Below are 121,896 nucleotides of genomic sequence, written 5' to 3' on the forward strand. Positions count from 1 at the left end.
GCCCCCCCACCCACGCGTGGGGGCGGGGCCTCGGGTCAGTGGGCTTCCTCCTGATGCTTCAGAAATTGGTGGTGGAGGGGGCGCCCCCAGCCCCCTACCCGACTGGTGGCCACTCTACCCCTCCCACTCGCCACCTCCCCAGGCCACACTCGGGGGTAGATCTGCCTTCAGCTTTGCCCACCCCAAGGTGAAGCACCTCCCAGAGGCCTTTGCGGGTGCAGAAAGGGGTAGGGTTGGTGGAAGGGCCTGTCGCCCTGAAACCAGGCCCTTCCCTTCCTTCCCCGAGTGACCCCGCCGGGGAGGCTCCCCAGGAATGAGCAGGGCGCCTGCGTGTTCCGGCTCAGCCCCTCTGGCTTGCGCGAGCTCCAGCCTCAGTTTCCCCATCTGTCTAATGGGATCCTAGACCCCCAGGGGCCAGTCATGAGCCACAGTCATTATTTATAATAATAATATTGATATAATCCTTGCTTCTATTTTTCTAGAGAGTGACTACTGGATTCACGCGCCCTGAACACGCCGGCACACAGCAGGCGCTCAATAAATGCGTCTGGCTCAATGAGTCTTCCGGCTATCCCGCCTCGCAGAGAGGCGCCCCCTCTCTGCGCCTCCGTCTCCAAACCCACAAACTGGGGCACCGGTTATCCAGCCCCTCATCCCGGGAGCACCCGGGAGGCCCCCCCAGAAAGGGCACCCCCACCCCGGCCCCGGCCCCAGCGGGAGCCATTTACAAGAAGCTGGCTCCCCCCCGCCCCCCGCCCCGCTGCGCTGGTGGCCGTTCCCGCCGGATAATCTAATCGCGTTTCCAAGGCTGCAATCGATAACCGAGGAGGCGCCTAAACCAGGCTCTTAAAGGGACGGGAGCCCCATAGTCAGGCCGGGACCCTGGCGAAATGCTGGAAAAGACAGGCCCGTTGTGGCCCCCACCCACAGGCTGTGTGGCCCTGGGCCAGCAGCGTGACCTCTCAGAGCTGTGGGTGCCTCGTCTGGAAAATGGGCCCCAGGAGACCCACTGCAAACCCCTGGATATCAGCATCTCTCCCCATTGCCCAGATGGGGAAACTGAGGTTCAGAAAGGGAAGCGAGCAGCCAAAGCTGTCTTCTGTACTCTGCTGCCCCCACCCTCACCCTGGTGTCCCCATGCAGCCCCCCAAGGTCCTCTGGGCCCTGCCTCCCCTCTCTGCGGGCCCAGGCTACCTGTCCTGGGATCTATACAAATACACTTAGCAATCGATGTCCTCACAGGGCCCAGCTCATCGACCCTCGGCCAGGCCCCCACCCAGCCGCACTGGCCCCCCAACCCCTGAGAACAAGGGAGAAACCGCTTCCTCGTGGGGTGCTTGGGGGACCCTGCCCTGCCCCGTGCTAAAAGAGAAAAACTCCAAGGCCCCTGACTGCCTCCTGCCCTTCCCGGGAACTGGAATGGAGAGCTGCTCAGAGCTGGAATGGTAGAATCTTCTAGAAGCGACAATGATGACTGCATAGTAGCAGTAATGGCAGAATCTTCTGGAAGCAGTGACGGCAGCCGGCTCAGGAGCTAGAATGTGGACTTGGTGTCCGGCGTGCTGTGACGCGGCCCTGGTGTCCGGTGCCAGCCCTGACCAGTGCCGGGCCGAGTGGCCTTGTTATCGGCTGTGATGGGGACCAGGATGGAGCCTTCCTCCCAGTTGGCTGGTGGACTGTGCCTCGTACATGCTGAGTGCTCGAAAGAGCTGGCCTGGACGGGACGTGGGGACCGGACGTGCCGTGGGGCAAATTGAGGCCCAGGAGGGTCATATGGTCGGTGTGTGCTCAGGTCTCGCTTGACCTCTGACCCTGCTGGCCCTACCCCCCCGGGACCCGCTTGCCCTCTCTGAGTCTCGCCACCCCGCTCCGGCTGAGGGACCCCTGTCCTAACCCCACAGCGTCCTCCCACCCCGACACCCAGGCCTGACCCTCACTTCCTCGATACCTTCCGGGTCCAGGGTCGGGGCTGCAGGGGTGAGAGATTGATCGAACGGCTGACCCCGTGGTCACCGTTGCCAAGGAGATGGCCCATGGAGGCTGGGGGGTGGCCAGGGCCCGGGGTGGGGAGAGAGGGACAGAGAGAGGGAGGGAGGGACAGAGGGAGCCACAGCAAACGGGTCCTCACAGGAGAGTATCCTGGGAGGCTTGTCAGCTATACTAACAGCCTCCGGAAACCGCCATTCAGTCATCCCTGGAGGGCCACCTGATGTGCCACTGAGAGGCTCCAGACTTGGCCTGGGCAACCTGAGGTCACCCCACAGGGCTGGAAGCAGAGGGAGCTGGCACTCTGCCTGCTCTCCATGGTGGTCTCTCATCCATTCACCAGGAGACCAGGGAAGGCGTCCTAGAAGAGGGGCCAATAGCACAGGGCCCTGCAGGTTGAATAGGAGTTGGAGGAGTGGAGCCAAAACAGTGAGAAGGGAGGCAGCCCCTCACCCGGATGTGTGAGTGGAGGAGGGGTGGGTGGGTGGGGTGTCAGGGAGAGTCCACTTGGCAGGTTTATAATGGAACCTCTGTCCGGGGCTGGATTGTCAGAACGGGCATGGATTCCCATAATCCTGGGGGAGCCGCTGGGCGTGTCCTTTGGCCAGTTGGGTGCGCACAGGGTGCCAGACATCAGGAGTGCCTTCACAGAGCACAGCTCCTCGTGGGGGGACAGGCAGCAGCCGAGACCCAGATCAGGGCAACAAAGGAAAGACTTGGGGTGCTGGGAGGATCAAGTGGGGACTACGCTAACCGGAGGTGGCACAGAGCCGGGGACACGTCGGCAGATTCCTGGGGAGTTCTGGGGCGAAGGGAACAGCCACGGCAAAGGGCCAGAGGTGGGAGTGTTTGTGGCCACTGAGGCCTGACCCGGGGCCCAGAGGTCACCCAGCCAGAGGCTCCTGTTGGGGAGCAGGGAGAGTGTGAAGCAGGGGGACTCAGAGCCTGTGGCCACCGAGGGACCGGAGAGGGAGTGGGGGCCGGAGAGCAGGGAGGGGCAGTGGGGGGGTTGGGCCTCAGGGAGGATGGGTTTCAGGGTGTTCTGGTAGCTGAGTTGGTGGGACATGATCCACAGGGTGTGTCCCGCTGGGACCAGGGTCTCCTTGGGGTGGGGGACCCGAGTGTGGGCACATGCAAATATGCGGGAGCCTGCCTGAGCACAGGCGAGTGTGCCCCATCACAGTGAACGCATCTGAGCACACGTGGGCATGCCGTGGCTCGGGCACATCTGTGAACACGCAACAGACATGCCAGTGTGGACACATGGCATGCAGGACACAACATGTGGACACATGTTTGGCAGGAGGTGCACATGCGCGGATATGCCAGACCGCGCATTGACGTGTGTTTTCTGGCGTGTTTCTGAGGGTGCGCACACGTGCTCAGGCGCAGTGTGCTCAGGCATGTTCGTGCGCGTGTCACTCTGCTGAGGGCAGGTGAGCAGATGGAAGCACAAAGAAGAGAGGGACGCGTGGGCATGCCCGGCGCATGTGCACCTGCGTGAACAAACATGCACCACGCGTGCGAACACACAAGTGTGCGTGCACGTGCATAGCCCCGCCAGGGCACATGGACACGTGTGCACACACTTGAGCACACTGCACCCAACAGGACTGTTGCAGCACGTGTGTGCACCCCGGGGAACATGCCAGAACACACACGTAAGCGTGAGCACGCTCAAGCACACAAACATGCTAGAATACACACGCGCGTAGAGCATGCACGAAAACGCCAGCGTGCAGGTGAGCTCAAGTGTGCGTGCAAGCATGACTGACCGCGTGAGCATGCCCGGGCGCGGGCGAACACAGCTGAGAGCTGTGTCCATACACGAGCACACCGTGGCACGTGTGGACCCGCGCGCGCACACGCCCGAGCAGGCCGGAGCACACGCGCGCGCTCGGGACCCACGGGGAGCTCGGACACGCGCGTGCGCAGATCGCAGCCGCGGAGCAGCGCCCGCGGGTTTCTGAGCGCCGGGCGCCCCCTGGTGGACACCGGCCGCGCCACGGGCCCCGCTGCGCGCTTGTTCCCGGGAGCGCAGGGGAGGGTCCCATTCCGGGCGGTTCCCCTCCACCGGGTCAGGCTAGGGGTCAGTGTTAGGGTGGGAATAGTACGGGAGGGTCCGGAGGAGTCAAAGGCAGGGCGGGAGGGGTCAGGACGGGGTCACGACAGAGCAGCGGGTCCGCCCCCATTTCCTTCCTCACCATTGAAGCCCCTCCATCCCGCCCGTGCCCAGGTCCGGGGGAGTCTGGCCGGCTCGGTATGTCCCCACCCCGGGGCTTCCCAAGGGCCCGCAGCGCGGGGTGGGCTCCGTGGGCGGGGGCTCTCCCCGGGGCGCCACCAGCTGGTGCGCGCCTCGGGCCTGAACCCCACACCCGGAGCCCCCAGGGCCCAGCCAGCCCCCCGCAGCCAGGGGGAGGGGAGGGGTCTGGGAGGACCCTGCGTGCCCCCAGCACCCGGCCTCGCCATCTGTGCCTCAGTTTCCCCAGCCTCGCGATGGGGACATGCGTGGTTCAGAGGGCCATGGAAGGCCTCTGGGGAGAGGTGACCTTGTAGGAAAGGAAGGGCACAGCAGGCGGGGGAACAGCATGTGCAGAGGCCCTGAGGTGGGCGGTTGGAGCAAGAGGGAGCTGAAAGGCATCCCGCACGCAGCCCGGCTGAGCGAGCCCCGGGCCAGATGTGGGGGGCAGTCCACCGCTGGGGCAGCCGAGGGACCCCGGGTTTCTGGCCTGAACCTGGAGGTGGGGAATGAAAGCAGGATTCGGGGTCAATGCCAGAATCCAAAGGTTTGAAGACAGATTCTGAGCCTACATTCTCAACTTTCCCCAATAGGGGCTGCTCAGGGTGGAGACACTTGCAGAAAATTCCGGAATCCCGGTTCCCCGGGCTGATGCCAAGGTGGATGCCCCAATTTCAAGAGGGGAGACACCGGTGCCCCCTGGGGGGTGGGGTCCCTGTGACCCAAGGGGCAGGGGTGACCAGGAGGGGCAGGGATCCCATACCCAGAGGCCCAGCACCCCTAACCCCGTCCTCACCCCCATCAGCTGTTCCAGGGTTTCTGCACCTTTAAAATAGTGCTGCAAAATTAACAGCTCTGCATCATTAATATGCAAAAATGCAAATCAGGGGGTGATTAAGCCGCAGCCCCTGGAGGATATTTCTGCGGTGACAGATTCTCTTGTCAGCAAGGTTTGGTGGGATGGCTGTGCTGGCAGGGCTGGGGGTGCGGGGGTGGGGGTGCCTGGCTCCCTGCCCCCCCAGTGCCCTCCTCGATGCCCCCACAACCCCTGCCGTCCACCTTCCCCAGGGCCTGGCCTACGGGGCCTTAATGGGGGAGCAATAGGCAGGGTCGGATGGGTCAACCTCACTACGTGATCCGGGGCTGAGGACCCAGGAACTTGGCTGAGGGTGGCCCTGGGGCCTCAGGGCCTTTGCACTGGTCATGCCCCAACCAGGATCACTCCTGGCCTCCATGTCTCCCCCTGCCCCCCCCGCCCCACCCCCCACCCCGGACCCTCTCTGGCCGCCCAGCTCTGAGCCCATAACAGCCTCAGATGCCTCCAGTGGCTCCTTCAGGATTTCTTCTTCATGGCTGGCTGTGTGCCCCGAGGGGCAAGGACCTCTAGCCTGTGGTCCCACCAAGTGCCCATGCTCAGCACATCCTGGCCAGACGGGGCGCCCACAGACACCCTGCAGAAGTGAAACGGGCTCCCGAGGCGGTGGGGACTCGCTCGGGTCCCCCAGCCCATGAGAGGTGACCCCCAGTCTCCTCATCCAGGGGAGGATAGAGACCATGATGGGGGTACGGGGGCAGGGACGGTCCCGTCCATTTGCTGGCTCACACGGGCAGGTGGAGGGGAAGGGGGGGCTCTATGGCCACCAGAGTGGGCTCAGCCCCCAGCCCCCAAAGGAGGCAAAGTGCAGGAAAGGAGAGATAGAGGGAGACAGAGACAGAGAGACAGACAGAGACACAGAGACAGAGAGACAGACACAGAGACAGAGATAGAGAGGAAAAAGAGAGACAGGGACAGAGACAGAGAGACACAGACAGACAAAAGAGACAGAGAGACAGACACAGAGACAGAGATAGAGAGGAAAAAGAGAGACAGGGACAGAGACAGAGAGACACAGACAGACAAAAGAGACAGAGAGACAGACACAGAGACAGAGATAGAGAGAGGAAAAAGAGAGACAGAGAGGGACAAAGAGAGAGACAGACAGAGAGAGACAGAAAGAGAGACAGAGACCCCAGCATGGCCCCTCCCAGCAGAGCCTCGGAGCTGGCCCTGGGCCAGCTGCCAGCTGCTCCCCGCCCCTGCCCCCGCCTCCTGCATGCGGGTGGGGGTTGGGCCCTGAGGGAGCTCCAGCTGCCGCTGCCACACACGCAGCCCCACCAGCTGCCCCAGGACCCTGCAGCCCCCAGGCCGGGAGGAAATGCCTTCGCCAGGGCCAGGGCTCCCAGGCTCCGCTAGCCGTGTGACCTCAGGCCTACCCCCCCCGCCTCAGTTTCCCCACCTGTGAAATGGGACACCATCCCCCCCATCTTCTCCCTCCACCTGGGTGCCAGGCCTAGGCCTGGCGCTGGGGACGTGGCGATGGCCAGGCCAGGCCTGGGGGCTGCCCTCGAGGAACTGGGCTGGGGCACTGAACGAGCAGATCAGATAGCTGTGGCTGTGGGGAGGTACAGGGGGAAGTTAACAAACGAGCACAAAGGCTGGAGAGTGAGGGAGAAAGGGTGTTCCTGGCAGAGGGGCCAGCCGTGCAAAGGCCCTGAGGTCAGAATGAGATGTGGCGTCCAAGGAGGAAGCCAGCGGGACTGGAGGGGGTGAGTGAGGGGCTGGAGGGAGGCCAGGCCAGGGAGCACCCTGGTGCTTCATGCTCCCAGTTTCTCCCTCTCTCCAGATTCTTCCCTCTCTCTCTGGGCCTGCCCAGCCTCCAGCTGCGGCTGGGCTCTCTGGGGCCTCCCTGGGCCCCAGCATTGCCCACACAGCCAAGCCACAGGCAGGGAAGGAATTAGGAGCTGGTGGGTGAACTTCTTGCCTTTCTCCGAGCAGACCTTGAATGTGAGGCACAGAGAGGTCACGGGCCAGCCTGGGACCTGGCGTTCTGCCCTGCCCTGGGGCCCGCTGGGGGTGGGAGGAGACTGAGAAGCAGTGAGGGGTGCAGACCCTGCTCCCAGACAGCGGGGTGATGGAGAGAAACCAAGGGCTGAGGGACCTATGGGCGTGGGAGGCAGGGCCTTGAGACGAATGGGGAAACCGAGACCAGCGGCCTTCAGAGGGAAGGCTCCATGACCCCTCGTGACCCAGTTCCTCCTGGGCGATGCTTGGGGCCGTCCCTGCCCTCGGGGAAGGGGCCGCCCCTCCTCCATCTGCCAGCACCTGTCCGGGGAGCAGGAGGCCCAGCCTTGACCTCGGTGGGTGATGTCATTGCTGATCCCTTTAACTGATGAGAACCCTGACTGGGGAAGTGACCACGCTGGACTCTCTGTGCAGTGCTCCTTGTATCTGCTCCCTCTTAGGATGGCCCGGAGGGGTCTCCCTAGGGCACTAGGGGTTCCCCCCACAGGCCCCCAGGGGCAGCTGGAAGCCTGTCCCCTCCAGGAAATGCCCTGTGAGCGATGTCACTGAAGGGGTCGGGGTCCCCCCCACCCCGTGGAAACCCACCCCCCCAGCCCGGGGCCCTGCAGGGTCACACAGCTTCAGCCGTGAGTTGAGAAAATAAACTTTTCATTAAAAAAATACCAAAACACATACAGAAAATAAAGTCCGACTTCTCAGCTAATCCCACCTCTTTAAAAATATAAAGTAAGAACTGAAAGTCCCCCCCCCCACCCCAGAGTAACCGCCGAACCCTTGGGGCGTTTCCTCCTGCACTTTTTCGATTCACGCTTTTTTCCTTTACAAAAACTTTACCCCCCAAATGGTGCCGTGGGTCTGGAACTTGTATTTTATCTGAACAGTCCATCTAGGTCATCTTTTGTGCTCAGAACACACAGAAACCCCATTGGCTGTAAGATGAGGACAGTATTCCTCCTGTAGCCCTGTCAGAATCTTCTTACAAATCCCCTTTGGCTGGACACGGGTTATTTCCAATATTGGCTGCCACAAACCCCGTTCTAATGAACATCCCTGCTTGCGCTATCATTTTTATTAGATTTATTAGTCTTAGGACTAGAATTGGAGGAGGAATTCAGAGGGATGTAAAGTTTCTTCATTGTAATAAGCACCCCCCAGAAGATCCCCCCACCTACCTTCACCATCACAGGATGTGGTCAACTTTTTCCCGTTTTGCCAACTATAAGGACCAAAGGTCCTTTTTTTTTGCATATTTGTCTTCAATTCTTTCGTCATGAGTGAATTCAAGCTTCTCTTTCTCTGTCTCTGCAGTGGCCTTTTGTATTTATTCTTATATGGACTAATTTTTCATTTTTTTGCCTGGTTTCCTGTTGGGTGGTTGTTCTTATTGATTTGTAGGAACTCTTTGTATATGAAGGACACAAATCCTTCTGTTACAATGTTGCAAATATTTTCCCCCTTGGCTGTCTAACCTCATCTGGTGGTCTGTTACAATACAGAAGTGTTTTGTTTCTGTGTAGTCAGATTTGAAGATTTTTCTCCCTTTATAGTTCTGGGCTTGTGCCTTTTTCTACCCCTGAAGAGGGAAGGAGGTGGAGGGGGTGGTGCAGGGCCAGCGTTTGGGAGTCTCCTCCAATCCCAGGAGTACAGGGAGCTCAGCCGAGTCCAGGCACCTCCCACCCACGGATCCTGCCTCACACACACTCCCTGCCCGCCGGCCATATGAAGACTTCCGTCCACACAAGGACAAGTAGGGGCCAGGCTGAGTCCAGCCATCTGGGGACCCAGAGAGGGCTGGCCGTCACCCCCAAGAGGAGGAGGATGGTGTTCTCATCCCGAGTTCTCATCAGTTAAAGAGATCTGCATCCCTCCCCGGGCTGTTTGGACGACCTACTTGTGCAACCTATTTATTTTCTCTGTGAACACCCAGCCGGGCCACGTCAAGCCCCAGCCAGGGGGGAGCACATGCTGTAGATTTAGCCTCTTTGGGTCTCACTTTCCGCCTCTGCAAAATGGGGCCAACCACTGCCCCCACTCGCCGGGCTGGCGGGAAGATCACAGGAGAGGCTGGGCATCAAAACTGGGTCACAGTGCTGGGCACAAAGCCAGCACCCACGTGACCCCCTTGACCTGCCCCTTCTGTAAACACCCACCCAGGGACCCTTCCCTCGGGTGGTCCCAGGCACAGAACCCTGGCTGGGTTCAGCACCCCCAATCATGTGGCTTTGGTCAAGTGGCTACATCCCTCTGTGCCTCAGTTTCCCCATCTGCAAAATGGGTGCCATAACAGTCAGCACCTCACAGGGCCAGGGTGAGGTTCAATGAGCTGATGCACAGAGACAGTGTGACATGAGCAGCTACAGGGCCCAGAAGAAGACATAGCTCAGCTCCTGATTTTCAGAAGGGGAAACCGAGGCCCGAGAGAGGCAGCCCCTGTCCGGGGTCGTACACCCAAGACATGGTGGGGCCAGGATTTGAACCTGGATCTGTAGGTGAGCCAGGCCGAGGGGCTGGGAACAGGACTCCGGTCCGTGTCCTCCCCTGGGCCCTCACTTGTCAGGCCACAAACCTGTCCCTAAGAACCAGGAGCCCGGCGGCACCTACGCTGCCTTCGCCACCCTCCGGGCCTCCGGAGCGCCCTTATGTGCCAGGCCTCGGGGAGCAAGAGGGAGCAAGGAAACCGCGGACCCTGCCCTCGGGGGTCCCTAATCTGGCGCAAGTGTCGGGGTGACCAGAAACAGCGAACAGATGGGTGGTAAGAGGAGCTACAAGACGGGCGGGGGGCCTGGCCTGCTCTGGGGGCTGGGAGGCTGCCTGGAGGCGGCGGCACCCAAGCTGAGTGCCGAAGGGTGAGGAGGGGACAGCCAGGCACAGCAAGAGGAAGGACCCGGGAGGAGGCACAGCCAGGGCAAAGGCTTAGAAACTCACAGGCGTCTGGAGGAACAGCAAGGAGGGAAACACGGAGGGCTGGTGAGGCTGCGAGGGGAGAGTGGGCTGAGGTGGGGCAGGGGAGAGGCCGGTGCGGGGTCCCGGGGTGGCCGGGACTGGAGTCAGCGTCACTAGCCACCCAGGGCTCTCCGTGGCCCTCAGCACACCGGGGAGCTGCTGGCAATCCCTGCGCCTCCTCCCGGCCTTTGCCCGAGCTTGTGCCCGTTTCCTGATGGCCCTCCCCGGCCGGGGACACCCCAGCAGTTCAGACTCGGCTCCGGGCCCACAATCAGACCACGGGGCCCTCCTGGCTTTTCCCCAGCGCCCCTGAGTGGGACCCTCAGTCCTCAGCATGGCAAGGTGCTGGCGGCCCAGATGCCCTTCCTCCATTTCCGGAAGGCACGCAGAAGCAGGTGAAGGAGCTGGGGAGGGCAGGTGAAGCCGGCGGGGGAGCCTGGCCGGCCTCCGGCGGGGGCCTGAGGCTCAGTTTCCCCATCTGAACAGTGGGGTGATTCCTGGGCGAAGCTCAGGGCAGCTGGAGAGCCCTGGGGAGACGGGGGTTGCCCCCAGTGTGCCGGGGTGCACAGGGGTACTCCCCATGCTGCTGTAGGCAGAGGTCAGCGGGCCGCCCTGGGGGTGGGTGCGTGGGCAGTGGGAATCCAGCCAGGCTCCCTGTCCCCTGCCTCTTCCCCGGGAACTGGGCTGGACGATGCCCGTGGGGGCCGCTCGGGAGGCGCCCCGTGTTTGCACAGGCTGCCCCGGAATGTGGTGGGACAGGCCCTGGGGGCCCCTGAGTCAGGAGTTGTGGGCACCAGGCCAGGAGGGGGAAGGGCCGCCCTGGGCAGGTGGCACGGCCTGGGGGTGGATGGGCACAGGGCAGGTGGGGAGGCGGCTTGGGGGGCCCAGGTGGAAAGTGGGCTCCATGTGGTCTGGCTTGGTCCAGGGCTGGGGGCTCAACCTGGGCTCGGGGTTCAGTCCAGGTGAGGGGCTCAGTCTAGAGTTGGGGCCTGGCCTGGGCTCAGTGCTCAGCCTAGGCTGGGGGTTCAGCCCAGATCAGGGGGCTCAGCCTGGGTTCGGGGTTCAGTCCTGGTCAGGGGGCTCAGCCTGGGCTGGGAGTTCAGCATAGATCAGGCGGCTCAGCCTGGGTTCGGGGTTCAGTCCAGGCTCGGGGCTCCAACTAGAACTGGGGCTCAGCTTGGGGTGGGTCTTAGACTGGGACTGGGGCTCAGCCCAGGCTGGAGGCTCATGCATTCATTCACTGACTCTCCACCCCCCACACACAGGCCCTCTGTCCCCTGGGGCCTGGGCACGGCCAGGACATGGTCTTCCCGTGCCCCATTCATTCCTGTCACTGGCCCTAAGACGTGCCTGCTTGGAGAAGGGCACCACTATTGATGCACCAGACCCCCAACTCCACAATGCGTGGCTGTCTCCTCACCCTCATCCCACGGCCGAGCCTTCAGTTATCCCTCAAACCTACCCCCATTCACCTGGCTCATCATTCCCGCGGCCAGCCCTTCTCTGCCCTAATGACCATCCCGTTCCCTCCCCTCTTGAACCCTCCTCCACAGGCAGCCGTAAGGATCTGGTCCCTCTCCTGCTCAGACGCCCACCATGGCTCCCTCGTGCCCTCACCAGTAAGAGCCAACTCCTCCTTGAGGTGTCCTGCCCTCCTTCCGACCTTGGCTGCTCTCCCCTCCATTTCTCTGGGCTCCAGCCTCACTGGCCTTGGGGGTTCCTTAAATACACCCCATGGGGCCCACCTCCTGGCCTTCGCCCCTGTGGTTCCCCTGCCCGCCTAGAATGCTCCCCACTCTTTGCCCATTGACTTCACTCATCCTTCTGGTCACAGTCCAGTGTCGCCGCCCCAGGGGACCCCCACAGTGAGCTCGGGGTCCTGCGGCACATGTTCAGAGTTCCTTCTGGGGATTTATCTGACGCCCCGACAGTGGGAAGCATGAGGGTGGGGCTCCAGTCACGCCCAGAGCCCCCCGCCCAGCTCTCCCGGCCCACCAGCTCCCCAGGATGAGTCTGGGGTGGAGGGCAGGGGTTTTACCTTTTTTGTCCCTCCCTTCCTCATATTCCCACCCCGAGCACCCGAGAAGTCACGCCCAGGAGTGGCTAGCGGTATTGCTTCCTCGTCCATATGACCCCCAACACGGCCAGCACCCTCTCCCTCTTCTGAGGAGGGTTATAAGCCCCCCATCCTGTATCTGGGGAGACCCCTGGCCCCAAGCCCAACCAGCAGGCCCTGCAGAACCTCCCTCCCAGAAGCCAGGGAGAATGAATGGATGGATGAACGAATGAGCCCAGACCCCTCGCTGGGGGTGCACGGTCATGGTGAGCATGGACACGTCAGAGTCAGCCCCCTCCACGGGGTCTGAATGGACCGAGAAGCCCCCAGCTCCAGAGGCGGCCATCCCCCTGCGTGACCTCTTGCTGGGACGATGAAATGGGGTTTGTGCCCGGGGTCTGGCTCGAGTGATAAGCGCTCCTCCCTCCTGTGGGACTTCTGTAAACAGGTGGAGCTCGGTGGGGCGGGAGAGTCGGGGAGGAGCGCCCGTCCACACCCCAGAAGGTACCCACTTTGGAGACGAATGAAAACGGATGGCGGGAGGGTGTCCCCCGAGTCCTAAGTCCAATTACATTCTCTGTGGACAACCTTGACCTGCACACCTATTGTGTCTGTCTTCCGGAAACTTTCAACCCCCGTCCCCAAGTTCTGTCCCCTGCCCCCCAACTCACTGGTGGGAATCTGCCCCTGGCATTTGTTTTTCCAACCAGAAATGGGGTTATCTCCTTCACGGCGGGGTCCCCAGCCTGGGCCACGCACAGTAGGTGTGGCTGGGGTGGGAGGAGGACGTGGCGGGTGGGGGAGGCCAGCCTCCTGGGCACCCAGAGGAGAACAAAGGCCGCAGTCAGGCGGGCTGGGGCGGGCGGGCTGTGGGCCGCCCTTGAGGGGCCCCTGGCACCAGCCGCTGGCTGCCTGTCCCGTGCCAGGGCCCCAGGGCTGGGCAGAGGTGGCGGCCGAGTGGTGCCCCCAAGGGCTGCTCCGCCCCGTGACTCAGCCCCATGCTGGGCCTCCCCAGGGAGGACAATGGTGGCTTGTGGGTGCCGGGAGGGCCTCCTGGCAGGTGTGAGCCCCAGGGTGGACTAGGCCCCAGGGACGAGCTCTGAGCTTCAGTCACCTCATCTGTAGAGTGGGTTTAATCACTCGGGGACGAGGACCTGACAGCCAGACATATGGATGGAAAGAGCCATATTTGGGACTAAAGGGAGGGCCTCTGATGGCCCATCCTGCCTTGGAGGGTAGGGACTGGACAGGTCACAGTCACCACTGTGCCCCAATGCCCAGCACGAAGCCTAGCATACAGTCAGTGCTCGATAATTGCACGGACCATGAATGGATCTCTTCCCCACTTCTGGGGGTGGGTGTGGGTCCCCCTGGAACACTGGCCCCAACTCTGTGGTTTAGATCCTGAGCATTGTCGGGCAGCGGGGGCTGGCCCACCCTGAATGAGACTAGGGACCCTGAGAGGCCTCAGCCCCACCTGGTCCTCGAGAAATCCCTCAGGCTGGACGGAAGCCAGAGCAGGCCACAGACCTGTGGGGTCAGGGATGGGCCACAGGGAAGGGTTGGGGGCCGAGGGGACCTTCACTGCAGAGACCCTGGTCTGTCAGTAGGGAGAGTCCAAGGGGTGCAGGCACAGGCCATGGACGCCTACTCTGTGCCCATCACCGCACCCTCCATTTTCCTGACGGGGAAACAGAGGCCCAGAGCACGGTAAGAGTTTGCCCAAGGCCACAGTGAGGCGGGAAGGATGAGAGATTTGAACCCAGACCCCAAGACGCATACCTCCCTCCCCCGGCCTGTGGCATGTGAGGGGTTCTCTGGGCCAGCAGGGGTCAGGGTGAGGGGCCTGTGGCTTTGTTAGGGGCCCCCTGCCTCTCCTTGGGGTCTTCTCCACTCCCCCCACCCCCCAGGACCCCCACGTTTCTTCCTTTCAGCCCAGCTCCGTGGGCTGGGAGCAGCACTGAGCTGCATGATTCGGGGACTCCAGATGGGGGCGGAAGAGTATTCCAGGCAGAGGGCACAGCAAGGATGAACGCCTGGAGGTGGGAATGAGCCTGGCAGGTTCTGGAGCAGCGAGGAGGCCATTGTGGCCAGAGCCCAGTGGGCCAGGGGATGGTGGCCTCCTCCCACACCTGGAAGGGAGGGTAGGTTCTCTCTGGGGACACAGGGAGCCAGGAAAGCCTGTGTTGTTTTCATCTGTAATATTATTACTCCAATTCTGTAGGGTCTGTGGTCCTCAGAAGCTGATGAGCCCCTGGCTGTGGGGGAACTTTGGAACTAAGTGGACACACAGACCACTGAGAATCAGACGCCCTGGTCCAGCATCAGTCCTGTGCAAACTCAGGTCCAAATTCCATTTTACAGATGAGCAAACTGAGATTCACGCAGACAAAGGCCACCAGCACGTCAGAGGCACAGCGTTGGTCCACTGACCATGAAACAGAGCTGCCCTCGGTCGCCCCGCCCGTGAAATGGGTCTGATTCCTTCCTCAGGGGCTTGGGATGCCCGCTCGCAACACCCAGCCCTGGGAGCCAGCCCTGGGAACTCAGACACGACCCTGCCAGACAGGCTGCGCGGGCGGCCACGCCAACCTGAGAATAAAACTCCAAAACCCACCCCCACCGCTTCTCGCGGCCTCTCGCTCGGAGAGTCCCGCCTCTTTCTTCACTGGGCCGCGCGGAGGAGGGGCGAGGAAGAGGGCGGGGCAAGCCACGAATGGCCGGCGGCACCGCCAATCAGGTTCCCGCGCACTCCCATTGGCCACCTCCGCTCTGCCTTATCTTTCCATGTCACGGTCCTTTCCCTCTTGCGTCACGGGTGCAGCGCCCGCCCGAGTGCGCCTCCGCGCTGGGAGATAGTCCCGGCTGCCTCCCCGCGCCGTGGGCCGGCGGACCCCCCGCGCGCACGCGCTCCCGGGCGCCGGGCGCCGCGGGGCCGCAGCCGAACTCCCGCGGGCGCGCGGGAGGGCGGGCCGCGGGGCGGGCGCGGGCGGCGGCGGAGGGATCCGCGGCGGCGCGGGTGGGGCGGCGCGGGGCGTGGCGTGGGCGTGGCCGGCGTGGGCGTGGCCTGCGCGGGGCGGGGGGCGGAACATGTCTCCCGCCGCAGGAAGATGAGGCAGCGGCGGGGGCCGCGGGCGGAGCGGGCGGACCGAGCCCAGCGTCGCGGGCGGCGGGCCCCGCGGGCTCCGCGCACGCCGCCTCCGCCAGCCCCGGCCGCGCAGGCCCCGCGGGCGGCCACGCGGGAGGGCCGCGCCACGCGCCGCCGCCGCCCACGCGCGACCCTCGGGCCCGCGCGCCGCCCTTTGTCCGGGGCCGTTCATGCCGCCGCCCGCGCGCCGCGGGCCGGGCCGCGCCGAGCAGGTAACGCGCGGGGCCGGGGGGCGCGCGGGCCCGGGCGGGCGGGCGCCGGAGCCGGGCGGGGGCGCGCGGGCGGCCGGAGTCATTGTTCTCCAACTTTGCGCCCGCTGGGGGGCGGCGACGTGGAGGCCCGCGCGCCCCCGCCCCCCGGCCCCCGCCCCCGGCCACTTCGGGAAACTTTGCGGGGGCGCCCGAGGGCCGGCCGGGCGCGCGGGGCCCCGCCGGGCGCGCGTCCCGGGCGCCCCCTCCCCCGAGGCCGGCCGGAGTTTGGAGAGGGGCGCGCGGGGGAGGGAGCGCGCGGGGAGCCCTTTTGTCTGCGGGAAGGGGCCGCGCGCCGCGGCTCGGGTCGGGGCCGGGGGCCGGGGGGGAACATCTGCTCCGCGTTACTGCGGGGAGAGGCGGCCGGGGCGCTGGGGGTCGGGAGCCGAGCTTCAAAGGGCTCCCGGGCCCGCCGCCTGCACCGGCTGCGGGGGGTGGGGCGGGGGATTGGGTTCCGGGGCCTCCGCCCACCCCTCCCCCGGAGGAAGACTCTCCGGGCCCCCCCCCCGTCTCCCACAGTGGGATCCAACACCTTCGGAGTCGCCCAAAGTCCCGAGGACCCCCAGAAGTCTCAGCGCCCCCCTCTAAAAGGCTGTTTCAGCCTCTCTTTCCCCCGAGTCTGCCTTCAAATCGGTTTCAACTCCCCCACAAAAAAAGTGCGGTTTCGTACTCCTCAAAAAGTCAGTTTCACACGCTCTCCAAAAAAGAAAAAAAAACTTAGCGGGGGAGGGGGGTGCACCGGGGCATCCGTTTCACACCCCGTCTCGAGCTGGCCCACAAAGCGGGGAGTTTCTCCGCTTCTGAAGTCGGGTCTCCCTCGACTTCGGAACCCTCTCTCCCCCGCAGCCTCCGGGGTTGCTCCGTGGCCGCCCCCGCCCCGGGCAACCCGGGAGGAGAAGCCAGAGGGGCTTCGCCGTCCGTCTGGAGGACCGACCCCTTGCTCCGCTCCCTCTGCAGGGGGTGGGACGGGGCCTGGCAGGTGGATCCCCCACTCCCGTTCTAGGACGGAGCCCCTGGGACCCTGCGGGGGAAACCCTGGTTTGGCGACCCCCTCCCCCCAGGGGCGGGCGGCAGGGGATGTTTTCAAAGTTGCTTAAAAATAATTCCCGGATACATCGCGACAATAAAACAACCGAGGGTGGTTTTTTTTTTCTTTTCTGAGTTCGGTTGTTTTTTGTGGGGGGAGGAGGAGAGGGTGGAGGGAAGCTTTGTGGGCAGGTCCCTGCGCGGGGCGCCCCCCCATTCGGTCGTGAAGCGGGGAGGGAGCGGCTCGTTCGTACTTGTGGATTTCTTTCGCTGTGAATTTGGGGGTCACCGGCCCTTCAGCGTGCTGTGACAGCTGCTGGGGGGGGTCACCAAATTTTCCTTGGGGCGGGGCCTGCTCGCCCCTCCCCCTTCCCGGGGGCGTGGCCACTGGGGACGTCGGGGGGTGGAAATGGGAGATGTGGCGGGGAGAGGGGCGGGTTCTGGCCGGCGGGGAAGGGGCCACGCCCACCCCGCATCCAGTTGATAATTTGCAATTTGATTCCCTGGTGGTCGCAGAGGGAGTTGAGGGAATCTGTATTCGCGGCTCTCAGCCCCCCCATTGTTCAGACTCCCCGCGGGCTCTGGGGAGGGGTCTCCAGGGGCCCAGACCCCTGTCTCCTGGCTGCCCTGCTCCCACCCCCAGGGTCAGGATCTGGGGAGACCCAGATCCTCAGCATGGTCAGAGGGGCTCCCGCTCCCTGTCTGTCCACCCCCACTGCAGTCGCTCACATCTTCTCTCCTCTCCTTGTTTCTCTGTGTGCATCTGCGCACCTCCCTGTGTCCCTCACCGTGGCCACCACGCAGGGCCGTCTCTAGGCCTGAGGTGCCCACCCTGGCCCCTGCGCCCACCGTTGCCGCCGGAGAATGAACCAGCCGCAGAGGATGGCGCCCGTGGGCACGGACAAGGAGCTGAGTGATCTCCTGGACTTCAGCATGGTGAGCGCGCACCGCAGCCCCCAGGCTCCTCCCCCCACCCCAGCGCAGGCCTCCAGGCGCGTCTCAGACTGCTCCTGTGCCCCGGGATTCCTGGGAAAGGAGTATCTGCCGAAAACACCCCAATAGCGGGGCCTCAAACCTGTTGGGAGGGAAGAGCCCCCAGATGGGGTTGGGGGAATTGGGGTGCACTCTGACAGGCAGGCTGACACCCCCACGGCAGTGAGCAGCATTGGAGGCCTCGCCAGCTTCCAAAGGCACCTGTCACCCCAGGTGATTGTCCAGGCACAGCGTAGGTCCGGTCCACCACTTTACAGATGGGGAAACTGAGGCTCAGAGAGAGGCAGGGGCTGCCCAGAGCCTCCAGCACCTCCATGGGGCGGCTAGGCTGGGAGGCCCCAGCTTGGCTCTGGGCAAGCATGACCTTGGTTTTCTCATCTGTAGAATGGGTGTGATCAGGGTTATACACTCCATGTAGAAGCAAAAAAAAGTGCCCAGCAGCTGGCTGACCTGTGTTGGGTCACTCAGTGAGCGGGCAGGCTTGATTGTTAAGTCACACGGTGGCTAGTGGTGTGTATCCAGGAGCTCGGGGCACCGGTGATGGGAGGGGACTTCGGGAGAGGTGGATAGGCATCTGGGCAGTGCTGGTGTGGAGGAAGCACTGAGCAGACGGTAGCCGCTACTGTTACGGGCCCCCGTTACTGTCAGGGAGAGGCGGCCCCGGGGGAGGGTGGTAGGTGGTTTGTTACATGGTCCAGGCGGTCTGATCTGGCCCAGAACAGCCCATTTCCCAGGCCGGCAGGTGGAGGTTCAGAGAGAGTGCAGGCTTCTGAAGGTCACACAGCTCAGGCCCAGCGAGGCCGGGAACCGGAGCTCGCCTTGTGTGCCGGGAGCTGAGTGAGCACACCCTGAAGGAGCAGGGGCCTCGGTCTGCCTGTCTGTGCAGTGGGCCTCCTGTCACGGCGGCAGGGGGAGGCCAGCGTTTCCTGGCAAACCCGGGAACCCGTGCGTGAACGATTCCCCAAATCCTGCCCCGCCCCTCCCCCAGGAAGCACCATTTGGGTTTGAAACAGGCTGGGGGAGGAAGCTTTCGGTCTGAATTGAACCCTCCACCGGTACGAGGCCCAGGCTGCTGAGGTCTGTCGAAAACAAAAGTCCCCAAACTGAAACGTCAGCCACCCTGCGGAAGAGCACAGCCCACGGGACCGAGGGCCACGGCTCCGGAAGGGCCACGCCGGTATTTTTAAGCCCCATTTTATTTTTGCGTCCCCGGCTGAGTAACCAGGGGTGCAGCTCACTTGTTTTTTTGTTAAACTGACAAGTCGTAGACCACTGGGCTGGAACAGAGTGGCTCAGGGGGGGTGGGCACAGGCTCCAACCTGGCCCCTTCACCAGAGGGTCCGAACATCCCCCCCAGCTCAGAACCAGTGAGCCATTTCACAGATGACGAAACTGAGGCTGAGGAGGCTGAGGTGCCCAGTGTCCCCAGGAGAAGGGCCAGGGTTAGGTTTTTGTTCATCCCCCTCATCATACAAGGAGAGAGCCCGGCTGAGTCACGGGCGCAGAGGCAGTCCCCTGTTGCAGCTCGCATCCCCCTCCCGTCCCTCCATAGCTGCTCCTCCCACCTGCTCTGGAGAAACTGAGTTAATTTGTTTCTTTAAAACAACTTGTTTTTAGACTTAAACCAAATATTTTAAAGGGAAGGGCTTTTGTGAGCCAGGTTCACATCAAAATACAGAGAAAAGACCAAACACTCTGTTAGATCCTCCTCTGCCTCGGCCTGAGCTTCCTACATTAGAGAGGGAGGTGAGAAAGGGGCCAGGGTGGCAGCTCTGAGCCGTGTCCCACCCCACCCCCACCCCCGCACAGGCCTGAGGGGGTCCTGGCCTGAGGCTGGGCTTGGAGGATGAGGTGGGCAGGGAGGAGGGGGTGCTGCAGGCAGGCGCTCGCCCTGTGACTCGGCTGGGTGGCCCCAGCGGGTGATGGCGCCCCTCTGAGCCGTGCGTGTGCACGAGGGTCCTGCGTGCCCAAGACGCCCACGTATGTACGGGTTTCACGACATCCCATGTGGCCTGAGCCCGTTTCACAGAAGAGGAAACCGAGGCTCCGAGGGGTGCGGGGGCCCGTCTGGGCTGATCACGAGGCCTGCGGTGCCCACAGGACACGGCCCAGTGCCCCCTATGGCAAGTGCCACGTCAGCAGAGCTCGTGGCACCCTAAAGGGCAAAACAGAGAGGTGGGGGCGGTGGCTTGGCTGCTGACCCCAGGCCTGGGGTCCCGTTGGTCCTGGTTTTGGTTCTGGGTCTGACCAGGCCCTCCCCCAATGCAGGCCTCGGGTTGCCCAGTGGGAGAGGAGCCCATCCCGGAGAATGGGGCCCTGGGGAGGCTGGACCAGTTGAGTGGGCACAGCCACGCCCCCAAGTTGGGGAGCAGACCTGTGCGAACCCGCCTCCAGCTGGTGCCCCATGCCTCCCATGATTCTCTGCTTTTAGTCCTGTCAGGGCCAGGCGGCATATAGCCTCAGTTTCTCTTTCTATACAGTGGGGTGTGGGGGACGGGGCCCCACTTCCTGGGTCCTGCCCTGGGCTCTTGGTGTCACCCCAAGAGCTTTGCCCACAGACGCTGCACCCCCATCTCCTGACTGGCCGGGGAAGGTGGTGGGGGGCCTTGAGCTTCTCCCCCACATGCCCCAGGCCCTGATTCTGGCCCTCACACGGGATCTGTAAAATGCAGAGCCTCGGGGCAGGGCCGGGCTGTGTTGTGTTTTTTCTGTGTTAGAAAGGTTTGTTGATGTTGGGTTTTCCTGGTTAATGCTGCTAAGCTGGTTAATCTTTAGGGACTTAACACCGTGGGTTTGGGAGAGCCAGGGGGGAGAGAGGGAAAGTGGGGTGTGGCAGGCCCATACGGAGGCCTGGGAGACCCACCTGGTCAACCGTGGGGGGGTGCAACCTTTCTCCAGTCCCTTCAGTGTCCTGTCCCTCTGAGCCTCAGTTTCCCCTTCTGACGGCAGGTGGACACTTACCTTCGTGGGGTGCGGTGGGAGCTGCCCGGGTAGTTGCTGAGCACAGAGCCCGGCGCCTAGGGGACACTCGCCCCGGTCACTCTCCCCATCCCAGCGTTAGGTCCCGGCCATCCCCCCACTTCCCTGCCACTCAAGGTCAGGGGCGCACGCAGGAGGTGATCCGGGCTCGGTGGGAAAGGTCACGGGCGTGACGGCGGGGACTTGAGCGTCTCTGCCATCATTCTTTGTCCACCTGCCAAGCCTCAATGATCTTACTCTCCAAACGTGGAAACTGTGTTTCTTCTAAGAGTGGATACATTGTATTGAGTGCCTAAAAGGTTACTCCACTCTGCCAGAAGTAGACACAGTGTAAACAGCAGGGTTCCCAATTCCCCGGATGCTGGGGGGGCGGGGGGGGGGGGGCGGCTGTGCATTCAGAGGGGCGCTCAGGGCCGCGTCTGAGGGGGAGAGCCTCGCTCTGCACAGGCGCGTGCGGCAGGGGTGTCCCGTGCCTGTTTCCACTGGGCCTGCGGGTGCCTCCCAGCTCAGCCCCGGGGTCTGCCCTAGAACTATGTCCCTGGTCCCCAAACATCCCCAGGCTGTGCCCCCCCTCACCTGTCTCTCTCTCTCCCTGCAGATGTTCCCCCTGCCGGTGGCCAACGGGAAGGGCCGGCCTGCCTCCCTGGCCGGCGCCCAGTTCGGAAGCTCAGGTAGGAGCCGCTGTCTCGGGGCTGCGTGTTGTATGAAGAGATGGGCGTGTGCAGAGGTGGGGCTGGGACACCACAGGCGGGGGTGCGGCTGGAGCCAGGAGCTAAGGCAGGGCCGGGCGGGACACAGGCTCCCAGACAGGGCGCTAAGGGAGGGGGTGTCTCGGGGGTGACGCCCAGGCCTAGCAGGTGGACTGGAGTGGGGGGAGGCTGGGCCCAGGTGTCTGGGGGGTCTATGTCACTTACAAGGGGGCCGTGTGAAGTGGCGACTTGAGCCTCCGAGGTCCCCCTAGCCCCAGCGGGGTCCTGGGTCTCCATTCCATGCCCAAGGGGGAAACTGAGGCCCAGAGGGGCTTGATGTGGAACCCCAGCCCTCACCAAATCCTGCCTAGCTCCCAGTTGTTTTCATCCAAGTATGTATTAGGTGCTTACTGTATACATACCCAGCAGTGGGGTGACCAACCCTCCTGGTTTGCCCAGGACCCAGAGGGGTTCCTGGGACTCTGAGCATTCAAATTAGGAACATTTCAGGCACACCTGGACTCGTTGGTCACCCTACTTGGCACTGAGTACTGGTGACACAGCAGGAGTGGGAACAGCCAGCACGGCCTGAAGCAACATAATGTGGGAGTCAGGCAGCAGAGCGGCAGGGAGGGGGCTGTCACAAAGCCAGGGTCTCAGGGATGGGCTCTGAGGAGGGGACATTGGAGCAGAGGCCTGTTGAGGGTGGTTTCAAGGCAGGGGGCACAGCCCGTGCAAATGCCCTGGGGCAGGACTGGGCCTGGAGTGTGGGAGGAACAGCGAGGAGAAGCCCGTGTGAGTGGAGCAGAGGGAGGAGGGGATGGGGCAGGTTGTGCAGGGCCTGGTGGGCCACGGGGAGGACTTGGGCTTTAACTCCCAGGGAAGTGGGAGCCATTAAGGGCTGTAGGCAGAGAGAGATGCCGTGTGCATGTTGGGGAGTCCACTCTGGCCGTCCGCAGGGTTTGGGGAGCATCTCCTGTCCCTACGCATGGACTTGAGTATTTTTCTGGGGTCTCTGAATTGGAACCGTGTCCTTCCATGTCTCGGATCCGGGACCAAAGGTCTGGTTTGGCATCGTCTCTGAATCCCAGTGGCGTGTCCTGGGGGCTCTAGCTGGAGGGGGAGGGGGTTTCAAGGGATAGTTCGTGCTCACGCCACCTCAAGGGAGGGACATCGTGTTGCCGCCCCCTCTGCCCTGCCTTGGCCTTCCCCTCCGCCTGAGGAAGTGGCTGCAGGACTGGCCGAAGTCCTTCCTGAGCCGTGGAAATCCCCATGGGCCACCCTTTCCCAGCCCCGGAAACTGCCCCCCAGAGCTGGGGTGCTGCCACTTCCCTGCCCAGTGGAGGGAGGGTCAGGCCCCGGGGGCTTCCTGGAGGAGGTGGCACAGGCATGCCCTCATTTCCCCCGCCCCAGTCTCTATCCCGGGCTGTCTTCCCTCGTCACTGTCCACTCACACGGCCAGCAGCCCCGAGGAGCTGAAGTCAGGGGCCTGCCAACCCCTCAGCCCCTGGGGAACGTTCTCCTCTGGGACACCCCACGCCCGGCCAGGCCTAAGCGAGACCCCTGGGAACATTTGCAGGTTGATATTCTGTGGTTTCTGCAGCCCTGGCCCGCTCTCTGGCCCTGCCCTGACCCCTTTGGATAGGGAGGATCCTGCCTTGTTCCCCTGACACATCAGACTGAGTTTTCATATCCTCAAGGGACGCAGCGTGGTTAGGTCAGCCTGGGGACCCCGCCAGTTTGGTTCCAGCAGTTAATGCCAGCCTGGGGCGGGGGCACGGGACTGGGAGACCTGAGACCCGCGCTTAAGGGTCCTCCTCACTGCTCCTCCGGGCACCAGGCAGGCCATGTCACCTGTATCAGGTGGCACCGCTGCTCAGAGCCTCAGTTTGCTCATCCATAAGCCAGGCGTCTGCCCGTTGGCAGAGGGTCAGAGTCCGTGGGTGAGAGAGGGCCCTGTGAACTGCGGGGTGTGGGGCTCATCTCAGCGGGGTCCTCCCGGCCCTGCCCTTAGCTCTCGGTGAAGGGGGTCCCAGGCCCAGACCTGAGAGCCACAGTGACTGGGGGCCCCCTTGGGGGGTCTCCCCACTCTGAGCTCATTCCCTGCCCCCTCCCAGTGGAGCTGCAGCCCCCAGGAAGGGGGGAGTTCAGGGGTCCATCAGCAGGATGGGGCCCGGGGAGTCACCCTCTTTCTGAGCCTCGATTCTTTCCTTGGTAAACAGGTCACCTTCCTTCCAGATGGGCCGTGTCAGCCTAAGGCGGGCACCGCCGTTTGTCAGGAGGTTCCTAACGCTAGTGGGTCCCCGGGCACGGCCTCTCCTCACCCCTCCTCTGTCCTCGCCCAGCGTTTATTTAGTATTTCTTTAAGTCTACTGCTGGTCTTAAATTCATCCCAGAAGGGCACTTTCTTTCAGAAAATCAGCAGCCGGGGCCCACCTGGGCGGTGTCCCTGACGGTAACTGGGGTAGAAGCTGAGCGGTGTTGGGACCGCCTGGCTCTCTCTGTTTTAACAAAAAGTGGTGTCAGAGAGGTGTCGAAGACGAACGAACGGAGGTTTTCTGGTTCTTATCCGGGTGGGAAGCTAAGACAAGAGTCATTTGTCCGCCCCTCCCTTTGGGGAACCCTGCGGCCCGGCGCCCTGATGATAGCACATCTTCTGCCAAAGACCGCGGGTGCCGAGGCCACAGAGGACATCAGGAAACGCTCACTGACGGACCGGAGGAAGCGTCTTTCCTATTTTTAATTCCTTCGCTGCTCTCTGGGTTGGTGTAATTGTAACCATGACACTCGCTCGGAGTAAAGGTCTCACGCTCAGCAGAGGCGGCCTCCGCCTTTCGCCTCCGTGGAGGACCCCAGGGTAGCACAGGCCCGGGCTATCGGGGCCTCCGGGGCGGTTTCTGGATGTAGGCTGGCTGGCCGTGGACGTGAGTTCACAGTGAACATGTCCCTCAGTGTCCCTGCGCCTCAGCAGCAGGTTTCTAAACCTGCTCCCGTTTGATGGGCCTCAAAAAGGAATTCGCCGTTTTGCTGGGCACTTCCGTGACCGATGACGGGCGGTTACCTTTTTCAAAAGCTCATCCGCCACGTGAGTTCTTGTGTGATGAATTTCCCACTACTATCTTGTACCCTTTTTTTTTTTCTTTTTTTGGAGTTGATCAACTTTTTATCTCTAGCTAACTTTTAATTTTGAAAACATTATAGATTCACAGGAAGTTGCAGCCAAGTGTCCAGGGAGGTCTATGCCCCCTCCCTCGGCCTCCCCCTGGGGTGACAGCCCCCGTGTCTGTAGGGTGAGATCAGATCAGGAAGAGTTCACAGAGTGTGCTCAGGTCTCGCCAGTTTACGTGTGCACGTGTGTGTTTCTGTGCTGTTGTATCCCACGTGTGGGGCCATTGAGCCACCGTCACAATCCAGATAAAGAGCTGTTCCATCAGCACACGATCTCCCTCCCTCCTGCTGCCCCTTCATAGTCACTGCCAGCTGCGACCCCTCGTCGCGGGGGACCGCTAATCTGTTCTCCATCCGCACAATTTTATCACGTCAAGAACGTTCTATACGTGGACTGGTACAGTCTGGACCCTTCTGAGATTGGCTCTTTTCACTGAGCATAATTCCCTGGAGATCCGTCTAGGTTGTTGGCTGTATCAATAGTTTATTCTTTTTTCTTGCTGCCTAATGAACTTTTTTTGTGTGTGTGTGAGGAAGATCAGCCCTGTGCTCACATCTGCCAATCCTCCTCTTTTTGCTGAGCAAGACTGGCCCTGAGCTAACATCCGTGCCCATGGTCCTCCACTTTGTGTAGGACGCTGCCACAGCCATGGCCTGACAAGCGGTGCGTCAGTGCGCACCCGGGATCTGAACCCAGGCCGCCAGCAGCGGAGTGCGCGCACTTAACCGCTACGCCACGGGGCTGGCCCCCCAATGAACTTTTTAACAACACCGCTTATCAACCATGACTTATGTCACCATCTCTTGAGCTCTGTGTGCCAGGCACCAAGCTTGGATCATTTATCGTGAGTCCTCAGTCCTCACAGGTCGAGGAAATAGGTGCAGTTATTATCCGTGTTTACTGTTGAAGATGCTGTAACCATCCCAGCTAACCACCCAATGCTGCCTCCCTGTAGTGTCCTGTACCCTATCCTATCCTGCTCTTATTGATTTGCAAAAGCTCTTTGTATAGGAAGGATGTTAGTCTTCTGTCATCTATGTGGTAGTTTTTTAACTTTATAACTGTTGTTACTGATGGAGATTTGTAGTTTGTCTCGGTGGCTTACAGGTACAATTTTTATGTTGTAAGTCTTGTCATTTATGGTGTTCTGGCTTTAGTGCCATTTCTGAAACATTCTTAAGAATTGGATGCCACAGTCCATTCTGCAGTGCAAGTGTGATGGTCGTGAAGGTGCCTGCTCATTACATCGGGTTGAGGAACATATGGGAAAAGATGCTGGAGAGGAGAAAAGCGTGCTCTCACAGTCCTTGGCAGAGCAAAGACAAGAAAAATGAATGGGAAGGAGGGAACCTTAACAGTGAAGTGATCAAGGTTGAGCTAACTTAGTAGTTTCTGGCCATGTGCACCCATGGGGCTGCTCAGAACACACACCCCTGGGCCCTGCACCCAGAGCCACTGATGAAAAGGCTGAGATGGGGCCTGTGAGAGCTTCCAGACAATTCTAAAGGGCACCTCCAGTTAGAAGGTCTTATCTATTCAAAGGTATCCTTTTAAAGGCCAAACCCTGTAAATAGGGATCACACCCCTTTTATAAAAATTGACCACATACTGGGCACAATCAAAACCTCTAACGGAAAAAAAAAAGACCAGAGTATAAACATCTTCTCTGAAAAAAATGCAATAAAACTAGAAATAAAAGACCAAGAAGTAGAAGGGAAAAAAAGCCTAACCACTTGGAAATACCAAAATTCCTTTTTATCCACCTCTTGGGTTCAAGAGGAAATTAAAGCAGCCAAGACAGCCTAGACAGAAATCAGCAGTAATGTAAACATGTTGAAACCACAAGGTGCAGCCAAAGCTGTGCTTGGGGAAGAATCATAGCCTTTGATGTTCTCCACATCGGAGCAGATAGAATGAAAAGAAATGGGTTAAGCATTTAAGTTAGGAAGTTACAGAACAACAGAGTAAACTCAAGAAAACCTTTCTTGGTGGTGTGAAATGCCTCAGGGCATTTCCTAAATTGCTGATTATGCATGAATTTTTATCTCACTTTTTTATCTATTACTGCCTCAGGACTACCCAGTGTTAGTTATCATAGCTTTCTGGCATTTTTGTTGTCCTACCGCGGTTGTTCTTTTTCAGGTTTTTTCCCCCATATTTTCATACACACTGATTCTTTTTTATGATTTTTAGAATTCTTATATTATGTCTCCTCTCTCCATGTCCCCCCGCAAAAAAAACCTGTTGGGATTTGTATATTATGTTAAATTCGTAAGTACATTTTGGAAGAGCTATTTGTCTCTGTAGTACTAAGTTTTCCTGTTGTAAGAACCTGGTATCTTGTCCATTTTTTTTTTTTTTTTTTGACTGTTAGTATTTTTTAAGATAAACTTTGAAAATTGGAGTGAAAGGCACTTAATCATTTTTTTTTTTTTTTTAATTCCGTCACGTACTTTCCCAGGGAGGGAGGGTTATTTCCAGGTATTTTAGGATTTTCCGTGCTGCGGTCCAGGATCTTTTTCATCACATTTTCTACCTGGTCGCCTCCTGACGTTCTTCATTACCTGCGTGTTTGCCTTGGTTCGGTTTCCCAGGTAAACCATCGGGCCATCCCCAGGCACCACCTCCCCATCCCAGTGCAGGTGCTGCGTGCCTTTTCGTATCCGTGGGTGTTTTCTAGAACCCACACAGCGTTGCTATTCGGCTGGTTGTCAGCAGGACCAAGCCTGACACTGGCTGTCAATTCCAGATCTTTCTGTCTGTCTGTGTTTATTGTGTTCAGGGCTTTTCCCTCTGGTCCTCCACGACCGACCACGAGGAGCATGTGCGTTTATTTCGAGTGCGGTCTGCGTCCTTTATCAGCTGTGGACTAGATCTCTGGCATCCATCGCCTCGTCTGCATCTCGTCTGTGTCCGACGTCGTGTCTGGCGGGGGTTGCTCTCTGCACTCTGCCGCGTTTCTGAACCAGCTTCTCTAGAACAGTCTCCGACTGGCACCCCCTGGTCCCCAGGCGCGTGGGGAGCAGGCCCACCGCCCGTTTGCTTCTGATCCTTTTGGACCTGCCTCGTTCCTCCTGCTGCGATTGGCCTGTTGAGGTTTTGTCCACTCCTCTTGTCAATTCTAGCATTTTCCTGGGAAAAATCTCCCGTTTCAAGCACATTTAGGAATGGCGAACGTTGCATACTTCAGGAGCGTGTGAAGTCCCCTGTCCGTGTTTGTCGGGCAGTGTCCCTGTCTCAGTCCTAAATTTACTAATTTTTCCTTTCTGTTCTCTTGTCTTTGATCAGCTGCATTGTGCTTTGTTCTGTTGATTTTTCTTCCAAAGAATTGACTTCATTGTGGAAGTGATTATCAATTGACTACTTTCTCTGCATGACTTCTGTCATAATTCCCCCTTTTTAAAGCTTTTTTTGAAAAATTTTTTATTTTTTTTATTTTTTTCCCCAAAGCCCCAGTAGATAGTTGTATGTCATAGTTGCACATCCTTCTAGTTGCTGTATGTGGGACGCGGCCTCAGCATGGCCAGAGAAGCGGTGTGTCGGTGCGCACCCGGGATCCGAACCCGGGCCTCCAGCAGCGGAGCGCGTGCACTCAACTGCTAAGCCACGGGGCCGGCCCATTAAAGCTTTTTTTGGACTTTTGAATCGAAGGCCGTGCTCGTCCACTTCTCCCCTGTCGAGTCGTCAGAGGGGTGAGGGTCGCACAGCCCCAAGGGCCACGTTAGCCGTATGCCACAGCCCATTGGTTTCAATGATGCATATTTTTGTTATTCGTTTATAGATACTTGATTTTTTAAAAAAAACTATCTCTTTGTGGAGATTTCTGATTTCCACATTGGGCCAGAGTGTTTGTTCCTCGATTGGTGAATTTCTAGGTCATGAACGCAGAGATTATACATGGCTTGAGCCGTTGCTCCTGTTGGGAAGAGCGGAGCGTTCCCGCTCTCGCGGAAGCGGGGGCCGCCTTATCACTCTCCATGGGTCCTGGAGGGGTGGTGGGACATGGAGCTGGGAGGTCTTGTCTCCCGCTCGACCACATTTAGATTTTTATCCTGGTCAATGCCAGGGACCCAGGGCAGCACGGTCCCCTGCCGTGCGGTGTTGGCTCCGTGCATGCCGTCCAGCCTCAGTGGATTCAGATGCTGGGTTATCGACACGTGAACTCAAGTCGGCGGGATTTTCCTTGTGGGTCCAGCCTGTTGCCAGTGAAAAGCCACCCTCTCCTCCAGCGGGAGCTTGTCCCTGAGTTCAGCCTTGTACGTGCATGTTCCAGCCTCCCTCTCGTTGGCGTGACGTGGTGCATCTCTGTGTGCGTCTGACCAAGCTTAGTCTCCCAGGTTGCTGGTTCCAGAACTGCTTTCTGTAGGTGCCACGTGTTAGATTCCAAGAGATTACGTCCGCGGCTGTCTTGTATTTTGGGCCTTTTCTTCCACACCCTCGTGTTAGGTTTTCCCATCTTGATCCTTCTCGCAGTCGTGTCTGTCGGGCGTGTCTCCTCCTGAATCGGTTTGGAAGGGCGTGCTGGTTTGCAGCTCGACTCTGGTTATGTTCGTGGTGTTCAAGAACACGCACAAACCCCCCGTTCTCTCTCTTTGAGCCCCAGGGGTGAGGTCTCGTCGCCCTCTCCTGTGGGGAGGGGAGGAAGGAGCCTCTGCGGCTCCTTCACCCTGGGATCTGGTATAAGGAAACCTGCGTTTTAGAGACATTGTTTCTCTTTGTTTGTGAATGGCATGTATTCGAATCCTGCTGGAAAGTACAGGTCGTTGTATTGACTCTGCCACTTGTGAGGCCTGGAGCAAGTAAGTGACTTCGCGTCCTCGTGCCTCAGTTTCCTCCTCTGCAGAGTGGGGGTCCTCGTCAAGGACTCGGCGACGTGCCCAGAGCAGCTGGCCCCTGCGGACCCCCGTGGACCCCCATCCCGGTCTTGGGGGACGGCGTCTTCATTCCCGGCCCAGTGCGTGCCCTCCCCGCGCCCGTCACGTCCTCCTGGCCCGCACCGTCCGTGTCAGTGCCCCTCTTGGTCTGGCGTGTTTCTTCAGGGGACGTTTCTGCAGCGAGGGGACGTTGGTGGCATATGCCGTGGGGTGACAGCTGGTTGGAAATGGAATTCCCAGTTTGTCCGTCTGTCCTGGACATCCGGTAAACGCACGTGTGTCTGTCTCAGCCTCTCCCTTTTCCCTCGTCTTCTCTGGTTGTCACTGAGCCCTGGCGTCTGCAGCCCAGAGGCGAGTGGTCAGCTGCGGCTGTGGCTCCGGTGTGGGTGTTTCTCCCGTTCCTTCTGGAAGGCCGGCTCTCCCATGGCGGGTCTCAGTTTGGGTCTTCATGTCTGTCGTCTCAGAGCCCCTTCTTTTCCTCTGTGTTGCGGGATGTTTCCAGAACGCGCCCTCTTTCCCGTTGATCGTCTTTTCTGCATCATCGGTTCTGCTTTTAAACTCCCCCGTGGATTTGTTGCGTTCACTTCTTTCCGTAGTTTCTCTCTCTCTCTCTCTCATCTCCTCGTTCTAGACCCGAGAACCCATGTGCTCTGTACCGTCCTGAGGGCGGGGCGGCTGCTGTCCCAGGTGTGCGTCTGTTTCCGGGGTGAACGCCGAATCCTGGAACTTGCCCCATCTTTGGTGTCCACGTCTGTTTCCCACTGTGTCTTCTCACAGAGACGGCCTGGGCTGTTTTCAGAGCTCGGATTTGGGGGCAGGCGATTCTCCCGTCCCCACGCTCCGTACCACCTGGTCCCCCTCGAGCCTGAAGCCGCAGGGGTCTTTCTGTTGTCTGTCTGGTCATGGATCTGAAATTCGCAGGAGGGAGGGGGTGGGACAGCTTCTGCACTCCCCCAAATTACTGCATATTTGTGGGGCCCCCATTGGAGGGCCAACTCTGCTGCCCACCAGGGAAGCCCCGGGGCTGGGGGTTGCTGTCCAGGGGTTGGGGAGAGGGGATTGGAGCGAAGCCCCTGATCCTGGTAGACGAGGCTGCCCATTTTGCCTACACAACTTACTGCACTGCTCAGGGGTAGGGCCTGCCACTTTGGGGGCCCCGGGGGACCCCCTACTCTTAGGAGGGGTGGGGTGTGGCCTCCACCCACTTCTCAGCCTCAGATCCACTTGCTCAGGGGTGGCATGAGGGCCCCTGCTTTCCTGCCCCCCTCATCCAGGGCAGATCCGACACAGGCCCTGAGCCACCCCGGGCCTCCCGCCTGGAGTCGGGGCAGGGGCGATGCTTTCTCCCTCATTCCTGAAGCTTTTCAGAGCTCAGGGAGCGTTAGGCGGAGCCTTCGGCCACCGCCAGCCCTGGAAATCTTATTAAAATTTAAAATTCTACAGACAGACCAGAAAAGAAAGCACACTTGCTCATAAACGCAAAGGGCAGGTGCCGGGGGGGGGGGAGGGGGCGGCCATGAGCGGCGAGCCGGCCTGGGCCGTCCTGGAGTCCCCTGCAGCCTTCCGCCGAGTTTGAAAGGACACGAAAATTAAAAAGTGGCCCAAAAAGGAAATCACGAGAAGAGAGGGCCCCCTGGCTTGTGGGAGCCCACAGCCCCCGAGAGGAAGGGCTGCCCCCAAATTCAACCCGCTGTCGCTCTTGCCCCGCTGGGAGACCCCAGGGGCACAGGGCAGCCCGACAGGCTGCAGCTGGGGTCTTAGAGGTTTTGATGATGAGAGGAAAGCCCGGGTAGGGGGAGCCGACAGGCTCGGGGTCGCAGTGCCAGGTAAACTGCGCGAAGAAAGCAGTCACGGGCGCGCCTGCCGGAGAGTTGTTCCTGAGGCGTCAGTGTGCGTCTCTCCCCCGATGTGATCCTGGTGCGTGGTGGTGGTTCTTACTGTTGCCGTTGTTGTTATTTTAATCTCTGTCTCGTGGGGCCGCGCTGCCCAGGGCAGCAGCTGAGTCCATCCAGCTCTAAGCTCACAGTAGTTAAAGCCGCGTAGAATTGGAGATTCTTTCTGCCAGTCGCACTGGCCGCGGTTCAGACGCCACGTGTGGCCTCCACCGTGGACAGAGCAGGAGGAGAACGTTGTGAATGTCCCGGGGAGTCCCACAGGAGACATGTTACGTTGTTTGTGGGTGCCGCGAAGAAATGGACAACGGATGTTGTGGAGGCCGTGGGGGGGCCAGCCCTGTGCAGGCGACGCTGGGGTCGCATAGAGGGCCCCAGGCTGAGAGGGGGCCGGGGAGGCGACTTCTCTGAAGTGGGAGGAAGAAACAGCAGGTGTGGGGACCACTAGGGCAGAGCTTGGGCCAGGGGCGTGGGCCAGGGTCTGCTCACTTGTTGGGGGTGACAAGGAATGTGCTGGGGGGAGTCTGGTCTCTGCCCTGAGGGCAGTGGGGAGCCATGGCAGGGGTTTGAGGGAGGGAGGAGAGCCAGGTTTTGCTTCCGAAAGCTCCATCCGGCTGCCCAGGGTGGAGTGTGCATGGGAAACCTGGGAGGACACTGCTGGAGGGACGCGGCCTGACCTCGGAGATGGAAAGCCGTGTCAGGCTTCCACCTGAGGCCACGCGGGGCAGGCCGTGGGAGTGAGGGAGGGAGAGAGGATGGCTCCCGGGCTGTAGCCTGGGCACCTGGGTGAGGGGGTGCCTACAGAGCTGGGCTGCAGGCCAGGCTGGTGGCTCCCTGGCTGTGCCTGTGGGTTTGGGGAGCACGGTGGATGGGGCTGTGCCTGGACCTGTGACCCCCTGGGTTCTGCCTGTCCCACACCGTAACCCCGCTCCTGGTACTAAGTCTGTGGGTTGGGCAGCTTCGTACAGAGGAACCGGCTCTGGGAATCTTCCTCTACACCAGGGTCAGCGACCTTCTCCGTAAGGGGCCGCACGGTCTCTGTCGCAGTGAATCCACCCTGCTGTTCTGGCAGAAGCCGCCGAAGACCGTGCGGCAACGAACGAGCGTGTGCCGCTGAAACCTCATTTACAAAAGCAGGCTGGGAGGACCTGGCCCAAGGGCTGCAGTTTGCCAGCCCCGCCCTAGAGGAATCCAGCACAGGACACGGCCACTCGGTCCCGACCCGGTGTCTGCTGAGCCCCGTCCGAAGCCTGCTCCCCCGTTTCATCAGGCCCAGCCGCCGATCACACGGCGAGGCGGTGACCCGGCTTTGTTGAGCACCAAATGTGCCACCCGCTCTGCGACGGTCCTCGTCATCCCCGCAGCAGCCTGGGCTGCAGCCCCTAGAGCCCCTCCAGGGCCCCCCTGCTCCATCCGCGGAGCCCCCCTCTCCCCAGGGCAGCCGGGCTGGGTCTGAGCCGAGAGGTGTTCCGGCCCCATCCCACCAGCATTAAAAAAAAGAGAAATCATAAAGAAATTATACTCCGACAGCAGCGTCTTATTCTATTAGTACGTTTTAATTAGAACATGGAGGAGGAATGTGTTATGAATATTCATGACTGGTTTATTAAGATGCATAATTAATCGGTGGGGGGGTTAATAACTCTATTAATGGGAGTGATGGGAGAGGGGCCGTCCCTGTTTCTGTCATTTCTAGAAGGAGGTGGCGGTTTCCAGAAAGGGCAGAGCAGTGTGCAGTGGCCTCTGTGCCAGGAGCTTGTTGGGCCCATGCTGGGGGGGTGAGTCCCCAAGCCTTGGGTCCGAGGAGCACCGTGGTCTTGGGATGTGGCCTCCCCCCTCACTCCCACGGGGTCCTGGCGCCTCTGGGGACATCTCGTGGGTGCCCACTTGCGGTGGGGGCCACCCAGAGCCAGGACACGCTCTCAGGTGGGGGCTCTTCCAGAGGGGGAGCGGACAACGGGCAAGTGCACGTAGAGGGAAATTGAGGCTTAGGGAGCGCTGGCACTTTGCCCAAGGTCACCCCTGCCTCACCAGCCGCTCTCCTCCCTGGAGCCCAAGTTGGGGGTCCAAGACCTTGGGTTGCAGACACCCCAAACCTGGGAGCATATGCTGGGTGGATGCCCGGAGACCACAGGAGCCCCCTGCCTGGCCCCTCACCTGCCAAGGCAGCCCCCCAGCCCCCCACCGTAATCACAGTGGAAATTTTGGATTAGAAAACAAAATCTAATTGAGACACATGAATATTCATTGGGCTGGGAGATTAATATGCATAATTATGCAAATTAGCAAGTAAACATCAATTAACTGGGGGGAATGATTAACACGAAGGCACCAAAATAGAAGGATGTAATTGGAAGGAAGTTTCTGGTGCAGAGGAGCAGGAGGGTGGGAGGGCGAGTGAAGGATTCTGGAGGGGGCGGGTGGGGTCCGAGGGTAGGTGAGGGCTTGTGCCTGGGACAGACGGCGGGCCCAGGCCCCTCCACCCCGTCTCCCCACCCCAGCCTGGCTTGGGGAGCCTTCGGACTCAGAGTTGGACGTGGACACCCCAGTTCTACGAAGTAGAGCCTTCGTAACCCCTTTACAGGGGAGGGAAACTGAGGCACGGAGGGAGGGGGGCCCAGGCCTGCTCTCCTGCTGGTCCAGGCCGTGTGCTCTCTGGCCCCGAGGGATGGAGTGGAAGCTCCCCCAGCCCAGGACGAGGCCTGGGAGGGATCCAGGCACCACTGCCTGCCCGGCAGGAAGATTCCGGGGGGCCTGGGCGGGGCCTGGGAGTGTTTGAGGAGATAAGGGCCACACCCCACCCTTGGAGACCAAGGTCCTCTCCCCACGCTGGTTAACCCCTGCTGCGCCTCGGTCCTCCGACTGCCCCTGATGGCGATGTGGTTCCATCCTGGAGGGCCCACCAGCCTGTGCCTGGCGGGTCGTCAGTGGCGGCTGCCACTGTTACTTCAACAGAGGGACGGCCCTGCCTCCCAAATTGGTGGTGATGGGAAGGGGGAGACTCCCACTTACCCGAGATCAGAGCTCATCACTCGGCACCCATTTGCCAATGCTCTCGTGAGCCTTTATCGCAGGGTCAGAAGAGACAGCCTGACACAGATGACCCAGCGCCCTGTGGTCAGGCCTGAGCCAGAGGGAGGGCTCAGTGCGAGTGAGGACTCTGCCCAGGGTGGGCGTGGTGGCTGGGGCTTTGATGGATGGGTAGGAGTTGGCCAGCAGAGATAGCTGATGGAACCAATTTTTGAGCTTCAGACCTGGAGGTATGCTAGGTGCCAGGGTGTCTGGGGTGCTCCCCGATGATGGTGGTGTCAGTGTGGGCAGCGCCACAGCTGGGTGAGGCTGGACAGGCTCCAGAGCTGGGCTGGCTCAGGAAGGGCCCAAAAAGCCTGCTGAGTCGAGCGAGGGCTTCTCGCTGAGGTGAGAGGGACTGAAGTGGCTTCAGAGCTGGACAGGGTGAGGGGGACCTTGACTCTCTCTTCCGCCCTGCAGGTCTCGAGGACCGGCCCAGCTCGGGCTCCTGGGGCGCCGGCGACCAGAGCGCTTCCTCCTTCGACCCCAGCCGGGTGAGGAGCCGCTGCGGGCGAGGCCCTGGGTTTCGCTGCTCCGGGTGGGGTGGGTGGCTCCAAGGCGGGCGTCAGGCCAGCCTGGTCAGAGATGTGGGTCCGCGTCTTGACTTGGGCACTCCCGGGCTTGCCTGGTCCCCAGCTGTGGACGGGGCCCCCGCACCCCTCATCCTCGCCTCTCTCCGCAGACCTACGGTGAAGGCGCCCACTTCAGCGAGTCCCACGGTGGCCTCTCTTCGTCCACATTCCTGGGCCCCGGGCTGGGAGGTGAGTGTCCGCGCAGCAGGGCCCCCCCACACACGTACGCAGTGTCCCCGGGAGGCGGTCAGCACACTCGGGGTGCAGCGTGGACACGGCCTGGACCCCCATGGGGGCTGGCCAGGTGCCTGCCAGGACGTGGACTCGGAGGCCTGGCCGCCCAGGGCGGTGGTCAGAGCCCGGCTGGGCCCTCCCGAGGCTGGCATCCTGACCACGGGCATGAGGCCTCGGGCAGCCGGGGTGAGGGCCGTCCCCCTCGAGCCTTGGCTTCCCGCCCGTGGACAGGGACTCGGAACCCTCGTGGAGCAGGTGGTGAGGCCTCGCCCGGCCCCACGGGCCGCCCCCCTCCTGCAGATGAGCAGCCAGAGGCTCAGCAGGAAGGGGCCTGTCCAGGAGTCTGACTGGTCAGGGGCTGGTCAAGGCTCCGACCTCCGGGACCACTGGGGCCTGGACGGCTGTCCTGGGCGCCGTCCCTCCCGCTGGCTGACTGCAGCGGCCCCCGCCCCACCCCCGTTCCAAGGGAGCATTGGGGTGACCGCAAACTGGCCTCTCGGGGGGTCAGGAGGGGCCAGGGGCTGGCTGCCCAGCTCAGCTCCCGCCTCGGAGCCTGGGCCGTGAACAGGGGGTTTTAGTTCCTGATTCGGGGGTCCCGAGACTCGGGGTCCGTCCCCTGAGAGCCGGGGGGAGTGGGTTCATTGCGACGCCGTCGTCAGCGGTTTACAGGCAGAGGCGTGTCGGGGGGTTGGCCGCGGGGGAGCAGACTGACCGATGGGGAGACTGGGTCTGGAGAGTTTGGGGCCCGACCTTGGCCCTGGACCCTGAGGGGACGCCGCCTGCTGAGCCAGGACTGGACGTGCAGTCAGAGGTGGATGGGTGCACGTGGCCCAAGAGGAGCTGCGTGAAAGGGGGACGGAGGGCCGAGTCCGGGTGCCCTCTGCGTGTGAGGGAGGTCATGCCCGCCTCCCAGACCAGCAGGCCAAGGCCGGCCCTGCCCATGCCCCGGGGTGGCCCCTGCAGCCACGCGGTTCCCCCCTGTTCCTTCCTCCCACCTCTTCCTTGCACGGGCAGTTCCCACGTCAGCCCGGTCAGCAGGGCCCAGCGCCCAGCTGCGTCCAGGCCGCCGCACGCCCTGCGGCCGAGGAGCTCAGGGAGGGCAGCGCGGAGCCCAGGCCGAGCACAGGGCAGCAGGCGGCGAGTGCCCTGTGCCCAGGGGTGGGGTCAGCCTGTCCCTGTGCTGCCCCGGCCCGGTCTGGCTCCCCGTGAGACCCTGTGAGCTCTTCCTCGCGGTTGCCCTCGTCCCGTCCTCACGCCCTGATGTGTGGGCCTAGTGCGTGGGTTAGGAGCCTGCTGTATGCCCGTGGAGCTCATGGCCCCCGCAGGTCCCCGCCCAGAAGCTCAGCTTCCTCTCCTTGTGCCCTCATCCTTCCTCTCGGGAGACCCCGCTTTGGCGCCTCCTGTATGCAGGGCCTGAGCCACAGCAGCCCTGAGGGGCGCAGCCCCGTCTCGCAGGGGAGCCACTTCCCCGGTTGAGCCCAGGGCCCTGGCAGGGCCGGCCGGCTGTTTCCCACGCTGAGCCTGGGAGGAAGGAAGCGCTGCTGTCACCCCCGTTCACTCGCTGGACTGGGGCCGAACCCCCCCGGCCTCCAGGCCATGGTTTGTTCACCCCTACGTGGGCCCTGTGAGGCCTCTTCCAGCCCCGCCCCCCAGCAGCATTTGCTCCAGGAGTCTAGTCGAAATCCTTGTCGTTTTAAAGTAAGGAAAACGGGAGATTTTTTCTGCTGGTTTGAGAATAATGCGAACCAGTCAGCCGAGTGCTCTGCTTCCTCGCTCATAGCAAGGATGGTTATGGTCCACCCTCAGTCAAGATTGGTGCCCAGCTTAAGCTAGGAACAGACTTAGATGGCTCAGGTGCTGATTGATGCAACGATCTGCTTCAGGCGAGGCTGGATCCAGGCGTCCATGCAGTCTCGGGAGCATGCCTGCAGCTCTCTCTGTCAGGCTGTCTCCCCAGAGCCCCAGGTCTCACCCTCCCACACAGAAGGGCCCCTTCTCCCTGAGTCACTTGAATCGACATCCCCAGGGATGTCACGTGCTCATTTATGAGCTAACCACTGGCTGGGTGCCGGGGGTGGAGCTGAGGCCCTGGGCGCTGAACTGTGCAGACGCCAGGGACCCCGGCCTCTCCCCTGGGAGCCCAGCGCCCTGGGGAGGCGACACCTCATACCTTGAACAGAGGAAACCAAGGCTCGGGGAGGGCAGTGGGGACTGAGGCAGTGCTGTCCCTCCCCAGGGACGGGCCATGTGGGGGGCCCTGGTGGGTGTGCAGAATCCTCTGAGCGTCATCTCAGGACAGCGTCTGGTGGGACCCCCGCTTGTCCCTCAGGCAGATGGGGAGGCCAGTATCACACTGTGGTTTTCTTGGTGTTATGCACTTATGGAGCGCCTGCTGTATACAGGCATGTGCCAGGTGTGGGGTCAGCCCCTCGGGACACACTGTCCCTGGGGTCGGCTCCAAGTGACCCTCTCTCCTCTTCTCCAGGCAAGGGTGGCGAGCGGAGCACGTACACTGCCTTCGGGAGAGACGCAGGGGTTGGCGGCCTGACTCAGGTGAGGCCCGCGTCTGTGGGGCGGGGGCCGCGGCCGGGTCATCAGCAGCCTCGGTCTGCAGGGCACAGAGTGGGCAGCACCCCGTTTTCCATCCTGGGGGCGGCAGCGCAGGTGGGGGGACTGGGGGGCGACCAATGTGGGGGCTGCAGTCACGGCTCGACCTCCCCCTTTTACTCCCCGCGTGGGGGGTGGGTTTTATTTTTTTATTTTTTTGTGAGGAAGATCAGCCCCGAGCTAACATCCATGCTAATGCTCCCCTTTTTGCTGAGGAAGACTGGCTCTGAGCTAACATCTATTGCCAATCCTCCTCCTTTTCCCCAGTAGATAGTTGTACGTCATAGCTGCACATCCTTCTAGTTGCTGTATGTGGGATGCGGCCTCAGCATGGCTGGAGAAGCGGTGCGTCAGTGTGCGTCTGGGATCCGAACCCGGGCCACCAGCAGCGGAGCGCGCACACTTAACCGCTAAGCCACGGGGCCTGCCCGTGGGTTTTAATTTTAAATGAACTCATCACAGTTTCCTCCCCTGACCTGCAAGAGGTTCGCTGGCTGAGCCGAGCACTGGCCACTCTCCAGCAGCGTCTGAAATAGGCCCGGGCCTTGGGCCAGGCCGGGCCAGCTGGCTGTGACGGGGAAGAGGGGGAGGCCGGGGAGGCCACGGCTCCCGTCCCACAGCCCCCTCCAGGGGTCCAGCCTGGGGCCGCCGTGCGTAGCCGGAGGGGCTCCAATAGACACCGCCCACCCCCAAGGAACAGGCGGGGAAACTGAGGCCATCCCGGCAGCCCCGTGCCCTCCCAGAGGGCCTGCCCCACAGGCTGCCTCTTCCCCCTGGGGCGAAATTCTCCCCGACGCCTGCCTGGTGAGGCCAACAGGAGCGGTGGCCGGCCACAGTGGTCTTAGCATGGCCTCCTGTCCTGGTCACCCCCCATGCCCGAGGGTTTCATTCCTGTCCCCACTTGCAGCTCCCAGATCTCGGAGTACACTGGGCCTTGTCCCAGGTGGCACTGCCTGTGTGCACACCGGGCCCAAGCCAGAGTGGCAGCAGGCGCAGCTATTGAGCGCCAGCTGGGTACCAGGCCCTGTGCCCAGGGCAGAACTCGCATGGCCCCCTTCGGTCCCCACGAGGCCCCCTGAGCTGTGGGAGTGGCCGCCGTGCCCATTTCACAGACGGGAGAGCCGAGGTGGCGGGCGCCCCTCGCGTGAGCCCAGGACTCCTGTTCCCGAGGGAACAAAGCCCGTTTCCAACTGATCTGTGCAGAGTTAGAGTGTTCACCTGCAGAAAAACGAAAGACGCTCACAGAGTGAAACAGGCAGGTTCCACCGACACCAGACGCGGGTGTGCACGTCGAGCGTCCCGGAGCGGGCCGTCCACAGGCCGCTGGGCCACGGCGTCTCTTCCGTGGTCTCTGTCCTTCCCGGAAATGGCCGTGTAGCTCACAGGCTGTAGCGCCTGTTTTGCGTCAGAGACATACGACGGGTGTCTGCAGAGATGCAGCTGAGAGGCGGGAAGGGCTCCCTGCAGGGTCCCCGTCACCCCTTGGACCGCCCCTCGGCCTCCACCTTCGCGCTTGTGTGTTTTTTTACCCGGAATTGGCCAGGGGGCCACACGCCAGCTCATGCCCCCTGACCCCCCTCCTCCGCAGGCCGGCTTTCTGCCCAGCGAGCTGGCCCTCAGCAGCCCCGGGCCGCTGTCCCCGTCGGCCGTCAAGGGCGGCTCCCAGTATTACTCCTCCTACCCCGGGCACGCTCGGCGGAGGGCCGCGGACAGCGGCCTGGGTGAGTGGGGCAGGGGCGCGGGGGCGGGGCAGGGAGGGGGTCGGCCTGCTGTGGGACCCCCCTCCGGGTCCTGGCTAGGCGGCGGGAGGGACGGGCGGCGGGCCGGGAGAGGGGCGCGGGCACTTTGTCCCGCTGTCCGTAGGGGTCGTGGTCTGAGGGCGCCGCAGCCTCTGCTCACAACATTCTCATTAACCCATCGGCCAGTACATGACCTTGTATCCGTCTAGAAACGCCTTGTGTACACGGCCGGCTACCCCCGCCGAGCTCACGGCCAGCCCGTGACGCTCGCCGGAAGGACGCTGGTGCACACACGTGTTCTCCCCGTGCGGCCCCGCGTGGCTTCCCCGAGCTCGGGCTGGCCGGCACCTCAGCTCTGGGCGTGGGGGCACTTTAGACAGCAGAGCCCCCACAGAGACACGAGAAGGGGCCTGGGTTCCTGGGCTCGCACAAAGCGACGCAGGCCTGGTCCCGCCAGCTGGGCACGTGTGCGCGGGGGTTTATATCCAGCGCCGCTGTGCACGCGTCTGAATGACCGCAAAACACTGAGGAAAGGGGTCGGGGGCCCCCGGTTTCAGCGGGTGGGTGGATTTGCACGCTCGGGGTCTGGACAGTGAGGACCGCTGTACAGGGGAGGCAGGCTGGGGGCAGGCGGCGGGGGGGCACTGTCTACTGCAGGCCCCCCGCCCACGGTTCCTGCACGTCTTCAGAGCCAGCAGGTGCACCCGAGGCCTCGTTTAAAGAATTTTATTATAAGTGAAGTTCAAGGGTCTCTTCTCCAAGGCGCAGGGTGGGGCTGTCTCCTGACTGCCCCCCGTGGCAGGCGTGTCTCCGGGGCCAGGAAGGGCCCCCCGTGTCCCCAGCAGGTGGGGTGGGAACCAGGCCAGACGGGGTCGCTCACTCCTCTCACTCCCAACAGACTCGCAGCCCAAGAAAGTCCGGAAGGTGCCTCCGGGTCTCCCGTCCTCGGTGAGTCATGGGACAAAGTGGGGACCCCACAGGCTCAGGGGCCTCCCCATTGGAGGCCACACAACACAGCAGTGGGCGCTGGGCTGCGTGTGCTCCTGTAGCCCGGAACACGCGTGTGGGTCCACGTGTGGGCAGTGTGGGCAGGCCCCTCGTGGATTCTGAGCCCAGACCCCCATGGGCTTAGCTGGACTTCTGACCAGAGACCACCTCCGAGGGGGTCGGGGCAGTTCTTCCTTGGGTCTAGCCTGGGTCCTTCTTGCTTTAAGAGAAGGTTGTTTCCTGTGTTTGAGGCCTTAGAAAGGGGTGGGTGGGGGTCCCGGGAGTGGTAGCCGGCAGGGGCGCCCTGGGGGCTGGTTGAGAGGGTCCCCGCCCTGCCCAGGGTCGCCTGGGCTCCCTTGCCATCCCTGTGTCATCCACCCGGGTTCAAGCCGCCTGCCTTCCCAACCCGCTGCCTGTGGTTGGTAGGGCCCTGAGTAGCTCGTGGTGCTGGGGTCTGCAATTTAATCGCTGGAAGGAAAAGCACTTTGCTGGATAGTCCGGCTTGGCTGCCACTGCCCTCTCTGCCTGGCCCCGTGCTGCTAGGCGCTAACCCTGGAACCCATTTGCCATTTTGTGGCTCTGGGGCAGCCGGGGCAGAATACTGATCCAGGGCCCTGCCTCCGAGGCCCCGGGGCCTCATGTGATCAGGCTGGGCCATGGGAGGTTCCAGCACTGGGGGAACAAAGAAGAAGGAGGGGCTGGGGGTGTCACAGCTGGGCTTTGATGGATGACTAGGAGTTTGCTGGATGAAAGAGGGAAAAGACCTTCTGCGTAGGGCATCTAGTCTATAAAGGCCTCAGGTGCGAGAGGCTGGAACTTTGGGGGGAGCAGGAGGTGGGGACAGAAGAGAAAGAATAGAGAGATGACAACGCATCCAGAGCCTCGAATGCTGGGCCAAGGGGTAGTTTTAGGGGCAGCGTTAGCACAGCACCGGGAAATGGGGAGGTGGTGGACTGCCCTCCACGTGGAGGGCAAGGCTGGGGGTGGGTCAGTCCCGGCCCTGACCGTGCCCGCCCCCCTGCCCGCAGGTGTACCCGCCCAGCTCAGGTGACGACTACGGCAGGGACGCCGCTGCCTACCCGTCTGCCAAGACCCCTGGCAGCGCCTACCCCTCTCCCTTCTACATGGCAGGTGCGGGGGGCTCGCCCAGGACGGCCGGGGTCCTTCTCCCTGCTCCCATGGTCCCCCCTCCCCCTCACTGTCCCCCTTGGTCCCCCTCTGCCCCCTCACGGTTCCCCTCTCCACAGATGGCACCCTGCACCCCTCGGCTGAGCTCTGGAGCCCCTCGGGCCAGGCGGGCTTCGGGCCCATGCTGGGTGGGGGCTCGTCCCCCCTGCCCCTCCCGCCGGGTGGTGGCAGCTCCGTGGGCGGTGGTGGCAGCGGGTTTGGCGGCCTGCACCAGCACGAGCGCCTGGTAAGCCCCGAGGGGTGGGGAGGATGGGGGGTGGGGGCGTGGGGTGGCGCCCCGTCTGACCCTCGACCCCGTCCTGCCGCAGGGCTACCAGCTGCACGGCGCGGAGGTGAACGGCGGGCTCCCGGCCGTGGCCACCTTCTCCTCAGCCCCCGCGGCCGCCTACGGCAGCGTCTCCGGCCCCACACCCCCCGTCAGCGGGGCCGACAGCCTCATGGGTACGGCCCCCTCACCCCACCCCTATGCTGCCCCATGAACTTGAGACCCAGGCAGGCGCAGAAGTTTGCTGGGGCCGGCTGTTGTTAACATCCCCCTCTCCCGAGCCCGCCCCGGCTGTGGGCTCTGGCTCCCAAGACCCTGTCTCAGATGTCTGGAGACAGCTCTGTGGGGGGTGGGGAAACTGAGGCCCAGAGACGGGAGTCGCTCGCCTGGGGTCCTGCAGCCCGCCTTCCCCGAGCTTCTGTGGAGGCAGGTGGGGAGTCATCAGGCAGAAACCAGAGCAAAGCCAGGGGCTTACCAGAGCTGGGCAGCTGAGCGCAGGAGGGAGCTCCCCATCAGCTGGGGCATCCAAGCTGGATGGATCCCCGAGGTCGGGCCTGACCTCTCTCCACCCACAGGCTCCCGCGGGACCACGGCCAGCAGCTCCGGGGACGCCCTTGGGAAGGCGCTGGCCTCGGTGAGGCTCGGGGCACGGCGGGTGGCGGGGTGGCAACCCCATGAGGCCGGCCCTGACCAGCCACCCTGTCGCCTGTCTCTCCTCGTGCCCGCTGCAGATCTACTCCCCGGATCACTCAAGCAATAACTTCTCGTCCAGCCCCTCGACCCCCGTGGGCTCCCCCCAGGGCCTGGCAGGTCTGTGTGGGGTGCTGCGGAGGGGGTGCGTCTGGTGCCTGCAGCTCTCGGTGGGCGGGCGGGGAGCTGGACAGACCACCCGCCCCGGAGCTCACGTTCCCTTGGGCATCCAGGGAGGCTCCCCGGAGGAGGTGGCCTCCAAGCCAGGGCTCTTAAGTCACTGCGTGGCAAAGGCCAGGCAGGAGGCAGGATGTGGGGGTCTGTACCACATGAGCCTAGGGGCAGGTAGGACCCAGCGGGGCCAGAACTGCAGGCTCGTGGTTTGGGCCTGGGCTCAGGAACAGACACACACGTTGGTGTTCACGCCGCAGGTATTAGGCACCAGCTGTATGCCTTATGTACCTTGCATGCTCTGCCAAGGGGGCTGGTCCTCCTGTCCCCGGAAGGGTGCACTTTTTTACGGCATCAGCTGGGGAGGTTTCTGGGAGGCTGTGGGATTTCGTTAAAAGACCAGCAGGTCCTCTCCTTGCCCTGGTCTCTGCGGTCCCCCTGGCCGGCCACTTCCCTGTGGGGCATGGAGGAGCCGGCCTCGAGGGCACCTACTGTGTGCAGCAGAGCCGCCTTCCTCCTGGGAGAGGTGGGGGATGGGTTCTGCAGACGGGGAAACTGAGGCTCAGAGACGTGAACCCACCCGCTGGGTTCGCACCCCAGCCTAGCGAGGAGCTAGATTTAAACCCAAGCCCGAGACCTCCGGGGTCCCCAGCGGGCCCGCGTGGCCGCCAGCGCTGAGATGCCGGGTTGAGAGCAGGCCTCTGGGCCCTGGGGTCAGCTCTGCAGGCGTGGGCGCCCCCGTGTGGCCATGGAACGTCGCAGGCTCCCAGCGTGCTCCCTGCCCCGTGGTCCTGAAGCCCCTCCCTCCCTGGGCCGGGCTGCGTGGACACCCTGCCTCCAGTTCCTCATCCACGCCTCCTCCCCTTCCAGGGACGTCGCAGTGGCCCCGAGCGGGAGCCCCTGGTGCCTTATCGCCCAGCTACGACGGGGGTCTCCACAGCCTGGTGAGCTTCCTGCCCAGCCGGGTGGGGCCAGCCCCAGTGGGCGTGCGGGGTGAGGAGGGGGGCGCCCTCGTGGGAGCGCCCGGGAAGGGGGGTGTGTGTGCACAGACACAGGGACACTCGTTCCCGGGGCCCGTGGGGGCAGCTCCGTGTGTGTGCGGTGGCCACATTTCACATGACGTTGAAACCCTGTCCCCTGAGAGCTGTTGGGTCCCGTGCCAGCAGCAGAACTTGCAGTGGGACAGACGGCCCTTTGACGAGAACGAACTTCTCAGTTAACGTGTTGGGAACAAGGTCCAGAGCTGGGGTGGCCAGAGCTGTCACGTGGCCCTGTGACCAGCGAAGGCTCACGTTTCGAGCTGGGCCACGGGCTGCCCGGGGTCCCGGGGGCCCAGACCCCTCACCCCCCGCCCCCTCCCCCCGCAGCAGAACAAGATGGAGGACCACCTGGACGAGGCCATCCACGTGCTGCGCAGCCACGCCGTGGGCACAGCGGGCGACGTGCACGGGCTGCTGCCCGGCCACGGGGCGCTGGCCTCAGGCTTTGCCGGCCCTGTCATGCCGCTGGGCGGGCGGCACGGCGGCCTGGTGAGTGCGGGGCCAAGTGGGCGGGCAGGGCCAGGCGGGCGGCGGGGCCCGGGCAGCCCTGACGGCCACTCCTGTCCGCAGGTGGGAGGCAGCCACTCGGAGGACGGCCTTGCGGGCAGCGGCAGCCTCCTGCACAACCACGTGGCCCTGCCCGGCCAGCCCAGCGCCCTCCCCGACCTCCCTCGGCCGCCCAACGCCTACAGCGGTAAGCCCCAGCGTGGGGGCGGCCTACACGCGGGGTCTCTTGTGCCCAGCACCCTAGGCAGGGCGCGGGCGGGCAGGTGGGTGGCAATGTCCCTCTGAGCGACGGCAGAGAGGCCTCGTCACGGAGGGACCGAGAACCACCAGGCCAGCCTGAGCGTCTGCACTCTGCCGTGCACAGGCCTGGGGCTTGGACCCCACAATACCCACCAGACCCTCACAGTGGCCTGCGGGCTCGGGACTGGGTCCTACCCGTTTCCAGTTGAGGACACTGAGGCACAGTGTGACTGAGAAAGCCCCACCAGGGTCAGGCGCCCAGGATCTCAGCGGGGGTGGGGGGTCCTGCTGCTCCTTGGGTGGGGGCCGGGCAGGCACAGTCACTGGCAGACACTCCTAGCGGCCCGGAGAGGCCGGCAGGGTCAGTGGTCAGCTCCTTTTGGAAGGGAGGCGGGGCCCAGTGTGCTGTGGGCGCAGCCTCAGTGGTCAATACTGTGGGCCATCGTGGCCCCCACCTCTTCCTTTATTCGTTCAACGGTTTGCTTAACCGAGTTCACCCGACACCTGTGTACTTAACATCAGCTGTGTGCTTGGGGCCTCTCTAGGCACTGGGGAAAAACAGGGAATTAGCCCTTCCTAGGGGGTGACGTGCTAGTGGGGTAGATGGACAGTTGCCAGGGAGGAAGTGTGGAGAGGAGGGGGTTGTAGTTTTAAAGATGAGGGGCAAGATTGGCATCTGAGCAGAGCTGAAAATGAGTGAATGCAGGAGAGTACCTAATGGAAGCCCGTGCAAAGACCCTGGGGCGGGACTGGGCCTAGCGTGTTGGAGGAACAGCAAGGAGGCCCGTGTGGCTGGAACAGGGGGAGAGAGGGAGCAGGGATAGTGGGGAGGGGACAGGGCAGGTTGTGCGGGGCCTGGAGGGCCGCAGGGAGGATGTGGGCTTCTCCCCCGAGGGAGGCGGCAGCCCTGGAGGGCTGTGGGCAGAGGAGGGGGGACCTGACTTGGGGGGGTCACAGGCGCCCTCTGGTGGGGGTTGCAGGGAGGACAGATTGGGGTGAGGGCGGCAGCCAAAGACCAGGGGGGAGGGGACTGCGCTGGTCCGGGGGGCGATGATGGGGGCAGATGGTGGGGGCTGGCCGGGGCAGGGGCCACAGAGGGGCGAGCGGTGGTTGGGGGTCTAGGTGTTGTGAAGGTGGAGCCCCCAGGGTTTGCAGATGTGGGGGAGGTGGTGGGATTCGTGTCTGGAGCTCAGGGTGGGGTCCAGTGTCATTGGCACACGGTGGACTTTAGAGCCGGGACCCTGTACAGGGTTACCAGGTGGAGCAGAGTCAGGGCGGGGACAGGTGGCTGCGGGAGGTGGGGGAGGGTGGACTGTGCTGGACACCGAGAGGAGGACCCAGGCTGGACCCACATGGGGTCGTGTGCCCGGGGCGGGGTGGCGTTAGTGGAGTCCTGGGCGTTGCCGTCGAGGGGAGCAGAGAGGTCGGCATAGCAAGGGGGGTGAGGTCAAGAGAGAGCTTCTTTCAAGATTGCAGAAGTGACAGCACATTTCGGGGGGCCCTTGGTGAGCAGCACGCTGTCTGCTTGGCAGGAGGCCTTCGAGGAGGGGAGGCGGGTGCGGGGCAGGGCTCAGCGCCCACTGGGAGCGGGTACCTGGGTCTCTCGGGGGCCAGTCCCACAGGGCCGTTAATGCTGGCCCTGCTACAGCAGGGGAGACCAATGCCCAGAGAGGGTTTGGGGACTCCCAGCCGGGCGTGGCTGAGCCTGGCCGCCCCCACCCCACCCCCGTATCAGCCTTGTGACAGGTACACCACAACACATGACTAATGTGACACGCGTACGCAGCAATGCTGCCTAACGTTCTATGTCCCGGGGACCCACCACACGACCCAAATCAGGGCAGGTCCTCCCGTGCCTGGGGACCCTCCCCGTCTCCCCCGCAGCCCCAAACCAGCCTCACTGTAGAGTCGGTGCTTCCCCGTGCTTCTCGATGGTGTCACCGCACAGCAGTGGTCTCACGCAGGGACACTGGGCAATGTCTGGGGACATCTGTAGTTGTCACACTGGGGGTGCTCCTGGCATCGAGTGGGTGGGGGCCAGGGATGCCCCCCCGAGAGTGACCTGTCCCTGATGGGAGCAGTGCCAAGGGGGACCCTGTGCTGTTATATTCCAGGTCCCCCCTTTCCCTTCCCTTCCTTCCGGGTCCCCTGTTGAAGGGGGACCCGGCTGGCGTCTTGTGAGGTTGGGTTCAGTGTGGCCGTGGCCCTTAAACCACACGCTGTGTTTTCATGGCTTTGCAGCTCTGTAGTGGATCTCCGGCTGCATGTTCTTCCACGCCTGTCTGCTCGTGTTCATCGGGTGTGGGGTCTGCTGTGCTTCAAGGGGCTGAGGATGGGTCTTGGCCCTGACTTGGGAGATTAGGGCATTTGCCACTCTGTGCTTTTGTGTTGGTGCTTTCCAGAACATTCTGGAATGTTCTCCTGGTGCAGGTGTGCAGGAGTTTCTCAGTTGTGATTCCAAGTTGTAGAATTTCCAGGTATGCACATGTCCACCTTTTCCAGATAACGCCCGAATCTGGAAAATTCTCGTTGTCCAGAGTGGTCGGGCCAGCATGCCCTCCCAGGAGCAGTCCTTAGAATCGTCAGGCCTCTCGATTTAGCCGACTTACTGGGGGTGAAACGCAGCGCGCTGGGTCCTGATTCACGTTTTCTCAACCTCCTGAAGCGATGAAGTAGATTTCCACGTGGCGACATCTGTCTCCTTGTCTGTGAAACACCCGTTCGGGTGCTCTGCCTGTCTCCCGTTGGGCTGTCTGTCCCTTTTTTATTGATTTGGAGGAGCTCTTTACATATTCTGGGCCTCATCCTTTGTTGGTTTACACGTGACGCGTGTCTTCTGTCCTGGGATCCTGTGGCTTATCTTCTTGGTGACATCCTGGTGATCAGAAATTCTCCATTTTGACAGAGTCCAGTTTGTGGATTTGTTTGCTCTTTTGAGAAGGGCTCTTTAGTATTTTAAGAAGTGGTTCCCCGGCCGTGAGTGGCAGTGAAATTTCCATGCTTCTCCTAAAGTCTGTCGTGTCGCCCTTTGCGTCTCAGGTCTCAATCTGTGGAATCGGGGCCGGCGTGGGGCCTGGGGCAGGGGTGCAGGTTTCGGTTTCGCAGAGCAAGGCCCGCCCGGCCGTCCGGGAGAGCTCGCGCCCCTCACCCGGGGGCCGGAGCGCCTGGCCGAGCCCTCACCCGGGCCTGTTGCAGGGCTCGGGCGCGCGGGCGCCGCGTCGGGCGCCGGCGAGATCAAGCGGGAGGAGAAGGAGGACGAGAACGCGTCGGCGGCCGACCCCGCGGAGGACGAGAAGAAGGAGCTGAAGCCGCCCCGGCCGCGCACCAGGTGCCGCCCCCCCCGCCCCGCCCCGCCAGGACGCACACCACACGCGCACGCACGCACACGCGCCCCCCGCGAGGCCGCGCCTCACTGTCTCCCTCTGGCCCCGGCCCCGTAGCCCGGACGAGGACGAGGACGACCTTCTCCCCCCAGAGCAGAAGGCTGAGCGGGAGAAGGAGCGCCGCGTGGCCAATAACGCGCGGGAGCGGCTGCGGGTGCGCGACATCAATGAGGCTTTTAAGGAGCTGGGGCGCATGTGCCAGCTGCACCTCAACAGCGAGAAGCCCCAGACCAAACTGCTCATCCTGCACCAGGCCGTGTCGGTCATCCTCACCCTGGAGCAGCAGGTGCGAGGTCAGTGGGGGCGCCCGCCCGCCCTCCCCGCCGCCGCCGCCCGCGCTGTGACCGTCCTCCCCCTCCCCTGCTGTCTCCATCCTCACCTACTGTGAGTGTCCTCCCCCCCACTGTGATCATCCTCCTCCTCCCCCGCTGTGACCATCCTCCCCTACTGTGACCGTCCCCCCATCCCCACTGTGACTGTCCTCCCCATCCCTGCTGACTCCTCCTCCTTCCCCGCTGTGACCATCCCCCCATCCCCACTGTGACTGTCCTCCCCATCCCTGCTGACTCCTTCTCCTCCCCACTGTGACCATCCCCCCATCCCCACTGTGACTATCCTCCCCATCCCTGCTGACTCCTCCTCCTTCCCGCTGTGACCATCCCCATCCCCACTGTGACTGTCCTCCCCATCCCTGCTGACTCCTTCTCCTCCCCCACTGTGACCATCCCCCATCCCCACTGTGACTATCCTCCCCATCCCTGCTGACTCCTCTTCCTCCCCGCTGTGACCATCCTCCCCTACTGTGACCATCCCCCATCCCCACTGTGACTGTCCTCCCCATCCCTGCTGACTCCTCCTTCTCCCCACTGTGACCATCCCCACTGTGACTGTCCTCCCCATCCCTGCTGACTCCTTCTCCTTCCCGCTGTGACCATCCCCCCATCCCCACTGTGACTGTCCTCCCCATCCCTGCTGACTCCTTCTCCTTCCCCGCTGTGACCATCCCCCCATCCCCACTGTGACTGTCCTCCCCATCCCTGCTGACTCCTCCTCCTCCCCGCTGTGACCATCCCCCCATCCCCACTGTGACTGTCCTCCCCATCCCTGCTGACTCCTCCTCCTCCCCCACTGTGACCATCCCCCATCCCCACTGTGACTGTCCTCCCCATCCCTGCTGACTCCTTCTCCTCCCCCACTGTGACCATCCCCCCATCCCCACTGTGACTATCCTCCCTATCCCTGCTGATTCCTCCTCCTTCCCCGCTGTGACCATCCTCCCTCTCTGTGATTGTCCTCCTCTACTATGACCATGCCCCCACTCCTGCTGTAACCATTTCTCCATGCCTCCTGTGACTGTCCTCCCCCTCTGATTGTCTTCCCCTACTGTGACCATCCCCCATCCCCGCTGTGACTGTCCTCCCCTCCCCACTGTGACCATCCTCCCTCTCCCCTGCTGTCTTCCTCCTCTCCTACTGTGACCATCTCCCCACCCTCACTGTGATAGTCCTCCCCCTCCCTTCTTGTCACCATCTCCCCTCACCGTTACTGTGACCATCCTCCACTCCTCTGTGACCATCCTCCCCCTCCCCCACTATGACCCTGGTCCTCTTTCCCTGCTGTCACCATCCTCACCTACTGTGACTGTTCTCCCCTCCCACTGTGATCATCCTCCTCCTCCCCACAGATGTGGCTGTCTTCCCTCTCCCCCGCTATGATCATCTTCCCCCTCCTTCCTGTGACTGTCTTCCCCTACTGTGACCATTTCTACCATGCCCACTGTGACTGTCCTCCCCCTCCCCGTTGTCACCATCCTCCTCTACTGTGACCATCTTTTCCACTCCCATTGTGATCATCACCCTGTCCCCCACTGTGAACGTCCTCCCCTAGTGTGACCATGCCCCCCCCCACTGTGATCATCATCCCTCTTGCTGTGACTAGCCTCCTGTTCCCATGACTGGCCGCCTCCCCCCAGCTGTGACCGTCCCCCTCTGTGGTGACTCTCCTGCTGTGACCATCTTTTCTGCATTGCCCTTTCTCTGCTGCGCTGACCATCCCGCCACCCCGGACCACTGGTCCTCCGCCTGGCCCGGCCCCAGCGTCCCCCTGGAATGGGAGGATGAGACTCTGGACCCCTAGTCCTGCAGACCTGGGCACATTAGCTCAGAGCTGTGTCCCTGAACCCCAGGGGCCCAGCCCCCCTGGCTCTTCCTTCTCAGAAGCGCATCGCGGGCCGGCAGAGGCCAGCCCCCCCGGGGACCAGTGCCTGTCCCTGCTCTGAGCCGACAGCCCATGGGGCCCCTTGAGCCCGTCAGCCCCGTCTGCAGGGGAGCTCATCCCCTGCTCCGCAGGGCTGGGTGGGGTCGGGAGAGGCCTCCCCATGACTTGCCCCCCAGCTGCTTCCTTACCCCCCCCGCCCCCCATGCCCTGTTAACCCCTTCTCTCTGCAGCGCTGTTGCTTGGACGGGAGTTGGGGCTCCAGCCCGCCCCGCCGCTGTCCCCTCAGCTTTGGGGTTTCTGCGTCTGCACGGCCGTGGGCCTCACGCCGTGTCCCCTGCCCGCCTCTCTGCTCTCTGCCTCTCGTGCTCTCCCCCCACCCGGCCGTCGTCTCCTCGCTTCCACCGGCAGCCCCTCCTCACCTCGCACTTGCTGCCCGAGCCCCGGAACGGCGGGGCTGCGGCCTTCGCTCCCCTAGAGCCCCCCGTGGGGACTTGAGGGAAGAAAGGAGACCGAGGGGCGTGCCGGCCTCCGGGTCTGTCAGTTTGGTCTGCGCGCTTGTCCGGGGCTCTGGCGGATGCGCTCAGGCCCGAGGGCAGGGTGGGCAGGCAGACGGGGCGAGGGCAGCAGCCCGCCCACCGCAGGAGCAGGACAGGGCACGGGGTCCGACCAAATGCGGGCGCCCAGCTCCTCGGCCTCCCGGGGTTCCTGCATCTCGGGCACACGCCGCGTGCCAGGCCTCCATCGGTGTTCGTTTCATCTTGGCCACAATCTGGCTTGGCGGGTGTCCCAGCTGATTGTCCCGTCCTCCCCACAGACAGGCAGAGTCAAGTCACTTGTCCACAGCCGCCCAGCAACACCACTGCTAGGGCCCGGGCCGGGGTTAGGAGCCAGCCCGGCACACGCTAGTGCTCTGGAGATCAGACGGGCCACTAGTCACTCGTCTAGATAAAAACGGAAGCCCCAGAGAGGGCAGGTGCCTGCCCAGAGCCAGGCCCGCAGGGAGGGCCCCCAGAGGCCAGTGTGGGGCACATATTTCTGAGGGCCCCCCCCAGGGGGTGGGGGTCTCTGAGGGGGTGAGCTGGTTGGCTCCCTGTCGGACTCTGAGTGTTCCCCGACCCCAGAAGTCTCCCCGCCCTGGGCTCTGGGGGCCTTTGCCTGCTGAGCCAGAATCTTCCCACCTCTTCTGCCCGAGACAGGCCAGGCTCAGCTCTCCCTCACCTAGCACCAACTGCTCTGAGCGGGAAGGTCGTCCTCTGGGAGGGATGCCGGGCCTCCCCCACTCTCCTGGCTCCTCCTGGGGCACGTGGAGAGGGCAAGGGGTGTACCTGGCTCCCTGCAGAGTCCCAGGTTGGGGAGTCAGGCCCTGCCCCTGTCCCCACAAAACACCCCGGGAACAGTGAGGTCTTCATCTCCCTCAATACGTTCAGACAGCCTTGCCTAGAGCTGGGTGTGAGGAGACACACACACAGGCATGCCTCCAAGGTCTCTGCTCCAGGAACGTGTGCTCTGTGCGCACAGACTAGCATGTTGTCACAGACTCCAGCCCACACCCTAGCACGTGCGTCTGCGCAGACCACACACCGTGCACACACACGGACCACCCATACAGACCACGCCGTGTGCCCACATTGCTGCACCCACACAGACCACGCACTGTGCACCCGCGCTGCTGCGCCCACACAGAGACAGTCCTGGCTCCCCACCCCCCGCCCGTCACTAACGGAGGCCCTGGTGCTGTGACCCAGCAGTACGGAGGAGGTGCTGTCCCTGGAGGAGAAAGACCTGAGGGACCGGGAGAGGCGGATGGCCAATAACGCGCGGGAGCGGGTGCGCGTGCGGGACATTAACGAGGCCTTCCGGGAGCTGGGGCGCATGTGCCAGCTGCACCTCAAGTCGGACAAGGCGCAGACCAAACTGCTGATCCTGCAGCAGGCCGTGCAGGTCATCCTGGGCCTGGAGCAGCAGGTGCGAGGTAGGCTCCGGGCCGGCCCCGCCCGCCCGAGCAGACGCCCGCCCAGCGCGCAGCGCCGCAAGACGGCGCTGCTCCGCCGGGGCCTCGGCACGGCGCGCTGCTCCGCTGGGGGCCCGTGTGCTGGCTCCCGGCCGCTCCGTCCACGTCTCGGCGGGGGGACTCAGACTGTGACGTCCCCCGAACCCCCGATCTGTAGCTGACAGCCTCCCCAGGCGAGGGGACAAGTCGAGAAATGGAGGCGGCGCACGTGCCCTGACTCACTCTCCTCGACCCCGCCCCCGTGCCCTCCCCCGGGGACCCTCTCCCACGGTGCTCTCCTCCTCCCCCCAGAGCGTAACCTGAATCCCAAAGCCGCCTGCCTGAAGCGCCGAGAAGAGGAGAAGGTGTCTGGCGTGGTCGGAGACCCCCAGATGGTGCTTTCGGCCGCCCACCCAGGCCTGAGCGAGGCCCACAACCCGGCCGGGCACATGTGAAGGGGCCGCCGCCGAGGGACGAGTGCCCGACCTCGGTCCAGCCCGGGACGGTCCCGCCGGGCGCCCGGTCTCCATCCCCGACGTGGGCCGGACGGTCCGCTCACACGCCCGTGGGCAGCGTCGAGCCGACAGCGACCGGGAAGGCTGCGCGCGCCGGGGCTCTGGAGGTGACGCCGGCCCGGGAGCCTGTCCCCTCGGCCGTGCCCACCCCCAGGTCTCGGCCGGGAGTCGCCTGAGGGATCCTGAAACTCCGTCCCGGCCCTGCCTCCCAGGACGGGCCGAGAGGAACATTTTTTTTGTAAACAAAACCGGAAAGCAAGCAAGAAATACACACTTGGTCGGAAAAGAGAAAAAATGCCTTAAGTAGGAAACGTGGCAGAGTCAGAACATATCACCCCCCGAGGGAGATGCTGTGCGAACCTGGCTTGTTCTTCTGAAGCCACCAGCAAATTGTGCCTACGCCTGATATTTTTTTTAAGGAAAATAAAAAGAACATTAGTTATGAGATTTTTTTTTTTTTTTAATGTAGAAGATAATTAGCGAGGATGCCACCTTTGGTCTCTTGGTTTTTTGTTTTTTTCTAGCTTCTTTTGCATATGTTTTGTAAGCAACAAATTTTTTTGTATAAAAGTCTCGTGTCTCTTGCTGTTTCTGCTGCTGTTTCTAGAACTGAGCGTTGCATTTCATGATCAACCAGATTATTAAAAGTTGTATTAAAAAGACCCAATGGACACCTGAGGTGCCCGACCCCCACCCCGGGAGCCACTGGACACAGGACAGGGACAGCCGGTGTCAGCTCCCCGCTGGGTTTTAGGTGTGGGGTCCATTTCCCTGCTTCGGCTAGGTGTCCAGTGGTGGGTGGGCCTCTCCCTGCTGGGGCCCTTCCCTGTCCCGTGCTCTCCCCTCTATTAAGAAGGGGAGCACCCTGGCCTCGGGGGGGTGGCGTCTGTTGCGAGCCGGGGACCCCCCCGGGTGACACTGCCAATGACCCTCATTCTCTGGAAGCAGCTCTGGGACCCCAGGCCCCTCCCCACGTCCCTCCCAGGGACCCCCAGGCTGCTCTCAGAGCCCCCAGAGGTCTCCAACGTGGGGGATTTCATTGGGACCACATTCCTGGGCTTGGGGACCACACTGCTGGAGCACGGTGCGGGGGGCCCTCCCTGGACACCCTGTCCTTCAGTCCTTTGACCCCGGGACCCGAGCCGGTTCTCTGAACTCTGGTGGCGGGGCTGCAGCTCACGGCCTGCACAGAACCACCCCAACCCCGCACCAAGTGGCTGTCCTGGTGTGGACAGAGCAGGAAGTTACAGGGCCCCCCCACACACACACACAACGCAAGGCCCCCGGGCTGTGCACCTGCCCACCTTAACCTGGGCCCAGCTCCTGGGCCTCCCCAAGTCCCTCCTCTGGTCTCACATGTCATCAGGGGACCAAGTCGTCCCAGCTTTAAAACGGAAAGTCTAGCCTCCCTGTGGCCCCAGGGAAACCTGGGGTCATCCTGCATGTCACCCCAGTGTGGGCTCTCGGCTTCCTTCCCTTTACTCCTCCATTCCTCTATGAGAGGCCTTACAGACCCCCCAGGCTGGCTGCACTCACCCCACACTACCACCATCCCTGGTGTCTCCCCCCAGGACCCCCACCCTCACTCCCCAAGCCCCGGGGCTGCCTGACCCCCAGTGACTGGAATGCCCCGAGGCTGGGGAGCTCGAGGGCACCCCGAGGCCAGCACAGGTGGGCCATCCGGCCTTGGGGCCGGGGCCACCTCCTCACCCTGAGCTCACCGGTCCTCCCCAGGGGTCTGCCCCCCTAGACCAGTCACGGGACAGCGAGGAGCCATTGGCTTTCGGGGAACGGTCCTTGGTGACCCCCTGCTCTGGGTGGGTTTCATCTCTCTGGGGGAACCTGCCTCAGTTTCCCTGTTACTCTGCTGGTCCCGCCAGGAAGTCCGGATGGGCAGAGGCCGGGCTGCGCCCCACGAGGCCGCCGACTTGAGCTGTGTATCGTAGACGTCGCTGAATTATATTTATAAAGAGATTAATCCAGCCCTGAGGTGGGGAGGGGCCCCAGTTACGGGGAGATTGTGCTCTGAGTGCCTCAAGATAACTGGTTTTCAAAAAAAAAACATTCTTTTTTAAAGAAAGATAATTTTACACGAGTGTCTGCAGAGCTGGCTGGATCCCCTGGGATTTTTAACCGACCCCCCCCCCTTAAAGCCATATACACAGCCCTGCAGCAATATGTGACAGTTTATGATGGTCCTCGGCCGGCCCTGGGTCTCTCAGCTGCTGCTGAACGAGGGGGCGTCAGGAAGGTGGTGCCCCGAACTCGGGGTCCCCGCCGTCCTCGTACTCCCGCTGAAGATAGCCCTGGGGTACATGGCCCGTCAGTGTGTCCCCCCGGGAGGCCATGAACGAAGCTCACACACTGGGCGGCTTAGAACCACAGAGATTCACTCCCAGTCTGGAGCCCGGGTGCCCCAGACCACGGTGGGCAGGCCTGCGCTCCAGCCGGGGCTCCAGGGGAGGGTCCTTCCTGCCCCCTCCAGACTGGGGGCTCCGGCATCCCTGGGCGTGCAGCCACATCACCCCAGTCTCTGCCTCCGTCTCCACGCGGCCGTCTCTCTCCCCATGTGTCTGTGTCCAGATGTCCCTCTTCCTGTAGGGACCCCCCGTCACTGCACCACGGCCACCCACTCCAGGACGACCTCACCTTAACTAATGGCACCTACAGAGACCCTGTTCCCAAATAAGGTCCCATTCCCAGGTCCCGGGAGTCTGAACTTGAATGTGTCTTTTGGGGACACAGCTCAGCCCATCACAGTGGACAGTGGTGAGCAAGGCCACAGAGCGACTGGGAAAGGTGCCCCCGGCCATTCCCGTCCCAGGACCAACCCTCCAGGGGCGACGAGAGCTCCCAGAGAGAAGCTGCTCCCAGAGATGCTGCCGATTCGTGTTAATTAAATACGTAATACACCAGAATCACTGACGTCCCCACATTCAGTGGGTGAATTGTATGGTAAGTGAATTACGTCTCAATAAAGGTGTTTAGGGGCTGGCCCGTGGCTTAGCGGTTAAGTGCGCGCACTCCGCTGCTGGCGGCCCGGGTTTGGATCCCAGGCGCACACGGACGCACCGCTTCTCCGGCCATGCTGAGGCCGCGTCCCACATACAGCAACTAGAAGGATGTGCAGCTATGACATACAACTATCTACTGGGGCTTTGGGGGAAAAAAAGGAGGAGGATTGGCAATAGATGTTAGCTCAGAGCCGGTCTTCCTCAGCAAAAAGGGGAGGATTAGCACGGATGTTAGCTCAGGGCTGATCCTCCTCACACACACAAAATAAATAAATAAATAAAGTTGTTTAAAAATATATCTTAAAGGTGCCAAAATCCTCAGTAAGGCATCACCTCTGTCCCAGCAAGGGCTGGCTCCGCAGAAATTTCTGGAAGGAGCGTCTGCTTGACTCAGAGAAATCCAGGGGGCAGGGAAGGGGCACAGGGAGACAGGTCCAAGTCTTGGCATCAGCGATGGTGTCGTGGGTGTGCTCGTGTGTTCTGCCTCTCCACGTGTGCGGCTCATGGGGTGTGCGTGTGTCACACACCTTCGCCTGGCCTGACCGAGAACCCACTGAGCCTGGCCTCCCGCAGCAGCCCTGTCACCCGAGGGCCAGGCAGGGAAGGGACATGCTGGACTAGCATGGGGACAGGCCCCTTCTCCGGTGGTCGTCCTCTGAGACGACGCTGTGCTGCGGAGGGTGATGGCGGCCCCCAAAGAGATGCCCACGTCCTGCCCCAGACCTTACTTGGAAAAAGGGCCTTTGCAGACATGATCAAGGTAACGTTCTGCAGACGAGCTCATCCTGGATTTAGGGTGGACCCCAAATCAACGACAGTGTCCTCATGAGAGACAGAAGAGGAGAGACAGACGCAGCAGAGGCCACGTGGAGACGGAGGCAGAGGCTGCAGGGATGTGGCCACAACCCAGGGATGCTGGGGCCCCCAGAGGCCGGGAGAGGCAGGAAGGACCCTCGCCTGGTCCCCTGGAGCCTCCCCCGGGCCCTGCCACACCTTCCTCTCAGACTCTGGCTCCAGAACTGGGAGAGGATAAATTCCCATTGCTCTAAGCCACAGTGTGGGGTAACTTGTCACGGCCACCCTGGGAAACAGACAGCGTGTGTGTCCCTTATAACCAGCACCAGGAGCCGTCACCTGTTGCTGGCGGGACCATCAACGGGCACCGCTCCCCTGCAGAGGAGTCCGGCGGTACCCCGGAAACGACCGGATGGCCTGTGTCACTTACACCCCGGCGAACACAAGGAGTTTGGCGGCTTCTTCTACAAGCATCCGCCTCCCTGCGAGCCCAGAGGGCCCTCCTCCAACACCCACCCTGGAGAAAGGAAGACACGTCCGCACGAGACCAGGACATGGCTGCTCGGCACAGCTGCACGTAACCCAGAGGTGCTTCCCCAGGAGAGTGCGCGGACTCAGGTGCACCTGATGATTCTCGGAATAATCATGCTGCGTGCAAGAAGCCAGACACCAAGACAACACACTGTGTGATTCCCTTCATAGAAAAGTCTAGAAGAGGCAGATTAGTTGATGGTAGCAGAGAGCAGATGAGTGGCTGCAGGGACGGCGGCCGGCGGAAACTTCTAGAGGGCAGGGGGAGGAGTTTGTCATCTCGACTGTGGTGATGCTTTCACGGGCGGGGACCTATGTGCAAATGTTAAGTTGTATGTTTTAAATATGTGCATTTTTCTATGTCAAACCTCAATACAATTGTACATCAGTGGGTGAACGGATCCACACAGCACGTCCATCCACACACTGGAATATGACGCGGCCATGAAGAGGAGTGAAGCCCTGACACAGCCACACCGTGGACGGACCCTGAACACACGATGCTCAGTGAGAGAACCAGACACAGAAGGACACACGGTGTGTGATCCCATTGATGTGAAATGTCCAGAACAGGCACATCCACAGACAGGAAGTGGGTTCGTGGTTGTCAGGGGCTGGGGAGGGGGATGGGGGTGACTGCTAATGGGGACGCAGTTTCTTTTTGGAGAGATGGAATGTCCTGGAACTAGATAGTGGTGATGGTTGCACAACCTTGTGAATGCACTAAATGCCAGTGAACTGTACACTTTAAAATGGTTAATTGCATGTTATTTGAATTTCTCATCGATAAAAACAAGAAAAGGAACTGTTTTCCCCTGAGGGCCAGAAGGGAACCCCACAGGGAACCCCTGGGCCGAGGGCAGCGGGCTGTGAGGGAGGCCGGCAGTTCCTGCTTATCCACTCTGCTGCTCACAGAATCCTGGTTATTCTTTCGAGGATCTGCCCCTCCCCCAATTTCAGCCCATGTCCTCATACGAGAGGGGCTGACTCTGCCCCCTTCCCACAGCAGTCTGACGAGAACCAGCCTTGAGGCATTTTCTGATTATTGAGCAAGAGATGCCAGCTTCCTGCAAGGGCTGCTGGAATGTCAATCCCGAGTCTCCAGCTGCTGCTGCTCAGAGAGTGAGGGTGACACAGACGAAAGAAGAACCGAGAGATGGAGAGAGAGAGATTCGTAATGACAGCCTTCAACTCCTGGATCCAGCTGTGCCTGAAGCCATCCAACATGCCGTAAAACTTCCTTCTTTTCTCTTAAGCTGGCTTTTGTTGTTTATCACTTGAAACAAAAGCACTCTGCCTGGTGAGCTGAAGTACACTAGCAGGAGGAGCAACGAGGCAGGGCTTCAGGAACTGCTGGATCCAGGACCCGCACCCCCATGGCCTCTATGCCCATTTCTGCTCATCTTTTCAGGCAGCTTTATCCTCTGTCTCTCTCTTCTCTCTCAACAATCTTCATGAGGGCCCTGACATCCACTTTCTGAGTTGCCATCAAGGACAGAGGCTTATTCAGGTCTTCGGATCCCAAGCTCAGAAACCCTACAGCAATTGGAAAGGCCGAGAAGCAAGATCCAACCCAACGGCAGTGCGCATCCCTGGTGCCCAGACTGTGGTCTCGAAATCCTATTTCTGGCACCCACCCCAGTCCGTGGCCTGGAGCAGGGGCAGGGCGCACCCTGCAGCCCCCCGAGAACTGAGCGTGGAGGGCGCTGAGGAGCGGATCCCAGGAGGACGAACCCACGGTGACTGGTCCTTACCTCCAGGCCCCAGGGGCGGCGTCTGGAGAGGCCGAGCCGAGGACCGCCCGGCCCGGAGGCCCATCGGCGGACAGGGAGGAGGCCGAGACGCTCACGGGCGGGGAGCCTGCCTCCCCCTGCCGCCAGAACGAGGAGCCAGCGAGCTCTCCACCGAAAACCTGCAAAGAAAAATCCGACAGGACCTCCAGGCGGCAGACCACTCAGGATGAGCCGGCCGAGGCCCGGGGAAGCGCTGCCATTCGGCCAGGGTCCCGCTGACAGCGAGTCAGTGACAACCCCTGACTCCTCCAAGAGGGGGTTCAAATCGCACCCCTCCCCTCTGCGCGACTGTGGAGAGGCCCTTCGCCGTGTGGCCTGTTTCCTTCATTGTGAATAACGTTCTGGCACGTAGTAAGAACACAAAGTCACCAGCCGAAGGTTGCGGGCCGTACTTAGTCACCAGGGGCTGTGCAGCTGGGGGCCACTCAGACCGTCCGAGCGAGGGGACAACCACCATCCCCGGGTCACCTGGGCACAAAGCCCCGCCTTCCGTACCCGCCCACTCCCGCCCGCGCCCGCCCGCGCCTATTATCGTCTTCCGACCCTCCCCGGAGGTGACTACGAATGTCTTCCGGGTCTGCGCGCGCAGCGGCGGCGGGGGCCGGGCGGCGTCCGGTCAGCCCTCCCGGGGCGGGGCGGGGCGAGGCGAGGATGGGCGGGGGCCTCTCTGCGCGCCTGCGCGCTGCTGCGGCCGCGCCTGCGCAGTGCGTCTGGGCCAGGCGGGGCCGGGGTCACCCTGAGCTGGGGACGGCGCCGCGATGCTGAGCAGGTTCCTGGGTCCGCGCTACCGCCAGCTGGCCTCGAACTGGTGAGGACGCCCCCCTCGGTCGTTCCGGGTCACAGATGGGGAAACTGAGGCACAGAGGGGCGGAGCGGTCCATCCCGGGCACACGTGCGTGGCGGGACCCCCGGCCCCGTGGCCAGCAGCTCTGAGCCTCAGTTTCCCCATCTCTCCCTGGGGCCGCGGTGGTGCCCACCTGCTGGACGGACACGCCTGGCACCCTCGGCTCAGCCCTTGGGGCCTGACCACGGAACCTGCACGTTCCCGGCTTTGCTTTTGCTTTTATGATGTTGAACGAGGAGCGTGACCCCGACGGCCGCACCTGTCGCTGCCCCCAGTGGGAGGAGGGCGGGACCGGGGTGACCCACGTGGCAGCCAGGGATGGGGTGACCTCGGCAGCGGGTTGTCCGGTGCCCACCACCTTGGGCGCTGAGAAACAGGGGCGACCCTTGGCAGTCGCGTCCTCGAGCTCAGACAGGGAGCGGCTGGGGGGTGGGCGCTGCCGCTGGACAGTGGCGCTGGCGGGGACCCTCAGGTGGACACTGACGGTGGCACCTTTCAGCTGGGTGACCCAGGCCCAGGACGGTGGAGGCCAGCCCTGGCATCAGAGGAGAACCGCCGGCGGCCCATGCTGCCCCTCCCGCCATCAGCTCGGAATTCCTGGGGGCAGTGGGTCCGGTCCTATCGGTGCTCAGTTAGGGCAGGGACGCCCCCGTCCGGGCCTGCATTCGGTCAGCAGGCTCTTACCGAGCACCCACGATGTGCCAGCACCCCGCACCGTGTTGGGCGCCAGAGACTCGGTGATAAACCGAACGCTCCTGGCTGACGTTCTAGTCAGTGGAGGAGAAAAAGTGAACAGATGAGATCTAGGATATGAGGCTGACCAAAAATGATAATAAGGGAGGGGCACAGAGAACTGAGGGAGGGGTGTGCGGTGCTGCCCCACCAGCCTCTGGAGGCCAGGAAGCAGGACTCATCCCCAGGAGGCACTGTGGGGTTGTGGCTCAGACTCAGCTCTCAGAACGTCCATGGTCGCAGCCGGGACCCTGCCCGTCAGCCCTCCCTGAGCCCTGGTGTCCTCGTCTGAGAAAGAGGAGAAGAGGTTGTGAGGGGGTGACGAGAAGTCCCACGAGGGCTTGTCAGCGTGATCATCTTTACGTCCTTCCTGGATCCCTGTGGAAGTCAGGTCCACAGGGCCCCAGGTGGAGTGACCAGGACGATGGGGGAGGCAGAGGCCTCCCCCAGGGAAGGTTCCTCTGGCATTAGCAACCCTCAAAGCTGTGGAGCTATGGCAGGAAAGATTCCCTCTCTGTTCATCACCTCTGCCCCAGAGCCTGTTCCAAAAGCAGCAGCCATCAGTGACCCCACCGAGGCCCCAAGTTGAGTTGTGTGGGCTGAGACGCAGGGAGCAGGCCCGGCCCACACTTGGGGGGTTGTCACTGGTGAGGCCAGTTGGGGGAGGGTGAGGAGGGCTCGTATGTCCTGTGGAAACAGAAGCCTTCCACCTCTTCAGCCCACGAGCAACCCCCCTCCAGCATCCCAGGCACATGGTTTATGATGATCCGGCGAGGTGGGCACATGGGTTCAAATCCTGGCCCTCCACAGGCCAGCATGGGACCTGTGATAGTTATTTATCGCTGCATAACCAATGGCCTCCCCAAATTTAGCAGCTTAACCAACACTCATAATGTCACCGTTTCTGTGGGTCAGAAAAGTGGGCGGCTTAGCTGGATCCTCTGCTCTGGGTCTCCTGGGGCTGCAGTCTCATCCGAAGGCTCGGCTGGGGATCTGTTTCCAGGCTCGTGCTCATGGTTGTTGGCTGGCGTCTGACCTCACTTCTCTGCCACATGGGCCCCTCTATAGGTGGCTCATGATGTAGCAGCTGGCTTCCCCAGAGGGAGTAAGAGTGAGCACACCCGGGATGGAAGCTCGTCTCGAAAGTGACTCCCGTCGCCTCTCTGTGTTTTATTCATTAGAGGCCAGTGACTGGGTCCTGCCTACACTCAAGGGGAGGGATTGTACGAGGGCGTGAACCTCAGGAGGCGGGATTGTTGGGGCCATTCTGGCCCCTGCCCATCGCAGGACATAAACATGGCATGCGGTGGACTCGGAGCCCCTGCCTCGGCTCTGCACCTCGCCGGCTGTGTGTCCTCAGGGGAGTGAGTCGCCCTCTCTGTGCCTTGGTCTCCTCATCTGTAAGACAGGGACCCTGATTTTTGTGCCGTCAGTCCTACAACTGTCGCAGGGATCAACAAGTCGCTGTAAACGGCGTAGACAGTACTTGCATGCAGACATTAGCTGTCGTTCTGGTGGTTACAAGCTTGGGGTTTTTTCTTTTTTTAGCAGCAGAATTTCTCAAATAAAACCTTAAGCGGATGCTGATATGAAAGCAGATGGGAGTGGAGTCCCCTCAGGGTCTCCTGGCTCATGCTTGCCCTGTGGGGTCATCAGCGGGATGTGTCCACACTCTGGGCTGGGGCCGGGCTCATGGCAGGTGCTTGATAAATGGTGACTTGGGATGGGGGGACCCAGATGTGCTACTGGGAGGATGAAGCCTGACCCCTGCCGTGCTCTTGCAGGATTCCCACGGTGAGCATGTGGGGCGCCGTGGGCACCGTGGGGCTGGTGTGGGCCACTGACTGGCGGCTGATTCTGGACTGGGTGCCCTACATCAACGGCAAGTTTAAGAAGGACGATTAATTCCACTGACCCTCGGTGGAGCCCTCTGGTAAGCACTGGCAGCTGTTGGTCGGTAAGCCCTGGGATTTCCACGTGGCAGAGGAGTGGGCTTCCACAAGGCGGGCTGCCGCCGCTTCCAAGGCTGGGGCGGCAGGTCTCGGAGGCTCCCCTGGACCACTCACCCAGGAGAATCCATTGGCACAGAGCTGCCAGCTGGTAGCCTTGGTCTGTGGGCTGGGGAGTGGCCACTGCCCCCAGGTGCTCAATCCTGGAGGCTGTCCCTGCACCCTGCACTGTGCTTGCCATCTCAGTCTGCCCAGCCCTGGGAGGGACGGAGGGACGCCCCACTTTACAAGTGGGAAAGTTGAGACTGGCCCACAGCCACTGGCCGCCCTGGATGGGCTGCTGTGAGTGTTAATGACCCCTTGGACTCATCCTGTATGTCTCTGACATGCCCGTTGCTGTGCTGGCCACACTGCCTGTTACTAGCTGATTACCCACATGACGGTCTGGAGCGCTCACGCTGCTTACGCCCCCCTCCCGTTTCCAGATGGAGACCCAAGGCCCCAGGCCACGCAGCTCCTAAGGGGCACGGCTAGATTTGATTTTGGAGCCTGGCTGCAGCGTCTGTGTTCCTCCTGATGGCTCTTTCTTTGTCATAAGCATGGGAGCTGGGAGCCTTCTAGTCACTCTGCCTTGTTCCCCTCTAGGTATCTGGTGGTGCCAGCTCCTTCCATCTGCGTCTGGAACAACCCAAGCCCTCAGGATAGACTGCGAGGAAATCCACAGCGCGACTTAGGACTTGCTGTGTTTCTGGAAACAGCTCTGATGTTTGAATGCACACAGCATTAAACCTCGCTCTGAAACCTGCCCTGCCTGGATGTCGTCATGCTGGAGACTTGGTTACCTTGACTGCAGCCCCGGTGGCTCGGGTGACCTGGGGGTGCTTTCAGCTCCAAACTTTTGCAAATCTAGGAGTTTCCCAGTGGCTGTCAGAAATTGATTATTTAAGATGTTTAATGGGTAATACTGGCACAGTGTATTTTTTAGTCTGTCGCTACCTTAGCAAATTACCTCATGATTGAGTGGTTTAAAACAACATACATGCAGTATCTCAGTTTCTGTGGGTCAAGGATTTGGGAGTAACTTAACTGAGCGGTCCTGGCTCAGGGTCTCCCATGAGGCTGCAGTCAAGCTATAGTCCGGGGCTGCCTCATCTGAAGGCTCGACCGTGGCTGGAGGAGCCACTTCCCTGCTGGCTCCCTCTTGTGGCCGTTGGTGGAGGCCTCAGTTCCTCTCCACACAGGCTTCTCCACAGCACCGCCTGAGCCTCCTCACAACATGTTGGCTGGCTTCCCCAGAGTGAGTGATCCCAGAGAAAGCAAAGAGGAAGCCACAGCCCTTTTATGACCTACCCTCGGAAGTCTCGTGCCATCACTTCCTCCACATTCCATTGGTTAGGAGCAAGTCCCTAAGTCCCGCCCACACTCAAGGGGAGGAAGTTAGGCTCTGTGTTATGAAGGGAGGAATATCAGAACTTGTAGATGTGTTAACCTATCATGTGAGGGATAAAGAATGAGCAGGCACACAAGGGCATGTGGCACACAGTTCCCTTCCTGGTGTCCCAGCCCAGTTCTCTCCAATTCACCCAGTTCTTGAAAATTCTAGAGACGATCTATGCACATATAAGCATATTAGTCTGCTTGGCCCCCATAACAGTCCCACAGACCGGGTGGGTTACACAACAGGGAGGCTGGAAATCCAAGATCAAGGCACTGGCAGGGTCAGCTTCTGATGATGGCAGATGGCCACCTTGCTGTGTCCTCACGTGGCCTTTCCTTGTGAGAGCAAGGGAGCCCTCTGGTGCCTCTCAGAACTAATCCTGTGGGATCAGGGCCCCATCCTCTGACCTCATTTAACCTTCCTTACATCCTTAGAGGCCACAGGTCCAGACACAGGCACACTGGCAGTCAGGGCTTCAACAGATGAATTTGCACAGGGGGGAACACATACCTTCAGTCCATGACAGCTGCAGTTTAACACAAGTGGCTTCGCTACACACCTTTCTGTACATATTATTTCACCTAAAGTTTATCTCCCGGAGGCCACGCCACTTCAGAAAACATGAGTGTCCTCAGTTTCTAACTGGCTGCCTAGACCGACATTTATTAACTAGTCTGTCAGCAAGGGACTCATCCACTTCTTGTCATTTGCTATTACAGTAATGTCCGAGATGTTATTTCAGACATGAATGAATACACCTGTCAGATAAACACCTATGAGTGTTGAACTGGGAGACAAGCGAGTTACTCTTAAATCTGGCTAACAACTGCTGACTCCTGCTGGGTACAGACCCCGCAGCCCTGTACCGTAGTCTGAAGCACAGGAAAACATGCCCCTACGTACAAGTTTTTATGTATTTTTTGTAATGGTTCATGATTTTCATGAAAACATAGCTGAGTTTGCTTCCGTGAAAGCCAGGAAAGGAAAATTCTGATTCAGGTTTGGGTATAGCTGGAACCTAATTTAAGCTTCAACTATGGTGAGTTTTAACACAATTCCTTTTCAGTATTTTAATACTTTTTCAACCACTTTAATGTTCTGGGGGGAAAGTTAACCGTTAAAAAACGACATAAAAACACATATGAAGGGGCACGTGTTTCTCATTTTGTCTCGAGCTCCAAAATGGCTCAGCACAGCACAGTTCAATCCTGTCTTCATTCCAAGTTTTGACGTTCATTATGGGTTTTTTGCATTCATTTTGAATTGTTAAAATATTGCGTCAAATACCATTCACTTTGATGACTGAGGTTTTCGGCACCCCCTAAATTTTGCGCCCCAGGAGAGCAACTGGCTTGCCTCGTATTAGCTTGCAGGGACCCTTGGCAGTGTCTGGGGACATCTGTGGTTGTCACGGCTGGGGGTGCTCCTGGCATCAAGTGGGTGGGGGCCAGGGATGCTCCTCAACACCCCACAGCACCCAGGCCGGCTCCCCACAGAAAGTGACCTGGCCCCAATGTCAGCAGTGACGAGGGGAGACCCTGCCATTGAAAGTCTTTTAAAGGTTCCTCACATGACACCTTCTGGTTCAATCTCTATTTTTTTCCCTTGCAGACATGGGCAGGAGAGGGTGTCTGCTTGGGGATGGAGCCAGCCAGCTCTGGAAAGAGAGTTTATTTCAAAGGGACAAAGTGCAAGGCAGGCCCAGCTGAACAAGACAGGAGCCAGGCTGCCCCTGTCCCTCCCTCCTGGGGTTTCTGCCCACTGGCGTCTCGGGGTCATGTCCATCCTCCCAGTCAGGCCCCAGTGCCAGCTCACAGGGCCTCTGGACCAGCCCTTCAGGGGACAATCCTAGGGGCCCAGCTAGGGCCATGTGACACCCATGGGCCCACTGTCCATGCTCTGGGGTCAGCCAGGGCCCGAGGGGGTAAGATTGCTCTAGAAGCGAGTGAGGGCCAGCGGGGCTGGATTCCTGAGAAGGTCGGGCACCTACGGCTGGTCTTCGAGGGTTCTTGAGGTCCAAATCCTGTGATCCACCACCACACACCCATCGGGACGGTTACTATCACAAACAAAACCCAGAAAACAACCAGTGTTGGCGAGGATGTGGAGAAACCGCGACCCGTGTGCACTGCTGGTGGGAACGGGAAAGGAGGCAGCCGCTGGGGAACACAAGCCTGCGGTTCCTCAGAAGATCAAACATAGAATCACCACATGACCCAGCAATCCCCCTTCTGGGTGTACGCACAGAAGTGAAAGCAGGACCTGGGGTGGTCCCACGACCCCCAACACTGGGAGGTTAACACTTCTCCCTTTACACATCTTCACGTGGTCTCACTGGTCACAAGGAGCGCGTATATCTTTGTAACTCTAATTTTTAATTTAAGAGGTAACGTCGTACACATGGGAAGAACACCCACCCAGTGGTTGAGAGCATTGCCCGCCGCGGAAGGCCAGGGTCCTGAGGTCCTGGGTTCCAACCTGAACTGTGCAGACAGCAATCCAGTGCCCCAACCAGCTTTGTGACGTGGTGACCGCCCATTCAGGGTGCCCGCCTGGCCACTTACTGTGAGAGAGTAGCCCCTGGGGAACCCAGGAGGAAAGGGGACATAAGGAACTGTGAGAAGCTGCACTTACCTGAAGACTTTAAAATAAATAAACAAGTGACACCTGCCTGCCTGGGTCTTGGGTTTCCAGCCCAGGACCTGCCTCCAACCTGAGCGTGAATCACGGGGCCACAGGGCTGGGAAGACAACTGCAGAGGCGATCCAGGTGTAGACCACCCCTCTGCTTCCCTGCGTGGAGCCTGGGGCCTTCTCACTCGCATCCTCCCCCCTCGCCCCGCAACTAAAGCTAGGACAGACCCATCAGGAGGTCCAGCCTGCTCCTGGCACTGGCCACAGCTCTGTCCACTGATTCAGCAATCTTTTCTTAAGCACCTGCGCTGGGCCGGCCAGGCTCTGCCCTGGGGGGGGGGGGGCGGGGATCAATTCAGCCCGGGGAGGGACTGAGGCGGAGTGGGGTGGGGAGCCACGTGGACCCTCTGGCTGGGGAGGGGACGGGATCGCGGGGGCAGGGCGACAAAAGTCGGGGCGGGAGATTCCATAGTAAGGTCCTGGACTCCCCAGGCGACAGATGGTGGCTGGATGCGGTGGAGGCGGGGGGAAGGGGGCGGACTCCCGGACTCCGAGGTGTTAGAGAAGCGCTGGGTGGGATTTGGAGTGTGGAGAGGGGTGGTCACCGACAATGCCCCCCGAGGCGGACGCCAGTGAAGAGTCTGGACGCTGGGAGACCAGAGAGGCGGAGGGATGGAAGACCGGCCTTGATGGGCATCCCGGGATTCAGGCGGGGACGTGGGAGCAGAACAGGAGAGCAAGACCCGCGGGCCCGACAGCGCCACAGCGACCAGGGAGCGCGGTCCCGACTCGGACCCCTCGCGTGGCCAGGGCGCAGGAGCGGGACAGGAGGATCCTCGCGCGGCCACAAGCCCCGCCCCTGTCCGCGCGCTGATTGGCGCCGCCGCCGCGGGGCGTGCCCTGCGCCGCGCCTGCGCAGTACGGGGCCCCGCGCGCGGGCGGGTGGGCGGAGCGGGCCCCCCGAGCGGGGGCTGGCGAGCGCGGGGAGGGGGCCGAGAGGGTGGCAAAGCCGGCGCGCGCCCGGCTGGGGGCGGAGGGCGGGGGCCCACGGGCCGGAACAGCCGCGGCAAGTGGCGGCGGCGGCAGCTGAGGCGGCGGCGGCGAGCGGGGGTCCGGGCGGCGGCGGCGGCGGCGACAGCGGCGGCGGGCCGAGGAGCCGGGCGCGATGGAGCGGAAGAGGTGGGAGTGCCCGGCGCTCCCGCAGGGCTGGGAGAGGGAAGAAGTGCCCAGAAGGTCGGGGCTGTCGGCCGGCCACAGGGATGTCTTTTACTATAGGTGAATGAACGTGCCGGCCGGGCAGGGCCCCAACGGGCGCCTCCCAGCGGTCTCTGCGGCGGCCTGGGCGCCCCGACCCGGGCCGCGGCCTGGGCCCCGCGCGTGCGTCGTGCGTGTGTGCGTGCGTGCCTGCGTGCCGGCGCGAGGCCCAGGGCGCGTGCGTGCTGGCGCGCGGCGGCGGCCCCGGCCCAGTGCGCGTGCGTGCCCGGCGGGGCCCCGGCCCAGTGCGCGTGCGTCCCCGGCGCGGCCGCATGGCGCTCGGTCTGGCCTCGGGTTGGTGGCGGCCTTTGTTCGGCAGCCGTGGCCAAGCTGCCGGCGGGGCGAGGGGCGCCGGGCGAGGGCCAGACGCCGCTGGGAGGCGGGGGTGGGGGCTGGGCTGTCCCTTTGCTCCGCGTGGGGCGCTCCCGGGGCCGCGCGCGCCCCGAGGCGGGTAGTTTCGGGGAGCAGGGTTCGCTCTGGGGGGTCGGGGAGGGCGTGTCTAGGAATGCGGGTTCCCGGGCCTTTCCCAGGGTGGCCGGGGCTGTCCCTCCTCCGTCCGTGGGAACATTCCGAGAGCGCCATCACCGGGGTCGTGTCCCCTCCGGTCGGAGAGATTGGGGACCGAAGCACCGAGCTAAGGACACGCTGGTCTCTGCGTGGACGTTCCTGGAGTCTGAGGCTTTAAGAGCCCCTTCTCCCCAAATTGAAAGGAGGAGCTGCCCTTGGCCGGGGAGGGGTGGCAGGTTTCCTTCTGAGGAACAAAGAGTGAGGGGGCGGTACGCAGCTCAGCCCCGGACAGTCGGCCACCTGCTGTTTGCCTTCTCCCTTCCTTTTTTTTTTTTTTTTCCCTGATTGGTGGAAGATTCTTTTGTTTCTGCGCCAGGTTTGATGGCTCCTTCCCCTTTGCTTCGGGGACCCTGGTGAAAAGAAAGCGTGTGGGGCACCTGCCACGTGTTGAGTGCCAGCGGGTGCTGGGGGGTGTGCGGCGCGTCGTGGGCCCAGAGACTGGCTGGGTGCCCCCGCAGAGAGGCAGGACCGCGCTTCATCCACCCGGCACCGGGGCCCCGTGGGCTTTGCTAGCCCTGTTTTGGGAGGAGTGGGGGAAGCGAGCAGGGAAGGGACAGCCACAGGACGTGCTTGGGTTCCGGTTTCCGAGAAGTGCAGGGCAGCGATGGGGAGCCAGACTGGGGGCCCCCAAGTGGGTACAGCAGTTGGCCGGGACTCTGTAATCTCAGTCACTGAAAGTGACATTGCAGGCAGTGTCTCGGGGACACGTGTGTCCATTCCCCTTCACTGCCACCCTCTGTGAGGTCGCTCCCTGCTGGCGCTTTAGAAAACCTAAATTCTCCGAGTTCTGTCCTCCTCGGTCAGAACAGGGAGCCCTCAGGCCAGGAACCGCCTGCCTTGTTTCATTCCACGCGGCCTTGTGTGCTGGTCTCTTCCTTTTGGATCTAAAGACTGAAGCCGGTCCCTGTCTTTTTAGTCTCTGCAGCACCTGCTGGGTGTCTGGCATTGCCCGGTCCTGGTCCTTCAGCCGGGAGTGAGCCCTGGGCCCTCCCCTCCTAGGTGACAGCTGATGCACCAGCCGTCACCCTGTTCTAAGTGGTGACGCATGCTGAGAGGTGCAGGGGTCTGTGGGGGCTGATAAGGGGGGTGCCTGATGAGATTGGGGCCATCAGGGAGGGTTTCTAGGAGGAGGTGACAGATGAGCCCTGACAGTGGAGCGGGGAGGTGGTCCAGGCTGGTGCAGAGGCCTGGGAGGCTGAGGGCTCCTGGAGCGCCCCGAGATCATCGTCTCTCCACCTGCTCGGGGGCCTCTCAGGGCCTCAGCCCCGAGCGTGGGGGTCTGGCGGAGGGGAAAAGCAGGGGGAAGCTCCAAATGGGCTGGAGAGCTGCGATTTCAGGTTTTCTCCGGCTCCATTGAGAGGTGAGGGCCTGAGACGGGAGATAAGGGGGCACGGGGTCCAGCACTACTCCCAGGGCTCTGGCCTGAGTGACCCAGCAGGCGGGTGGGTGTCAGCTTCCCTCCCAGTGGGCAGGAAGTCTGGGGGGATATGATATGGACCTGATGGTGTTTTCTGGAATATGGGTCCCTCACCGCCTGCGGGAGCCCCCTGCCCAACCAGGAGGCTGGGCAGGAGCAGAAACAGGAGATTTTCTCTTAATCCAGAGGGCAGGCCCACCTGGCCCTGGGTCCCGGCCCTGCCTTGGGGGACGTGCAGGCCTCCATTGCCTCATCCAGAGTGGCAGGAAGCGAGTGTGATCGTGGATAACTGTCATACGGGAGAGGTGGAGTGACCCCTGAACCGTCACCTGGGGGCCACCCCCCAACATGAGGCCCCGGGCCTCCAGCTTTGCTCCCGGGGTCTGTTGTCACGGGGACATGGGGTGAAATGGGAGGTGGCAGCCGGGGGTTTTCTATGTGAAAATAGTGTCCCCGCTCCAGACGGGGAGTTACCCCCTGACTGGGGGGGTGGTCCTTTGGGGTGTGTGGAACACAGGGGACTTCTCCCCATGGTCTCGTGTTAGAAATAGAACTGCACGTAGGAGACGCAGGAGGACCCCTTCCCTGGGCAGCAGGCTGAGGGGCCACAGCCTGTGGCCTCACTGTGGGGCCTCCCCCGACCTCGAGGCCCCCACGGCAGCCCCTTCCTTGGACGCAGAGCTTGGGTGTGGAGAAGGAAGGTCGCCAAGGCCGCGCATCAGCCCCTGGGGTATCTCCTCGGGCCTTAGGCTCCTGGACCATTGACAGGGCCCAGCCCAGAGCCGTCCTCCGTCCCAGCCCGTCTGGGGCTTCCAGCACACTGTCTGCACCCCCGGGGTTGGCCTGCCGCCAGAGAAAGGCCTACAGTGCTTGCTTGTTTTCTATACGTGCAGTTTTATTAAATCCAGGTGTTTTTCCTTCAGTGAAACTTCAGGGACATCTTCCTGCGTCAATACAGATCTGCAGAACCTTTAAAAATGGAGATGTAATTCACTTTCCGTATAATTCACCCTTTAAAAGTGTACAATTCAGCGGTTTTAGCACATTCACAACATTGTACAACCATCACCACTCTAGTTCCAGAGCATTGCATTACCCCAAATGCTAGGCCCGGGCCAATCAGCCTTCCCCGCATCCCCTCTCCCAGCCCCTGGCACCCACTAGTGTGGTTTCGCTGTTGTATCGTTTCTTTAAACAGTTTTATTGGGAGAGGATCCACATCCCGTACCCTCACCTCTTTGAAGGATACACAGGAATGGCATTTAGCTCATTCACAGACACGTGCAGCCGTCACCAGTCACTTCAGAACATTTCCATCCCCCTGAAAAGAAACCCAGACTCTTTAACTGTTGCCGCCCTGTCCCCCCGTCCCCCAGCCCTAAACAGTCGATGGTCTGTGTCCATTTCCCTGCTCTCAGGCATTTTTATTTATTTATTTTTTGTGTGAGGAACATCAGCCCTGAGCTAACATCCATGCCAGTCCTCCTCTTTTTGCTGAGGAAGACCGGCCCTGGGCCAACATCCGTGTCCATCTTCCTCCACTTTATATGGGACGCCGCCACAGCGTGGCCTGACAAGCGGTGCGTTGGTGCACGCCCAGGATCCGAACCCGGGCTGCCAGCGGTGGAGCACGCGCACTTAATCCCTGCGCCACGGGACAGGCCCCTATCATGCATTCTTAAAGGCAGAACAGCGCAGGTGGGGTGACTGGAGAAATGCTGGCGAGGGTTCCCCGGGGTCCACTCCTCCCCCTGTGGGCAGATCTGAAGCCTGTGTCAGGGACTGCCCTGCGCATATGGGCTCAGTGTCCACAGCAGCCAGCTCAAGAGTGTAAGAGGAAGGGGAATTCCAGAAGAGTCCGCAGTGGCCTCTGAACCCAAGGCAGTCGGGCTGTCTGTGCTGGGATGCCATGACCTAGCAGGTGAGGCTGGACCCAGCGAAATAGCACGAGTTTCTGCAGCGACCTTGCTGGGTCAGAGGGCCTGGTGGGGTTGCCCGAGCTGAGTGCCACCAGCCACACATCACTTCCTCTGGCTCTGCCGGCTTCCACACTGCCCTCCCTGTCCCTCGTCTGCCCCCTTTGCCCCCCGTCTGTCATCTACCTTCCCTGTCGCTCTTCTGCCCTCCTCAGCCCTCATCTGCCCCCCGTCCCTCGTCTGCCCCCATGCCCCTTGTCTGCCCCCCATCTGTCATCTACCCTCCCTGTCGCTCTTCTGCCCTCCTCAGCCCTCATCTGCCCCCTGTCCCTCGTCTGCACCCCCATCCCTTGTCTGTACCCCTGTCCCTCGTCTGCCCCCTTCGCCCCTTGTCTGCACCCCGTCCCTCGTCTGCACCCCGTCCCTTGTCTGCACCCTTCACCCCTCGTCTGTACCCCGTCACTCGTCTGCACCCCGTCCCTTGTCTGCACCCCCGTCCCTTGTCTGCACCCCCGTCCCTCGTCTGCCCCCTTCGCCCCTTGTCTGTACCCTCGTCTGCACCCCTGTCCCTCGTCTGCACCCTTCACCCCTCGTCTGTACCCCCGTCCCTCGTCTGCCGTGTGCTGGGACATGTGGAGCCGGGCTGGAGGGGGCAAGCATGCACTCGCTAGAATTAGGGGCTTGTCCTCGAGGTTTTCAGGGGACACAAAATCCAGCCCCTCGCCAGTCTCAGACAGATGAGCTGTGACTGAGAGTGACTGTTTCGAGTTTGTGGCACAAACATGCTTAGAAAGGCACCAGGCCCACCGAGTGCCACACGAGTGCTGTTTTTCTAACAACTCAGTGGGGCTGTAGTTCACACCGTCACCCATCCACAGTGCAAGTCAGTGGTTATCAGGATCTGCACAGAGTTGTGCACTGTCTTCCTATCTAACTCCAGAGCATTCCATCACCCCAAGAAGACACCCTGTGCTCATTACCAGTCACTCCCCACCCCCTCCCCAGCCCCTGACGACCACAAACCCACTTTCTGTCTGTGGATGCACCTGTTCTGGACATTTCACATCAGTGGAATCACACACTGTGTGTCGTTCTGTGTCTGGTTCTCTCACTGAGCGTCGTGTGTTCAGGGTCCATCCACGGTGTGGCTGTGTCAGGGCATCACTCCTTTTCACGGCTGTGTCGTATTCCAGTGTGTGGGTGGACATGTGTGGGTTCATCATCCATCGATGGGCATTTGGGCTGTTTCCCCTTTATGCCTGTTCTGCACCACGTTGCTGTGAACATTTTGGTGTAAGTTTTTGCATGGACGCGTGTTTTCATTTCTCGGGTAGACACCCAAGGGTGGAATTGCTGTTTAATCGTTTGAACATCTGCCAGACTGTTTTCCACAGTGGCTGCCCCAGGTCACATTCCAGCTGTTGCTGTCGTTTCCTGGTGCCGTGCTGGGCACTCTAGTGTCACCCCACTGGACACCCGCAGCAGCCCTGTAGGCTGGCGTCACTGTGTCCTGGAGAGGTGGTTCCGACTCTGCCAACAGGCCACGCCTGGGCGGCTGTTTGGGGTCCTGGCCCCAAGTCTTATGATTTCACAGCCCAGCCCCCCGGAGACCCTGGTCCCCCATGCTGTAACCACGAGAAGGAGCCTGCTGTTAGGGACTGTCTCTCAAACACCTGCTATCCTCCGGTCTTTTCTCAAGAACACGGCCTCCTTCTGTTTCTGTAACGTTCTAGAAATCCAGGTCTGGGCTCCATCCTTCTGTGTTGGGGCGTTCATCCCTGCTCTCAGGGTTGGCATCTGCGGTGGGCCCCATGCCCCCCAGCTGCGCTGGGTCCTGGTCAGGAGGGGGCGTTGGGGGCAGGGCGGGGGTTGGCCCCCCACAGCCTGCCCCCTGCTGACCCCCCCTCTTTCCACAGCCCGAGTGGGAAGAAGTTCCGGAGCAAGCCCCAGCTGGCACGGTACCTGGGGGGCTCCATGGACCTGAGCACCTTCGACTTCCGCACGGGCAAGATGCTGATGGGCAAGATGAACAAGAGCCGGCAGCGCGTCCGCTACGACTCCTCCAGCCAGGTCAAGGTGAGCCGCCCGCCGCCCTCGGGTCAGGAGGGGCCGCGCCGCGCCGGGCGTGCCGTCACGGTCCACTCTTGGTGGGAAGAGAGCTGTTCTCGTAGCGTACTTGTCCTGGTGTTACAATCATGGCTGTTCGGGGCGGGGAATTTGGCAGCTCCAGGGGCGTGGAGAGAGGGCCCCGGGCGCCTCAGGTGCGTCTGCCAGGCTTTTCCTCCCAACACGCGGGCGCCCAGGGACGCTGTGCCCCAGTCTCTGATGGCCGCGTGTTCACGGGACTCCTCAGAGAACGAGAGCGGGAGGCGAGGACGGGGCAGGCATGCGTCCGGGGCCCCGACCACGGCCCCTGCGGGCAGTGGGCTTGGCGTCCCCTCCGGATCCCTGGGTGCCATGGGGTGCACTGGTGACCCAGGGCCACGAGGTCTGTTCCCCGGAGCCCGGGGATGGTTTTCTCCGCTGACTGGGAAAGCCGCAGAGGACCCGGCCCAGTGCCAGCGTGCGTGTCTCCGCAGGGCAAGCCCGACCTGAACACGGCCCTCCCCGTCAGGCAGACGGCGTCCATCTTCAAGCAGCCGGTGACCAAGATCACCAACCACCCCAGCAACAAGGTGAAGAGTGACCCCCAGAAGGCGGTGGAGCAGCCCCGGCAGGTGAGTCGGACACGGCCACGTGCGGACGCTGCGGGACGCGGCTCCCTCTGGCTGCCACCTCGGCCAGGTCGTTCAGTTTTGGGGGTTGTTTTCAATAGCAGTGTGTGCGCAGCCGTATAACCTGCTTTTCAAAAACGAAGACTTACCGTGTTTCCACACGTCCTTTCAAATGCCCGCTAGAGAGCCAGGGTGCGGCCGGCAGGGGGCACGCTCACGGGGACCCGAGGGCGAGGCCCCTGCCGTCACCAGCCCCCCAGGTGGCGTTTGGGTCGTAGCCACTAAGTAGCAGTTCAGAAACCTGTGTCTGGGTGTCCCCCGTGTGTGGGATCAGCCTCAGGAATCTCTCCCCGGGGTCCTGTGTGGAGGCCGAGGGCTGGAGCTCGTTGCCCCTTCCAGGGGCTCCTGGGTCCCCTGTCGGCACAGGGCAGCACCTGTGGACAGTGCCCGGGCTGTGGGAGGAGGTAACCAAGGCCGTGTCCCCTGGGCCCCCTGGTGGGCCTTGAGCTCAGCCCTGGGTGGGGCTTGGACCACCGCACCCCGACTTCAGGGTGTGGGGGGCTGTCCCTCGGTGGGGTCGGAGACCCAGGTGGCAGGGACGGTCATCTCATGGGAACCATCGCCGTCCACACTGATGGTGAGTCTGACGTCCTGGGTGGTCCTCCTGCTGAAAATCAAGGCTGGAGTTTCTCTGCCCAGGAGTACGGACCTAGGGTCCACGCACCCTCATTTCCCCAGTGGGGGCTCGAGCAGCCCTGGCAAGTGTGGGGTCAGAGGTCACACTGAGACCGCCACCGTCCCGACTGCGCGGGGCTGCGTGTTGTGGGGGCCGGGCTGGCCTGTGGCCTCACGTGTGTCTCTGGCGGCAGCTCTTCTGGGAGAAGAAACTGAGCGGCCTGAACGCCTTCGACATCGCCGAGGAGCTCGTGCAGACCATGGACCTCCCCAAGGGCTTGCAAGGTGAGGGTGCCCTGGGGGTCGGGAGGGGGCGGTGGCCAGGGCGCCGGGGGAGGGGCCCCCCCTCCCTCCCCCGTGGACCGCCGGGGAGGCCCCCCGGTTCCTGGTCCTGGAGACGGCCTGATGGGCTGTGGACCTGCAGGGCGTGTCTGTCATGGGGGGTCCCGGAAAGACGTGGCCGTGTGGTTTTGCTCCTGCACCATAAACACAGAGCCACGCCATCGCTGAGAACGCGTGGCTTGTGCTGCTCTGTCCCCCGTGACCGCAGGCCCACACGGGGGGTTGGGGACGAAAACCTGAGGTCGGGAGGGAGGCCCAGGGCCTGTTGGTGACTGCCCCCTGCGCCCTGCTAGGTGTGGGACCCGGCTGCACGGACGAGACCCTGCTCTCGGCCATTGCCAGCGCCCTGCACACCAGCACCATGCCCATCACCGGGCAGCTCTCGGCTGCCGTGGAGAAGAACCCCGGCGTGTGGCTCAACACGGCCCAGCCGCTCTGCAAGGCCTTCATGGTGACCGACGAGGACATCAGGTAGCTGCCCGCCCCCCTCGCTGGCCGGCGGCGGTGTGGCTGCCCGGGGTGTGAGCAGAAGTAGCCGGGTGAGGGTCCCACTGTTAGAGAGCGTCGGGACGCTGCCCCTCTGGGGGTCCTCAGCGAGGGCTGGCAGACGTGCCCTGTGGGAGGGAGCCCAGGGTCCCGCTCTGCAGGGACGTTCTTGCGAAGAGAAGGTGGTGGTTCCCCCGTGTTGGCGGGCTCCGCGTGGCCCCTGCCCGCCCTGAGGGCGTGAGGCCTTCCATGTGCCTGCTGGGGGTGCCGGCTGTGGTGGGCACAGGAGGGGCCCGGAGTGGCGGGGGTGGCACGTGACAGGGACAGGGTGTAGTGGGGGTGAAGCTGGATGTCCCGGGGCCTGGATGCTGGGCCTCCGTGTGGCGGGCCCTGTGTGTGGTGCCAGGTGCCAGTGGGCTGAGAGCGGGAGGCGGCCGTTGGCTGGAACCTCCTGGTGAAGAGGTGGATTGAACTGGCACCCGAGCGGAAACATCTGGAAGTGCGACCGGGATAAAACACGTCCTTTTAGACTTGAAACTGTCGGCGCGAGGGCCTAAAGGAGCTCTCCAGGGCCCACGCTGCCGCGTCGTGGGCGCCTGGGCTTCTGTCTCGGGACAGTGGAAAGCCACGTGGGTGCGGAGCGAGCCCCGTGCCCGTGCGTGGTGGGCACACGGGACGAGCGCCCCCAGGAGAGGGGGAGTAAGAGGAGAGCTCGCCTGTGGGGAAAGACAGGCAGGTCCGTAAAGCTCGGCAGAACTTCTAGAAGTAGGAAAGCCGCTGAGACGGAAACTGAGACTGTGGGTTAGTCGCTGGGTCCGGTCCTGTCTGGAGCGAGAGGAGTGGCCAGCGGTGCGGAGGGAGGGACCCCGCAGGGCTAACGGGAGCGGCGGGAGGGAGGGGAGGCCTCGCGGGGACAGGGCCTGGCCGGCGTTGGCCAGAACTGGAGACAGACACCCCGTTCCAGTGGACGTGCAGGCAGGAGGGCAGCCTGCAGACTGGGCTGACGGCCGTGTCCAGACCTCGGGGACGGGAGAGCCGCTCCCCACCCTGAGGCCGCCTCCTGGAGAGCCTGTTACCCCGGCGGGGTCTTTTCTCTCGGCGCACCCTGCTTTCGTGATCGTGAAGGCTCAGAGGCACTAGACTGGGCGGGCAGGTGGCCCCCATGTTGGCAGGGAGGGGTCTCCGCGGGGAGGGGGCAGCGGCAGAAGTGAGCGGGCAGGCCCCAGGGGGCGTGTGGAGTGTGTCCCGGGACGAGGAGCCCCCGGTCTGGGCCCGGCAGGGGCGTCTGATCGGGAAGGCTGTGTCAGAGGGCTGCAGGCCGGGGCCAGGGGACGCTCAGCCCCCGAGGTGACCGGCCCACGCGTCCGCACGTCCCTCCCTGCTGGCCCTGGGCTTCCCGGAGGCGGGCGGGGCCCTGAGCGGCGGGTCTGTGCCCCAGGAAGCAGGAGGAGCTGGTGCAGCAGGTCCGCAAGCGGCTGGAGGAGGCGCTGGTGGCCGACATGCTGGCGCACGTGGAGGAGCTGGCCCGGGACGGCGAGGCGCCGCTGGACAAGGTGGGCGCTGAGGACGACGAGGAGGACGAGGACGAGGACGAGGAGGAGCCTGACCAGGACCCGGAGATGGAGCGCGTCTAGAGCAGGTGCCGCCAGCGCGCCCCAGACCAGTGCCCACGGCACCCGTGGGCTGGAGGCCTATCCCCTGGAGGACAGCCCGCCGGGCCCTGACGAGCCCTGTCCCTCTCTTCCAGAGACCCCACCATCTGTGGCCGCCCGCAGACTTGGCCCTCGGCGCGTTGGGACCAGGCTCGGTGCCCGGCCGGGAGGAAGGGGGCCTCTCTTCGCCCTTCCCAGGCGTGTCCCCTCTCCGGGCCGCAGGGGCGCCTGGGGGCACGGCTGGAGGACGGCCCCCACCCGACGGACCCCACGTTTGCTCTTCTCTAAAGGGCCCGGATCCCCGAGTGCCCGTCTGCAGGAGGCCCCTCCTCGGGGTCACCGCTCCCCCTGGACTCGGGGCACCGTGCCCCTGACCTTGGCCCCGTGGCCGCCACCCTGAGCGCCTCACACAGGACAGCCGCCACGGGGTGGGACGATGTTGCAGGGCCAGTCCTTCTGGAAGGGGGTGCAGGACGGCTGCCCTGTGCGCCTGCCCCACCGGGCGAAGCCATGACGCCCGGAGCACAGCCGGAAGCAGACGGCACAGCCCAGACGCTTCCTTCACTAAACCCTGATGTAGACGGGCCAGGCCTGCCTGGCCTCTTGTGTTTGCTGCACGTGGACGTGAACTTGGCCCTTGCTTCTGGAAGCCTCCTCTGAGCGTCAGCCGTCGGCGATGGAGAGAACTGCTCGCGGCTGGAGGAAGCATGGCTGGACGCACCAGGCCAGGGCTCCGAGGCACCTCTGCTATTGCCGACCTCGTGCCTCAGTTTCCCCTGTTCCCAGGGACAGTGAGGCCCGGCTCTTGGGGCTGTGGCGGCCGCGGCTCCTCTGCCTTCCTGTCCCGGGTGCATTTACGGCCAAGCATTTCCCAGCGCCGGGCGTCCGGAGCAGCAGCCTCAGGGAGCTCTGGGCGCAGGGGTGTTGGAGTCCGGCCCGAGTGCCTTGGTGAGGGCAGCTTCCATCCCCTCCCCTCGGCCCCGGGAGTGCCCTCGGGGGACTGTCCGCCCTGCCCCGCATCGGCCTTAAGCCCACAGAGGGGTCGTCCAGGGGAGCCCCACCCATGGCCCCCGTCCCCACTCGGCCCTGCCCAGCAGCCTGTGACTGTCAGGAAGGACCCGGGTGGTGGCCTCGCTTGGCTGGATGCCCTGGCCGATCCGGGGGTGGGGATGAAGGGGGCCCCCCTCAGAGTGGGGGAGGTCGCTGCCCGCCGTTGGCCTGGGACCCCAGCTGACCGCATCCTCCAGTGTCAAGTCGAAGCACAAATCTTCCAGAGCTACGGCCGCCGCTGCTGGGGGTGGGCTCTGCCCCGCGTGGGCCGTGGCCGTGGCCGTGGCCGGGCGCCACAGGCAGGGCACCCCAGAAAGGCCCCTCCCCTGAGGCCGGATGTCGGCCCACCCCTCACGAGGCCGGGGCCGCAGGGGGGCCTGTGGGACCGAATAAAGCCATCCCGGGCGCGTGTGGTTGAAGTCTGAAGACCGAGTATGTGTGTCCTGAGTCACAGGAACCTGGGCCTCGGGGTCGGGTCCCCTGAGCCCTTCGGCGCCTGCGTCTTGTGTTTGTCACCATACCGCGGGCTAGACGATGACCGAGGAGTCAGCGGGACAGGGGCCAGCCTTTCCTGGGGTAGGGGGCGGGCTCCCCTGTGCCCCAAGGAGGACCCGGGGGTAGAGGGGCAGTGTCTGGCCGCCTGACGTTCAGGTCCCAGCAGTGTTAGCCCAAGAGCCAGGCATGGAAGCTTCCAGATGTGGCACACCTGGGCACGTTCAGAGTGGGGTCCTCCCGCTGCCTGGACGGGGGCAGGTGGCTTGACACCAGACGCTCTCAGGTTCACTCCTAAGAAACAAGGTGGCCAGTCCAGGTCTGGGCTGGGAGCTTGGGTGGGGGCGTCCCGGGGGTTCCTCAGGGCCCAGCACACGGGGACGCTGCTGAGCCAGCCCTGCTGCCCCCATGGGCTCCCAAGGGGCCCTGCACCCTCGTACCCTGCAGCCCCCAGGCCAGCGCTGACATCGGCCACCCCAGCCCCTCCAGCGCCCCCACCACCCTCGTCCAGTGGCCATCGCCAGCTTCTCTCCTGACCTCAAGGCTGGGCGCAGGAGTGGGAGAACCCCGGCCGCCCACCTGCCCGGCTAGCCCCTGCCCCCGTCTGCAGGCCACAGAGTCTGTCCCCCCAGGGGCCAGGGTGCAGGTGGGGGCACAGGACCCCTCCCCAGCTGCCTGGCGCCCCCAGGCCTTCTGTCCCCATCCCACAGCTGGTCAGGGCCTGGTGGCCCTCCTCACCCCTACTACATGGGGGTCTCGGCCTCCCCGTCGCTTGCCCGAGCGGCGCCCCCCCCCGACGCATTCTCTTTACTCTGCAGTCAGCCCTGCCACCCGGAATCGGCAGCAGCTCCCTAGGGGGAAACTGAGGCTCGGGTGAGCGACTCGCCCATGGGCACCAGCCAGAGAGGTCTGGCTTGCCTGAGAACTTGGGCCTCCCCGACTCCAGCCCCTGTGCTGCTGACCCAGCCCCTGAGCTCAGAGGCCCTGAGCGGCCACCGACCTTGGGACCTCAGGAGGGAGGACGGGCTGGGTTCTGGCCGCTCAGTGTTTGGCGGGAGGTGAAATGCCCCCAGCCCCACGTGGGGCCCTGCGCACCCGAGCCCGTCCTGGACCCTGTGATGACACGGGGCCCCCGGGAATCCAGGGTCATCCCCTATCTCAGGGGTATTAACTTAATCCACCCACAAAGTCCCTTAACCATGTGAGGTGACACGTCCACAGGTCCCGGGACCAGGAGGAGGACGTCTTTGGGAGACATTAATCCTCCGACCACATTACCCTGAAGATAAGACTCCCCATCGTCTGACGAGGCAGCCCTGGCCCAGCACGGCCCGGCCGCTGCAGCCTCACCTCCAAGGTCATTCCAGCCCCCTGGCCTTTGTCTCCAGTGTCCCCTCAAGGGGAGCGAGTGGTTGCCACAGAAGGCTTGAAACTGTTTGAACTCAGATCCACGGGGTTTGCCGAGGGAGGGAGCCAGGGGGCGACCCGAGGCCATGGTGCCTAACAGGACAAGTTGGGAGTTCATGGGTCAGAGAAGGGGTGGCGGGACCCCCTGGAGCAGAGGAACCGGCTTCTTTGAATTTCAAGAACAGTCCGACGGGATGGCCACCAGCCACGTGTGGCTATTTAAGCTCAACGAATTAAACATTCCGTTCCTCAGCTGCCCTGGCCACACGGGGCCGGTGGCTACTGAACTGGACAGAGCAGACGGAGAACATCTCCATCATCCGGAAAGTTCTAGCGGACAGCAACATTCTAGAACAGGGATTCTTAGCCTTGGGAGGATAGGGGGTGGGGGAGAGCCAGACACTCCCTGTAAGACCAGGTAAGGCTTGTTCAACATTCCAGGGGCTCAAAAAGTGGAAACGACCCAGGCGTCCATCAACGAATGAAAGGTTACGGGAAAGTGTCCACCCACACACTGGAATATGACGCAGCCATGAAGAGGAGTGAGGCCCTGACACACCGTGGACGGACCCTGAACACATGACGCTCAGTGAGAGAACCAGACACAGAAGGCCACCGTGATGTTAATTTTATGTGTCAACTTGCCTGGCCTGAGATGCCCGGGGAGCTGGTAGAACACTATTCCTGGGTGTGTCTGTGCAGGAGCCTCTGGAGGAGACCAGCATTTCATCCAGTAGACCAAGTAAAGAGATCGCTGCCCCCACGTGGGCATCACCCAATCCATCAGGGGCCGCATGGAACACAAAGCGGGAGGAGGGGCGCATTCTTCCTTCCTGAGCTGGGTCGTCCAGCCCCTCCTGCCCTGGGACACGGGGCTCCTGGTTCCCGGGCTGTCCGCCTCGCACTGAGTCGCCCCGCGGGCCCTCCTGGGTCTGCAGCTTCCAGGAGCAGACCATGGGACTTGTCGGCCCCATAACCACGTGAGCCGCCATCAAGCCCCCCGTTCTCTGTCTCCACGTGTCCTAGCGGTTCTGTTTCTCTGGAGGACCCTGACGGATACAGCCACACGGTGTCCGGCTCTGTTTCCTTGGAGTGTCAGAGACGGGTCACTCCACAGAGACAGAGGGTGGATGGCGGCTGCCAGGGGCTGGGGGGCTTAGGGGGGTGGGTGTGACGACTCAAGACACAGGGTTGTTTTTGGCTGATGATAATGTTCTCAAATTGAGAGTGATGATTGCACAACTCGAATTTGCTAAAAACCACTGAATTGTGTACTTTAAAAGGGCGAACTTTGATGTACGTGGATCATATCTCAATCTAAAAATAAAAGATTTCGGGCCGGCCCTATGGCTTAGCGGTTAAGTGCGCGTGCTCTGCTGCTGGTGGCCCGGGTTCGGATCCCGGGCGCGCACCGACGCACCACTTCTCCGACCATGCTGAGGCCACGTCCCACATACAGCAACTAGAAGGATGTGCAGCTATGACATACAACTATCTACTGGGGCTTTGGGGAAAAAACAACAGAGGAGGATTGGCAATAGATGTTAGCTCAGAGCTGGTCTTCCTCAGCAAAAAAAAAGGAGGAGGATTAGTATGGATGTTAGCTCAGGGCTGATCTTCCTCACAAAAAAATAAAAAATAAAAAATAAATAAAAGATTTCGGGGCTGACCCGGTGGCGCAAGTGGTTGGGTGCACGCGCTCCGCTGCGGCGGCCTGGGGTTCACCGGTTCGGATCCCGGGCTAGCACCGACCGACGCACCGCTTGGCGAGACATGCTATGGCGGCGTCCCATATAAAGTGGAGGAAGATGGGCATGGATGTTAGCCCAGGGCCAGTCTTCCTCAGCAAAAAGAGGAGGACTGGCAGATGTTAGCTCAGGGCTGGTCTTCCTCACAAAAAAATAAAAAAATAGTAAAAAAAAAAAAAAAAAGATTTCAGGGGCTCAGGGAACCTGAAGTTTGTGCACAGATTCCGCCCCAGAGGCGTGGGGAGCCAGCATGGAGGGGGACAGAGGGTCCCTGGGCGGCCGTGGGGGAGAGCAGGCGGCCCCGTCGGCCATCACTGGTCCCGGGGGCTCTAGTGGGGGTCCTGTCTCCAACACTGTCTTTCCCTGACATTAAGGATTGCCTCATTTAGATTTTAAATATATGCAAAAAGTAAGCAGATAAAACAGACCCCTAGGTGCCCACCAGCAGCCCCCACCAAGCCACCATCTCCACTCTCCTCCATGCCCACCTGCTCCCCACCCTGGGGGGGTTTGATGCTGTTTTCATCCACAGACATTTCCAAATGAAGCTCTCAAAGGACATTTTTTTTTTTTTTCCCCCCAAAGCCCCAGCAGACAGTTGTATGTCATAGGTTCACATCCTTTTAGTTGCTGTACGTGGGACTCGGCCTCACGTTGGACGGAGAAGTGGTGCCTCGGGGCGCTCCCGGGATCCGAACCCAGGCCGCCAGCATCAGAGCGCGCGCACTTAACCGCTAAGCCACGGAGCCGGCCCTCAAAGGACATTTTTTTAAAACTTAAAAAATAGATATTTTTATTGTGGAAGGTTTCAAAATACACCAAACAGACAAATGAAGCCTGTGTGACAACACCCACCCCACGAACGATGCTCGCGGCCCTCGTCACCCCCTAGACCCCCCACCCCGCTCCGTATTATTTCATTCCTACACCCTACTAGAATCTTCAGACGCACAGCAGAGCGGAAAGAATTTTACCCCGACCATCGTGTGCCTGCCACCAACACCAACTCCAGATGGGCGGGCACGGGGGTATGTGGTTCTCAGCCGGGGTGATTCTGCACCCAGGGAACGTGTTTGAAGATGTTCCTGGCTTTCCTGCCTGGGGAAGTGCTGTGGGTTGCATTGTGTCGCCAAAAAAACATAGGTCCGTGTCCCAATCCCTAAAGCTGTGAATGTGACCTTACTTGGAAATAGGGTCTTTGTAATGGCTGGTGTCCTTGCAAGAGGGAAATTTGGGCACAGACGCACAGGGAGATGGCCACGTGAGGACACAGAGACTGGAGGGATGCGGCCACAAGCCAAGGATTGCTGGACCCCCAGAAGCTGGGAGAGACAAGAAGGATTCTCTCCTGGAGCCTCCGGAGAGCACAGCCCTGCGACACCTTGATTTTGGACTGCTAGGCTCCTGGCATCGAGCAGGTCGGGCCAGGGATGCTGCTCAACCCCGCACAACGCCCAGGACCACCCCCCCCCAGCCCCAGAGAACGCCCCGGCCCCGATGTCCGCAGTGCCTGGGGGAGACCTGGTCTAGAGTACACCATCACCATTCTCCTTGGGCTTCTGTGTCTGTCCATCTCTCCACCTCTCGGTCCATCCCTCACCCCACCTTATTTCTGGTGCATTTCAAAGCACACTTACAGTTCTAAAAGGACTTTCAAAGCGCGTCACCACAGGGCCATTATCCACAAATCCATGCAAACACCAGACAGGTCTGTGTTCACACATCCCCGACTCTATGCTGACATCAAGACTCTGGAGACCCTGTTCCCGGCTTCCTAGCTTCACTCCCCATCCATCTGTCCATCTGTCGCCCAACAGCCTCCTTTATAAATCGGTAGTCACCTTTGCTCCCAATGGCCGCACGGTTCCCCCCACACCCTCAATGGTCCTTCACCACAAACCCCTTGGGTGATCCCCCAGCCCCACTTCCCTTCCCTCACCTTCCTGTGAGCACCTATTTCTTCATCTACTTAGCCCCTCGTTTTTTTTTTTAATAATTTTATTTATTTTTCCCCCAAAGCCCCAGTAGATAGTTGTATGTCACAGTTGCACATCCTCCTAGTTGCTGTATGTGGGACGTGGCCTCAGCACGGCCAGAGAAGCGGTACGTCGGTGCGCAAACCCCGGGCCCGGGCCGCCAGCAGCAGAGCGCGCGCACTTAACCGCCAAGCCATGGGGCGGCCCATACCCCCTTGTTTTGCTGGAGTCCATCCTGCAGTATGCTAAGCCAATGTGTGACCACCTGGGGGTCAGCCATCACTTCCCCCAGGAGCCTGGACTTCTCCTTCCTGATCCTGTGGAATGTGACCGAAGCATTTAGGGGTCCCAGGACCCCTAACATGTGTGCCCAGGACAAGCTGTGGGGCCCTAGCTCTTTGGAGACACTGGACGCACAGTCCCCTTCCATTATTTCTTGGACAACGTCCCTCCGTTTTCCCTCTGTCCTCTCTGGAACTCTCCAATGGCGCCTCTCTTTTCTCTGTCCTCCCAGTTTTGACCTGTCTTTCTGGGTGACTTGGGACATTTCTCTGACTTGAATCTTCCAACCTCCTGCTGAAGTCTTCCTTCCAGCTCCTGGGAAGTTCACTGTTCACTCCCAAGGCCTCTCTTGTTCTCTCTCATCCTTCTTCAGCCTCCTGTTGACTGGACGCTGTGCCATGAGCAGAGTCCATGTCCCCTCTGGTGCCCCGGTGTCTCCAGGTGGCAGCCATGAGCTGGGGTGGGGGCAGCTCCCCCCAGGCCTGTCTGTATTTCAGTGTCTCCCTCATCCTCAGACACTGCCTCCCCGCCCCCCCAAGTCCCCCAGAGGGAGGGAGGTGTGAGTGGGGCCTGCAAGGAGAAACCGGAAAGCAGAACAGCCGGCAGGGAAGGGAAGGCCATCCAGAGGACAAGTACCTGGCCCTGGGACACAGCCACCCAGCACCCGGCTTGCCTGAAGACCTCTCCCCGGGACTGGAGGTCAGGGGTGCTTTAAGGAACACACGTGTGCGTGCATGACCCCCACAGAGGTGCATCCCAGCGCAGGTGGCTCTCCAGGCCTGTTCCCCATGGTCACCACCAAAGGCCCAATATTATTCCCCTTTCCCTGGCTCGAACACCCTGTTCTCCATTCCTGATCTCTCCCTGCCCCAGACGAGCCGCTTTCTCAGCACTGACCCCCCAGGATCCTTTTGTTTCGCACACCATAGAGCAGCCCACCTGATTCCACCCTGGGTGGGGCCCCAGGAAGGGGGACAAGCATGTGCCGAGGCCTGGCCCTGAGGAAGGGCAGCCACAGTGACTGCTCGCAGGGGGTGCGAGGGGGACTTGAGGCGGCCCAGGTGGGTGAGGGCAGGCCATGCTGGGCCTGGAGTACAAGCGACAGCCAGCAGACGTTTCTGTGGGGAGATGGGGACAAGGCCTGCGGCTGGAACATGGGGAGGTGGGAGGATGCTGGTCAACTACATGGAGTGTTGAGCAGACCCAGTGCTGCCCTCCCGAGCTTCGTCCTGGCGGAGGGGACAGACATAAGTTATCAGGAAGTAATTAACACTTCCAGGCGTTCAAGTACACAGAAGAGAAATCCTGGACTCCAAAAGAGGAAATTGGGCTGGATGTGACCTGGGGGTCAGGAGAGACACTTTAGGAAGGGGAAGGGTTCCAGTCACAGGGACCAAGGCTGGCACTGAGGGCTTTAATGGGGGACACCTGTGGGGAGAAGTGACTGGCCCAGAAGGCCAGTCCAGCCGTGGCTGAGGGACTACATGGGGGGACCACGTGGGGTAAAGCTGGTGGTGGACACAGGCAGAGGGGCCAGTGTGAGACAAAAGGGGCAGGGCGACCCTCTCCCACCTAGAGCCTGGGCAGTTGGCCGGAGGTTATACAGCCAGGCAGAGACCTGGGCCAGGGTCCCCTCCCCGCGGGGTCCATCCTCCACTCTCCTATCATGAGAAATCCCATAGAGGTAAAGCAGAGGGCACCATGCCCCCAAGGAGAACAGAAGGCTGAAAGGGCAGCTGGAAGGGCCGCAGAGACAGGGTAGCCTGGAGGTGGGCACGCTGGGCTGCCCTAGGGGCCTGCAGGGCAGGGCGACAGCCAGGAGAAGGAGGGTCGGCAGAAAGCAGCCCAAGCCGGGAAGCACCACCCACGTGGCGCAGCCTCGGGCTCGGGGCACCCTCCGGGGCTGGGGGCTGTGGGTGCCCGTGACCTCCCCGGGGAGCCCGCGGGGATCAGGTGCGTGCGGGCAAAGGGGGCGGGAGACCGAAGGCCCGGCGGGTTGCGAGCGGCCCTGGGGAGAGGGACCCTGGGGCGGGACAGGGGCGGGCGCCTGGGCGCACCGAGGGACCCTGGCGCGGGGAGGCCGGGCGCTCTCGGGCAGGGGCCCGCGGCCACCTACCTGCGGCCGCGCCGCACGTGCGAGCGCGCCGGGTCCCCGCCCGAGCGCCCGCGGCGGGGGTGCCCGCGCCCACGTGACCGCGCCCCGCCCCGCGCGTGCGCCCTGCCCGGCGCCCCATTGTTGGCCGGGCGCGCGTCACGGGGGCGGGGCCGGGGCGGGGCTGCCGGAGGAGGCGGCGGGAGGGCGGGAGGGAAGGAGCGTCCGCGCCGCCGCCGCCTCCGAGCCCGCCGCCGCCGCCTCCGAGCAAGCAGCCGCGCGCCGCCGCCCGCGCCCCGAGCAGCCCCGCGCCGCCCGCCCGCCGCGCCGCGCCCCGCCCCGCCGCTGGATGCCGGCGGCCGGCGGCCCAGCTCTCAGAGGCGGAGGGCGGCGGCGCGGGCGGCGGCGGCGGCGCGGGCGGCCGGCGGCCGAGAGGCAGGAGCGCGGGCCCGCGCGCTAGCGCCGCCATGCCCAGCTCCCGGGCCAGCCCGACGGCGGCGGGGGCGCGGGCGGCGGCGGGGTCGGGGCGGCGGCCGGCGGGGACCCCAGCCCGGGCCCCCCGCCGCCGCCCCCACCCCCGAGGGCGCCGAGGAGGCCGCGCCCGCGCCCCGGCCGCCGCCCGAGCCCGACGACGCGGCCGCCGCGCTGCGCCTGGCGCTGGACCAGCTCTCGGCGCTCGGGCTGGGGGCGCGGGCGGCCCGGACGAGGAGGGCGGCCGCGGGCGGCGGGGACGGCGCGGCGGCGGCGGCGGGGGTCGCGGACGGCGGGGCGGCGGCCGAGCCCGCGCCCCCCGACGGGCAGGAGACGGCCGCGCCCGTGGTGGCCGTGGCCCCGGGCCCGCTGCCGCTGCTGGAGCCCGACGTGAGCCCCCCGCCGCCGCCGCCGCCGCCCCGGCCGTCGCCGCCCGACGTGTTCGCGGGTTTCGCGCCCCACCCCGCGGGCCTGGGCCCCCCGACGCTGCTGGCCGAGCAGATGAGCGTGATCGGCAGCCGCAAGAAGAGCGTGAACATGACCGAGTGCGTGCCGGTGCCCAGCTCCGAGCACGTCGCCGAGATCGTGGGCCGCCAGGGTGAGTGGCCGCCGTCGGGGGCGCCGCCCCGGGGGTCCCCGCGCCGCTCGCCCCGGGGAGGGGGCCGGACGCGTGGGCTCCGGCCTCGGTGGCCGCCTGTGCGCCTTTGTCCTGCCGCCGGCCGCAGGAGAAAGTTGGGCGCAGCCCGCGCGCCTCCCCTTTGCGCCCCGGCCCCGCCGCAGCCTTTGTCTGGGCGCCTCCAGCCCGGAAAGGCTCCTGTGCGCGCGCCGCTGCACAGGCCCTGGCCGCCAGCCGTGGCGTCCCAGGGACCAGGGGCCGGGCTGGGCGGTGGGCTCTCCTCCACACCCAAAACAGGCATGGGGCGGGGCAAGCTGGGGTTGAGGGAGCGTCTTGGGTGGGGGGCGTCTGGGCAGGGTCAGGAGAGAAGTTTGGCCGCACAAAGAGGGTACATCTCTAATTGCCAGCTTGGGGGCCCGACTGGGGGTGGGGTCAGGACGGGATGAGAGAGGACCCCTACCCGGCTCTCAGCTCCAAGTCAGGGTTTTGGGGGCGTGGGTAAGGACTAGCTGTAAATCCTGCTGCTGGGGTCCCACCCCACAGCCCTCCCCTGCCAGGCCGGCTGGCAGCAGGCCCAGGGTGTGGGGGTCCCGGCAGCCGCATTGGTGGAGCGTCCCTGTGGCCGCCCCATTGTTCTCTTTGTTAGAGAGCCAGGCTGAGATTCGCAGGGTGACATCAGGCTGGCCGCCGCTCATTGGCCCTGGAGCTGCGGGGCGGGCGGGCGGGAGGGTGGTGGGCAGTGCCCGGCCCAGCACACACCCACCCACCCTGTTCGCCGCCTGCCCACCGGCCTCAACTTTCTCCTGCTCTCCTGCCCGGGGCCCCCTTCCCGGCTCCCAGCTCCTTGCTGATCAGCCAGGTTCTAGAACTTGGGGTGGGGCCTGGGCGGGGCTGGAGGAGGGACCGCAGGATGCTCAGACTGGGGTTCCCGTTTCTGGGCCCTTGGTAACAGGAGCTGGGGAGAGTGTGAGGGGCTTGAATCGCAAGGTGACCCGGTGCCCACACCACTGCGGGCGGAGGAGGGCAGGGATGCCCTGGACACCGCCCTCTAGTTCCGGTGGGTGTGGCGGTTTGGCTAGCAAGCCCAACGGCTTCGGGTGCAGGGGCGTTCAGCCTTTCCTCTGTCCTCACCACGTGTGGACACGGAGAGCCAGGCGTAGCGCTGGGCCGAGGGACTGGCCGTCAGGCATGGCAGCCGGGAGGGGGCGGGTGGTTCTCTGAGCCCTGCTGGCCGCCTCCCCGGGTAGGCACAGTGGCGCCAGGCTGGACAGTTCCCCTCCACCACCCTGTTGCTGCCTAACTATTTAGGACCCCTGTTCCCGCCCCGGCCCCCGTAACCGCATTGGGACGTGAAATGAGACGGCTGCCGTGTGCTGAGCATCCGGCAGCCTGTGGGGGTCAGAGGTGGAAACCGAGGCCTGGGGGCACTTGCCCAAAGTCACTGGGGTGATCTGCCAGCAGGGGAGCGTGAGGGTGTGTTTTGTGTGAACACGGGTATCCTGGCTCCCGAGGGTCCTTCCGGAGAGGCTGGGTGCACACGGGTGGTGGCGGGAGTCAGGGGGTCGTCGAACCCGTGGCCTTGGACTGAGCAGTTTTGGGGCAGAAGTGGACCTGGGGCGTCAGGCCAGGTGTGCATTTGGCACCCTTTCCTGGGTGCTGGCCTGGGTTGTTGCTGGTGGCTGACAGCAAGGCACACTCTGGGGGGTACGGTGGGTCCTGAGGGCTCATCCTGCAGGCAGGCAGCCCTGTGACCCCGGACAAATGAGAGCCCCTCTTTGTGATGGGGGGTCGGCACCTCCCTGGGGTTGACGTGAGGGTTCTCTGGTTCTGTTCCCAGCTCCAGGCTGGCTCACAGTAAGTGAGTGCAGGACGTACCAGGGAGGGGAGTGTGAAAGTCAGGACAGGTTGGCATCTCCCCGGCTCTAGAACCATCTGTGGCTCCCATCTTCTCTCACACAGTTCAAGCACACCTTGGAAGACTCTTGGTGGCCCAGCCCTGCCCCTCCCTCCCTCCCATCACCCACCCCACTCTCCATGCCGGGGAAGCCAGCCCCTGCCTACTGCTCGGTCTCTCCCACTACAGTGGACAGGGCCCCGGCCCCAGCTCCTCATCCTTTCTGTCAAACCCCAGGTTCAGGGCCGCCGCTCCCCCGCCTAGCCAGACCAGAGTCACGTGGAGCCGGGGTGGACCCTTCCCCTGACATCACTTGGCTGTTCTCCCAGCCTCAGTTTTCTTATTCCTAGAATGGATCCCTGCCCCTTCTGGGCACAGGGTGGGCGGTTACAACCCGAGAGCTCTCAGCTGCCCCGCACAGGAGCTCGACCTGCCCCATCTCGCTGAGCCCTGCCCGAGATTCCCCCACTTTCCAGAAGATCCTGTAGCTCTCGGTCACAGATGGGAAGACCAGGCTGCAGGAGGCAGCCTCGGGCCAAAACCGGGTTGTCCGGGCTGGGATTTGACTCCAAGTCTCGTGGGCTCTGCCTGCACCACAGGGAACAGAGGAGAGCCGGGGAACAACTTCCCACCTTGCAAAGCTCCATTTTATGGACGGGAGAAGAGGGGACTTGGAAAGGATGCGAGGTGGGTACCTCCCTCCAGCCAGTCAGCAAGGGTCTTCCGGGGCCACTGCACACTTGCCGTGGGTGTGACCCTCCTGGGGCCCCCTCGCTGGCCCAGGGCATGTCATGTCTGTGCCCGGCTGGGCTCCCCGCGCATAGTAGATCTTCTGCACACAGTGGGTCTGTAGTCACGGATGAGTGAATGGATGGTGCTGAAGGTGGGGCTGGGACTGGCGGCCGCCTGGGTCTCGTCCATCTTTGCTCTTGTCAGACCGAGGACAGTGGCCTCCTACTGTCCTCCTTGGCAGTGGGCCTCCTCTGTCCCTCCCGTGCCCGGCCCCGCCCCTGCAGGCCTCACTGCAGAGGTGTTGGTGGGGTCCACGCCTCGTGCTCCTCTCTGTCCACTGTGGGGCATAGAGAGAAAAGGGTTTCCAGGCCCAGTTTGGGGGCTCCTTGTGTTGGCAGTGTGGACACGCCCTACCCTGCCTGCGAGGGGGGGTTTCCATGTCCCTGTTTCACAGACACCCTTCTGTGACGTGGCGCAGCCTGGACTGTAGCCTACTTTGGCCCTGCTTTGGGGACAGCACCCCACGGGGTAGGGGTCCCAGGAGTGTGGGACTGACTTCATGGTGGCAACTTGTCCCAGCCCCGTCTCCACTTCCAGAACTCTGCCCCTGCTGTTCCCTCCCCCACACATGTCCCCCTTCCCAGGGCGGCCCCTTGGCTCCCCCTTGAAGTCTCGAGGTTTTGTTCATAAGCGTGGCCCGTGGTCACCTGCGTGGGCTCCCTGGGGGCAGGGCTCCACAACGGGGTCATGTGAGCCATGGGAGACCAAGGCTCTGCTTGGGGGCCCAGGGCCCCGCCCCTTTGAGGGGAGGGTCCGGCTGCAATGGGGTGGGGGTTGCGGAGGCAGAGCAGAGCGAGCCTCTGGGGTGGTCACCCACATTCCCAGGCCCTCCAGGCTCTGAGTTGGAAGCTTGGGGGCAGGACCCAGGAATCTGCATTTCAGCCAGTGCCCACCGATCAGTGGTAGCCCCCAGGGGTCCCCCCGGGTGTGGGACTCGGCCCCCTGTCACCACCCACTCTTGCCTCACTGTGTCATCCCCACTGGGGCAGGATTGTGGCCGGGGTCACTGCTGGAACCCCGCTTTCCCAGACTGGGCAGTCCCCCCCCCCAGTTCTGTCCCCTCTTGGGGTTTTGGTGTGGGTGGGGTTTGGGGGTGAACTAGTGTCACGGCTGAAGTGCAGAGAGCCAGCGGAGCCCCTGTCTGGGGGTTGTCCCCCCCACCCCACGTTGGCAAATCCCCTGCCCTTTCTCAGGGACTGGCTTCCCTCTCATGGCGGCTCTGCTAGAAGCAAACGCTTCCCGTGAGGTTGTCACCTTCCCATCAATTTCCCTCGAGACCCACGAGGGCAAGCAGCCTGTCTGGGGCCCCCGGCCGGTCCATAGCCCATTGGGTTCTGCCCCAAACCTGTGAGCCAGGTCTGTTTCTGCCCTCCTTGAGGACACTGAGGCACAGGAAGGTCCCTCAAGTGCCCAAGGCGATCCCCAGAGCACCAGCCCTTATAGCACAGTCCCCAGCCTCAGGGAGTTCAGAAAGTCAGGTGTGCGGTGTGAGGAGAAACTCAGAGTGTGTGCAGAGCCTGGCCTGGTGCAGTCAGGGTGTACTTCCTGGAGGAGGGAGCACTGGGCTGTGATTTAACACAGAGGGAGAAGACGGGGATGGGGGCGATATGAAGCTTACAGGTGGGAAATGTCATGTGTGGGAAAAGCGTGGCCAGGGCAGGGGAGCTGCAGGAGGGGGACAGGAGGGGTGTGTGTGATTTGAGAGCTGCCAGATAGGGAGGAGACAATCCCCTAGGAATGGAGGCCGGGCCAGCTGTGGGGCAGCCGCAGGTCAGGCGGGAAAGCAGGATCAGGGTGGGTTTGGAGGCTGCCAGTGAGGAGGATGGGGAGGACAGCCGACGATGGGGAGGACCGGGGTCTGGGCGTGGGGGGAGTGGCTGGGACCCAGGAGGCGAGGCCGGAGGTGGAGGAAAGCGGCCCCTCCCCGCCCGCCCCAGGAGATTTCTGCTCCTGACTCACCGGCCACTTTTGCTCAAAGCCCTGGATGGGGGGCTGCTGCCCTCCCTGGGCTGGGGTGAGGCTGCCCCCGGGACGCCTCCTGCCACCTCCCGGCGTCCCCTCGCATGGAGCAGCCCCCCGGCCCAGGCACCATCTCTTTGACTGGTCGTGCTAACTTTGTATCTTCCGCTGCTGGAGAAGTTAGCAACACTGTTGTCGCTCTCAATGCTGCCCTCTGTTTGTGTGGAAACAATGTCCCTGTGTCCCTCCAGCCTCCCCAGAGCCCGGAGGGGGCTCTCCCGGACTCCTGCGCCCAGCTCAAGCCGTTTCGAAAGGCCCGGGGGTGGGGTGCGGTGGCAGGGACCTGGGTGGGCCTAGATGTTGCAGGGGCAGCTGCCGTTTGTGGAGACCCTGCAGCCACTCCTGCGCCCCCTAGACACTGGGTGAAGTGCACAGTCAGGGATCCTGTGGGATCGACCACACACACACTCACAGACACTCCTGTCTCTTTGGTGGGGTCGGCCCCAGCCCAGCCAGCAACGAGGAAGCCACGTTGCCATGTCCCCAAGCATCTCCTCTGAGGCCAGGACCACTGGGGGCCTTGGAGGCGTCCTGACTTGGGGCCCAGGAATCTGCTCTCAGGGGAGGGTCGCTTGGTCAGAAGATCAGAGGCCGTTTCCATAGTCTGAGCCTCGGTTTCCTTGCCTGTCATTTGGGGAGCTGGTGTCAGAGGGTCTGCATTAGTGTCCCGGGGCTGACATAACAAACGGGCTGCCTGGAACAGCGGAAATGGACTCTCTGGGTTCTGGAGGATGGATCTCTGAGATCAGGGTGTCGGCAGGGCTGCCATCCCTGACACTGGAGGGGACAGTCTGTTCCGTGCGTCTCCTGGCTTCTGGTGGCAGCCAGCAGTCCTTCGTGTCCCTTGGCTTGGAGCCACATCGTTCCAGTTGCTGTGTCCGCCTTCGTACAGCCATCTTCTCTGTCTCTGTGTGTCCCTCTTCTTGTAAGGACACCAGTCATTGGCTTCAGGACCACCCTCCTCCAGTGCAACCTCTTTTTAACTATTACATCTGCAAAGACCCTATTTCCAAATAAGATCCAATTCTGAGGTTCCGGGTGGATGTGAATTTTGGGGGACAATATTCAACCTACACGGTCCTCCTTGCCTTTTTGCCCCCCCCCAGGACCAGAGGGGAAACTGAGGCCCTAGGAGGGATGGAGGGACATGGTGTGTCTGAGGATAAAGCCAACAAGGGCACAGCCAGGAGGTGGAGGCTCCCAGCCCTGGGCGCTGCTGGTCCCTGTAGTCGCTGCCGGGAGGGGCTGTCCTGGGGAGGGGTCCCCACCCTGACCGTGTGTCTCCCCCCCACCCCCTCCCCAGGGTGCAAGATCAAGGCTCTGCGCGCCAAGACGAACACGTACATCAAGACGCCGGTGCGCGGGGAGGAGCCGGTGTTCATTGTGACGGGCCGGAAGGAGGATGTGGAGATGGCCAAGCGCGAGATCCTGTCGGCCGCCGAGCACTTCTCCGTCATCCGCGCCACGCGCAGCAAGGCCGGCGGGCTGCCCGGCTCCGCGCAGGGCCCACCCAACCTGCCGGGACAGACTACCATCCAGGTGCGCGTGCCCTACCGCGTGGTGGGGCTCGTGGTGGGGCCCAAGGGCGCCACCATCAAGCGCATCCAGCAGCGGACGCACACGTACATCGTGACGCCCGGGCGCGACAAAGAGCCGGTGTTCGCCGTGACGGGCATGCCCGAGAACGTGGACCGGGCGCGCGAGGAGATCGAGGCGCATATCACGCTGCGCACGGGCGCCTTCACCGACGCGGGCCCCGACAGCGACTTCCACGCCAACGGCACCGACGTCTGCCTGGACCTGCTCGGCGCAGCCGCTGGCCTCTGGGCCAAAGCCCCCAACCCGGGCCGGCGGCCCCCCGCGCCCACAGCCGGCCTCCGTGGGGACAGCGCCCTGGGCGCCCCGGGGGGCCCCGAGGCCTTCTACGCGGGCAGCCGCGGGGGGCCGCCGGTGCCGGACGCGGGCCCTTCCAGCCCCTACGGCGGATCCGGCAACGGGGGCTTCACCTTCGGCGGGGACGGCCCGGGGGCCCCCACGGGGCCGCCCGCCCCCGAGGACTGCGACTTCGGCTTCGACTTCCTGGCGCTGGACCTGACCGTGCCCGCCGCGGCCACCATCTGGGCCCCCTTTGAGCGCACCGCGCCCCTGCCCGCCTTCAGCGGCTGCTCGGCCGTCAACGGGGCCCCCGGGCCGCCCGCCCCAGGCGCCCGGCGCAGCAGTGGGGCCGCACCCGCGCCACTCGCCCACGCTGCCCGAGCCCGGCGGCCTGGGCCTGGAGCTCCCGCTGGTCCGGCGCGCCGCCCCCGACCCGGTGGGCGCCCTGCCCTGGCGGCCCCCGCAGAGCGCACTGTCATCCTTCTCCGGCAGCGCCGGCTTCTCCACGGCCACCTCGCTGCCCAGCGGCTCCCCAGCCGCCGCCTGCGCCCCCCTGGACTCGGGCGCCTCCGAAAGCAGCCGCAAGGCCTCTGCCGCGCTGTCCGCGCCCCCCGCCCCGGCCGCCCCCGGCGCCCCGGCCCTGGCGCGTGAGTGTGTGGTGTGCGCCGAGGGCGAGGTGATGGCCGCGCTGGTGCCCTGTGGCCACAACCTCTTCTGCATGGACTGCGCCGTCCGCATCTGCGGCAAGAGCGAGCCCGAGTGTCCGGCCTGCCGCACGCCCGCCACCCAGGCCATTCATATCTTTTCCTAGCTGGTCACTTCGGCCGCCAGGGCCGTCCGCGGGCGCCGGGGGTGCGCATGCGCACGCGCTCCGGGAGGGCGCCGGGGGCGCGGGAGGAAAGGGGGCGCGGGGCGGAGGTCCGGGGGGCGGCGGGCAGCGTGGCCAGTGTTTACAGACGAGCTTTAACTCCGGTCCCAGGCGTGGAGACGGCGGCCCAGCGGCACCTCAGTTCTTAACAAATAGCAGTATTGAGTCGATAGGTTCAAATAAACCCGAGAGAAATGGTCTGCTTGCACTTTTTATTTAAGACGCCCCTCTCCAGGGCGATCTTTTTAAGAAAAAAAAACAAAAACGATTTTTACAACTCCCGGTTGTCTTTTTGTACGTGGCGGGATTCTGATGTGACGGTCGGTTCCCGCGCGGTGGCAGCCCCGTAGGAACCTCCCCAGGGGGAGGGTGACGTTTTTACTCCCTTGTTGGGGCTGACTTGGGTTCCCCTTTTGTAACGTCAGCCGCGCGGGCCGGAGGGGGGCGGGGGGCGAGGGGCGTCCCAACCAGAAATTTCTAACTTTTTTTTTTTCTTTAATTATTAATCCCTTCTGCTGTGGTTCTTGTCAAATTTTTAAATTTTTTTAAATTGTTTTTTTTTTTTTTAAACTTTTACTTTTTACCTCTTGTGTATATGTAGGGAATTTTTAGGGAAATATGTACTTTATGGAATAAATTTTAAGAACTAAAATATATTTTATTTTAAATAAAGTAAGGGACCTTTAAACTTACACAGCTAAATTACTGATTATATATTTGCTGAGCTGACTTAAGGGTTCAGAAATTGTATCAAGAGTTTTATTTTTTGACTTCAAAGCCTTCTTAATAAAGTCTTTTTACTACACGTGAGCCCTCCGTGTGGTGTGGGGTGTGTGGGTGTCGGGGGAGGGGCCAGGGGAGGGGGGCTCAGACCCAGCGCGTCACCCCCTCATCTTCCAGATGACAGAATTAGGGCTCAGGATACGCGGATTCCAGGGCCCAGCTGTTCCGAAAGTCAGGCGCTGTGTCCTGTTCCAGACCAGGGCATCGGGTCTGCAGAGGGCGGTGGTCCAGCCAGGCCCCCCTTTCCTGAGGCTCAGGTCCCCCACTTCCGCCCGGGGGCCGCCAACCGTGGGGCCGGCCGTGGCCGATGTGGAGGGGGTGGTGCCAGGCAGTCCCTTCCCGGGGCGCCTGCCCAGCTCTGTGGTTGTGTGGGACCCCTCAGCCCCTGCAGGACAGGGTCCACCTGCTATGGTGCAGATGGGGAAACTGAGGTCTGGGAATCCCCCTCCAGGGAGGGGCCTTGGTGCCTCCCAGTCCCCAAAGGGACTAGCTGGGAGCCGAGGACCTCGGCCCATGGGGCCGCCAGACACGGGTCTTCAGGGCTGGGGTTCCCCTATGGGAGAGGACTGGGGGACTGTGAGTTGGACCGTCAGCAGTCAGCAGGTGCCATCAGAATTCTGAAGGAGGGAAAGGATGCTCTGGAGTGCATGGAGGGCAGGGTGTGGGGCCTGGGACGTGGTGACAGGGAGGGGCCCCAGAATGTTCCAAGGGCAAGCCTGGAGGTCAGGGTGCCCATGGGCTGCTGGGTTGAGGAGTGGGCAATGAGGAGGGGTCTGGGGGACAGACCCTGCTAGGAAAGTTAGGAAGGCATGGCGGAGCAACCTGGAGGGCTTCCAGGAGGAGGCAAGCGGCTCAGGATGACAGGTCAGGTGGGGTAACAGGAGGCGGTGGACAGGGAACAGCCACAGATGAACAGGGCACCCCCCGGACAGCGCCCCCAGTGAGTGGCGGCCACATCTGACCCTCCAGCTGAGGGGGGCAGTGTCTGGAGGGCCGATCTTGAGATGAGGTCATCCTGAATTAGGGTGGGCCCTAAATCTAATCACGAGTGTCCTTACAAGGACACACAAAGGGAGATCTGAGACCCGGCGACACAGAGAGAGGAGAGGCCATGAGACGATGGAGGCAGAGATCGGGGTCATGTGGCCACAAACCGAGGGACGCCTGGAGCCCCAGAAGCTGAAAGAGGCAGGAAGGACCCTTCCCTGGAGCCTCTGGAGGGAGCGCAGCCTACCACACCTTGGTTTCGGACTCCAGATGGTGAGAGAACAAATTCCTATTGTTTTAAGCCACCCACTGTGTGGTGATCGGTTATGGCTGCCCCAGGAGACCAATGCGGGTGGGTGGGCAATGCTTAACCCGGGGCCGGCCCGCAGTTCGGCTGTGGAGTGGACGTGGCTGCGGTGTCGGGAGGCGGCAGGGAGGTGAGGGTGTGAGGACCACTCCCCTGCAGTCTGGCAGCAAAGAAAAAGAGAAAGGGCGGTCTCCGAGGGTCGAGGGGTCGGAGTGGGGTGGGAGTGAGTCTGGGGAGGAGGTGGGGCTGGAGCCCGAGGGAGGGTCCCAAGGGGAGTGGGCACAGTGCGGGTTAGGTCTGGGGTCTGCAAGGAGTTGAGGGGCGTCTTGGGGCGGCTTCGCATCTGGGGAGCTGTGGGTGGAGTCAGCTTGTCAGTTTGCTGCTCTAAACTGGGGGCAGCAGAGGCTCCTCAAAACTGCCCAGGGTGCCTGGGAGCTTGGCGGGGGGCGAAGAGGAAGGAGGTGGCTGAGTGACTGGCCGGGAGGGGGTCAAAACAGGGCTAGGGACCAAATCAGACTAGCCAGAGCCCTCTCAAGGGGTTTCTGAAATATGAATGGTAAATAGGGGTGGGACCTCCCAACCATGGGGCAGGGCTGTCAGCCGTGCTGATCTGAGGACATGCTGTCTCAGGACTTTCCAGAAAGCTCTGAAGGGTGGGCTCCCTCCCCACCGGGGGGTTGCAAAGCTGATAAGCTGGAGTCCAGAGCTGCTGCGGCCCTCAGAGAGAGCTGAGAGATGGCCAGAGGTCTTGAGCTTGCCCTGGATCCAGCCGTGCCTGAAGGCGGCCCATTCCAACCTGTCAGTTATAAGCACCAATAAGCTCTCCTTCTTTGTTTTAGCCACTGTGAGCTGGAGTGACTAGAACTCGTAACCACCGCAGGGACCGCATTCCCGGCCAGGGAGCTGGGAAGTGTTTCCTGGGGACGAGGGGCAGCAAAAGCAAAGCATGTGCCCTGTGCATCCAGCTTCTTCACGGGCACACTCAGGGAGCCGAAGGCCGAGGCCTGGCCAGTGTCCTGATGCCAGCTCTCACCCACCTTGTCACTTGTCTCCGTTGGTTCATGGGCTTGGCATGTTGGCCCCTTGTGCTGGGTCTCATCAGACTCCAGGGGGACGCTGAGGAGCAAGCCCATGGTCCTCCAGCTGTGAGACTGAGCCATCTGTGAAGTGGGCTCAGCTGGGAACGATACGCCACCTGCGTGGCCATGTGTGTCCCTTGGGAAGTCCCTGGGGTGGGAATTCCACCTCATGCCCACCATGTTCGGGAAAAAACACAAGTCCTAGAGACAGACGCCGGAGTCCCAGCCCTGCCCACCACCTTCCTGTTTCCAGACCCTGGGCATGTCACTTCTCCTCCTGACCTTGGTTTCCTCATCTGTAAAATGAGGGCTTAATCAAAGTTTAACCTACTACAGCTGAGCACAAAGCCTGCACAGGGTAAGTGCTCAGCAAGTGCTGGCCCGTAGTGGTCCCCACCCCCAACACTGCCCTCAGGTGCTGATGTTCTGGAGGGGATCAATGCAGACATCCCTCTGAGACCAGGAAAATGCCAACAAACCCAAGAGAGAAGAGCAAAGAGTGCCTGGCACCTGGTAGGTGCTCAGTATTTGTTGATGGATGGATGGGGATGAATGGATGGATGGGTGAATGGATGGGTGATGGATAGATGGATGGATGGAAGGATTGTGAATGGATGGATGGATGGATGGATGATGGATGGATGATGGATGGATGGATGGATGGATGGATGATGGATAGATGGATGGATGGATGATGGATGGATGGATAGATGGATGGATGGATGGATGGATAGATGGATGGAGGGATTGTGAATGGATGGGTGGATGGATGATGGATGGATGGATAGATGGATGGAGGGATTGTGAATGGATGGGTGGATGGATGATGGATGGATGATGGATGGATGGATGGATGGATGGATGGATGGATGGATGGTGGATGGATGGAAGTATTGTGGATGCTGGATGGATGGGTGGATGGATGCTGGATGGATGCTGGATGGATGGGTGGATGCATGGGTGGGTGAATAATGAATGGATGGATGAATGGATGGATGGAATGATTGTGGATGGGTGGATGGATAATGGATGGATGGATGGTGGATGGGAGGATGATGGATGGATGGATGGATGATGGATGGATGGATTGTGAATGGATGGGTGGATGGATGATGGATGGATGCTGGATGGATGGATGGATAAATGGATGGATGGATGGATGGGTGGATGGATGGATGAATAGATGGATGGAGGGATTGTGAATGGATGGGTGGATGGATGATGGATGGATGGATGGTGGATGGATGGATGGAAGGATTGTGGATGCTGGATGGATGGGTGGATGCATGGGTGGATGGATGGATGGATGGGTGGGTAGATAATGAATGGATGGATGAATGGATGGATGGAAGGATTGTGGATGGGTGGATGGATAATGGATGGATGGATGATGGATGGACGGATGATGGATGATGGATGGATGGATGGGTGGATGGATGGATGGATGATAGGTGGATGGATGATGGATGAACGGGTGGATAGATGGATGGATGGATGATGGATGAATGGAAGGTGGATGGATGGATGATGGATGGATGGATGATGGATGGATGGATGGGTGGGTGGATGGATGATGGATGGATGGATGGATGGATGATGGATGGATGGATGGTGGATGGACGGATGATGGATGGATGGATGATGGATGGATAGATGGGTGGGTGGATGGATGGATGGATGGGTGGATGGATGGATGGATGATGGATGGATGGATGGATGATGGATGGATGATGGATGGATGGATGATGGATGGATGGATGGGTGGGTGGATGGATGATGGATGGATGGATGGATGATGGATGGATGGATGGGTGGGTGGATGGATGGATCGAAGGATGGGTGGATGGATGGATGGATGGATGATGGATGGATGGATGGATGATGGATGGATGATGGATGGATGGATGATGGATGGATGGATGGGTGGGTGGATGGATGATGGATGGATGGATGGTGGATGGACGGATGATGGATGGATGGATGATGGATGGATAGATGGGTGGGTGGATGGATGGATCCATGGATGGGTGGATGGATGGATGGATGATGGGTGGATGGATGGGTGGGTGGATGAATGGATGATGGATGGATGGATGGGTGGGTGGATGGATGGATCGATTGATGGGTGGATGGATGGATGGATGGATGGATGATGGATGGATGGATGGGGATGGATGGAAGGATTGTGAATGGATGGATGGATGGATGGATGGATGAATGGATGGATGGATGGGGGTAGATAATGAATGGATGGATGGATGGAAGGATTGTGAATGGATGGAAGGATTGTGAATGGGTGGATGGATAGTGGATGGATGGATGATGGATGGATGGAAGGATTGTGGATGGATGGATGGGTGGATGGATGGATGGATGGATGATGGATGATGGATGATGGATGGATGGATGGGTGGATGGATGGATGGATGATGGATGATGGGTGGATGGATGGATAGATGGATGGTTGGATGGATGGATGGATGGAAGGAAGGATTGTGGATGGATGGATGGATTGAAAGATGGTGGATGGACGGATGGATGGAAGGATTGTGGATGGATGGATGGAAGGATTGTGGATGGATGGATAGATGGATGGATGGATGCATGGATAGATAGATGATGGATGGATGCGTGGATAGATGGATGGTGAGTCAGGACCTCAGAGGAGGGAGAGATGATTCTGCCTGGGGATGCAGGGGAAGGCTCCATAGAGGGGTTGGTTGGATGGCAGGATTAGGGGAGACAGCATGGCAAAGACTTGGAGGTGTTGGGATCACAGGGCACATTTGGGGAACAAAGAGCAGTCGACGGGACAGGTGAAAATAATGGGAGACGAGGTTGAAAAGGTGAATTGGGCCACAGCACTGGGACTCCATTAGTCTCACCCACCCCAGTCAGGCCTTGGATGGGGATCCAGCCCTCCTCACCCTTGGCCCTTCCCCTTTACAAGGAGAAAGCCATGCCAGCTCACACTAGACTTCAGTGGCCAAGAAAATTTAAATGTAAATGGCCACTCGTGGCTGGTGGCTCCTGGATTGGACAGCATCTCTCTAGAATGTTCCAGCCCAGCATTGTCCAACAGAACTTTCTGCAATGATGGGAATGTTCTACATCTGCACTGTCCAGTACAGAAGGCACCAGACACACACGGTGACCATACACTTGAAATGTGGCTCATGCAACGGAGAGATTGAATTTTAAGTTTTATTTGTCTTTAATTTAAATTTAAATAGCCACAAACAAGAGAGAGAAAGCATCTAGGGAAGCTCTTTGCTATGCAGACTTTGAAATACTTTCTAAGCCAGGTCAGCAGGAATGCCAGCGTGCCCGGAGATGGTCCGACAGTGGGAGCGGGTGGAGGGAACCCCCATCAAAGTGGCCCCAAAGCAACAAAGGCCACAGAGGAGGGAAAACTAGCGGGCTGTGATGGTTGGAAGAATGATTGCCCCAAAGACGTCCCCCTCCTGGTCCCAGGCCCTGTGGATGTGTCACCTCACGTGGCAGAGGGATTTTGCAGATGGATTAAGTTAAGGCCCCTGAGATGGGGGATGACCCTGGATTCCCAGGGTCATCACAGGGTCCTCATCAGAGGGAGGAGGAGGGTCAGAGGCTGTGCGCTGGCTGCTGGCTGTGCAGACGGAGGAAGGGGCCCCGAGCCCAGGACGTGGCCCCTCTAGAAGCTGGAAAAGGCAGGAGAAGGTTCTCCCTGGAGCCTCTGGGAGGACCAGCCCTGCCCACACCCAGATTTTGGACTTCTGACCCCAGAACCCTCAGAGAGTTAATCTGCATTGTTTTAAGCCACCAAGTTTATGGTGATTTGTCAGAATACTCATAAGAAACTCTCGCAGCTGTGTTCAAGTTGGCCCAGCTCCTCGGAGAAATGGCCGATTCTGTGATCGGCACAGGGAAAGTATAAAACGAGCCAGGACAGCTTGTGGTGCCAGGAAGTAAGGACGCACTCAAAAAATCGCACAAGGATGAGGGAGTGTCCACGGGACACAGGAGCCACCGACGGAAGGAGCTCCCAGTGGCCAGGGCTGAAGCGATTCATGCTAGAAGATACGGGATGCCCAGTTAATTTGAATTTCAGACAAACAGTGACTCCTTTTTTAGCACAAACATCTCTCAAATATTACATGGGACTTCCTGCTACCTGACGATGATGTGTTATTTATCTGAAATTCAGATTTCCCGGGGCGTGCTGTATTTTTATTTGCTAACTCTGGTAACTCTATGAGGAGCGGAGGGGGAAGAGAGAGGCATCCACTGATTGGCGGGGAGAAGGGTAAGCCAGGGAGCTCCATCCTGTGGCCCCTAAGTTCTGCCCTGGCCTTAAAGGTGAGGTAGAGCTAACAGGACATGGGGTCCGCCGGGGGGCTGGTGAACTTGGGCCAGAATTAATTCCACAAGTATTTATTGACATGGATGGAGGCTTTGATCCTTGCTAAATCCAGGAGTGAGTTAGCTCGGAGCAGGAGCTGGGAGGAAGCCAAAAGCCTCCAAGCTCATTTGTCCGTATGGACCCCCGGGCACCATCCCCAGTTCTGCCCCACCAGCTGCCAAGACGGACAAAACGGCCGGTCCTCTATCGCCACCGTGTGGCCATGACATCACATGACACTCTGCCCACATCCGTAGAGCTAACATCAGTTCTGGATTATTTGTGTCAAGCGGAGACTAATGGCCCTTCTCCCCGGGCTGCCGGCTGGCCCAGGGCACAGACGGGCCCACCTTTTTCACATTTCACTGCTGACTGTCCCCTGCCCAGCAGCTCAGCGCGAGGGCTTTCCCTAAGTGTTTGTTGATTGAATAAATGACAGGGCATCCCAAACTGAGTTTTTCCTTTACCCGCACCAGGTCTGGCCTCATCCAGTGCTCTGGGAGTGACACAGAGCATCCTAAACACCCCCCCCCCGAGAATTTTTCCACTACCCCCAACAGCAGAAAGGACTCCAGCTTATTGGCTTTTTTCCCGATTAAATAGCATTTTTCTCCCGAGTGGTGGTGAGCATCTTGAATATCTTGGAGGGTGGATTGGGGGAGTCAGGCCATTAGATGAGATGGGACGAGGTCCCACGGTGAGGGACAAGAGAGGCCAGGTCCCAGGAGAACTTCTGGACGCCGGACAGTAGATATTTCACTGTAAAAATATATGATTTTTTCCCATCTGCAAATGGAAGTGGAGATTTGTCCATGGAGAAAAGCTCACCAGTTTACATGGATGAAATGACAGCTGATGGGTGTAAAAGCCCTTTTCAACGACCTTGAGTGGGGGACGGAGGTCGGCATCCATAGTGACAGGTCACGTTGGGAGCATGGACCCTGATAGGATGGGATGAGACGGCTCCTCCCCAAAAACCCATACCCTAGTCCAACCATGAGACAAACAGCAGACAAATCCCCACTGAGGGACAGTCCACAAAATACCCACCCAGTCCTCACGCCTGCCCAGGGCGTCCAAAATGGGGACAGTCTGGGAAAATGTCTCATCCCAGAGGGGCCTCAGGGGACATGATGACTCAATGTCCTGTGGGGTCCTGGACCGTTTTTTTTTTTTTTTTTGCTGAGTAAGATTGGCCCTGAGCTAACATCCGTGCCCATCTTCCTCTACTTTATATAGGATGCTGCCACAGCATGGCCTGACAAGCGGTGCGTTGGTGCGCGCCCGGGATCTGAACCGGCGAACCCCGGGCCACCGCAGCGGAGCAAACTCACTTAACCGCTTGCGCCACCGGGCCGGCCCCGCCATCGACCATTTTTAAGTGCACAGCTCAGTGGCATGAAGCACATTCGCGTTGTCGTGAAGCCATCCCCCCATCTGTCTCCAGAACTTTCTCCTCCTCCCAAACTGAGACTCTGTCCCCATGAAACACTGACTCCCCGTCCCCTCCCCCAGCCCCTGGCCCCACCATCTACTTTCTGTCTCTGTGGATGTGACTCCTCTAGGGGCCTCCTGTGAGGGGATCACACAGTGTCTGTCCTTCCGTGTCTGGCTCATGTCACTGAGCAACGTGTCCTCAAGGTCCATCCACGTTGGAGCAGGTGTCAGAATCTCCTTCCTTTTCATGGCCGAATAATATTCCAGTGTGTGGATGGACCACATTGTGTGTATCCATCATTCGTCCATGGACACAGGTTGTAAAAATGTTTGGGAAAAAAACGGAGCAGTGGACTCACAACATCATCGGGATTAGCTGCATCTGAGTTTATGTTTCTCGCTGAGCATGTTTTCTGTGACTTTCAGTGCCACCTGGAGAGGTGGGGGCTGTGTCAGCCTGGAGTCGAGACGCCGGCCAGTTCACTCTTGTCACAGTTCGTAGCGGCTGCCGGCGGGCCAAGGCTGCAGAGGAAACAGCATCTTTGGCTATTTTAAGAGTTGGCCCAAAGCCGCTGTGGGTGGCTAGAGATGGGGTGCAGAGATGTGGGGGGTCTGTGAAGGCAGGGGCCGGGAGGTAGGACCTCGCCTGGCTTGTTGGGAGTGTGCAAGCTGCCAGGAAGACCGGCCGCCGCCCTCCCCATGGGAACCCCTCCCATGACGCCTCCAAGGACCCCAGGCTGCTCCGTTAGCCCAAACGCTACTAACAACAACAGTAATAGTAATAAAATGGCTCCCATCACACCAGGCACTCCCCGTGCCCTTGGTGCCCCTCTGGCCAGGCCAGTTCTGCACACGGGTGGGTCTCCGGTCACCGCAGCCGGTCAGCCCCGTGGAGTGAAATGTTCTGCCTCAGCCGTTTGTCTTTTTTCTCCTAATGGGTCAGACCAGGGGCTTCCCTGTAGGCCCTGCAGACATCAGGGCAGGTCATTCTCTGGGGGGGCGTCCTGGGCACTGTGGGGGGTTGAGCAGCACCCTTGGCCCCACCTACTCGATGTCAGGAGCACCCCCTTTCCCAGTCTTGACAATGACAATGTCCCTAAAGTGTCCCTGGGGTCCCTGGGGGGAGGACCCTTCATCCCACCTCACCCCTGTTCCGCTCCCTGCTCTCTGGGTGTCTGGGGTCGTCTCACTGGCCTCTCTCAGGTGGATACTTAGGTGCTGCCGCCTTTTGCAAAGGTCACGGCAGTGAAGTCACGTGCGGGACCCGTGGGCCCGAGGAGGGCACATCGACCGCCAAGGCATGGCCGGGTCAGACTCCGAGATTCGGCCGAAACGGCCCCGAACAGGCGGAGTCCACGCGTCCCCCCGCGTCCCCACCCACACGGAGGGCTCTGCCCGCAAGGTCGGAACATTCGATTCTGGTTTATTCTAAGCAGCCCTTAATATGGATTTACGTCCCGGCTGAAATGGCTTGTGCTCGATTCAGAAAACTGTTTAATGCGGCAGATGTCAACGTATATTGAACCAGGGAAGAGAGGAGCGTCGACCCGCAAGGACCCGCTTCAACAAGAACCCACTCTTGAACTCTCCGACGATGCCCAGCTGTTCGTCTCCACCCGCTCCCACCCCACGTTGCGCTGCAGCAAACCGCGTTTCCACAAGATGAGGACGCTTCACACGGCACACAAGCGCAGCGCCACCATCAGACTTAAAAGTGCTAACGCTTGTTTCCTCAGAGCAACTATCTGGTCAGCATTTAAATTTCCTCAGCTGTATTTTGATGATTTACAGGTAGTTTGTTCAAATCTCCATCCACACACACGCCCCCTCGGCATTTGGCTCACGTCTGTGCGATCTCACTCGGGGTTCCCCGGCCCGGCTGCTCCTCGGAGTGAAGGAGGAGCTTTCAGAAACAGCCAAGCCCAAGCCCAGGTACCACGTGGGCAGCAGGGTTTTTAAAATCATTTGAAGTGTACAATTCAGTGGCATTAAGTATATTCACAATGTCGTGCAACCATCACCTCTATCTCGTTCCAGAACATTCTCGTCACCCCAAAAAGAAACCCCGCCCCCATCAGCAGTCACCTTCCATCCCCTCCCCCAGCCCCTGACAACTACGAACCCACTTTCTATCTGTGGATGGGCCTGTTCTGGACATTTCACATCAGTGGAATCACACACCGTGTGTCCTTCTGTGTCTGGTTCTCTCACTGAGCGTCGTGTGTTCAGGGTCCGTCCACGGTGTGGCTGCGTCAGGGCTTCACTCCTCTTCATGGCTGCGTCATATTCCACTGTGTGGGTGGACCACATTTTGCTTACCTGTTCACGCATTGATGGACATTTGGGCTGTTTCCACTTTGGGCTATTTGAACAGAGCTACTGTGAACGTTCGTGTACACAATTTTGTTTTTGAACACCTGTTTTAAACTCTCTTGGGTAGACACCTAGAGGTGGAGTTGCTGGGTCATATGGTAATTCTATGGTAACTGATTGAAGAACCAGCACACAGAAGTGTTTGAGATCATTGTAGATCCACCAGCAGTTTTGAGAAATAACACCGAGAGAGTCCCTTGTACACTTCGCCCAGTCTCCCCAGTGGTCACGTTTTGCAAAACAATAGTCAATATCTCAACCAGGTTATGGACATCGATGCAATCACGCACCTCCTTCAGATTTCAGATTTCCCAGTTTCACTTGCATTCGCGTGCGTGCGTGTGCATCTGTGTGTGTATATTTAATTGTCTACAATTTTACCAGCTCGTGCATCACCACCACAAGGATCCTCGAGCCACACTTTTATACCCACAGCCCCCCCACCAGGATCCCTAACCCCTGGCAATCTGTCATCCATTTCTAAAATGTTGTCATTTCGAAAACGTTATGTAAACGGAATCTTCCAGTATGTGACCTCTTGGCATTGGCTTTTTTTTTTTTTTTTTTTTGCTCAGCAGAATTCCCCGCAGTCGTCAGGATTTAAAAAACTGCCCCGGGTTGAGGGGGGAGCAAGGTTGACCTCCCTACAGCCACCCCTCTTTTCTCCTAGTAGTTTGTATATTGAGGGAACCCACGTGCCTCATCTTCCTTATCTGTTAAATGGGGCGAGGAAAGCCCCCAGTTCGCAGGTGAGTTGTGCGGATTCCAGCGGATGGGAACCAGACGCCGGCAGCCAGGGCCCAGACCCTGAGGAGCTTTGTGACGTCACACACGGTTGCCATGACAGCAGCCAATCAGGCCTGCCCAGGATGCTGCCGCCCTGGCCCCGCCTTGCTCGCTGATTGGAGGAGGCGTCCTGTCACATGATTCCAGGGATCAGTGAGACAGTGGTCCAGAGGCTGCGTTCAGCTGAAGCTTCAGATTGGGGGAACAAGATAGAATTGAGCAATTTGTCCCTCATGCTTCAGAGTTAAAAATGCTCTCAGTGGTTTCCTCAAAAAAAAAAAAAAAAGTTCTGGCCGGGCCTGGAGTGAATTCATTGCCATTTCTTGAAGCGCCAAGCTTTGCTTACCACCCAAAACAGTGAGGCTAATAATTTTATCTCTTGAGACGCACAGTTAACCTCTCTGAAGAAGCTTCCAGAAACTTGCAGTGTGAGGGCGGTGTGGGCGCTTTGCCATCTCTTGTTCTCAGACCTAGAAATAAGAATCGGCCTGGGAGGTGACAAAATTAATATATTCTGCAGCTGGTTTATTTTTAATAATCCACCATTGTGGGCTCAGGGTGCCGGCAAGGCTGACAGATTGTTTCTGTTCTTACACCCACAAACAGATGGAAATAAACACTCTAGGTAGGTCATTTTGCAAGAGACACAGTTACACAGGCTGAGGATGTTGTGTCTTTTTGTCCCCAGAAACAAATGTTCTGGGCAGAAATGCAGCAGGGTGCTTGGCGTGTTTGGGCACATGTGTTAGTTAGCTATTGCTGGGTAACGAATCACCCCAAAACTTAGTGACTTGAAACGACAATAAATACTTATTTTTTTTCATAGTTTCTGTGGGTCAGGGATTCAGGAGTGATTTGGCTGGGCGGTTCTGGCTCAGCATCTCTCATGAGGTCGCAGTCAAGATGTCGGCTGGAGGGCCGGCCCCGTGGCTTAGCGGTTAAGTGCGCGCGTTCTGCTGCTGGCGGCCCGCGTTCGGGTCCCGGGCGCGCACCGACACACCGCTTCTCCGGCCGTGCTGAGGCCGCGTCCCACATACAGTAACTAGAAGGATGTGCAGCTATGACACACAACTATCTACTGGGACTTTGGGGGGAAAAAATAAATAAATAAAATCTTTAAAAAAAAACTGACAAAAAAAAAAAAGATTTCGGCTGGGGCTGCCTCATCTGAAGGCTCAACTGGGGCTGAAGGAGCCACTTCCTTGCTGGCTCCCTCATGAAGCTATTGGCAGGAGGCCTCAGTTCCCTGCCACATGGGCCTCTCCACAGCACCGCCTGAGCCTCCTTACAATATGGCAGCTGGCTTCCCCAGAGCAAGCGATCCCAGAGAGAGCGAGATGGAAACCTTCATCTTGTAGGACCTAGTCTCCAAAGCCACTGTCACTGTGGATATCCTATTGGTCACCCAGGCCAGCCCTAGTCAGCGTGGGGTGTACACAAGGGTGTGAATCCCGAGAGATGGGGCCATCTTGGAGGCTGCCTGCCATGGCATTTTTACACAAAGGACCATCTGTTGATCAGAAACACACCACAGCAAAGCAAGAGGTTGACGGGGTGTCAGCATCCATTCCTTTCTTCTGGACTCATCACACTCCACTGTGGCACCAGGAAATTTGGGGGAGGTCGTGGCACCCAGGCCTGGCCAATGAGCTTCAGTCCCAGGACGTTTGCTGGAACCAATGGAACGTTTGGCTGCTGCTTTTCCCGAATTTGCTGAGCTGGTAGCATGTCAGCCTGTGCCGAGCCTGCTAAAGAGTGAAGCCGAAACAAAGGATGGCAGAGCAAGAGTTGGAGAAAGAGTGAGAGAGAGGAAGAGAGAGGCAGGGGTGTACTTATCTTTCATCTGAGCCCCTGATCCAGCCTGTCCTGCAACATCTCTTCTTCTGAACATTTCAACATCAGAAGACAATCCTTTATGTTGTTAATAGCAATTAGGAGGGGGGTTTATTTCATTTGTAACATGATACCGTCAACAGATGAATGCATAAATACAATGTGTCAATCCACACACTGGAGTATGACGCAGCCATGAAGAGGAGTGAGGCCCTGACACAGCCACACCATGGATGGACCTCGAACACACGACGCTCAGTGAGAGAACCAGACACAGAAGGACACACGGTGTGTGATTCCATTGATGTGAAATGTCCAGAACAGGCACATCCACAGACAGAAAGTGGGTTCGTGGTTGTCAGGGGCTGGGGAGGAGTGGAGGTGACTGCTGATGGGGACGGAGCTTCTACTGGGGACATGGAATGTTCTGGAACTAGATAGCAGTAATGGTTGCACAACCTTGTGAATGCACGAAATGCCTCTGAACAGTACACTTTAAAACAGTTAATTGCATGTTATGTGAATTTCACATTAATAATAATAACAAAAAGACAAAGACCAGGATGCACATCCCCAGCGTCTGCCTTCTGCCTCTGCTGGCTCCTCTCCCGCCCACACGCCATTCCTCTCGGACTCTCTAGGGAACCTTCTGGTTCTTGCCCCTCTTTTACACGGAACAATTTCCCCTCCCACGTCTGGCCACACCAAGGCATGCGGCCTCCCCTGACCGACCCGTCAGCTCCCTCCATTCCCTCCCCAGTCGGTAAGTGCCAGCTTTTCTTCATGCCGTCCTTCCATTAAAAGCAACGGGGCGGATCTTCACACACAGATGCAGACACACAGCCTGGCCCCCGGCTGAGGGAAAAAAGCAAGGACACCATTGATGGTTTAATTCTTTCCTGCAGGAACAGAAGTGTGTGCAAATAGATAGGAAAAAACCCGGGGACCCTATGACCTCCCCAGGAAGGGAGGGGATGGAGACAGGAGGTGGTGGCCTCAGGGACTTTAGTTTTATTTGTCAGGTTGCAATTTGTCACAAAGAGATGGCATCCACGCTTTCTTTGTGGAATTGATAGTAAGTAGTTAAAAGGGAAAAAGCTGTGCGGAGGGGGCCGGGGGGGGGATTCTGGCCCCGCCTCTGCTCTGCTCGGTGACAAGTCACGTCCCACCCGGGGCAGCCCCAGCGCCCTGCCCGCAGGGGGGCGCCCGTGGGACACGGGGTCCTCAGCAGGGCTGCAGAGGGTCACCGAGTGGGGGCTGAAGGTGCCTGGAGGTCATCCCTCCCCAGCGACCTCTCTCCCGATGGACACAGCGCCGGCCTCAGGGAGGGGACATTTAGGGGCTCGTGCTGCGTGGGCACCAGAATGTGCTGCTTCTCCCAGGGGGGGTCATTCTTCTTGTTTATTTCTTTTTTTCCTTCTTACAAGGGAAATAAGCTTTTAGAAATTAAGCATCACATCTGTAAATATTTCAGTTTCTTTCTCTATAGGAGGTCCCCCCTTGGCACTGTGGACACCGGGGCCAGGTCATTCTCTGTGGGGCCGTCCTGGGCACTGTGGGGGGTTGAGCAGCATCCCTGGCCCCACCACTCGATGCCAGGAGCACCCCCAGTGTGACAACCACAACCGATGTCCCCAGATGTCGCCCAGTGTCCCCAGGAGGCAGGATCACTCCCTCATTGAGAACGACTGCTCTAAAAGATGAGGGCATTTGAAAAACAAAATTGCAATGTTACACACTTTTAAACATTAACAATAACTCCTTGATATCAATGAATGTCCGTTTGTGCACATTTCCGTGAGTCTCGCTCACACCTATTTGTGCAGATATGTATATTTCAGGGAGTGGGTGGAACAGCCTTTTTTAGAGGTGCCCCCACGTCACAAGTCACTTGTCCCTCTTTTCATGACGAGTTCCCAGGGGCCGACAGGGGGAACCTTGAGGCTGAGCGTCACACAGGATCGCTGCTGGTCCAGGTCCCCTGATACGGATGGGGAGGCCGAGGTGTGGATGCACCTGTAACGGGCAAAGCGAGGACCTGAGTCCGGGTCTCCTCGCCCAAGTCAAGCACACTCTGGGGGGAGAATCTGCCTCCGGGCGCGGCCGGGAGCCCCACATGGAGAGCTGTGGCTTCAAGCACCATCGGAGGAACGAGTCATGCTGAATAGTGCTGATTTTTCCACCATTGGCCCCAAAGCTCTCAGCTTCCGTGAACGTCCCTCTGTGTGTCTCCCCACTTCTCCGCCACCACCCCCAGAGGCCTGGCCAGCTATTTAACGAATCCCCGACCGTTGCACACTTAGGTTGCGTCCAATTTTTTTTCGGTATCGTGCATGGTGCTGCCCTGAACACCTTCATTTGTCTTTGTTCTGGTTCACCCCCTCACAGTTCAGCCGCTCTCTCTGCCTCAGTTTCTTCAATTGTCACCTGCTGACAGCAGCTCCCCAATCTGGTGCCCCCCAATCTTCACAGACCAGGCTGTGTGAGGGCTCGGGGGGCGCTCCTTGCTCCTTCTAGGGTGCCGGGGGCCTGTGTCCCCTTCCCAGATGGAGGAGGACACAGATGTCCAGAGACAAGATGGGCCCAAACTTCCGGTCTCAGGAGGCAGCACACTCGAGGATAAGAATGTCAACAAAGGACTTGGACTGTTCGTAACCTTCCAAGTCGCTTCCCGCCCCCGGGAGGCTGCCCAGGCATTGGGAGCCTGACAGGTTGAGAAGTCCTGTCTCCCACCTTTTTGGTCAGGAAGCAATCACCTTTTGCAATCCTGCAAGACTCAACTTGCTGACTTCTCTGATTTCTGTTTGCCTGTGGCTAGTTCCTTCCCGAATTTGTCTCTCTCTTAAATATCTTGCAGGTAACCACCAGCTCTCGATCAGCCCAGAGCTGCCAGTTCTACGAGCACATCTCCCCTAAGTTACCCCAGGTGACAGCTGTGCCAAACGCTCTGCCCCTGCATAACATGGGGCACCATCTTCCCAGCCTCCCACATCCATTTTCTCACTGCCCGTCCATTAAGCAAATGTCCTGTATCTTAGATTTTTGGTCATGGCAGACCCCACGCTGGTACAAATTTCTGTGTGGGGGACAATCTGGCCCATCCGTCTCTGCCTCAAAGAGCAGCAGGCTCAGATCACGCTGGGTCTGAGAGCCCACTTGCCGAAGCCTCTCAAACTCCCCCAAAGAGAGGCAGATGGCAGGCGAGAGAGTCAAGCTTTCTTTAATGAAAAAAGAACACAGTCAAACAAAAGTCTGGGTTGGACAGTCATGCTGTGAGGCAAGGACCCCCACGTCCCATGGCCCCTGCATGCTCCTCCAGCTGTTCCCTGGGACATCCCCTCTGGGGGAGCAACAGGAACAGAAATGGAGCCCGGGTCCCTGGTATCATCATGCAGAGGTCCACTCTGACCCTTGGAGGTGCTAGATGCTCTGCAGCATGTGGAGAGTGTGGTGCAGGTGCTGGCGGGCAGTTTGGGCACAGCCGTGTGTCCGCAGGATGCCCAGTGGGTAGGAGGTGCCGGGCTGGCCCCGTTCCCAGACTGTGAGCAGCAACTCCTCACCCCCACTGCTCAGCACCAGTTGAGCCTGGTTGCCACTGCAGGTGACCTGCCAGGGGGCGAGGAGCCGAGGTCATGGTGAGAAGGGTCCCCTGGGCCTGCCCCCAGTCCTGGCCCTCCAGGGTGAAGGACAAGCAGACGGGATACTGAGAGGCCCCTGCCCTGGGTCTCAGCAACCGCCCCATCCCTAGAAACTCACGGGGTCGGGAGCCACGGGCTCTATTGTACAGACGGGGAAACTGAGGCTCAGACGGGCCTCCCCTGCCCGCGGTCACCCAGGGAGACCCCCACTCTTAATCCTGTGCCCCCCCAAGAGCACCTCCTCCCAGAGCTGTGAAGACAACCCTCCCTCTGAGACCCAGCCTGCTGGGGGCAAGTGTAACACACACTCCAGTCTGAACCGAGAAGGTTTTTACTGTAAAATACAATACTAATTCTTAAAAATAATAATAAAGTATTGCAGACCACTGCTTCTGAAATCTGTTTTAGGACTGGCTGTGATTTCTCAGAAATCACCACGCTGCACAGGAAACCCTCAACCTAAAAACGATCTTCCAACAAAACAATGCATGGCAGCTGCTAAACGTAACCACACACGGAGACGACCCCAGATTACGTGTTGCCGGCACGTAAAGATGTTTCGTTTTCGATTTTGCAGTTTTTGTACCTAGGAGTCAATACTTTTTCTTGATCCTTCCCCCCAGGAGCCAGCTCTTTCCTGGGGCTCCCCCGGGAGAGGGCATGGGAACAGCCCTGTGGCCGGGGCGGGGGGGGGGGGGCCCCGGGGCGGCCGAGGCCCCGCGCTCACCTGCAGGTGAGCAGGAGCAGAGCCCGCTCGGACGCGCAGCAGAGGCCGGGGCCAGCCGGGCGTGGGCAGGTCCCCCTTCTGTGGACAGACCCAGCCATGCAGCCTCAGGGCGGGGTGACCCCGCCGGCCCGGCCCTCACCTCCCACAGCCGCTGCTCCGTGTAGCGGACCAAGAGCCTCAGGACGGCCAGCTTGGCGCCCAGCAGGCCGGGCACGTCCCTCAGGGCGTAGGTTTCCAGCTTCCCACGGTCCGGCACGTAGCAGACTTGGCTGCGGACAGGGCGCAGGGCGGGGCCGGTTGTCACAGCCACTGTCCCGGGCACCTTGTGACTGAGGGCACCGTCCCACCCAGCCACGCCCTCTTGGATGGTGATTTGAAGACCAGCTCCACACTGACTGCCACCCCCACCCCCTATGTCCAGCCCTGGCCCCTCCCCTGAACTGTAGACCGTGGAGCCGTGGACTCAGCACATCCACACTGAGACCCCGATCCCCCAGCACCTGCCCTCCTGCCATCATCCCACCTCGCCTGGTGGCTGCTCCATGCTTCCCGCCCGCAAACTAAGTCCAGATTCCAACTCCCGCTCATCCCTCCCCAGCCACCACCCAGGCCACCTCCCAGCTGGTTCTCTGCCTCACTCTTGCCAGAAAGATCGTGTTAAAAGTGGGAGCCAGACCTCTCCTTCCTGCCCCAACCCTGACTTCACGTCCTCCCTGTCTCCCCCTTGCTTCCTCGAGTCCCTGCCGTTCCTCAAACCTGCCATGCTTGGTCCCTCCCACGGGCTTTTCACATGCTGTTCCCTATGCCTCAAATGCTGTTCCTGATGGGCCCCTTCTCATCATTCATGTCTCCTTTGAATGTGGCTTCTTCAGACAGCCCCTCCACAACCACGCTGTTGGGAGTCACCTCCATCCCCCCAAATCTGTCACCTCACCTGGTTCATTTCCTTCAGAAAAGCGCCACCTGAAATCAACTGAGTCATTCATTTGTTGAGCATTGTTCTCCTCTACCAGGCAGGAAGCGCCTGTAGGTGTGCCCAGGAGGTGCTTAACAAATACTTGAGAAATGGACAAAGAAAGGCAGGAGGGGGGGAGGGGGACAGGATCCCCACGACTTACCCCCCCGGGGGGCACGGGGCCATGTGGGTGCCATCCCAAAACAGGACACCACTACCCCCATCCGACAGCTGGTAGCCAAAGCCGTACTTGCTGGAATAATCCACCCACTTGGGGGCCCGGGGGGGGGCCACTGCTTTCCTGGGGGGATCCTGCGTGGCTGGGCACAAAGACAAGGTGAACTGGACAGGGGTCCTGGTGGGCCCCACGCGGAGGGACGGCGGAGGCACAGGGGCATGGAGAAAAGTCCACACAAACTCTTGCCCTGCAGGGGCCGGACTGGGGAACACGGGATCATGCACCGCCTCTGGAAATGACTTTTTCTGAAACGCTCATAATGCTCAAAACACTGTCAGGCTTTATTTCATTAAAAAATTTCTGTATTAGGGGCCAGCCCTGTGGCATGGTGGTTAGGTTCGCCTGCTCCACTTTGACGGCCCAGGGTTTGCGGGTTCGGATCCCAAGTGCAGACCTACACTGCTTATCAAGCCATGCTGTGGGGGCGTCCCACATACAAAGTAGAGGAAGATGGGCACAGATGTTAGCTCAGGACCAATCTTACTCACCAAAAAAAAAGAAAAAAAAAGTTCTGTATTAAAAAAATAAAAATGGCTCCACACCCTGGTGGACCCTGAGTTGGATCCTGGGAGAGGAAGAAGGACATCGGTGGAAAAACTGGGGAAATCCAGGGGCTGGGGCGCTGGGTGGGGGCGGATGGACTCTGCCCTGTGTCTGCAGCTTCTCTGTAAAACTGTCTCCAATTCTCTTTTACTGTCTATTGAAAATGTTTCAACAAATCGGCTCTGGTTGATTAAAGACAAGCTTGAAGTCTGGAGTCCTTCTCGTGCTACAGTCGGTGAGCAAGGAGCCTGGGATAAAACAGGAATAAAGAAGAAGGGAGACGGATTCTGGGGCGCACCCTTGGGGCCCCAGCTCCACGTGGGGCATTGGTGGGGGTCGAGGGGAGGAGAGAATTAGGGTCTGGGGCTCTGGGACTCCGGGGCAGGGGATAGGGTCCCCATCGTGGGGCGTGGCCACAGACACAGGCTCGGGGTTAGTGAAGGTCCAATGTTCCGTCCCCTCCCTCCATTTCCGTCTCCTCACTGGCTCTCAAACGGGACCAGTTTACAAACTACAGAGACCCCCGTCCCTGAGAAGATGAGATGCCCCCCCCAGAACCCTCCCAACTCATCCCTCAAAATAAACAGTCATTGTAAAGTGTGTGTAAAGAGGCCTCAGAAAGTTCTAGACTTCTCCACAAGGCCCACGGCTCATGCTGTCCTCAGCCTCCTCTTACAGGAAAGGACCCCGAGGCACAGAAGGGTAAGTGACTTGTCTGAAGTCACCGTGCCCTGAAGCCTCCCTCAGCTGCCCCTGGAAAGCCCCAGAAATACCCGGGGGCCCTAGACAGGATGGGGCACTTTCCTGGGATGTTAAGAGACACGGGGCCCGTGGGCTGCACCGGGCTCCTACCTGGGGGGCCGGGGTCCAGGCAGAGCGGCAGTCTTCTGATGGCCGCCTCCACGTCCTGCCTCGGGCTCCCCTGGGGCCCTGGGGAGACAGATCTATGCGGGGGCAGGGCCCCTCCAACCAGCCCGCCTCAAACTCCCACATCTTCTTTTATAATTTTATTTATTTATTTTTTCCCCCAAAGCCCCAGTAGATAGCTGATTGTCATAGCTGCACATCCTTCTAGTTGCTGTATGTGGGACGCGGCCTCAGCATGGCCGGAGAAGCGGTGCATCGGTGCGCGCCCGGGATCCAAACCCGGGCCGCCAGCAGCGGAGCCCACGCACCTAACCACTAAGCCACGGGGCCGGCCCCCCAAATCTTCTTTTAAACGCAGAAGGATTCCGGGCATCATTCTCTTCTCGCAGGTGGGGAAGTTGAGGCCGGGAGAGGTGCTGCGATCCTAGAAAGGCACAGTCTTTGCCCCCCACTTCTAGACCCTTACTCTCCACCCGTAGCCCCAGCCTAGGACAGAGGGTCTGCTCACCCGCTGGGTCACTCGTGAGCGTCCCCTGGGAGAGCAGGTGGATGGGGACCTCGGGGCGGGGAGACCCCCTCTCGGACAGGGAGGCCTGCGGAGGGAGAGCAGGGGTGAGGGGGCTCCAGTCCCCAGGAGAGGCCTGAGGTTGGGGAGGGGCTCCAGCCTCCCGGCCCTGAAGACCCCCCAACTCCTCCCTCTGCCCAGCCCTCCTGTAAGGACGCCCCCACCGAGCCCTCACCTCACTGGCCCACTCCATGGGGTCAGGCTGGGGACCATCTTCTCCGGGACCCGAGGCCTCGTTAGGAGTGAAGGGGCCTAAGGGGCGCACGAGGAGGTGAGGGGTGCAGGGCCTGGCCAGGCAGCAGGGGAAGCACCTACCCCCCACATCCCCCTCTGCCGTGGCCGAGCCGTGGCCGAGCAGGTGTGGGACGCGGGACAGGCGAGGGCAGGTAGGAGCAGGGAGGGGAGCGAGTGCGGTACTCACAGGGCGGCCGGCACTGGGCCAGCAGCAGCCGGCTCACCTTCCGGAAAAGCCTGCCCAGGGGCTGGGGGATGGCGAAGACGGGCGGGCTGTGGCAGGAGTGGGCTGGCAGCCAGTCCGGAGTGAAACCCTTGGAGGCGGGGCCTTGGGGGTCAGCGCCCGGCTCCTGCGTGCCTGGGTCCCCTGGGGGTCCTGACCCTCGCCGGGGTCGGCTGAGACGCTCAGAGCAGGGCCCAGGCGTCCAGCCCCTGGGCGGGCCCCCCCGCTGACCCCACACCTGCGTAAAGAAGTCATCCCGCAGGAGGAGGTCCAGGCTGGGCCGCTCGGCCGGGTTGGGCGCCAGCAGGCGGGCGATGAGGCGGCGTGCGTTGGGTGACAGGTGGGCGGGCTCGGGGTAGCGGCCGTCGCGGATGTTCTGGTACATCTCCGCCAGGGGCGCAGCCACGAAGGGAGGGGCGCCAGTCAGCACCAGGTACCTGGGCCGGGTGGGGGGCCGGGGTTCCAGGGTTGGCTCCGGCCTGGTCACATCTGCCCACACTCCCCGACTCCGTGCACACTTGGCATCTGCTTTCCCACACCCGGCCCACGTCTGCCCCCCACCTGGCGGCGCCTGTCTGCACCTGTCTGGACACCTGCCTGCACCTGGCTTCCCCCTGCGCACACCTGCACGGACCTCACAGCTGTCCATCCAGGCCCCGATCTGCCTGTGCACCTGCCACCTGTGCACACCCGTCCACACCTCTGTGCCCTCTCAACACTGTCCGCCCTCACACGTACACCCCGCCACACGCCCCGTTCACACCTGTTCACACAAATGATGGCAGGCGAGTGTTCCCACCTGCCCCCCCGACCTGCACACACACCTGTCCACATCTGTTGTGTAAATGCCCCCACCTGCCCACATCTGGCCCACCTGGGCACTCCTGCCCCCTCCCCAGGCCCGGGGCACCCAAGGTCCCACTCACATGACGCAGCCCAGAGCCCAGATGTCCGACTGGCAAGAGTGCCCGTTCCTGGAGACGACTTCTGGGGCCAGGAAGTTTGGGGTCCCGCAGAGCACTCTGGGAGGGGACAAAGCGGGGGCTCAGGAAGGCCGGGGCCCCCATGTCGGACCAGGCCCACCCATGCCCACCCAGAGAGCCCGCTCAGAGCCTCCCACCCTCACCTGTGGCAGTGGCCCCCAGGCCCTACCCTGGCGGCCAGCCCCAGGTCTCCGATCTTCACCTCCATGTTCTTGCTCAGGAAGAAGTTACCTGCAGGGGGGTGGGGAGGAGCAGGGGGTGGGAGGGCGGCGCTGGCCCCGCCCCCAGCCCCCCTCACACCCCCCCACACACTCACTGAGTTTCAGGTCCCGGTGCACGATGCGCCGCTGGTGCAGGTAGCGCAGGCCGCTGACCAGGCCCCGCAGGTAGTAGCGTACCTCGGGCTCCGTCAGCGTCCGCCGCACCTCCAGCACGTGGGCCAGGGACTGCGGGTACCGGCACCGGGACACACATGTGAGCGCGGGTGAGCTCACACCAGCTCGAGGACAAACATGGGCCCAGGTGAGTTTGAGAAGGGCCAGGTGGTCAGAGACGAACACACAGCGGGTATACGCCAGCCCAGGTGGGCTCAGGTGTGCCAAAGCGGGCTGAGTGAGGGCAAGGGGTCCAGGAAGCACAACTAACCTCAGCTGGGCCCAGAGGGGGCCTGGCTGAGTGCGGGAGGGGCCCAGGTGAGCACAGGTGGGCCCAGACAGCCACAGATCAGTATGAGATGGGCCTGATGACCACAGAATGAACTGGGCTCAGGTGCACTCAGGTGGGCCCAGGTGCCTAGAGGATGGGCACAGATGGGCCTGGCATGGGCACCGACAGAGACAGGTAAGTGCAGATGGACGCAGGGGGGACACATGAGCACAGCAGATGGGGGGACGCAGGCTCCGTCTCAGCACCCCCCACCCCGGGCACCTGGCGGCTGCAGTACTCCAACACCATGTACACGTGGTCCCGGTCAGCGAAGTGTCCGTGGAAGGCCACGATGTTGCGGTGTCGCAGGCGGCTGTGCAGGGCGATCTCGCGTTCCACCTGCGGGCACCACCCCACGTAGACACACCTGAAGTGTTTGTGCCCACGGGCATGCAGCCCACCCAAATGCAGGGTGCGCTCTGGGGACCACTGCGGGTGTGGGGCCCCAGGCACCCACGGGCGGCTTACCTTCCCACCGGTGCGCAGATGCCCGGCCCCGCCCCCGGCCCGAGGCACCACCTTGAGGGCGAACACAGCGCTGGTGGACAAGTCAGTCAGCTTGTAGCAGCGGCTGAAGGCGCCCTGCCGGGGAGACACAGGCTCAGTGGACAGGTGTGCAGACAGGTGGTGCCTCGCCGCACACACACACCTGAGACGCACGGACACACAGCTCACACCCTCATACCTGGACACATGCAACACTCCGACACACACGAAGACCCAGGGACGCAGACTCAAACACATCCACACGGGGTATGTGTAGCCCACGGACCACAGGGGCCACGCGGACCCAGGACGCACAGAGATTATAACACATTCACACACACACCTGGAGACAACACAACGGAGTCTATACCGAGGCACCGAGACCCGTGTCACACACGGGCGCACACCCACACCCGGGACGCACCACCCACACGCTCAGCACAACGCTCCAAACGCTGGTCCCGCCACACAACGCACACGGAGCCCTGCGCGCCCGCAGACGTGGGCGCCCGACCCGCGCACGGCCAGCGCCAGACCCCAAACTCGCGCGGACACACGACACACGCAGGGACAAAAGCCGGGCGCACACCGGCCCGTTCGCGCTCGCGATCGCGCGCGCGCACCCCACCCACCCGGCCGGGTCCCCGCCCGGCCCGGCCCCCTGGCCAGGGTCCCCACCTTGCCGATCAGCTTCCCGCGCCTGTAGACGCGCCCCGAGCCCGGGTCGCGCAGGAACACGGAGACCAGCGGGCGGCAACCGCGCCGCCGCCGCGGCCCGGGCTCCATCCCGCGGGGACCTGGCGGACAGGGCGCGGGCACTGGCGCAGCCTCGGGCCGCTCTGGGGGCCGTGCGCCGCCCGGACGCGTCTTATTGGCTGCGGGGTGGGGGGCGGAGTCCAGAGGCTCCGCGTTGCGGGGAGCGTGAGGGGCGCGCGGGCGGGAGTTCCCGGGACCGGAGTGGCGCTCTGGTCCCGCGCACCAACTCGGAGCCGCCCGGGTGCGCTCGGCCCGCTCACCGTTCCAATCCTGCGCCTCCCGCCAAGCTGCGAACCATCAGCGAGCCCATTTCACGGAGCAGGAAACTGAGGCCAGAGGGATTGTCATCCTCTTCGAGGCCGCCTGGGGAAAGGCAGGGGCGGGCAGGGGGGCTCGGCAGGTCTCTCTCCAAAGAGATACGTGAATACGTGTGATGGTGGGGTCTCCCAGGAGGCAAGTCCCCGAGGCCCACATGACAATGTGGGGCTTGATCGTCTTGGCACTAGGGAGCCATAGCAGGATTCAGAGGAGGAGAAAGAAAGAAACCCAATCCCTCTGGGGCTGGGGCTGGTGGGGACCCAGGAGAGGACATGTCTGGGAGTTAGGGAGGTGTCGTGTATGGGGACACTTGGCACTGAGAAGGGACAGGATTTGGGGACCGATGGGCAGACACTGGTGTTTGTGACTCCCAGCTTGGGCAGCCAAGGAGAGGCAGTGGGATGAGAAGATGGTGGGCGGACCTGGTCTCCCCCACCCGGGGACCATGCGGGCATCGCGAGCCGTGCCCCAGACTCAGATCCAAGCCCTCTCCTTGTGGTCTCTCATTTCACCCTTACCCCAGTCCCGGACATAGGAACTGGCCTTGCCCCCATCTTACAGCTGAGCACACTGAGGCCCTAGGAGGGTGAGTCGTTTACTCAGCCAGGAGGGGCTAGCACTGGGTTTGAATCCAGGCGGCTGCCTCTGGCCGCTCGGGATTAATCCCCGAATGTTACATAACACGATGAATGGGGAGGGGTTAGCGGGGCACCCCGTGGCTGGAATCAGGCCTTGGAATTTTCCAGAGACCAGATTTCGGAATCTGGCCCAGCCATGCCACCAGGGACAGGAAATACCTTCTGAGTTGTCACATGTCTGCCTGGCATGTCAAGTGGGGGCACCCAGGGCGTGGGAGACGCCGAGGGGACCCAGTGCCTGTGACAGAACAAGACTCGGGCACCTTTGAGGGGGGCCGGCCTCAGGGCCAGGGCCGAGGACTCCAGGCCAGCGTCGGGGGCCAGCTGGCTGCGGCCCGGGGGTCGGAGTCCCCTGCCGATGGGAAGCAGGTGCAGTGAGACAGCAGGTGTGCAGCCTGGGGCTGTGGGTCTGAGCCATCACGTCACCATCTCCCTGGAATCTGAGGGGACAGAAATCTGCTTCCTTCTCGATAGGACCGCCCCCCCCAGGTGTTAATCCAGGTACTCGTTAAGCACTCAACAGTGTGCAGAGCCGCCCTGGGCCCTGCGCGCCCGGGAAAGACTCACGCAGCCCTCGTGAGATAACCGCCAGGAGCCGGTCCAGGCTTAACCAAGTCGGGGGTCGGGGAGGGGAACCCAGGTCACCCGGCCCCTTCCAGGCAGTGGCTTGTCCCTGACAAGCCAACAAGAACAGTTGGCACTGTTCTTAGCCCCGTGTTATAGATTTGGAAACTGAGGCTGAGGGAGGCACCTACAAGCCCGGAGTCGCCGGACTGTGGCCGAGCCCCACTGGAGGGCAGGTCGGTGTGGGTCCAGGGCCCCTGCCTCCCCCAGTGCTGTCCCCGCAGGCTTCCCGGGAGGGCAGGCAGGGCCCTCGCACTGGGGCCGGCGGCCAAGCCCACTGCACCCCCAGCAGCTCCCTGGGGGCAAAAGAAATCCTGAGTTCCTGGCTCGGCGCCTCAGAGCCTGCTTGTCAGCTGACGCCTTCCCCACAGACGCCAGCCCTCCCCTCCCGGCCGCCCACTGTTCTCCCTGTTCCCCCCCGCTAAGCAGGGACCCCCTCCCCCAGCACTCTAGAATGGAAAAATTTTACAATAAAACGAAAAATGTGGATGTTCATAGCAGCATTATTCACAACAGCCCGAAGATGGAGACAACCCGAGTGTCCATCAATGGATGATGGATAAAATGTGGTCCATCCACAGAAGGGAGTATGATCCAG

The 121,896-nt window shown here is 61.3% G+C and overlaps 5 protein-coding genes and 1 long non-coding RNA gene across 19 annotated transcripts; 4 read left to right on the forward strand and 2 right to left on the reverse strand.

The window, feature by feature from the left end:
* Positions 1 to 15,115: 15,115 nt before the first annotated feature.
* On the forward strand, positions 15,116 to 53,088 carry TCF3 (transcription factor 3). Of its 8 annotated transcripts, none has more exons than XM_087425840.1 (19): positions 15,116 to 15,426; positions 17,293 to 17,424; positions 21,059 to 21,131; positions 34,574 to 34,647; positions 34,836 to 34,914; positions 37,445 to 37,512; positions 39,155 to 39,287; positions 40,204 to 40,253; positions 41,321 to 41,423; positions 41,540 to 41,706; positions 41,789 to 41,921; positions 42,321 to 42,379; positions 42,477 to 42,555; positions 43,477 to 43,550; positions 43,974 to 44,135; positions 44,217 to 44,340; positions 47,589 to 47,721; positions 47,834 to 48,062; positions 52,296 to 53,088. In XM_087425840.1, the coding sequence occupies exons 2-19, from the start codon at positions 17,353 to 17,355 to the stop codon at positions 52,305 to 52,307; spliced, it is 1,824 nt and encodes a 607-aa protein (XP_087281966.1). In that variant the 5' UTR covers positions 15,116 to 15,426; positions 17,293 to 17,352; the 3' UTR covers positions 52,308 to 53,088. The 8 variants fall into 8 exon arrangements, with proteins under 8 accessions (XP_087281966.1, XP_087281963.1, XP_087281967.1 ...); XM_087425837.1 differs by having other exon boundaries at positions 15,169 to 15,426; positions 43,977 to 44,135; positions 47,834 to 48,069; XM_087425835.1 differs by having other exon boundaries at positions 15,172 to 15,426; positions 47,834 to 48,069.
* Positions 53,089 to 57,590: 4,502 nt separating this feature from the next.
* Positions 57,591 to 59,107, reverse strand: LOC147912212 (uncharacterized). The gene is made up of 2 exons (XR_015550246.1): positions 58,593 to 59,107; positions 57,591 to 58,374 (listed from the first exon to the last, which is right to left on the reverse strand). It is a non-coding gene; the product is annotated as an uncharacterized LOC147912212 (long non-coding RNA).
* Positions 59,108 to 59,339: 232 nt separating this feature from the next.
* UQCR11 (ubiquinol-cytochrome c reductase, complex III subunit XI) lies at positions 59,340 to 63,118 on the forward strand. The gene is made up of 3 exons (XM_014796006.2): positions 59,340 to 59,439; positions 61,992 to 62,140; positions 62,802 to 63,118. The coding sequence occupies exons 1-2, from the start codon at positions 59,390 to 59,392 to the stop codon at positions 62,110 to 62,112; spliced, it is 171 nt and encodes a 56-aa protein (XP_014651492.1). The 5' UTR covers positions 59,340 to 59,389; the 3' UTR covers positions 62,113 to 62,140; positions 62,802 to 63,118.
* A 4,155-nt stretch (positions 63,119 to 67,273) lies between these two features.
* MBD3 (methyl-CpG binding domain protein 3) lies at positions 67,274 to 78,726 on the forward strand. 7 transcript variants are annotated; one of them, XM_087425845.1, is made up of 7 exons: positions 67,274 to 67,406; positions 73,298 to 73,457; positions 73,961 to 74,098; positions 74,965 to 75,055; positions 75,406 to 75,583; positions 77,041 to 77,237; positions 77,346 to 78,726. In XM_087425845.1, the coding sequence occupies exons 1-7, from the start codon at positions 67,393 to 67,395 to the stop codon at positions 77,648 to 77,650; spliced, it is 1,083 nt and encodes a 360-aa protein (XP_087281971.1). In that variant the 5' UTR covers positions 67,274 to 67,392; the 3' UTR covers positions 77,651 to 78,726. The 7 variants fall into 7 exon arrangements, with proteins under 7 accessions (XP_087281971.1, XP_087281976.1, XP_087281969.1 ...); XM_087425850.1 differs by having other exon boundaries at positions 67,275 to 67,406; positions 77,037 to 77,237; positions 77,346 to 77,493; XM_087425843.1 differs by having other exon boundaries at positions 67,336 to 67,502.
* Positions 78,727 to 85,185: 6,459 nt separating this feature from the next.
* On the forward strand, positions 85,186 to 95,642 carry MEX3D (mex-3 RNA binding family member D). The gene is given in 6 exon segments (XM_087425956.1): positions 85,186 to 85,266; positions 85,998 to 86,564; positions 86,758 to 86,865; positions 86,868 to 87,366; positions 93,393 to 94,317; positions 94,319 to 95,642. Coding segments are annotated over 6 exon segments (2,637 nt in total). The 3' UTR covers positions 94,776 to 95,642.
* A 16,543-nt stretch (positions 95,643 to 112,185) lies between these two features.
* PLK5 (polo like kinase 5 (inactive)) lies at positions 112,186 to 119,748 on the reverse strand. The gene is given in 15 exon segments (XM_087425257.1): positions 112,186 to 112,447; positions 113,164 to 113,238; positions 113,292 to 113,432; positions 114,282 to 114,438; positions 115,752 to 115,829; positions 116,275 to 116,359; positions 116,507 to 116,583; positions 116,753 to 116,879; positions 117,027 to 117,225; positions 117,715 to 117,810; positions 117,915 to 118,002; positions 118,088 to 118,217; positions 118,699 to 118,815; positions 118,945 to 119,058; positions 119,641 to 119,748. Coding segments are annotated over 15 exon segments (1,821 nt in total). The 3' UTR covers positions 112,186 to 112,218.
* Positions 119,749 to 121,896: the final 2,148 nt, after the last annotated feature.

The sequence above is a fragment of the Ceratotherium simum genome, chromosome 39 (assembly GCF_057802395.1).
Source record: "Ceratotherium simum simum isolate JZ-2026a chromosome 39, ASM5780239v1, whole genome shotgun sequence".
NCBI lineage: Eukaryota > Metazoa > Chordata > Mammalia > Perissodactyla > Rhinocerotidae > Ceratotherium > Ceratotherium simum.

Excerpts from the sequence above, each read along its gene's own strand:
- MBD3 (XM_087425843.1), top strand. The coding sequence starts at position 67,393 with ATGGAGCGGAAGAGGTGGGAGTGCCCGGCGCTCCCGCAGGGCTGGGAG. Across the intron at positions 67,503-73,297 it reads AGGGATGTCTTTTACTATAG|CCCGAGTGGGAAGAAGTTCC; the intron begins GTGAATGAACGT and ends CTCTTTCCACAG. Across the intron at positions 74,099-74,964 it reads CGGTGGAGCAGCCCCGGCAG|CTCTTCTGGGAGAAGAAACT; the intron begins GTGAGTCGGACA and ends CTCTGGCGGCAG.
- UQCR11 (XM_014796006.2), top strand. The coding sequence starts at position 59,390 with ATGCTGAGCAGGTTCCTGGGTCCGCGCTACCGCCAGCTGGCCTCGAAC. Across the intron at positions 59,440-61,991 it reads CGCCAGCTGGCCTCGAACTG|GATTCCCACGGTGAGCATGT; the intron begins GTGAGGACGCCC and ends GTGCTCTTGCAG.
- TCF3 (XM_087425835.1), top strand. The coding sequence starts at position 17,353 with ATGAACCAGCCGCAGAGGATGGCGCCCGTGGGCACGGACAAGGAGCTG. Across the intron at positions 39,288-40,203 it reads GGCCGCGGACAGCGGCCTGG|ACTCGCAGCCCAAGAAAGTC; the intron begins GTGAGTGGGGCA and ends CACTCCCAACAG. Across the intron at positions 41,922-42,320 it reads CGGGGCCGACAGCCTCATGG|GCTCCCGCGGGACCACGGCC; the intron begins GTACGGCCCCCT and ends CTCCACCCACAG.